We start from the raw sequence: 135315 nt of genomic DNA, 5'->3' as shown, positions 1-135315 counted from the left end.
TATTTTTATTTCTTTCTTTTTCCCTCATGTTTGCCGTTTGGATCCAGATTTTTTTTTTTTAATCGTCAAACCTATGGGTTATTAAAACCCATTTTTTACCCACTCAAAACTCCTCTTTTTATCCCTCAAAACTAATCCTAAAAATCAATATATTTTCATTTCTTTCTCTCTTCCATCATCTTTGCCGTTTGGATCCAGATCTGACTTCTTTGCCATTTGGATCCTCCAAATATACTATCCATATTATATAAAAATAAATTGTATGATCTGTGAAATAATAAAGTTAAGTTAGCAAGATTCAATATATATACATACAATATACCAATTAGTAATTGGGATAATTACCTTCAATATATATACATACAATATACAATATACAATATATCAATTAATTGAGCAACAATATGAAATATATTTTGTTGGTTTGTTTTATCGATTGAAGAGAATTAGAACTATTACTATTTTTTAAAAGAATATATTATGTTCTACAAATTGAGGAAAAAAAAATGAGATTGTCTAGTTTATGTCATAAATGATTTGAGAAAATACTTGTATATTTGAAAATTAATCAACAATAGCAAAGCATAAAACCAAAAAATAAAAGAATGAAATAAAAAAAAACAAACAGAAAAAAATAGAATTAATCTCATTCACAAAAAAACTGCATCAGATCCTCCAACTCAACTCAATTCTGTACAACAAACACAGACAATAATTACCAACTCAACTCAACTCTGCAAACAAACATAGACAATTTAACTCCCAGATAATTTAATTCTCCAGATAATAATTACAAACTCAACTCAACTCAACTCTCTACTTTTATCACATACCAAACACATCCTTAGTTTCTATAGGATTCGACCTGGTTACACTATTTCTACTAATTTAGACTGAGTGAATCAATATTTATTTTGGCGGGCTTTGAGAATCTGTATGTATACTACATCTATATTCAACCAAAAAAAAAAAATTATATTATGTGGTTTATGGGGAGAGAGTATTGCTTTTCACAGTTTATTAGTAATGATCACTTGCATACGTTAGTGAAGTATTTTTCTCCAAATAATAAGTTTAGCTATTTATGTCAAAATTAAATTAATTAATGACTATAATGGATAATAGCTTATTTGACACGAAATTAAAATTTTCAAAAATTTATGAAATTCTAAAACTTAAATGACATTGGTTCTTAACTTTCAATTTATTATTTGTTGATGTCAAAGAATGGATCAACTATAAATTTATTTTACGAGATAGATTTGTCTGAATGTTTGCAAGACAAAAGAGATTAAGCACCAGTGTGGTGTCAAACTATACACACTCCGACACTGAGGTCATTCTTGGTTTGTGAGTAACTTAATTGTAGAAAATAGTAAGGTATTTTTTACATCCCTTCAAGCAATGCTTTTAGTTGCTAATATAGAATAGTAAAGCGTAATTGTCGCTTGGGCTCATAATTGCCTCTCATAATTTCTGGAATTGTTGAGTTAATTTGATGACCGGCTGTATTGTTATTATTGCAACAAATGCTTAAGTGCATCGTCCACTTAAATTTCTCAATGTCTCGTTTATGGTCTGTCCGTTGTGAATCTGGACGGCTTCAACCTCAGTCACACTGAGGTTTCTCATAGGCCCTTTAAGATCCTCTAGGCTCTCTCCATAGGTCCTATGAACTCTACTAGACTCTCGCGATAAGTTCTCTAAACTCCTCTAGACTCACCTCATGGATTCTTTGTGTATCTGACGCTTTCCCTATGGGTCTCGTAAGCTCTCCTAGGATCTCGATGGGTCAGATTTCCCTTTAAATTCTCTAAGAGCTCTTAGGCTCTCCATGAGTTCTCTAAACTCACTCTTTAAGCTCCCCATAGGTCTTCTGAGCTCCACTAGGCTCTTCCCATAGGTCTTCTGAGCTTTCCTAGGCCCTTCATGGGTTCTCTAAGCTCCTCTAATCTCCCCATGGGCCTTCTAAGCTCATTCTAAGCTCTCCATAAGTCCACTGAGTTCCATTAGACTTTTCCCCATAGGTCCTCTTAGCTCTACTAGGCTCTTCCTATGGGTTCTCTGAACACCTTTAGGTTCTCCCTAGGGGTCCTTTAAGCTCCTTTACGCTCTTCCTATGGGTCGGCTCCTCATACCTAAAAATCCTCTAAGCTTAGGCATATAGGCTTAGGCTCTTCTAGGCTCCTCATGCACAGGCTTCTTTAGGCTAAGGCTCTTCTATGCTCTTCATGCCTAGGCTTCTCTAGGCTCAAGCCCTTTTAGGCTCCTTATGCTTAGGCTTCTTTAGGCACAAGGCTCTGGGCTTAGGCTCTCTTAGGCTCATCATGCCTAAGCTTCTCTAGGCTCTAGGCTCAAGCCCTTCTAAGTTTCTCATGCTTAGGCTTCTCTAGGCTACTCTCCTATGTTCCTCGTGCCTAAGCTTTTCTATTCTCAAGCTCTCTTAGGCTCTCCTCAACTCTCTTCTTTGGTCCTGAGCTCTCTTAGGCTTCCTCTAGAGCCTCCCTCCTATGCTCTTCATGCTTAAGCTCCTATATGCTTAAGCTTCTCATGCTTAGGCGTCTCTAGCTAGCTAAGCTTTCCTAGGCTTCTTCTAGAGCCTCCCTCCTAAGCTCTTTATACCTAGGCTCCTCTAGGCTCTTGTCTATCTCCTATCTCTTTAGCCTCTTGGACTCCGCCTATCTCAATAAATCTATCCATAATATTATCTCTACCTTTTCCTTAAAAAATGAAAAGTAATGAAATTAGATGAGGATGCCTACTGCACTTTAGATGATGTTATAAACAAACAAATACAAAAAATATATAAAAGAAACACTAGAGAATGGTAACTCAGATCGGTGAAACCACCTACATCTGAGGGGTAGAATGCCCAAGAAAAATAACTTTACTAATATAAATGATAAGCAATTACAACATAGTACTTATTTGTAACACAACTCAATTACAACTACTCCCACAGAGCTCAATCACTCAACCATTAACCTAGGCTCTCCCTAGATGTGAGACTACCTCTCGTGATGGCTTAGGCTCCCCTAAGTATTAATATCAGTAAAGTACTTCTTAGGCTTCCCCTAAGATCAAGACTCCCTCTTGGTAAGACTTAAACTCCCCTTAAACCGTGAGACTCCCTCTCACTAAAACTTTATCTTTTCCTCTCAACTGAAGACCACTTCAATTGAATTGCTTAGGCTCCCTTAAGCTAGAGAATCTCTTCTAAAAAAAGTCTATTGATGAAGCGCACAAGCAGCTTGGAGTATGTCTCCAACCTTATAACAATACAACCTACACAACAGGCTAAGAGTCTTATAAATATGCACAACGGACACACAGAAGAAACACCCCTAAATCTCAAAATAATCACGCACAGAGAAGGTAAGAGATCTGCAAAAAAAATACTAGAAGATAGGATTTTTCACATGAAGAAAATATTTTGCAGAATCAACTTTTCTAACAAATAATATAAGACATGATATAGAGACAAACTGAAAGATAATTATTAGACTAAAACAAATATTGTCAACACACGTTTTGTAGCACGTAAGATGGATAAAGGGTTGTCCGACTCCATTTTAAATGATCGGAGCAGGGTGATTTTCATGTGACTGAAAATAAATAGCCTTATCTTATCTATGCCTCCTGATTAGAGAGAGAATAACCAAACAAACAAATAAATAAATAAAATATAAAATATAAAACCAAACAAGGATTGTGTTAAATATTTAGCCGTGTAATCAAAATTTGCTTTTAATTAAAACTTGTTTTTCCACTTTGATCTTTTATTATATTTTATTTTGCACACTTTCTGCGACTTAATTTGGCCATTATATTCTTTGAGCTATAACAATTTTAAATTATTATTTATTTGAACTCCTTTTATTTAGTCCAAATCTATGTGCTTTCATGTGTTCATATAAAATCTGCCTTTTGTGATAACTATGAATTAGGACATCACACTTTATTCATTATTATGGATTGATATATATATGAAGAGTATATATTAAAAAAACCTATAATTTTAGAAAAAATAATAATTAATATCTTACGTAGATTATCCTCCTTTAAATGTGAATTAAGAAGTTGAATATCATAGTATAATTTAATGAGAAGACTTTGGAACAAATCCTTATCCATTTTTTTCTATAGATATTGAATTGCAATAAAGAGAAAAGGTTTCTACATCAAGAGAAGAAGAAAAAAAAACAATTTGTTTAAAGTGCAATTTAAAGGGAAGGTGTTTTTTTGTTGGTCATATTTGAAAATAACGTTTAACATAAGGCTATTCAGTTCAATTTCCCTTTCCCTTTTAAATGCCAATTTGATCAAATGGGGTCGTTTAAATTTATTTTTTTATTTCTCAAAGATGAGAAAGACGGAATTGATAAAGCTTTCAGACCAAGTTGCCTCCTTTGAATCTTAATTAATAATGATATAGGTTTTTTATTTTTATAAAAAAAGAGAATTCTGAAAATTGAAATATTGAACATAGCTAAAATATTATCTTTGCTATATAGTTACAATATTCTCTCTGAAAATATTGAACATTCCCTTGTATCTTGCATTTATACAGTTACAGTATTTACCTTTTAACCCTAAATTATTAACCACCACATGATCACTGTCTTTTCTCCTCGTTTCTTTTAATTATGATATTTTTCTTCCTAGTAACGTTTAAACTGTTTAAACCACAGTCAAACTTTTAAATTTGACTGGTATATATATATATCGTTTTTGTCATACATCATTATCAGTCAAAATTACAAAATTATCCTTAATTTTCTTTTTCGTCTTTTCCTCTTCATCTTCTCGATTTTCTTTTTGTCCGTTATTTTTCCAGTTGCAAAGGTGTCGTCGCCAAAATGGAATGAAAATATTAGATGTGTGGAGTCTTCAAAAAGCGAGAGAGAAAATAGAGAAAGGCGATTAGTGGAGTGTTGTAGAGGTGAGAGGAGAAAGAGATGGGTGAGGATTGGATGTGTAGTTGGCAATTGCGAGAGAGCAATTATTGCAATTCTATTAGTCTGATATTTGGAAAATATCAGACTAAGAGATGGGTGAGGATTGGATGTGTCGTTGGCAATTGCGATAGAGCAATAGGATTGGATGTGTCGTTGGCAATGATAAGAGTGAGAGAGAAAGAGAAAAAAAAAAATACAGAAAGAGGGAAAGTGAGAGCCAGAGATCTAGAGGCCCAATCTACATATGCGAGGTTTCGTTTTGATAATTTTCAGATGAATATGTTATATGGCGTAAGCAAAATGACAAAAATCTTAATATTTAGAACATGGGTCAAATTTCATTTGGACATTCGTACAATTATCCAAATTATTGCAAGTAAACTTTACTATTGTAATTCTATTAGTCTGATATTTGGAAAATATGTAATGAATTATGCAAGTTTTTGTTTTAGTATAAGTAGAATTAGATTGTGATTAATATTTGTAAAATGAGGATGATAAGTGAGAGTGAGCCCCTCAAATAATAGAACAGAAAATGAAAGAAAAACGTGAATCATATTTTAGTCTGCAGAATTTCATGGAGAAGTGTCCATAATAGATTCATGAATTCCCAGTGGGACATTCTATTTTTAACTGCTAACCCAACCCTTAATTTCTCACTTTTACCTCATCAAACATTCAATCCACCAAAATATGCTCACTTTATTACCCAATATGCTCTTTGCTAATTGATCAATTGCAACATTCATTTTCACTATATGTTTTGTTAAAACAGTAAATGTCCTAATTAATCCTATTCTTTTATTAGCCATTTTGACCATTTCCCCACCTCCTTTCTCACCTATATTTTTAACTTTTAAAGAAAGTTCATTGATAAGCATTTCCCTCCTCTGCCACCTGGTTGGGAAGTTGCTATGATTTTGACTGTGGCATATTGTTGTGGGGACACATCTCACTTAATGCCAAAACCCCAAAAGGTGGAACAGGGGCCCAAAAGATTCTCGAATCCTTCCTTGGTATAGGAGAAAGGGATAATTAGAATGGATAGTAGTTTTAAGATTAATAATTGAGATGATTGTCATGGATAATATTTTTAGGTCATTAATTAAGGTTATAGCAATGTTTAAAATAAATTACAAATATAGCCAATTTTCCTTTAATATCTTATTGTTTTATTTTTATTCCTATTATGCCCTTGGCTGCTAAATGGGACAAACATTGTTGGAGGGGATGAATTTGAGGGGAACTTTGGCTAAGGGGAGAGATAATTTGGTGGGAGTAGGTGTGGTGGCACTGCTTGAGAACACCGTTGGTAAAGGAGAGGAATTTCAGGGGAGAGTCATCGCTCTATCAAAACACACACACACAAATTATTGATAAAAGTTTATCGGTTATAAAAGTATTGGATTAAAATTTGAATTTGTTTTATTTGAAAAAAAAAAATTAAAGGAAACCAACTTTTTATTGAGAATCCCACGTTGATAAATTTTGAAAAAGGAGTCTCCTTTTTGTACTCCACTCTTGGATTGTGTGTTTGGGATCTAAGGGTATCCAGCACGTGTGTGACTATTTTTTTTCTTTCCTATTATTTTTTATTTTTGTTATTTATTTATTAAAAAGGAAATAAAAATTGTTAGCCATTGGCCTTCTCGATCTTCCACCCGCGTCTTTCGCACGCACGTTCAGAGGCTCAACGCATTTCTCTCTCGCGGCAGTTCAACTCTGAAGGCCTATAAAAGATGCGACTCTCAGCAGTTCTCAATACAAAACATTCATTTCATTCTCCATCGCTCTCCACTCTTTTCTTTTTCCATTTTCCGAGCACTCAGTCAGAAAGGTGTGTGTTTTGGTCGGTAACGGTGCATTTTCGATTGAGTTTTTTTGGTTTGTTTTATCCTAGGGATGACGTGACAATATTCCTAACCTACTTGCACACTTGGGCAGAGTCGCGAAACGTCTTGGAGAGAGCGAGCTCTTTGACTCAGTCTATAATGAGCTTTTGTTTTGTAGGTTCTGTTCCAAACCGTTTGTTGCTAATTTGTTCATCGTCGAGGGTGTTTCCGTTTCCAACAATTTTAAGACGTTACTCTGCCAATTAACTAATGGTCTTCACTAGCAACAATGATATTATGACATCTGACCTCAACTATCCATTTCGATTCGAAGAAGCAAACTTTAAACGGTGGAAGTAAAATATGCTGTTCTTTCTTACCGTCAATAAAGTTGTCGACACATGTACTAGGGATAAACCAATTATCCTGTTAGAAGAACCAACCGGACAACAGATAAAAGAAGCTGCTGTTTGGGAGGAGAAAGATTTTCTATGTAAGAACTTTATATTAAATGGTTTGCTTGATGATCTATATGACTATTACAGTACAATGAAGACGGAAAAGGAGGTCTGGGACGCCTTGCAAAAGAAGTACGACACTAAGGAGGTCGAGTCAAAGAAATATACTGTCAACCATTATCTCAAGTTCTAGATGACGGATGACAAATTTGTGGAGGACCAGTCCAACGAACTATAGAAGATAACCCATGAGATAATAACAGAAGGTATGCCTCTAGACGAACAATTCCAAGTTGCTGTTATTATTGATAACTACCCCCCTTGTGGAACGATTTTAAGAACACGTTGAGGCATAAGACCAAGGAGTTCTCCTTGGTCTCATCACGGGCTAAGTGAGGAGGAAGCCTGAAAGTAGAACTAGAAAGAGGAGGTCAATGTCGTACCTGGGAGATCTGCCTCTACCATGGTAAAACCTGACCAAAAGCCAAAAGGGACAAAGTGTAAAGGTCAAAATTATGGTTCCAGTAACCAGAACCAACAGAAAAAGTAGAAACCCCCTTAAGGAGAAACGGTATAGTTCCTTTGCTTTAATTTTAATAAACCTGGACACATGGCTAGGAACTATAGGAATAAGTGTCGTTCTGCTAGTCAGACGAACCTGACAAAAGAACTGTTAGTTGCCATGATCATAGAAGTAAATGTGATCGGTGGTTCTGAAGGGTAGTGGATAGGCACTGACGCTACACACTATGTCTGTCATAACCTTAGTCTCTTTAAAACTTATACTGAAACTAAGGATAAGAATATTTTGTTGGGGGATCACCACTCCACATAAGTTGTTGGAACTGGCGAGGTGGAGATGAAGTTTACCTCCGAGAAAACCCTTACATTGAAAGACATCCTGCATACTCTGGAGATAAGAAAGAATTTGGTCTCGGGCTATCTCCTTAATAAAGCCGGATTTACTCAAACCATAGGGGCAAACTTATATAACCTTACCAAAAATAATGTATCCGTAAGGAAAGGGTATGCAACCGACCTTAATAAAATGAAATCCTCTATGTATATACTGTGTTCTATGAATGTTTGGTATGCTAGACTTTGTCGTGTTAATAAGAATTTAATTAGTAACATGATTAGGCTGGAAATGATATCTAAGTTATCCACGAATGAATTTGATAAATGCGAGTATTGTAGTCAGGTTAAAATGATTAAAACTTCGCAAATTTGTACTTGGGATTTCTAAGCCTCCAGATTTAATTCATTCTTATTTATGTGAATTTGATGGCATCTTTACTAGGAACAGTAAAAGATATTTTATCACTTTTATTGATGACTACTTTGATTTTACTTTTGTATATTTATTGAAAAAAAAAATTGATGTGTTTGATGCCTTCATATTATTTATTTCTAAAGTAGAGAATCAGTTCAATAGAAAGATTAAAAGACTTCGTAGTGATAGGGAAACTGAGTATGACTCGGCAGCTTTAATGAGTTCTTTAACTTACATGGAATAATACACGAAAAGACTGCACCTTACTCTCCTGAAACGAACAAAAAAGCCGAAAGAAAAAATAGAAATTTAGTTGAGCTAGTAGTTATTATTTTACTTAGTTCAGGAGCCGCGTCTTATTGATGAGGTGAAATCATCCTTACCATATGTTTGTCCTAAATAGAATCCCAAAGTCTAAAAACGCAACTTCACCCAACGAAATCCTCAAGAATAAAAAATCAAACTTGTCATATTTTAGAACATGGAGTTGTCTAGTCTATGTAAGGGTTCCAGACCCTAAAAGAAAAAAGCTAGCCAGTAGGGCCTATGAGTGTGTCTTTATAGGTTATATCATAAATAGTAAAGCCTATAGGTTCTATGATCTAGTAAACCAAGTTATCATTGAGTCAAATAATGCTGGCTTCTTTGAGGATAGATTTCCTTTTCAATCAATAAATAGTGAGAGCTCGGGATCCAGTAGTCTAACCTCTGATAGAAATCCTACCTCTACAGAGGAAATGGACCCGAACCTAGAAGAAGCAAAAGAACTAGAACCACCAAGGATTTCGAGGTTGACTTCCGACCTATAATGTAGAAGAATATCTCAAAGATCTAAAAGCTGTCTTGTCCTCTATAGATGCTAACTTATGGCAAGAAGCCATAAATGATGAGATTGACTCACTTGAGTCAAATATGACTTGGTACTTAATAGATCCACCCCCAGATTGCAAGGCAATAAGGTGCAAATGGATCTTAAGGAAGAAACTTAGACTTGATGGAACAATTGACAAGTTTAAAGCTAGGTTAGTGGCAAAGGGGTTTATACAAAGAGAAAACGTAGACTTCTTCGATACCTTCTCTATATCACTAGAATTACCTCAATACGTGTCCTGTTCTCTCTCGCTATCCTTTATAACATCGTAGTACATAAATTGATGTAAAGACCGCCTTCCTAAACGGTGAACTTGAAGAAGAGATTTACATAGAACAACCTGAGGGTTTTGTAGTCCATGGTTAAGAAAATAAGGTTTGTAAACTAGACAAATCTCTCTATGGTTTGAAACAAACTCCTAAGTAATGGCATGAAAAGTTAGTTAACCCAATCCTATCTAAAGGTTTCAAGGTTCATAAAAGTGACAAATGCATCTACCATAAGGTTGAAAATAATCTTTGCACTATCCTGTGTTTACATGTAGATGGTTTTTAATCTTTGGGTCGAACTTGCACATCATAAATGATGTGAAATCTATATTGAGTGCAAATTCGACATAAAAGACTTAGGAGAATCTAGTGTAATCTTAGGTATAAAAGTGACTAGGATTGAAAAGGAAATTTCTTTGGATCAATCTCACTGTGTAGAAAAGATTCTAAAGAAATATAATTATTTTGTATGTAAACCAGCCTGTACTTCTTAACCCTAGTGTTAAGTTGTTCAAGAACACTGGTGACAAAGTTAATCAATCTGAGTATATGAGCATCATAGACAGTCTTAGATACGCTGTTGACTATACTAGGCCTGACATAGCTTATGTTGTAGGATTATTTTGCAGGTTTATAAGCATAACTAGTAAAGAGAATTAGAATGCTATAGAAAAGGTTATGAGGTACTTGAAGAAAACCCAAAACCTAGGATTATATTATCAGAAGTTTCCCCTGGTTCTAGAAGGGTTCAGCGATGCTGACTGGAACTATCTTTCGAATGATTCAAAGGCTATAAGTAGCTATATCTTTAATATAGCAAGCGGAGTTGTCTCTTAGAAGTCCAAGAAATAGGTTATTTTAGCCCAATCTATGATGGAGTCAGAAATGATAGCACTAGCGACAACTTGTGAAGAAGTAGGTTGGCTTAGAAGTATGCTATTAGAGATTCTCTTATGGAAAAGCCGATACCAGCCATATTGATCCATTGCGATAGTGCTGCCGCTATGTTCGCATCCCCCGACTCAACATCGAAGTGGTCTCGTGCGCGGCCATCATGTTGTCGGGTCTGAGCCATTTTTGAAAAGCGCATAGTTTCTCCTCAAAAAAGGACCTTTTCCGTCAGGGAGCGCATTAGATATTTACCTAAACCAGTAGGTAGGTCCTTGAGCAGATCCCACGTTAGCCCCAAGACGAGTAACAACAATCGTAAAAGTTTAGAACTGTTACTACAACGAACATAAATAACAAATACGTCGTAAGCACAGTACCATTAGAGAGTTTCTCACTACTGATGCAGTTAAAGTGGATCATATACGGACTGATGAAAATTTGGCAGATCCTTTAACGAAAGGACTGGCCTGAAAGAAAGTTTCAGAGCCTTAGAAAGAATGGGACTCATGCATATAAAAAGATGAATCAATGTGAAGAAAACCCAACATGTAGACTGGAGATCCCAAGAAACAGATTCAACGGGTAATAACTGATCACAAGTGATATATAGCGAATCATGCTAAAACAAACACAAAGTTCCATTCCTATGACTTAGAGTTTGAGCATGATATCCGGAAACGTAAGAGAGATTGAACTCAGTTCTTAATGAGTTCTATACTTGATGAAGTGGGGTACCTAGCTACAAGAGTACTCTTGATAGACTCATCTATGTGAATGTGGAAGTGGAGGCCGCTTCCTATGGAGTTTTTTAGGCTAACTCTCTAGAGCGTTCACTAAACCGAGATACACGTGATAGGCCTTAAAGCACGGGCTTTCGAGCTACACCCTAATGACACTATGTGCAAGATGTTGTTAGAGATAGAGTTCAAAACCAATGGTTACTCTAGTATATTTTGAATCATCTACACTACGTAAATGTTCAAGTCGTAAGACATTTTTGCTTATGCACAGTATTGTATAGATTGAAACTGCTCGATGAAAAATTTTTCTTATGTTTAAATTTTCAAGTTGGGAATTGTTGGGTGAAATTTTAATTTTTTTTTTTTAAAAAAAGGAAAAACTAAAAGGAATCAACTTTTGGTTGAGAATCCCACATTGATAAAATTTGAAAAAAGAGTCTCCTTTTTGTACTCCAATATTGGGCTATAGGTTTGGGCTCCAAAGGGCACCATTTGGAGGGAGTGAGGGAGTAGACCAATGTGGGTTTGGTGGACGTTCCACATGTGTGCCGTCCGTTCGTCTGATCGGATGGGCATGCGAGGCGAGGCGCGTGTTTGTGATTATTTTTCAATAAAAATATTATTTTTTCTTTTCCATTATTTTTTTTTATTTTTGTTATTTATTTATTAAAAAGGAAAAAAAATTGTTAGCCGTTGGCCTTCTTAGTCTTCCGCCCCCGTCTTCCGCACGTACATTCAGAGGCTAAATGTGTTTTGCTCTCGCGGCAGTTCAGCTCTGTAGGCCTATAAAAGGCACGTCTCTCAACAATTCTCAATACAAAACATTCATTTCATTCTCCATCGCTCTCCACTCTTTTCTTTTCCCATTTTCCGAGTACTCAGTTAGAAAGGTGTGTGTTCCGGTCGGAAATAGTGCATTTCCAATTGAGTTTTGTTTTAGTTATTTTATCCTGGAGACGATATGGTAGTATTCCTGACTTGCTTGCACACTTGGTCAGAGCCGCGAAACGTGTTAAAGACAGCGAGCTCCGTGACTCAGCCTATAACGAGGTTTTGTTTTGTAGGTTCCGTTCTAGATCATTGCTGCTATTCTGTTCATCGTCTGAGGGTGTGCTATTTCCAACAAAAATTTTATCATTGATATAATTATTTGTGATCAATTATTATCAATTATAGAAATTAAACAAAAATTGTGAATCCGCTAATATATGTTCAGTGATACACTTCTTATAGACTATTTATACCTTTGATAAAATCATATCAATAATAGAGTCTATGATTGAAACCTCAAAGTACGTAATAAAAGTCTCTTTCAATTATAGCTTTATATATAAGTGATAAATTGCTATATGCTACTTGAAATTTATTATTGGCAATCATTGATAAACTTCAAATAATATAAGCCTATAAGTCATAGATTCTAATCATTGGTATAGTCTATTTGTGATACTTTTATCACTGATATGAATCTATGGATGATAGAAGTTTGTCATGATAGACTTTTATCATTGATAGCAAAATCTATCAGTAATAGACTTCCATCATCGATAGCAAAATCTATCAATAATAGACTTTGATTGGATATTTTGGACATTTTCATTGAGTTGGATTTAAATTTTGCTATCACTGATAGAATTTATATGAGTGATATAGTAATATTAGTGATCGAGGCCTATTAGTGATAATATCTATATAACTGATACACTATTATATTTCTTTGATATAATCACATGAGTGATACCAAAATATCGGTGATCGAGGTCCGTCAGTGATAGTTTATCTATAAAGGAGTCCATTGTTGATAAACTTTTGTCCCTGATTAAGGAATTTATTCCAAAAAGTAAAGAAAAAATCAAGTTCAAAAGAAAGAAACAAATATTAAATTGACATTTTATAAAGAGAGAGATTCTGATGATGAGCTTATTGAAGCCATGTGTGTTCATTTTGGGAGTTGTGATTTTCTTGAGGTCTATATATAAAAGAAGTCTATCAATCATAGACTTCTATCACTGAAAGATTCTATCGCTGATAGGCTTCCAAAATCGGGAATTTTGTTCTTTCAACGTATTTTTGTCTCTTTAATGGTCTTTGTGGACATTTTTCATGAGGTGAAGGTAAATTTTACTATATTTGCAATTAGTTTTAACTTTTGTATTTTTGAAATATTTTAGCCCCACTTGCTATATATGCAAGGAGCTCTGATAATTAAGTATATAATAATATTTTTAAAGAACTCTATCACTGACAAACTCCTGTTAGCGATATGGTCTATCCCTCATAGATCTTGAGAGCTAGATCACATTTTTCCTATATTTTTAAATTCTTTTGCATTATACTATATCTGTTAATATTTTAGACTTGGTTGCTATATTTACAGGTATCTAGAAAGAAAAGAAAGTCCCTTACATACCAAGGTTGGGATCTTTTTCACAAAAAGGGTCACTAGGTCGATAGCTAATTGTCCTCGTCGCTGACAACTTCAATAGACTCACGTTTAACATTGTCGTGTGGATAAGAGCTCCAAGTGACTGTCAAATATTATCACCCATAAAGGAAGCAATTGATTGATGCTTTAGCCCTATGTAAAAACTAATTTACTTTACTGACAGGTTTTTTTCACAAAAAGTTTCCATCGAACACATATCATCAAACCAACTACCAATGATATTGCACCAAAATGATATATGGGTGGAAAAAGATTTAAAGAAGAGGACCCATTTTAGACATCAATCTGTGCAGAAGCATGTTTAAATTGCGAGAGGCTAAGTTTCAAATAAACTTGGTATATGCTGTTAGCTAGGTTCATGTTTTACATAACTGTTCATCATCCCATGCATCCACATATATATATCATTCAGCCGGAAAAGCCTCCTCTCTTCCAACAAAGAAAAGTTTGAACACCACATGTACGTACAACATATCACTCAATAGATGCTCAGGAAACACCACCTTTTAGGGGCCTCTTTTGCCTAAATACAACCACGCCTTCAGACTTATGCCTTAGCCACTTGGCTACGGTTCCCTATCAGTCTTGTTTGAAATGACTTTAAAAGATGTTCATAAGTATTTAAAAAGTCATTTTTCAAATAGACTTTAAGTGTGTTTGAAATACATTTTCAAGTGTTTAATTTAAAAAAATAAGTCATTTTGAAAGAAATTAGAATGTTTCGTAACTATTCAAATAGCTTTTCAAGTGTATTTTAATCATTTTTTTTTTATCAAAAGTGTTTAAATAAATAATGAGTTTTTTGACAAATATTTTTTTCTCAAATTAATCCAAAGGATGTTTTGTCAGCTAAAATGGTTTTGTAAAAATATACCACAACATTGACTTCTTGTGACTAGTGTGTAGGCCTAGTATTGTTCTTTTTATAATAATTTAATGGTTTAAACACTATTTTGGTCGTTGTCCTTTTGATTTTTGTTTATTTTGGTCCTTCTACTTTCAAAATGTTCATTTTGATCCATATACTTTCAAGTTTAATTCATTTTGTTCCCTACATTTTAAAAATGTTCATTTTTGTCCCTATATTTTCAACTTTGATTCATTACAGTCCTAAACTTTCAAAAAAAAAACCATTTTTATCATTTAAAAGTGAAAATAAAAGGAATATAAATGACAACTTTTTAAAAGTATAAAGACCAAAATGAATCAAAGTTAAAAGTACTAAAATGAACATTTTAAAAGTATACAGACCAAAATAAACTAAAGTTGAGAGTACAATAACCAAAATGAACAATTTGAAAGTATAAGGACCAAAATGAATCAAAACCAAAAGTATATGGATTAAAGTAGTTTTTAAACCTAACTTAATCTTTGAACTTTTATTATTGTATTAAAAAAAGGACAATGACTGACTAGGTGCAGCTTCCCATGCAGCTGTTTTTTAGTCCTTAAACTTTCGTGAAAGTAACAATTAGGTCCTTGAACTTTCAATTTTGTAACAATTTAATTCCCGAATTTTATTATGTAACAATTTAGTCCTTTTACTTTCAAATTTGGAACGATTTAGTCTCTATTGTAGAGATTAATGTTAAGATTTAATGAGATTTCTTGCATAAATTAACTGATAAACTAATTAGAGATTCGATATTTTTATAAAATACAAAGTCTACATCATAAAATAATAAAAATTGACATCAAATTTTGATAAATTTTTAATCTTAGGGACTAAATTGTTACAAATTTGACAATGATTAAATTGTTACATACTAAAGTTCAGGGACTAAATTGTTACAAAACTAAAAATATAGGGATTAAATCGTTACTAACCCAAGTTTATGGACTAAATTGTTACTTTCACGAAAGTTTAGGGATCAAAAGTATTTTTTAACCAAAAAAAATTAAAATATTTAACTTTTTTTAAAATCAATGCTATATGATAAATTTTTAATGGACAACTTAGAGATTGCATAAAGATAAATGTAGCCCATAAAATATCTAAGTTTTTTTATTAGAAAAAATCTAAACTTTTAATTTTAATAATTTGGTTCAAAGAATAAACGCATAGAAGACCTGATAGAACAAAAAAAGAAAAAAAGAAAGAAAGAAAAATCCGGTGACTCAAAGTTATTAAGCACCTTACAGAATTAAAGAGTGTATTAACCCAGCATTTAAAATTTGGAGATGAATTAGACACTTTTTTGGGAGAAAAAAATCATATTTTATCCTTAACTTGACAAATAGAATCAATCTTACCTTACCTCAAAATTGAATAAATGTATCAATTTATATCATTAATTATGTCTCATTAGGATTAAAATTGATATAGTCTATCAAATCTGAGATTTAAATTGATGAAGTTCAATGTTTATGGTTAAATTTGAAATAACAGGTCAAGTTTACCGCCAAAAAATGATCGTTTTTCCAAATTTGAAGTTATGAGGCACCACTTTTTAAAGACATTTCTTATGTAACTACTGTGCTCTCCATAAAGATATCTTGCAATAGGCATAGATATTTTTTTCTAGCAAATTCAAAAGGGGATATGAATTTATTACTATTAGGGATATTTCTCTCTTCTTCTATCTCCATCGACTGGAGAAAGCCCAATGAGTAAGGCACAATTATTGGCTTCAGCACACAGTACATTTCTATCTTAACTTGGAGACGTACTTCCCTCCATGCTTTAAAACTAGGAGAAGCCATGTGCCATGGGTTTAAAACTTTTAAACATCGTCACTTAATAATTGAGTAATATTTAGGTTATATTTTCCACAAATTAACAAACGGGGTCACCCAAGAAAATGGGTAGACAATCAGGACCACAAATTAGAGATTTGAGTGGCCAACAAGAAGCCCAATATTTTAATAATTGACTATTCTCAATCTTGGATCACACACGAGTTTCATGGCTCCGTCACCATCTTCCATATTCAAGTTTTGAGTTGGAATTTGTAATTGCAAACCAAACCACCTCACTATGAATTCTCCTCCATTCGTTATTTTCTTGCTTTCACAAAGACTTTGGTTTAAGACCGGGGAATTGTACTTAGATCTTGTTCGTTAGTTTATAAACAAGTTCGTTCAAACACAAACAAATTAAATAGTAGTTACAGAAAATCTTAGTACAAGATTCTGAACTTCAGGTATGAAATGAGTGGATCAAAAAGATATTTATCCCTAACAGGGGTGTACATGAATCAGGTTGGAAGCATTTTATAGACCAACCCGAAAACTCGGATTCGCTTTAAATGAACCCTATCGATTCTTTTTTAAGTGTCAACCCAACCCAAAATTTCCAGGTTGGGTCGGGTTGGATCACCATTTTTTTTTTTTTTTGAATTTTGATTGTCATATTCTTTTTTTAACATATATATAATCGGATCGGGTCAATCCAACCCTAAAAAGGGGTAACCCAAGACCCAACCCAAATTTAATTTTTTTAAATATTTTTTAACCCAACCCAAACCAAAATAAAATCCAACCCGAACTAGTCTGAGTTGGTTGGATTATCGGGTTTTTTTAACACACCTAATCCCTAAAAGATCATGACTAACCTTCAAGTTGTACCATTTGTTGTACCAAAATTAGGTACCATTCGGAAAATTATCATGTTCAATCGTAGCTAAACCAATTTCCACACAAAATACTAACATTGTATCAGGACCCAAAACTTTTTCATGTCTCAAACATTGCAACTCCACAAATTTACAGCAAATAGGAAAAACTTCAAGTCTGTGTATACCATGCCAATAGCTTCACTCAATAAAAGATATCTCAAGGTTCAACTCTCTCAATATATGGAATACTTACAGGTACCAAAAAAATCCGGGCATAACTCAAGGCTGGGAAACCCCAGAAAAGGAAAAAAAGTGTTTATACAGAAGAAAATACAGGGGTTGAGAATCATGGAAATATTAGCAACAATCATGAGGTAAGGTATAAGAAGATGTTCTAAAGATTCGTCACTGATAATAAAGAATACATGTTATATATTGCTGGTAAAAATTTACATGAAATACAGATAAGTGCATCTGCAAACACTCATTCCAAGTTTGAGATTCTTTTTATAAAACAAAGTTATCGATCATATGGAAAACCACATCTGCACCATCAGAATTCAACCAATAGCTCTTCACCTGAAGGCATCAAACGTTTGTTAATACGTCAGATATGTTCACAGCTAAAATGGGAAACGATTTGCAAAGAGCAGAACAGAGGTACACAGAGTCGATGCTTGAGCAATAGGTGTTCAGAAGCTAACTATATCATTCCGTAGGTCTGAAAAATAAACAATGGTTAAAATTACATTTTGGTCCTATTTTAATCCTTCAGCATTTAAGTTTATTCCATCTGAGCCCTAACCTTCATATGTGTATTTGTCCCTAAACTTAATATTAAAAGAAAAACATTCTGGTGGTTATTTGTAAGTTGTCATCATTGTTTTAGCCTACGGATAAGGTGACTTCAAATAAGTGTATTAACAAATTAGCATAAATTGAAACTATGAAAGTTAGTTGAGGCGGGTTGTAGGCGGATGGAAATTATTAAGTGACAAAATAATAGCAAAAACCAAAATAGTTATTTGAAAGTTCAAAAAGTAAAATAGACACTTTGAAAGGTTGGAAATCAAAATAGTTATTTTTTAAAGTACTGCTTTAAAAAAAAGTCATGACTAAAATAAATATTTCAAGAGTTCAGAAATCAAAACAGGGAAAACTATAATTTTGTGGGCCAAAATGGGAAGGTATATAATGGAAGTAAAGATACAATTTAATCAAGGACAATCCCAGAAATCGCTTTTCTGTACTTGTTTTATTATTATTATTTTTTTAAACTTCACTCGATACTTGCCTGAATGGTACTGTGAGCAATGTATCTCTGTCTGCTTTTCTGAAAGCTAACATCCACTCGTGTCCAAGGAACTTGATTAAGACCTCTAATCATCTCCTCTACATATTGTAAGAAAAAACTATTTCAACCACAAGGCTAAACAGGATAAAATCAGAATTACGCACCAAAGAACTTGCAGAGATGGTCAAGTTCATTACATAATTAATGAAGCTGGTGGCAAGACGGAAATATATATGGTGAGTCGGTGACAAAAACAGCAGCACCCTATTGAGTTCCCACCTAATTCGGCAAATTTGTAATCTCTCTTCTACTCATAAAGCATACTCTTCAGTCTTCTAGTTTTAGATCTTTGAAGGTATGGGGCACATAGAAACAAGGCTTTATGCATGTTAATCCCTAATGTTTGCTAATGTTTGAATGTTTTTTTAAAATTAGATCCCATTCTTTAAGAAGTTTGAATTTACTCTTATATTTTAACATTTTTCAATTCAATCTCCTACTATAAGTGAATGTTAGAATTCTTTGATGATGAACTTATATGGTATAATACTTTGTAAATTGGTAAAATGTCATCTAAGAGAGGAAAGTTTCGAATACCTCCAACTTTCTAAAAGAATCGAGAAAAGTTTCGAGTTTTCTTCTCCAGTGGAATAAAGATGGTGCATCTGTTTTCCAAACTTACTACCAAAGGGATTCATTTCCAAAATAGTTTCATTAAAAGACATCAGATAACTAACAGAAATACAGGCAGATGGAGTATATTTTTAGAGCAGGGGCTAGGAGAGAAGGTGACCTTCTAAGTCGAATTTTTGGTCTATAACCAGCAATGCTTTATTGCAGACATCATCATGGGTTGATTGCTCCTCGTAGACAATATGTGGGTATTTGTCATTTTTCATAAGCTCACTTGACTGGACGCAGAACAACAAGAAAAGAAACGTTTAATCTTCCTCAAGAAAAAGGTTAAGAAACATAAATGGTGAAAAACTAAAAAAAAAAAAACCTTACCTTTGGAAGCTCATGTTGACGGCGAATGGATGATGTTCTCCACCCAACCATGTCTAATGATAAGTGAAGGTTAACATAATATAATTGTTGATATAACTCCTATTAATTCTTTTTCCACATTAGATCACTCTGGTCTACAAATTTTTATTAGGTTCATAAATCATAATCGCATCTATTGTCTGAACTCAACAATTTGTGATCAGGAAGCTTGTGATACATAAATATCTCAAGCTTATTCCATGTCAACAAGTGATGAAACATTTACTTATCTCTTAAGTGTAAAAGGATATGATCATAATTCACATTTGCATATGCCACCCGACGCTTAAATGCACGTAATGCTGAGCTAAATAACAAAAGTCCAAAGACAATATACAAAGTCAAACACCAATAACATACAAAGTATAGACAACTTACTATTCTTATGTAAAAGTCAACACTGACATGAACTTTAGATCTTCAGAGTCAGTAACCATTCTAAGGAGAAGAGGAGGTTTCCCATCATTTTCATCATCAGTGAGGAATAGATGTTTTCCAGACCTTCCGGCAACTAAGTGTGCTGTTTGAGAAGCTCTTCTCTCCAAGAAAGGAAGACCACAAAGAACTGGAAACTGAGGAAACAAAAGAAACACCAAGCCATTAAAAGTGGATGTTTCCATTGATAAATCCAACCTCAACCTACCCTCTCCCCACCCCACCCCACCCCAATGCTATGGGAAAGTGAATGCACAATCTACGAACAAATCTTTGACGTTTCTTCTTTATAACTGGTTTTCTGTAGTGCTTTAGTTTTTTTTTAACTACCTCATGAATAATGTGTGAGATGGAGACTTAAGATCGACAGACAATAGCCCTATGGAAAGCAAAATGCATACTCTGAACAACTCTTTCAACTTTTTGCTTGACGATCTAATTCTAAGAAGCACGGATACGGATACAAGACACAGATACGACACGACATTGACATAGCGACACGTCATTTTTTAAAAAAGTTAGGACATGGCCACTCCAAGGACACATTTTTTAACATATATATCATTTTTAAACAAGAAGGAAATTTAAAGTTAACGAGTTTATTTATTTCTATAAGTAAAAAATTAGTTTGATGTATTACGCTCTCAAATTTTATTATTTTTATTATATATGTGTTGACTTAGTACATAAAAGAAGAGTTTGATGCATGTCTACCAAATGTTGGTCTTATTTTGGCTTTATACAACTAGTGTCTAACATATCTATTGCACTAACAAATGTTTGATACATGTCCAACGAGTGTCAGAGTGTCTAAGTGTCCGGCATGGACACACTAATCAAATTAAAGTGTTCGTGCTTCTTAGATCAGATTTTTGTAGTCTAAACTTTAAAGTGCACATAATAAATAGCTCAATCACCTGTTTATTTCCTCGTGAACCTAAATGGGGAGTTGCAACTGTTATGAAGTTCACAGGCTCCAATCCAGCAATTCTTGCACGATGGAATTGCTCAATATGTTGCTTCTTCTCTTCAGCAGAGAAACTTTGAGGAGCCCCTGAGGATTCCAATTGAGGGATATGATCAAAAAGCCTTCCAATGGCATACCTCGAGACAAGCCCACCTAAAGAGTGGGCCACAAAGGAAATTTTCTGCAACTCTGGCCTACGTCTTATGACACCTAGTACCTGCATTGGATGGTGTTTGAAGTAAGGTCCTCAACAGCTTTGAGAAATTCAACAAAATCAATTTTCAAGAGAGAAAACAAATATCTATGAGGATGCTATTTTAAAACTTTTCTGAGATGGATCATGAATACATATATAGAACCAAGATACCTCTTCAGCCAGTCTTTCTCCCATTGTGTCAACGCCATCAAATGTTGATCTTGAAGTGTTACACTCACTGCCTGCTCAAGAAGAATGGTTTAGAAGCAAAGAAATTAATATTACCTGTAAGCATTAAGGGTTGACATAAAGGAGTTCCAACACAATGCACTTGCCATAAGTTCAACATTATGCACTTGCCAAAGAATATTCTTGAAGTCAAGGTATCAAGAAAAGTGAAATGTGGATTAGAATTTGGATCAGCTACAAACGTCTTTAAGTAAACACACAGAGAGAAAGTACTTACTAAATCATAATTTTAATCACACTGTCGACCAAAACAATCCAAGAGATATCCCCTTTAGTTCACAGTCTGAATTGTTTGACTGAAGGGGTGAGTTCAATTTTGTTGTCTAAATTTGCACTTATAATTAATAGATATACTATTCGCCCTACAGACACTGATTCAGCTTCCCCCATCACTCGCTATTTCTCTGCATGATGGTCATAGGTTAAGCAACATTGAAATCAAAAGATTGGATCCAGACTTACGGCCCAGAAGTAACCCAGCTTCATCCACTCACGTGATATGATTTTTTTTTTTTTTTTTTTTTTTTTTTTTTATATTCAAGGTTTTTTTTTTTTTTTTCTTTTGAAATATATATATATAAAGGTGGATCGGTTTGAAAACCATTCCAAATTCAGGATAAATCTTCTGTTAGACAGATTATTTGGTAAAGTATCACTATCTCCCAGCCGAAAGTAGTCTTTGCATGATGCGATTAATCTTGGTATTGACCCAAACGTAATCCATTTTTGTCAAAAGCTTTTTGACATTATATTATCGTAAAACACTAAAAATAACAAAATCTTCGCATCAAATGCATACAAGCTCCATTGAACTTCTACAATAAGTGGTCAGTGGTAACCAATCAAGGAGACCAACAAAACAAATAAAAGATCGAGGGAATAGTAAGCGCTTACGATGTACGATAACCTTATCAGGAAGCTTCTTGACAAATTGCGCTGCCGCGTATCTCCAATCTGCAGCACTGAAGAAATGAAGAAATAAGAAAAAGAAGAAAGGTCGATGTATACCGAAATCCAAATCCGATCACAAATTAACAAGCTAGTAATATTGTAGGAGCAGGCATCAGAGTAGAATGAAACTGCAAGGAATGAGAGATTACCTCCCAATTAGACCATTGACCATGATGACGAGGTGCTCAGGCGGCGCCTTGGCATCGGGGTAAAAGAATTCCTCGGCAGCGAAGTCAGCTTCCACCTTTAGGCCTTTGCGGGTGCGGAAGCAACTGGTGGCGAGTCGTCCGGCGAAGTCCATCCGGGAGTGGTTGGAGAGCGAGAGAGAAGGATCTGGGAAGGGGGTGGGTGGGAAGCTGAGGGTGAATGAGTTGGAAGGGCAATGGCGAGTGGTTGAAGAGTGGTCGAGGGGAGGCCCCGATGGCGGGGTGTAGAGCGGAGTATTGGCCGCGCTCGCGATCATGCCGGTCGCCCAGCTCGCGGGTTTTTAACACACCAGAGCCGAGCGAATCAGTAGACGGAAAAGTAGGAATAGTTGGATTTCTGAATGAAATGCGAGTTTCATACTCGCACGTGCGACCACCTACGCTTTTTTATTTCTTTACTTTTTTTTCTTTCATCTTTCCGGCGCCCACCTACGCCTTTTCTAATTTATTTATTTATTTATTTATTTTTGTTAATTTTCATTGACAAAACGGCTTCCTTAATCTAACCTTGTACGCATTCGCCTCCCACTAACCATTTTGGGCATACTTTTAACTCCCGTTTGGTTAGAATAGAATATACATCATTGATTAAGATGTTAAGGAAACAAGGATTAGGGCTTAATTTATGTTTTAACTTTCAAAGGCTACAAGTTATTAACTATTGCTATGTTATTTCGACTTTGATTTATGATGATGATAATTTGTTGTTTTTTAAAGCTTTGAGATTAGATTGTTTAAAATCTAACGTATGTTTGATGATTTATTAAATCTGATAAATTTCTTTTATAGTTTTATAGGAATACAAGTATATCCATGTAGAATTTCATTCTAACAAAGTTAGTCGTGACTTACACGTTGTCATCAGAATGATATTTGGGGCTCACATTGTAAAGGATTGTAGTGAACGTGTTATGTTATGCAGGATTCGAGATAGGTTGTTGAATGTTTTTATAAGGTTGGAAGGAGAAGTTGTTTTCCTAAGGTGCAAAGGATTAAGGTTATGGCTCAACTTTAAATAAGAATAACTTAAATTCATACTTATCTTCCTCGGTAGATCTTCAGGTAGCGTTGTGAGTTCCAACTCCGGTTCCCTGCTAGGTCATGCCACTTCCGCCCTTCCTCTTAGTCGCACTTTGACTAATTCTTTAGGTTTCTCTTTAAACCTTTACTTTACCACACTTCCCTTTGGTTTTACTAAACTCAACTCTCAGGTTTTCAAGAACATATACTTTGATACCAAACTAGTATCAACTCACCCTTCAACTTTCCCAGAAACTTATACTTTGATACTAAGCTGGTATAAACTAATTCCTCACTTGTCCCAGAAACTTATGCTCTGATACCAAGTTGTCCCACCCCGCCCCAGCCTACTCTCCGAGCCTGAGAAAGGGTGACTGACAGAAGTTAGCAACCCTTTAGTTGACACTTACTGCTTAATAACTCTTGCGGAAATAACTCTGATACTAATGAACAAATTCAACAATCAACTGATTAAGTAGCAAAGGATTAAGGTTATGGCTCACGGTAATGGACATTCTTTCAATATTTGGGGTAATCCATGGGTTTCAAGGTCATGGAGGAGTAAGTCTTTATGGCTTCACAAGTCTCTAAATGTTGATAGGATACTTAAGTGTCACTTGAGGGGGGTTGAGTAGAAGATAGGATAAGGGTGTTTATGAGTGGCTTGTTATGTCATTTGGTCTTACTAATGCACTAAGTATGTTTATGAAACTAATGAATCGCATTTTGAAATAATACATTGGAAAATTTGTTGTTGTATACTTTGATAACATTTTTGTTTACTCAGAAAGTTTGAATGATCATATTTTGCATGTGAAGACAATTTTACTTTAACAAAAGCTCTATATGAATTTTAAAAAGTGTGGTTTTTTTCAACCAAGTCAACTTCTTAGGATTCTTTGTTGTAAAAAAAATAGGGTGAAAGTTTGATTAAAAAAAAAAAAAAAAAAGGTAAAAACTATTTGAGAATGGCTGACACCCACCAATGCAACCAATGTGAGATACTTTCATGGTTTGGCTAGTTTTTATAGAAGGTCCATTAAGGATTTCAGTAGTATAAAGTCAACACTAAATGAAAGCATGTGAATTTTGAATGGATAGGAAAGCAAGAAAACTCATTCTATGAAATGAATGGTAAATTGATCAATGTACCTTGTCATGTTTTACTAGAATTTGATAAATATTTTTTAGATTGAATTGATCCAAGTGGGATGGGGATTGGTGTTGTTTTAATGCAAGAAAAGAGACCACTCATGTTTAATGAGAAGCTAAATTGAGCACAACTTAACTACCCAATGTATGACAAGGAATTACATATACTTATAAGGGCTTTCCAAGTTTGGCACCATTACTTGTGGCCAAAAGAGTTTGTTATGTGCACAAATCATGAAAGCTTGAAGCACGTTAAAAGCCAATATAGTGGTTGATGCATTATTAAGAATGTATGTTTTATTTTCTTCCCTTGATGCAAAAATTCTTGGTTTTAAACACATGATTGATTTTTACAAAGTTGAGAAATCTGAATTTCATGATATGTATATCTAATATTTAGAAGGAAAAAATATGCATGATTTGTGTTTAATGAAATGCTTTTTAGGAAGGGTGAGCTTTATATTCCTAAGTGTTCTGTTAAGGAGTTACTTGTGAAAGGGGCTCACATGCAAGACTTATGGGGTATTTTAGGGAATTTAAAATATATGGTATGTTATCTGATCACTTTTATTGGTTGAAAATGAAAAAGAATGTGAATAAAGTGTGCAAGCAATATTTCAAATGTTAGAAGGTTGAGTCTAAGATACAACCACATGGTCTTTATACACCTTTAGATGTTTCAAGTGAACCTTGAGTTGACATTAGCAAAGAAATAATGGATACAATAGCTAACGAAAAGGCTACTTTTATAGCCTTTTTCGAAGATCCTGACAGCTCAGTTATTAAAAGTTTGAGACTTTTTATAACGTTTTTGTAGAGTTATATTGGATGTTATAATAAAGTATGAAGGTATAGCTTATTTATTTTGCTATAAAAACATTTAATAGCGTCTTTTATTAAAGCTATAGTATGTTTATATAGCTAAAATAATATGCTATCTTTAACTTATAATAGCACTTTTTTAATGCTATAATATAGTACTTATAATCTTAATCTTATGCTATAGCAGGGTTATTTAGTCTTTTCTAATAGTTATAATTACTATAATAATCTTTTGATAGTACGTTTTTTGCACTATATAAATTTTGTTATAGCTTTGCTCATGGCTATAAAATGTACAACTTTTTTTTTCTCAACAAGAATAATTTGTATATCATTCAAACTCGTAACTCGAGTCAAACCTTACATATTAAATACTTCATAACACATTAAATACCATGATTTTCATTCATAATTGAAATTTTATAAATCTATTAACATTAAAGAAAAAAGAATAATGTAATCATTTCCTAGAACAAAGTATACAAATGATACAAAATAAAGTAATTCTCTTAATCTCCCAATGGACATTTCTTTTGAAAGTTGATTTGTACCTTCTGATTGACACATATTAAACAAAAAAAATAGACATATATTAAATAAACAAACATAACAAAAAAAAAAAAAAAAAACCTATTGAATTAATAGCACAAGTCATTTAGAAATCCACTGATACCAAACCAAAAGAAAAAATTACATAGTTAAACATTTCAGACTTATAAACCCAACACATCTTTTTTTAACACCTAAAATTCCAACAAAATGTGAATGTTAAAATGCTCATAATAATCTTTCCACAAAACACATGCACCATCACTCCAAGCATATTGCAAAACTCCTAATCGAGTATGCCATCACTCATTTAACAATCTCATACAATTTTATTATCTATGCAGTAATAGTTGGAAGATACCAGCATGCAGCGAAAGCAACAAGGATCAATAAACATTCTAATTCATTAATTTTGGCTATAAATTAAGTATGCTCATAAACTAATTAGTGGGTTTCATGATATACCTTTGTAGAACTATTTGAAACTCGAATTCAGCTACAAATCTTCCTGTGAACCACCTCAAGGTCTTCCTTACTATTCTCTTGGAGTCTTAAATTGAGTTGTGGGACTCAAAATAAGCTTGAATTAAGGGAATTTAGAGAACAAGCACATTGTTGCAACTTGAAGAACACCTTCTTCAACCTCTCAAGTTTTTCAGCAAAACTCATGAATTGCATTAGTTTGCATGCCCGATTTCCATTTCGATCTTCTCTATTCATTACAGGATTATCATTCAATGAAGATTGTTGCATGAAGAGCAGCTCATGCTTTGGAAATTTGACTCAAGAAGAAGATGGGAAATGAGTGAGCTACTACATAGTGAAAGTGAAGAAATCCAATTTTTCCATTTTTGTTGTTTTCAATTTTTTATTTTCAAATTAATTTTCAAAATCAATTTTGTTTTTAAAAATGAAAATTTTATTAATTTTCTAATAAATAATTAATTAAACAACTTAATTAATTCTAATTAATTTAATATCAAATATTAAATCAATTTTAACACAAAACTCACGATCATGAATCTCTATTCATGAATTTTATATTTAAATTATATTTAAATATTAATCAATTCTCCAATTCCTAAAAAATTAAATGTATAATTATATCACATATAATTACTAATTTTCTTAATTCTAATTTGAACGTTTCAAATTAATATATCACGCTACTCTAAGGCTAATCCATTTACGAGCTAGTAGGGGACCTCGTGGACCAACAGATCATGACTCCAATGATTCGAGATTAATTGGTTAAACTCTTTACATCGAATTAACCCTCATTCGTTAACTAATGGGTTACTCCACTAAAGTCCGTAGTTGCACTCCTCTCACTATAGATATATTATGTCCACTTGATATAACCATGATTAGTAAGTTAACCCTTCACATGTTGTTCATAATAACGGTTGGGTCAAATGTCTGTTTTACCCCCCGATATTACTTTTGTTCCTTAAGTTCCACGGATTCTCTAATGAATAATTGGTTTGTGATCCTATCAACAAACCGAGTCCTTCTCAAGCCAATGAGAGGGTGGGGCCACTTGTTTAAGACCTGGAGTCAGCACTTAAGGGAACAATCTCTTTACTATCCCTAAAAGTGGGTAAAGTGAATTCCATCTTGCACCCTATGTCCCCAGTTATCTACCCGTTCTTGCCCCTGAAATGGAGGTTTATTGAGCTGGCGTTGTTGAGTCAACCCTCACCTATACAAATCTAAGGTCCCGAATAAACAGGAGTTCATAGTTAGCTCAGGATTAAGGTCAAGTTACCTAAGTCATCGTTTTGAAATATTCAGTCTTAAATAGTAAACAGCGTTATAAAGTAAGAGTGACTAATTTCGTGGTCCGATCTTGTACAAACCCATTGAACAGAACACCCCCACTCCTCATGTCATAACATGTACGAATTAGGATCACATCGTCTATAGCACTTTACAATTTCTTGTAACAACTACAAAGTGAGTCACATCCGATAGTGTTACCAGAATAAGGCACCCAACCTTATTCATATACTATAGATCATTTTGATTATTTACTCGAACTTGATCCACTTTTATGTCTCTAGTTCAAGTACTCATGTAATAGTCATGGATCTTTTAGTTTATTGGATTTATTTCTAAAACGAAATAAACAATTCATATATTCAATAACAACTTATTGAAAATTTCAGAATAAGTTTTGTTGTTTACAAACCACGAGTTTTAGGACATAAAACCCAACAATAATAACTTAAATCAATTATTACCGATAAAATTTTGCATCTCTACTTTTTACCAGTCAAGCACAAGGCCAAATCTAAGGCCAATAACAAGGTCATCATCAGTCACAATCACAACTATCAATGGCAACAAATCTATAAGGTGATTGAAGCTTACAACGTTTTGATGGAATCGACATGAAGAAGGATCTTGAGGTCTTGATCTTGGTAGATAAACATCTTAAGTTATTTCCTATCCAAAAGTTAAAACAAAGAGATACCAATCAAATGACAATGAAGCTCCCAATAAGGCGAAGAAAGCTCTTAGAATGAGATCTGAACCATTAACAAACATCCTAATAAATACTCATATAAATTACTCAACTACTTGTATACATACCAGAAAGGAATATGGTTTTGGATCGAGGACCTTTTTATACATCGGATAGAAGCAGAAAACTATTCAAGAGGCATTCAATAAGAGAAAGGAGAACATCAATGCTAACAGAAAATTACATGTGCATTTTGTTCACTATGAAGAGAAAAGTTGGATCCTGAAACAAAAATGCCACATTCAAATGCTACTGGTACAACCCTAACCCATAGTACTTCTAATTGATCGTTATTCCGAATGATTACAGTACAACGAAGTTGAATAAAACCTACCTTAGAGTGGACGTTGAGGTACAAGCCACTAGCTTTGCAAACTAAAAAGAGAAACAAATGGGTGTCAATTTAAACTTTACAACAAAAAGACAGCTGGATTATTTATCAACATAAGAGTTTTAGATTCTGAAAAATTCAATTTTTTTTTTCTTCAACATTAATTGTTCAAGTACAAAGAATATACATATATGCAGTAGAGTATAGGATAATCCAATCTTCAATGGACTTAACCATAAAATATGCTTTCACCGAAAGCAAAATAAATCATCTTTTTTCCTGTTTTTCCACTCCTTCTTTTGGTTGTTTTCCTTTTCCATTTATTTACCTTCTTTGAACAAAGATATTCAGCTAAAGAGACATTGGACTTTTCAAGATAGAAGCTAAATCCAAAGATTGAAGAGTACCATTCACTTTGCAGTTTATGGTTCTATCCACTTTTACATAAATTAACACACAGAGATCAAATTAGAGAAGGGTTTTAGCCGTCATTGGAAAGTAAGAGATATAGAGTTCTGGTAATTAAGCAGCAAAACAGAAGACCAGAGGAGCATTATGTTTTACAAATATGCTTCAGTGTTGAAGTGCAAGAGGAAGTGTTGAGATACTAACCAGGTAAGGCAATAAAAGCATATGAATGCATATGAGACTCCCTTTTCGGATCACCCGACAACAATGCATATGATTTACCTCAAGCTTTCGAGAGCCCTGTTCACAAAAATTAACAGGGTTCTATTTTATCATCAGGTTGCACAAAAGTATAAAGAAAAGTGTTATAGTAGCTCTCAAACTTGGATATGCAAAACCTCTGAGAATAAGAAATGAAACTTTTACGATAACATCATTAAAATTACCCTAATAAATCCAACCTAAACCAGTTGATTACTTGTACAAAAACGCATTCAATTTCCATAATATCGAATAGTAATATTTGATTGACTACAATAGTAGACAATATTAGCCTAGCGCTAGTAAACTGGTATGAAACCGAAAAATGGGCCTACATAAAACAAATATCCATGAGCTTCACTACAAAATTAATAGAAATATTAAGGAAAGATTTGAACCAAACCACTTTTGTGCAAAAAGCATCTTGGAAAAAGACATAAATTAAACTACATATAAAAAAAATTTAACCAAGTGAGACAATTATATAGTTACGTGAACATTGTAATCAAATCCCATTTGAAGTAACCATAAATCTAAAACTAAGTAGTGTCACCTCATTGTTTAGTGCTACAATGTTGCTACCCTTCTTTCACTACCTTCATTGTATTATCACATTGCCCTGTCATTTGAGAAACAAAATCCACACCCAAACTTTTCAAGAACTCTAACTTACCTGTACTTCAAGTGGTTGCAACTTTTGTAGCTTGAAACGTATGTTCTGCAAGAATAACCTAGTTCGACAACTGATAAACTTATAAAATTTCAAGAGTTCTGCAAAGAAGGGAAAGGAACTTGTTCATGAATCTGCAAATTGTCACAATGGTTCTAACTAGTTCGACTCACAAATTAGGACAACTACATATACTTCATCAAAGTATCATAAATATGTATAAAGTAGTAATAATAATGTAATGAACGGAAATATCCATGATAATTGTGCCAAACACTGTCATTCTTTGTACCACTATGCATCCATAGCACATTTATTTTGAGAATTTGACTTGATTTAGTGTCTTTAAAAGAAACAATCAAGAGATAAATACACAAAAGAGTATGAAGCGTTTATCCAGAAACAAATGAACTCGAAGAGTATAAATGAAACCATAAATTACAAAACATGTAGACATAGACTAGAGTTGCAAAAAGAAGTTACCTCATGTTCCTATAGACTAGAGTTCAATGTCACAAAATAAATTACTAATCAACAACCAATTACAATATCAAGAATTTATGTTAACTTGGTTTGCAGATTATGTTTCTTTTTGGCAGTGGCAGTGGCCATATTGAAGTTGTCTTCTTCTACAATAAAATGAACAAGCAAAGTATCCATAGAATCTAAAAAGGTCGGTCCTCTCAAACCTATAATATATTTTAGAATCAAACAATAACGAAATACGGACAACTATCATTACAAGTTATCACACTCACAAGATAAGCCACAAACAAAGCATAAATAAGAAGGAAGAAAACATCTAATACCATAAACAAAACATATTGCGTGGATATATAACAATGATCTTTTGATTTAAGAAGAAATAACTGAACCATCTCTAAAAAAAATATTTGTGAAGAACCATAATGTAATTCAAACTGCAGCAAGTTAATGTTTTCAACAAATAAAAAGGAAACTTACAAATTTCAATGAAAACTCAAATTCACTCCTCCAATTTGGAAAAAGGCATAAAAAAGGGTATCCATAGCTCCCATTAGAGCACCTGCAAAGTCAATGCAGTTTAAGATGGCAAGATATATAGTAGCTAATGCATTTAAAGAATTAATAACACTAAAAATTCACTATCATATGATTTTCTAAGAAAAAAACAAAGAATGTAGAAAAAGAAATGGAAGTTAATACTTCTTCAAATTCTTAAAAGTAATAGTATCATCTAGTTCTCCTCTCATGTCCAATGCAAGTTCGTGATAATACAACAAATGAGAAATAGAATGTCGTTAATATAATGTTTGTTTAGAGACAGAGTCTTAAATTTAAGCTTGTGTAGTTCTGAAGTTATGAACATGGTAGTTAAAGATGGAGTACACTTGAATACGATTGCACAATAGGAATTAGAGAACATTGAGTCAAAATATGAAATGAAGTCTCTACAATTAGGGAGTTAACAGTGGGATTGAAATAGAATAAAGCTGTTTAGAAATCTTCACAATTAGGGAGTTAATAGGGAAGAAGATAAACCTTCTGCCACATACAATGCAATATAAACTACCAATAATGTTCCTTTTCCCCTACTGCGTCTACCCTACCGCTTTGGACCTATAACCCCAAAAATGGAAAAAAAAACAACAAAAGAAAGAATTCTTAAGTACTTACGGAAGGAACTCTTATTCAAGAGTACTTACGAGTGGAAACGGATCTTTCCAATTCATTGTGACAGAATTTCCACATATACATTCATACTAAAATGCATTCATAATGCTAAAGAGATTGAGAGATCATACCAGTTGAAGACTTCTTCTTCACAGCAAATCTCTCTTTTGCTGAGACGATAAGCTATTTCTTTGCAAAACCCAATCATCTACCTTGAACAATCTCCACACGAATAGAAGGAAACGGAGATGACACCACCACTCAGAGCCCTCAGTATTCTTGGAGTGAGAATTCAAAGGGTGGGCTTTGTTCGAATTTGGTAGAGGGAAGGAGGAAGAAAGATCGTATACAACGATTAAGCAAGTGGGAGATGAGCTCGTCTATCGTATAGACAAAATGCTTGATCGTTTAGGTGAAGTATACGATCGTGAAGGAAAAAGGTAAGTGATCGTCTAAACGATCGTGTAGGAAAAGGTAAGCGATCGTGTAAAAAAACTAAACGATCGTCTATACGATCGTTTAGTAAATATCAGGCGCTAAACGATCGCTTAGGTAAAGGTAAACGATCGTTTAGTAAATAGCGTGCAAGGGTGTAATCGTTAAATGATTGTCTAACATTTTGTATAGGTAAACGATCAAGTAAGCACTATCGTATAGGCACAGGTTTTCTAAGCGATGACACACTTTCAACACAATATCTGCGCATCTCATACTTAACACACCATGAGCTATTTATGTGTCTCAAAGTGATCTTTCAACGTACTCATCCATTATTAAAACAGAAGAGACGCCGTCTCATTTCCCTTTTAACCGTATGAATGTGATCGTATCACATTCATAACTTATGAATTAATATCATATATTAATCATAGTATTTTTCCTTCACTAGATATAAATCATATTTATATCTAATTTCCTTCAAATTAATGTATCTCATACATAAAATTAATTATATCATATATAATTAACTAGTTCAATTATATCATATATAATTGAACTCCCTCTTGTCAATTTGAACATTTCAAACTGACCCAAAAATTGACTAACTTGTATTCAAGCTACTAAGGGGACGTTATGGACCTATGAATCGAAGCTCTAATGGTACGTGAATAGCTTACTAAACTCTTTAGTCACGATATCTACCATCCATTAATTGTCATACATTCCACTAAAGACCGACAGTTGAACTCTTCTTGTCATAGATATATTTCTATGTCCATTGGATATAACCAATTATCAATACGATGACCCTTCACAGATGCTCATAATTACAGCAGGCCAATTTATCATTTTTCCCTTGTAGTTACATCTTACTCCTTAAGTACCACTGATCCCTCTAATGAACAATACAACATAGTCCTATTATGTGTAAACACCTCTCGAACCATGAGAAGGTGTGCGACGCCACATCATTCAAGCCCCGGGATCAGCAAAGCAACTATCTACTTACCCCTGCTTCAAGGAAGGAGTGAACTTCATCTTGTGAAGCTGAGTTCCCAGCTCCCAAATCAGACGAATCCCCAAAGTGATAGGTTTGAGTCGGTGCTATGTCCACTCGCATGCAAATCAAAGGAATGCCCTCAATGGCAGGAGTTCCCAACTCACTCAAGATTGAGGTCATGTTACCTATGGTCATCCAAGTGAAGTGAAGTCTCAGTGATGAACAGAGTTATATGACGAGACATTAGTACTTCGAGGTTAGGTCTTATACAAACTCTTTGTATAGGATGCCCCTGCTCGCATGTCCGCTACACGAATGATCAGGATCAGACCAACTGTGACAAGTCACAATACTTGTAACAATTCCACAATGCGGGTCACATCCATAGTGTTACCAGGATAAGGTTTCCCTTCTATATCCATATACTACAGACTATTTTGGTTGTCACTAACATACATGCTTAAGTTACATAAAAACAACCAAGGATATTAAGGTTATTGGTTTGTGGTAAAATAAAAACATCTAAATGTGCAAAGTCAAGAAATGAAGTAAATATCATATATATTATACATCACAAGTGTTCTTACAAAGTTGTTTACAAACTACAGGACATGAGACTTTAGGGCATAAACCCCAACACTTACAAAGAAAGAATACTTGAGAGTTTTAAGACTAAGGGTAGAGATGTACATGAGGCCGGGCCGGGTCGGGGATGCCATTCCCCATCTCCGTCTCATTTCATTTCTCATCCCGGTGAAATTCCCCATAGGGATCGAGGCGGGGATTCCTTGTGGGGAATTCGCGGGGATCGGGTTCCCCGTGGGGAATTTTTCTCCGTTATTTTTTTTTTTTGTAAAAAACCAATCAATTTTAATCATTAATGTGAATAAATTTTGATTAAATAATTAACTTTATCACTAAATTATTTATTATGGTTAGTTTTATATGAAAATTTGAATTTAAAGATAAATTACTCAAATTTTGGCCTAAAAAAGCTAATTAATTCTTTTAGTAGAAAGAAATAAATGTAAATCAAATTATTCACATATATAATCTAAATTTAAATATTCAATTTAAACATATTCATTATCTTTCCCTATAAATAATCAAATTTGAAAGTTAATCGTAATATTTATATAATAATAATAATAACATAATATTAGATAACTATACTAAATAAATATGTATAAGCTAATCGGGGTGGGGGCGGGAATGAGAAATGAATTCCTTGTCCCTGTCCCCGTTTAGCTCACAGGAATTTCTTCCCCCACTTCCTCTCCCATCCCGCCTAATCGGGGAATCCTTTGAACAAGGCCCATCTTTGTTACAACAACACAAACTATTGCAGAAGAAGAAAACAAATTTCAAAAACTTTTACATAAAACTATAAAAGGAAGAAGATGGGTTTTTTATGAATGAATTACCATACTCAGTGGGCAACACCATTAAGTCAGAGAGATTTTTTTATGAATTCAGTTGAACGAATTGCCAAAAAAAAAAAAAATCCAAGATCAATTGGGTTGATATCAACGTTATGAAGACGTGCCAATAATAATGCAGAGTATTGCAAATATCCGAAATCTGAAATCAATTTTAACAATTAACAAGTTGAATTGATGACATAATTGTATCAAATAATGAAAAATTACAGACAGGAGAAAACGTTTCATATGCAATAAAGGCTTAACACAAGACCAATAATAACATCCAATAATCAATTTAAATTGTGAAAATCATCGAAATAAACAGAACGGAAAAGAAATCATCACAAAATACATGAGAATGAGTTCATGTTAATGTTCGAGAACAACAACATTTACTTCAAATCGAGGATTCAATCAAAATTTCAAAACATATAAAAATCATCCTCAATTCAAGAAATCATAGCAACAATGAAATTCAGTTCAATTAGAATCAAGATTCATTGGAAAAGAAATCACTGCACATAAGATATAATGAGAATTCTGGAGATTAGAAAAAGAAACTCCCAAAATGACTAAATATCGTGAAATCAAGAATTCAATAAAATTACAGAGCAGAGAAAAATCTTCCTTAGTTCAAGAAATCGCCGCAACGACATTCAGTTTCGTTAGAGTAAACATTCTTCGAAAAGAAATCACCAAAGATTAGTGTAAGAAATCTAAAGATTAGAAAAAGAAATTTCGAAAACGGTCGAAGATTCAATCAAAATTTCATAACAGAGAGAAACCATCCTCAATCAAGAAATTACTAGAGCGACAACAATCCATTCAATTAGAAAATCATAATTGTTCAAAAATGAAAAGAAGAAGGTAGAGAGCAATCCTAAAATTTGACGGGGGCGAGGGCATTGTGTCTGTTGAGAAGAAGGATGACAGAAAAATCATTGCTGTAAATATTGGAAATATTAGTGGTAAATAGTTTAAGGTAAAAATTGGCACGATGCAAAACCTTACTGAAAATTGTTCTAGTTCTTACCAAAACGACGCAAAATCTTGCTGAAGAGTATTCGAATACGTTAAATCCTACACATATAAAGTCATTAAGAAGTGGGTAATATGAATCTAAATTCAAAATAGAGTGGGTCATTGTCGAACCTTATCGAAATTGGGAAAACATTGCTGCCAGCATATCCAGGCTGTGTGGGTCACTAAAATCGTCAAAACCTATGGGTTTTCATATCGTTGGTCACTGTCACCGATGAGGGAAAGCGTTGTCATCGCCTATCCATGCTAGAGTCGTGTTGTCGCTACTATTTTCTGTTAGATGCGCAATCGTCGTTTTCTCTGTGCCACACACTCGCCGTTGCTATTGTTGGATGTCGCCACTGCTCCCATGCTAGGGAGGAAGAGAGAATTTGTTTAGGGTTTTTTTACCTTTTTTTCCCTTTACTTTTTTTTTCTTTTAAATATCAAAACCATCGCTTTTTTTAACCCTTTTTCATAGCTTCCTTTCAAAAATGCTAGATTGAAGAGCTATCTTAGGAGATATTTTTTGTAGTGATTTTGTTCTAAGATTACCACAGATTAAAAGACATCATGATAGCACTTTTATGGTAATTTATAGGTTTAATAAAATGACACAGTTCATTCAATGTAACAAAACGGATGATGTTATTAATATAGCCAATCTATTCTTTAGAGAAATGGTCAGATTGTATTGCGTTCCTAAAACCATTGCTAGTGACAAAGATGTTAAACTGTTATGTCAATTTCTGGAAAGTCAAATGGGAAAAATTGGGAACTAAACTTTTTTTTATTTCAACAACTTGTCACCTACAAACTGATGGGAAAACTAAGGTGGTTAATAGAACATCAGAGGCTCTACTTAGGCCACTAATTTCTAAAAATCTCCAGCCTTAGGAGAATACTTTACCTTTTGTAGAGTTTGTTTACAACAAAGAAATACATAGCACCACCTATTGTTCGCTTTTTGAGATTGTGTATGGCTTTAGTTCATTAACTCTTTTAGATTTGTTAAATATGCCACCTAATATTTTTATAGTGATACTGAAGAATATAAGCTCATACATCAATATTCAAAAAGTTGTTTCACATTTCTTTAATCTTTACAATTAATTATTGTAACTACTTGTATCAAAAATTAGTATATATATACTCATCATTTACAAATTTTTTAGATACAACAACTACATAGCTTCAAGAAAACTTGATAGATCTATAAAGAAAAGGAGTCTATGACTTAGCTTCATTAATAAAATTCTCTCATTCCCATAGACGTAGGCTTTAATAGCCAAACCACGTAAATCGCTGAGCATTTTTCTTCTTCTCTTCTAATCGTCTACAAGATAGCTCAAGATAGCTCGATCGTTTACCATTTTTCTTCATATCGTCTAGAAGATCAACCAATCGTCTACCTTTTCTTTCAGCAATCGTCTACACGATTGCATGATCGTTTACCTTTTCCTTCTACCATCGTCTACCCGATTGCAAGACTCCTCCATCGTATACTCAAAGCAATTGCACAGATCAAACAAGAAAGTATTAGGGTTAGAAGAAAGTAAAAGAATATAGAAGGTGGAGAACGAGAGAATCAGAAAGCTAGAGAGAGAAAGAAAATTGTGATTTGCATTAATCACCCATCAGAAAAAGAAGTCTTTTTTTCATTTTTCCATCAGACAAAGTAGGATCGACCACATGTAAGGCATCAGCTGGAAAATCGTGGGCTCTTATCAACCAAGTTCTCTACCAACCAAAATACTTGGGGCAAAGAATAGGGCTCTCGATTTGGATCGCAGTAAAGGGCCTCACTTCATTTCATCATTTGGGCTAATTATTTCTTTTTTGTAGAAGCAGGCCCAACAAAATAGTATCAGAGCAATAGACATTCAAGATCTCAATTCTTGGAGAATCAAGACATAAGTTTTCATCCAAAATGTCAGTAACAAGGTTCGAGGTGGAGAAATTCGATGGCAAAGGAGATTTTGGACTGTGGAAGGCCAAGATCAAGGCAATACTCGGCCAATAGAAAACCCACAAAGCCCTCCTTGATCCATCAACACTCCCTGCCATAGTGACAGCCCAAGAAAAGGAGGATTGGGAGCTCGCAGCCTATGGTATGTTAGTTCTTAATATAAGTGACAGTGTTCTTAGACAAGGTTTAGATCAAGAAACTACATATAGAATATGGACTAAGCTAGAAGAGCTGTATGTTACTAAAGACATTCCTAGCAAAATGTATCTTAGGGAGAAGTTCTTCACATTTAAAAGGAATTCATCTAAAACACTAACTGAAAACTTAAATGAGTTCAAGAAGATATTTACTGAATTTAAAACTCTAGGAGAAAAACTTGGTGATGAAAACGAGGCCTATGTGCTTCTAAACTCTTTACCTTAACCGTATAAAGAAATTAAGAATGCTCTAAAGTATGGAAGGGATAGTATAAGCACAGACACCATAATATCAGTCCTAAGAACTAGAGAGCTTGAGCTACAGGTTGATAAAAAAAGGATAAACCTAGTGGTGAAGGTCTATTTGTAAAAGGAAACTTCAAACAAAACCACTCTAAAGACAAAAAACCTCATAACCCAGAAGAAAATAAATCAAAACAGAAAATAAAATGTAAGTACTGTAAGAAGAAAGGACATCTAATAAAAGACTGTTTTATTTTAAAGAGAAAGAACCAAGAGAAAGAGAAGGATTCAAAAGGCAAACAGCCCGAGGCATCTGTTGTAGAAGGTTCATTCATCTACTCAGATGCCTTAGCCTCAATTTTAGACAAATCTAATCATGTAAACCCTCTAGGAAAACATGATTGGTTTTAGACTCTAGATGCACCTACCATATGACCTCAATGAAACCTTGGTTTAACACCTTTAAAGAAATAGAAGAAGAAATGGTTTATATGGGAAACAACCAAGCCTGTAAAATTGAAGGCATTGGCTTTTCCATGAAACTTAAGGATGGAACCATCAAACTTCTTAGGCATATGAGATATGTTCCACTACTTAAGAGAAATCTAATCTCCTTAGGTATGTTAGATGCTATAGGGTGTGAATACAGGGGTAAAGGATGAACTCTTGAGGTGCTAAAGAACTCTAAAGTAATATTAGTTGGGGAAAAGATAAATGACTTATTTGTGGTCAAAGGAGTTGAGATGATGACAGGAACTTATATAGCCACCATAAATGAGATCACAGAGGCTGATCTATGGCACAAAAGGTTATCTCACATAAGTGCTAAAGGCCTAGAAGTCCTATCTAATTAAGAAATTCTTCCTAAAAGTCTCTCAAGAGATCTAACCTTTTTGTGAACACTGTGTTTTAGGGAAAGTTACAAGGCAAAGTTTCACTAAAGCATAACATACCACAAAAGCTGTCCTAGACTACATACATTCTGACCTATGGGGTCCAGCTCCTAAACCTAGCCAAGTGGCTCAAAGTATTTACTTTCTTTTATTGATGATTTCTCTAGGAAAAGTTGGGTCTACTTCCTTAAAACTAAAGACCAAGTGTTTTATAGGTTTAAGGAATGGAAACTCATGATAGAGAAATAAACTTCTAAAGAAATTAAATACCTAAGAACTAATAATGGACTAGAATTTTGTAGTGAAGAGTTCAACAAATTCTATAAAGAAACATGAATTACTGGGCATAGAACAATTAGATTCACTCCTCAACAAAATGGAGTTGCTGAAAGACTAAATAGGACAGTCATGGAAAGAGTTAGATGTCTCCTATCAGATGCAATTCTAAGTGAAAATTACTAGGCAGAGGCTACAAACTACACAGTGTACACCTTAAATAGGTGTCCACATTCCTCCTAAAATTTTTTGACTCCTGAAGAAAAATGGACCACACATCCACCTAACCTAGATAACCTAAGGGTATTTGGATGCGTTGGTTATATTCATCAAAATCAATGGAAATTAAAATCTAGAGCAGTAAAGTGTATGTTTATAGGGTTTTCTGAGGGAGTAAAAGGATTTAAAATGTGGAACCTTATTGAAAGGAGGTTTATTATAAGCAGAGATGTCACTTTCAGAGAAAAAAATATGTTTATGCAAAAGGAAAGGACATCCTATGAAGTTCCTAATAGCTTTAATACCACTAGGATTGAGGTGGAGTCACCTAAAGTTTCTTCCACTAAACAAAACCCTCTTATAGATTTAAATGAAGAAGAAAATGCCTCAAATGAGACCACAGGGAATACTGAAATTGTACCTGACCTAAGTCAGTATTCCTTGGCTAGGGATAGACAAAGAAGAGTGATAGTTCCTCCGGCTAGGTATACTGAAAATAATTATATGAGCCTAGTTCTAAATGCCACAATAGCTCCTAATGATCGAGAACCAGCCACTTTTGAAGAGCCAGTGAACTGCTCTAATGCTAGGTATTGGGTTCAAGCTATGTGCGAAGAGATGGAGTCACTCACTGTCAATAATACCTGAACCCTAGCTCCTCTTCCTAAAGATTGTAAACCTATAGCTTCTAAATGAATATATAAACTAAAGGAAGGTTCTACCAAAGAAGAAAAGCCTAGGTACAAGGCAAGGTTAGTGGTTAAAGGATTTACTCAGAGAAAAGGAATAGACTATACTGAAATCTTTTCGCCAGTAGTGAAACAAGCCTCTATTAGGCTTCTTTTATCTCTAATTGCTCAGTATAACCTAGAACTAGATCAACTAGATGTTAAAACTGACTTCCTACATCGAAACTTAGATGAGGTTATCTATATGGTTTAACCTAAAGGGTTTGAGGAAAAAGGTAAGGAAGACCTATATTATCTCCTAAACAAGTCAATATATGGTCTAAAACAATCCCCTAGATGCTGGTACAGAAAGTTTAATGACTACATAGAGAGTATAGGTTTTCAAAGAAGTTCCTATGATATTTGTTCTTATATTAACTCTACTACCTATAAGGACAAAGTCTACCTATTACTCTATGTTGATGATATGTTACTAGCGGGAAAGTCTATGGAGGACTTAACTCATGTAAAAAATCTCCTAAAGAGAGAATTTGACATGAAAGACTTGGGTCAGTCTAGAAAGATCCTTGAGATAGAAATTCAGAGGGACGGAACATCCTCAACCCTAATCATAAGTCAACTAAGCTACTATGAAAAGATAATAAACAGATTCAATATGACAAATGCAAAACCAGTCACCATTCCTATTGCTACACACTTTAAACTTTCCTCTGAGAACTCACCAAAAGAGACAGACATAGAACATTTGACTCAAATGCAATCAATTCCATACAATCAAGCAGTAGGAAGACCAATGTACTTAATGAAATCTAATAGACCATATTTATCATATAGCACTAGTTTAGTCAGTAGATACATGTCTAACCCTGGAAAAAGACACTGGAAAGCAAAAAAATGGATTTTAAGATATCTTATTTGGTCTAAACAGTCAAAATTAACATATCAAAGTTCTAATGAATCAAATTTAGAGCTATATGGATATGTTGATTCAGATTTTACAAGTGACCAAGACAAAAGGAGATCTCTAACAGGTTATCTATTCTTATTTGGTACTAACTTGTTGTATTGGAAAGCAAATTTACAGTCAATCACAGCATTATCAACCACAGAAGCAGAATACATGGCACTTTCAGAAGCAATAAAGGAAGCACTGTGGTTAAAAGGATTGATGAAGGACTTTGGTATTAATCAAACAGTAGTTAAAATCTACTGTGATAACCAAAGTGCCATTCACCTTTCCAAAAACCCTCAGTATCATTCAAGGACCAAACATATAGACATCAAATATCACTTTGTCAGAGATAGAAAAGATAAAGGAGAAGTCGAGGTGCTAAAAGTTCATACCATTGAGAACGCAGCTGACATGCTTACCAAACCTGTGAGTAAACTCAAGCTTGCTAATTGTCTTGGTCAGATCGGATTTCTGCTTCCTGAAAAAGGGTGAAGACATGTTAAATCCAGAAGGAGAAGAGGTTTCATATTAAGCTTAAGGTGGAGATTTGAAGAATATAAGCTCATACATCAACATTCAAGAAGTTGTTTCACATTTCTTTAATCTTTACAGTTAATTATTGTAACCACTTGTATCAGAAATTAGTATATATATACTCGTCATTTACAAATTTTTTAGATACAACAACTACATATCTTCAAGAAAACTTGAAAGATCTGTAAAAGAAAAAGAGTTTGTGACTTAGCTTCATTAATAAACCTTTCTCCTTCTCATGGACGTAGGCTTTAATAGCCGAACCACGTACATCGCTGAGCATTTTTCTTCTTCTCTTCTCATCGTCTACAAGATAGCTCAAGATAGCTCGATCATTTACCATTTTCTTTATATCGTCTAGAAGATCGACCGATCGTCTACCTTTTCTTTCAGCAATCGTCTACACGATTGCATGATGATTTACCTTTTCCTTCTGCCATCATCTAGCCGATTGCAAGAATCCTCCATCGTATACTTAAAGCAACCACATAGATCAAATAAGAAATCATTAGGGTTAGAAGAAAGTAAAAGAATACAGAAGGCGGAGAATGAGAGAATCAGAAAGCTAGAGAGAGAAAAAAATTTGATTTACATTAATCACCCATCAGAAAAATAAGTCTTTTAAGATAAAGAGTAGTGGGATCGACCATGTGTAAGGCATCAGCTGAAAAATCGTGGGCTCTTATCAACCGGGCAAAGAACAAGGCTCTTGGTTTGGATTAGCAGTAAAGGGCCTCACTTCATTTCATCATTTGGGCTAATTGTTTCTTTTTTGCAGAAGCAGACCTAACAGATACAATTGTTTCAAAGGCAACATACATCAAGTTAGCATAAAGAAATCACAGAAATGATTGAAAAGAAGAATAAAAAATCAGGAACTAGCAAAAATTTTGGGAGAAAGAAATTGAATTAGAAATTGAATTTTAATTGGATGATTGGGTTTAGGTTCATTTATGAAAGGAAAATTTCTAGATCACATAAAGTTTAAACTTCAACCAAGAGGAGATGGTCCATTTTTAAGTGATAGAGTAGATTAATGACAATACATACGAATTAAATCTTCAAGATGAAGTACAATGTAAGTTCTACTTTTAATATGATTGATTTGGCTCCTTTTGGTGTAGGAAATGAAGACCTTGATTGGAGGACAAAACTCTCTAAAGAAAGGGATCGACCCATTATTACATGTACCCGAATGAGCTATTACAAGAAGCAGTGCAAAGAAGATTCAAGATGCTTTTATACACACCTTCAAAGGCTAGTTAATGCACAAGCCCAAATTTGTATATAATGTTAGTTCAATAAATCTAGAAGAGAATTGAGTGAAGATAGCATAGGAAAAATCGTATAGTTTGGAAGATGGCCAGGATGACCAAAAAAACTGTGTAAAAATAGTGAAAGATGTGCTATCAAGTGTACACACATTGAAATTCGTGATGTCAAACATTGTCAAAGGGCAAATCAAGCTTTTCGACTTCTAAAGGAGTTATTTAAAACTATTTTGAGCATTTTCACATTTTTAGTTTTGCATTTTGACTTCTCAATTAATATGCGGTGGAGTTTCCATTTCTTAGGTCTTATTTTCTACTATTTCTATCTATTAGCTTTTTAATGACTTTTGAGTTTTCGAGTCTTTGAATATCTATTTAGCCATTAAAATGGCTTGTAATGCTCTAAAAATTTCAGGTTAATGATATAAAAACTTTGAGTTTCTTCAACCTCTTAGGTGTGGTCTTTTTAAAATCTTGCACTAGATTTGATGATTAAATCAATTCATTGGATTATTCTTAATCAAGTTAATTGTAGAGTGAATTGTCTTAGGATCTAAGAGTGACCATCATAGATTCTAAGTTCGATCTAAGAGTTTTTCATCCTTATAACTTAAGCTCTTAGTTTGAATCATTCGTTTAAGTTAGTCTTATTTGTGAGTGTTGCAAGAATCTTATAAGAACCTATAATTTTACACAAATCCAAGCATTATGGCGCTTATCAGTGAAAAGTGTGGTTTTGCTTTGATATCATATTACGAGCCATGGGAGAAATGTGATACTTCTTGTATTATTCACTTAAATCATCCAAATATATATACATAAGAAATATACCGACATAACAAATCTCCAACTAATAAATAAGTAACGGACTAATAACTTCTTTAACAGAAAATAAAATGTTGGGTTAACCACTCTTCACTTGGCCCAAATACTCAAGATCAACACTAGAAAGATGAAGAAAATACTAAGAAATATTCTGCCAATTCCTCGATGATTGATACTCGACGCTCGATTTCTTCCTACTCGATGTTTCTTTGTCTGACGAGTCTCTATTGAATCCTTAATGGAACTCGATGACAACTGAACTAATACTTGATCTTACTGGATGAGTCTTGATCAATACTCGATGTGACTCGAAGGTGAAAACGAACCACTCGAAACTACTCGATAGCGAAGATCGATCCACGATTCAACTCGATACTTTATTATTCGATGCGATTTGAAAAGAGATGGTATGGGTCGCGATTTGTAGAAAGAAAACAGTTGTATGAACAAGAAAGATAAAGACAAGAAGATGAAATACAGAGATTTACGTGGTTCGGCAAGATTGCCTGCATCCACATGAAGATGCAAGTTCTTTTACTGTAGAAGATTGCGTACAGGTTTTTAGTTGTTTACAGAAAACTAGGAAATGATGATCACTCTCTGTTTTTGTTTTACTGATCAGAGGTATTTATAAAGCATACCAACTGACCATTATATCACAAAGTTAGTTAAAAACAAATAAAAATCTAAGGTATTTGAGTCACAATTTCTTCATAAAATTAATTAACTAAATTTGAATAATGATTGTTGTTATCATTCTATCCATCCATAAATGAGGAATCCTTTACTCTATTTCAACCAATTAACAGGTAATTTTAAATTTTTCTGAAGTTATACATAATATTAATATCATCTAGTTGATAAAAATAGAAAGCTTTTTTTTTTTCTCTTTTGACAATATGTATGTTGGGAAAATCGAATATTTAACTTCGAAATTGATAGTACTATGTCACCTGAGCTATGCTCATTTTGAAATAAAATAGATAAGTGTTAGATCAATTATCAAGTGTTTTTCTTTTCTTTTTTATTAAAAAACATTTTAGTGCTAAATTTTCATAAATTAAACATAAAAGAATATGATTGTTTGGACTTTTAACCCCAATTTGGTAACCATTTCGTTTTTGTTTTTGATTTTTTAAAATTAAGCTTATAAACATTACTTCTACTTCCAAATTTCTTTATTTGTTATTTACTTTTTATCGATGGTTTAAAAAATCAAGTCAAATTTTGAAAACCAAAAAGAATATTTTTAATTTTATTTTTTTTTAATTTAGCTAAGAATTTTACCATTGTACTTTAAAAAAAATTGTAAATCATTATAAAAAATGGAGAAAAAATAAGTTTAATTTTCAAAAACAAAAAATGAAATAGTTACTATACTCTAAACAGAGTTGCAAAACCTTTTTAAGATGGGCAATAATACCAAGTGATGCATCACTTAAAAAAAAAAAAAAACCGTAAAGTGAATAAAGTCACCAAAAAAGATACTGTCCGCAGTTTTAATTTTTTTTTTTTTTTTTTATACATATATGTATTGCAAAATTAATATCCAAGTATTGACCTATTCCATCATATAGTAAATAAGGCAATTTATTTTCTTTCTCAAAGTTTGCTCTATCCCCACATTAACTAAACTCAAAAACAAACTACTCTGAGAAAGAAATGAATTGTAAGGCTTTCATAGCCTCTTCATTGTTCTTTTTTCCCACCTTTTTAGAAAACTTTTGACCAATACTTTATAATATATTCTTTTGGTGCTATCCAATAATCACGTAGTACTAAATAAGGGTGTTCAAAAAATTTGATAACCCAAAATATCCGATCAACCAAATCTAATTCAGATAGTTCAGGTCGAGTTATAAACTCATTTAGATTTAGAATAAATGAAAATTTTATGGGTTGGATTAATTCATGAGTTCATTTAAAATAACTCAAGTCAACCCGAACCAATCCGAGTTTATTATTAATTTTAAAGAATTTGTGTTTTTGTACTTATGATACACCTATATACACAATGTTTATTTTAATTTTATCTAATTTAATCTTTTTTGGATAATTATTCTCTAATAACTCTTAAAGTTACTTTTTTAGCATTTTTGAAAGAAAACTTCCATAATCTAATTTGAAATTGAGTGGTTAATTTTAATTCAATATAAGAACATAACTAAATAAAATTTTTAAATATTGGCATTTTACTTACTTTTAGAACAAAAATTTAAAGCAATGACCTGAATAACCCGAACCAACTCAATCCAAATATTTCATGGTTGTGTTGGGTTGGGTTCATTATTTAATAGGAATAATCATTCCTATAGCACTAATTACACTATCATTTAGAAAAATAGCAAAACACATTTTTTTTTTTGAATTATAGCAAAACACATGAATAATATGTGAGTCCAATTTTCAGAAATCCTAAAATGCCTCCATCATCCTTTTTAATTACTCTGTAATAATTACACTGTAATTAATTGTTCGAATATATTTTTCATGACTTTTGATTTATAGAAGTTTATGTTACTTCAAACACACCTTTCAACCATTTTGTCGATTTGATCAAATCTAAAGTTTTTCCAACTTCTGGATATATTATTTCTTAGTTCACTATGTATTGTGATGGTTGTAGCAATCCTAACATTATTAGGATCATGGAGGATAAAGATGTATCATGGTTGTTATCCTTTGTTTCAAAATCCTCCTTTAATAATGTTTATTTTATAGTTGACAATATTCCATCATGTTAACCAAATCCTTCAAATACACTACATATTGGGTTCCTCGTACAAAACCTCCAACAACATGTCTGATATTGTTAACTTACTAGATTTGGATTCTTGTGCCGCAAACTTTTATCATAAAGGAAGGCTCTATTTTTAAATGCGTTAAAAGAGAGCTATGTACTTGCTTACTATTAAAAATTCTCTCAACAACTTTTTTAATTGTACCGTAATTAATCTAACAATTTCGTTAATTATATTTTAATTAATTCATCAAATACACAATTCTAGTTATTTTAGTTTGCTTTCAGATATTTAGTGTGGATGAATTTCCTCTTTGCATGCAAATATTTGGTATGAATTTCGGTTTTTAGTTTGAAAATCCTCTAAATTCATATCTAAAGAATTTTAAATCTTCAAATTTTGATATGAATTTTGAAATCTCATATTATAATACCTTTCATAAATATTTTTTCTATTAATCCTAACTCATATGCTTGTAAGATTGTTTTTATTGATATCTTTATTATAATTTTCTTGTAAACGTTTTATAAATCGTCTTTATCATTATTTTCAATAAAATTTTGTTTTAAACAAGAATAAAGATATATTTATTGTGTTTCTCACCTATTCTTCTTATTTTTAAATTTAGCTTTATCGATATATCTATTATAATTTCGTTTTAAACCTGAAATTTAGTATTTAGTTATTAATTTAAAAGTTCCTCAAATTTGTATTTAAAAAAAAATTCAACCTTTAAATGTTGATTTGAGTTTTTAAATCTCATATTATATTATTTTTTGAATTTGATTTTGTAATTTCATTTTATTCTATTTGGTTCGAGAAATTCATTGAAAGATTTGAATTCAGAAAGGGTAAGAAGTCAAAGTCAAATTTAGGTTAAGAATTGATGTGTATGTGTGTGTTTATGTGAGTTGAAAAAAGGGAAAAAGGTTATTTTTAGCCTAAATGCGTTGTATGCTCCCTTCCCCTTATCTTCTCCTTCACAAGAATTACCTTCAATGCAAACTCATCTTTACCTTCTTCTTGTGAGACAAATAAACTCTAACCTACAACCAGCTACCATTAGCTGCTACCCCGCCAACGACCGTCGCTTGTTGTCAACCATTGCATACCGCCAATCGCCAACCATTGTGAGTAAGTCACGCGCCATCTCTCTCCCTCTCCTTCCCCTATTTTATCGATTGATGCCACTCGTTGTAACCAGCCTCTACAGGCTTGCCCCCTTCGTCAATATCCGTCGATTATCTTTAAAACGCCATCGTTGCCGATCGTGATTGTTGTCACCTGGTACTGCTACTGCTCACGCCATTCAAGGTTAGAAGTGACTAGTGCAAAAATGGTTTTCACTTTTGGAGAATATGAATCTAGGGTTTCACGTTTCTCAGTCCATTCAAAAGATAGGTTGTTAATTTTGGTTGATTTTAATAAAGTGTAATTAATAATTTTTCTTAATGAGAGTATGTAACATCTCATTTGTCTGCTTGGGGTACTTTGGACTTTTATAATTTCGAATTTATTATTATTTTAATTCATATTGCCATTTTTACAAAAGGAAAGTTGGTTTGTTATTTTTTCAAATTAAAATTCGTTGTTCATCTTGTTAGCCCTAATTAATAAGAGTTATTTGGATTGAATAAATTTATAATTCGAGCAATTGAATTGAGTCTAAAAAATGCTACAACCCAGTTCAACTTAATCCACGAATACTAAAGGTAGTACATTAACCTATGGTACTCATAATTATTTAAAAGCAAAAGAGGGGACACTTTTATTGTAATTCAATTTTGAGGGAATTATTAATCTAATTCTATAAGGATAAGGAGATGTCCAAAATTAATTATATGATTATACAAAAATTCAATCTAACTCAAACATTTTTATAGAAGGTACAAACGTATGTGAGAAGTATACGATAAAACCATTTTAAATAGGTTGGGTTCTACAATTAAGAAATGTGTGAGACTTTTTTATACAGGTTGGTTTCTACCATTATTAAAATTTGCTGAGTTTTAGAAGTTTTGTCAAATAATTAAGGATGTTCAAGTGTTTAGTTTTTTATTAAAAAAAAAAAAATCAATTGGCTGACAACTGCTTAAATTAGATTTTTAAAAAAGAGTTCATAAGATAAGTTGGTCCAAAATAAACACTAAAAATCAACTTTTAAGAAAATGACTTTTAAGTGTTTAATGATTAATCTCTTCTTAATTTGTATAATTCTTAAATTACCAAAACGCTCTAAAAGTCATCTACTACATTTTTACCATGTTGTCCTAGCTATCACCACTCTTCGGACCAACTTCAATTACCACCTCCAACCACTACGATAAATCCTTATCATTATTTTAAATTATCAGTTCATAATATTTTATAATTGGTCATTTCATAGTAATTAATTTGACATTGATAAAAAACAATTTTAGTATATCACAACTAAATAAACTTATAATATAATAAAACATTTTTTAAAAAGAGTTGTCCAAACACATAAGGATCTTTATTTTTAAACAGTTAAATGAAATTGACTTTTTTAAAAACATTTTTTTTTTTTGCTGAGTTAATCCAAACAAATCTTGAGTCTCTAAATGATTAATTTTGCATTTAGATCTCTATTTTATATAATTTACAAGCCTATTAACACACAAAATTGTTAGTGTATAGTAGGTCCGTGAAAATTTTAAAATATATAATAGGTCAACAACGTCTTAATAGAGTTCAAAATCAAATTTCAGTGCTTTTTTTTCTCTAATACTATTTCATATTTTATACGGTTTAATAACTTAAATGGTAAGGATCTCTTATATGAAAAAATAAAAGTGTAGTCAATTATTAGATATTTTTTAGGAATATTTTTAAAAATTTAAAATAAGAAAAAAATATTTATATAAAATAATAAAATTTTAATCTTCTTTATATATATTTGATAGAGGCTGATAGAGGTTCATAAAAGTCTACTCATATCTATTAGTGTTTTTTTTTATTATTTCTATAAATAATTTAATATTTTCTTTATTTATTTTTATAGATTCGGGTTTTTTTTCTTTTAGACCTGACAAAAAATAAATAAATACAATGTTTGGTGTGTAATTCAAATATTTTTTTTCAGATGCAGTAAATTAAATTGATTTAATGAATGTTACAGTTCTTTTAGCTATTTTTGATTCTATAATTCAATTTTTTTTTTGTTTCAATATATTAGATTTTAAAATACAAAATTTTACTACAGAAGGAAAAAAAAAACTTTGATAAATTATTATTAAAAAATATTAGAGAATAATTATTATTACGCAAAACATGTAATATAAAAAATAGGGGCACATGCAAGCATTAAAAAAAACATTCTTAAATTTACAAATTTAGAAATGATTTTTTCAAAATTTGCAAATATAGCAAAAATTTATATATATATATATAAAAGCAAATTTTCTTTTTTAATTATTCCAAATTTACCCTTATTAGTGTATCAATATGTATATCAGTAGTATATCTAATATATTTTATATTTGGTATATCAAGTGCCTAATATACCAAATATAAAGTATATAAGTTATATAATAGATATACCAAATTTATCATTCATAAACCATATTTATTAGTCAAGAAGTGTTTTTTTCAATTGCTATTATTCGCTTGACTTAATTTCAATCCTTATTTGTCTTTTATAGAATATTGTTTTTCTAGTACATTATAATAAGCTTATAATGATTGTTGATAAACTATTGATACTTACACTTGAAATTGAATTTCAAACATGTGTTGATATATAATTGATATACTTGAACAAATGTATCTTTAAGAAGTAATGATATATTGATGATATACCAATATTTTATACTTGAAATGAACGATGAGTTATGGTTGACATAATACTAATACACCAATGTTATACCTAAAATTTTATTTAGAAGAAATGTTGATATACTACGGATACACTAATGATATACTTGAAATTAGTTTTTTTTTTTTTTTTTTTTTTTTTTTTATGAGCATTGATACAATATCAATAAACTAATTTATACTTTAGATAAATTTTGAATATGTACCTAAGTGTAACTGCTAACATACTAATAATATATATACTTGAAATTGAATTTTGAATGAGTATTGATATATACTATTGATATACCAATACAATATTTAAAATGGATTTAGATCATCACTGATATACTATTGATACACTAAAAATATATATATGGAATGAATTTTCAATGACTATCGATATCCTATTGATACATTTATATTACAATTTAAATAAAATCTGAATGAGTGTTGATAAATCATTGATACATCAGATCTTTAGTACTGCATTTTCAGTTCATTATGATATACCATTGATACACTAATGATTTACTTGCAATTCATTTTGAATTAGTATTAATATACAATTGAAATGCCGATGTTAAACTTTAAGTATCATTCTAAATGATATATTTCATATTTGGCATATCAATAACATCGTTGTTATGTATTTTTTTTTCTAACACTACAAGAAAATAATATTTTTCTGATGCCTAAAATCACAAAAAAAAAAAAAAAGAAAAGAAGTTGAAAACACGTAGGAAGATCATCTCCCGATGCCCATTGTGGCGTCGGGAGAATATTCGAAAAATACCCATCGAAAGACTTACTCTCGACGCCTAAAGCCACATCATCGGGAGTTTATTCAAACTCATGACGCATATTATATGTTGTAGAGAGTTAGTATCTCCTGCCAACATGGACAGGTCGCCGAGTGTTACCTTCTTTCCCGAAGGGTTACAACACCATCAAGAATATTATTAAAAAATGTACAATCTCTCGACGATGGGTTGACCCATGAAGAGATAAACTAACTTCCAACAATTTTTGTTTGGTATTTTCATTATTGCTTTTAATTTTTTTTTTAATTTTGGTCTCAATAACCTAAAATATAAAACTCAAATCAATAATAATTAAGCAACTCAAAAGTTTTCACATACATTCAAATCAAATAAAATTGTCGATAATATTCTTTGTTACATAAAAGAAATAGAAGTGTACTAGAGAATAATGTTTACATATATATAGTGGTCCACAATCGTAAATTCGCACACCAATATTCCATAAATCTTTCAACTCTTCAATCAACAGCTTAAAGTAAACATCAATTTCTTTGCCATGAGATTTTGGACCAGGTATGAGCAAAGACATGAAGAACTTGTTTCTTTCATGCATTTCCAAGGTGGGAAATCATAAGGGATTATCATCACAAGCTACATACTATATGAAGTACTCATATTCCCAAACGGATTAAACACATCTAAAGCTCTAAATGAACGATTCAGGGGTCTAAAGCGAAATGAAGAAATTCGTGACCGAGATGTTTCCACCCCTCTACATGAGTTGGATGTCGTAACACATCATTTGTTTGAACTTTCTTATCTTTATGTCATCTCATGTCAAAAGCATCTTATTGCGATGCAAACAATCGCTTTAACCTCGGTTTATGTGGGATTTTTTTATCCATATTATCATTAACTTTATATCAAGACTCGCCAAAAACTGAGGATTGTTGCTGATTTGCAAATTCTTTCGAGTACAATAAACAATCGTATTTGCATGCATAAATGGACTTGTAACCTAGCCCTAAATCACGTAATTTTCGCTTAGCTTCATAAAAGGAAGTAGATATAGCAGTGTCGGTTGGGAACACTGCTTTTAACAATTCTAGCAACTTATCAAACGATTTGTTACTTCAGCCATTGAGAATTTTGATATGCATCAATTTCACCGAAAAGTTTAAGGAAGAAAATTGTGAACAAATAGGGTATAGTTCATTGCGTGATTCAGTCATTAAATCCTTAAATAAATTTGTGGTATCTCTTTCCTGATCATTAGAGGGCATTTCATTCTCGATCTCTTCTTAATCTGCATCTTCGTTTCTAATTGGAACTTCTCTACAATAAATATGGATTTCAATGACACAATGATATAACCAAATTGAGGTTGGAGAGGGAAAAAAAGTGTCATAAATATGAAAATGGTCTGTTTTTTTTGCGAGAAAAATGCAAATTCCTGAAATTTAGTAATTCAAGATAGTTTTTCAATGTCACAAATTTATGGCAATTATTAACTATCATTAAATAAAATTAATTTTTATATTTTAAATAAAATACAAATATGGAATTAAAATAAAAGAAGAAACCTAAGAAACAATGCAACAGACGTCTTCTCCTCTTCTTCCATCCTAACCTCTCTCCCACATGCTTCTCTTTTTCTTCCACTCTCTTTGTCAAACCAACTTCCCCATCGTCTTTGTTGGGTTGTATGTCTTAAAACTTGCCGTTTGTAATATCAAACATATTCTATTTGTAATAAAAATGTTATTGAGGTTTATTCAATAAAATTGTTATTGAATATGTAAATTGCATTAAATCCAATAAACTAAGATCCATGGCTATTACATGAGTACTTGGACTTTATGTGGAGACATAATAATGAATCAAATCCAAGTAGATAGTTAAAATGATCTATAGTATATGAATAAGGTTGGGTACTTTATTCTGGTAACACTATTGGATGCGATCCACTTTGTATTTAGTATAAACGATATGATTTTGAATCATTCATGTGGAGACGTGCGAGTGAGGGCGTCATATGCAATGAGTTTGCGTAAGATCGAACCAAGAAACAAATCACTTTTACTTTATAATCATGTTTTCTGTTTAAAATTGACTATTTCAAAGAGATGACCTAGGTAACTCGACCTTAATCTTGAGCTAACTATGAACTCTTGTTTATTCAGGATTGTCCTTAGATTTGCATAGGTGAAGGTTGGCTCAACAGTGTCGGCTCAATAATTTAAACCCTGAACCCTAGTTTTCCTACTTTAATTGTGATAATTAATGTGTTAATCAAGATTAAGAAAGTTTGATGGGAAAAACTTGATGAGGAAAAAGAAGGGAAATGTTCAAAGTATGGAGACTATTAGCTTGAATAAACTCCAATCAACTTCTTCAATGTTAGGATTACACTAGGTGATGAAACATTAGGGCTTTTTAGTCGATGAATCCGAAAGAAAGGGGTTAGGGTTTTTCCAAGAAAAAGGAAGAATTTCGACTAATGAAAACTGATCGTGGGCTTGAGGAATCAAGTGTGCTTTTTGGTCTTTTATTATGGTCAATTTTTTCCATATTTGCAATTCTTTCGAACTTTTTTTTTATATGTGCAATTAATTTGGGCCAAAGTGTCATATTTACAAGCAGCCCTAAAAGAAAAATACTTCCATTTGAGTTTCTCCCACCTTTTGCAGCCCAAATTAGCAGCCTAACACAACTACTTGCCACTTAGTAAACTTTTTCTTTTTTTTTTTCTAATATTTTGGTTTTTTCTTGTTTTATTGAATCCAAAATTGAGTATAGCTCATCTTGCATGTAGTATGTGTTAGTGATTAAGAAGTCTCTAATTCAAATTCTCCACCCATATTTACACTTTAAACAATATATATATTACTCATACGAAAATATTGAAACATCAAATATATATGGCTTGACTTACTATTGAACTCTTTATTTTCAAATTTTTGTTTCTATTACTTATCCAATATTTAAAATATCGATGTTGACGGAAATATTGAGATCTTAATCTTATAAAAATTTCGATGAAAGTATCGATAAAATTTTGATTTCGATGGATAATTCAGGAAAAATTAAAAAAATAAAAAATAAAGTTAAATTAGTAAATAAACATTTTATGATTTTTAAACAAGCTAACATATATCTATTATTCATATTATATTTATATTATTGATATTTTGTTGCTTAATTATTATGTTGTATAGATTTTTCTATGATACAATGGAAATATCGATTCACCTCTCATGTTGATATCAAATCCATAGAAACGTGAAAATATCAATAGAAAAGTTGACGTTCGAACCGAAATTTATTTCTATGCACGTACCAAAGGCAACTTCATAGACTAGAAGAGTACATTAAAAAAAAAAAAATTAATATGATTTTTAACCACAAAAATTCCGCCACGTTATGTTCTAGAATGCGCCGTGTAATGGTATCTTGTCCTCAAGAAAAAACAAGAGAGAATCACGAGCACCACATAGCCTAATTCACGAGACGCCATTACAACTCCATTGCCCGTATATATTATATACATGTGTATGCTTGTGAGATTGTGAATCGCCATGCAAAAACCAAAACCAAAACTAAAACCCGACCACAAACCACACGTTCTGTGGCCCCACTGGCTCCTCCATTGGTACTTATCTCCACACTCATAGTGTATATATGAAGAATCAAGCAACAATAATCACCAGCCGCAGCCCCCGCACCAACAACAATAATCACAATGAATAAGCAGCTTAAACTAGCTCTGTTTCTATTCCTACTGATCGTCTTTACGCCCCAAGTTCTCTCTCACAACTTTTCTCAAACACCTGGTGTGCAAGTGCAAATAAACAAGCAAAGGCAGGTGGACAACGAAACCATCTACAGAGTGTCAAAGCAACTCTGCTGGGGCTGCATTAGCGAGTCCATAGAGTTTCTATTCGCGCACAATCTGGTTCGAGCGGCCAAGTTTGAGTTGCCATTGGCATGGAATTTTCAGTTGGAGAAGTACGCCAGGTGGTGGGCAGGGCAGAGGGAAGGGGATTGTAAACTGCAACATTCTTTCCCTGAAGACGATTTCAAGCTGGGAGAGAACATATTTTGGGGGAGTGGATCGGCGTGGAGGCCATTGGATGCGGTGACTGCGTGGGCCAGCGAAGTCAAGTATTACACATACGCCACCAACAGCTGCAAGGCTGGCCAAATGTGTGGCCATTACACACAGATCGTTTGGAGAAATACGCAAAGGATCGGCTGCGCTCGTGTCGTTTGTGACAACGGGGATATCTTCATGACTTGTAACTATGATCCTCCTGGTAACTATGTGGGAGAGCGACCCTACTAAGAGATTTTTATACGAATCAGCTTTTTTAGCTCTCTAAAGGATTAATGATCCATCTAAAAAAAACAAATAAAATCTTACATTCTTCTTATGTCAAAAATACACTGCCACATTTATATACTATCGCATTAGGGATGATCACAATCTTCATTTTTCTTTACTCTACCATAATATTCATGGTGAAAATACGACACAATATGAGAAAAATGAAGATCGCGATAGACATGATATGTTAGAGTTACGATAAACATGATTTTTAAAGCGGATCATTAATCATTTAGGAAGTTGAGGTTGAGTCATTCGTACAAAAATCTCGCCTACTAAAATCACCCATGTTATTTAACACAAATTGAGGGAGTTGAAAAAAAAGGGAAATTGCAACAAAGGAAAAAAAAAACATTCGAAAGTATGTTTGAAGTTGCAATTACAAATTAAGCCATCAAACTTAGTATTCAAATTGAGCCCTCAAACTTATAATAATTTTATAATTTGTACGTCCAAACAATAAAAATTGAACCCTCAAACTTATACAATCGTTACATTTTCTACAATTACATAAGTTTGAAAGCCCAATTTTAAAATTTGTATAAGATTGAGAACTCATTTTTTACAATTAAAACTTTGAAAATGTAATTATAACTACCCTCCTACCTTAAAAAATGATTTTTGCAATTGGCCAAAACAAACTTTTATGAACTATAGTCCAACAAATAATAATACTTGCCACATACATGAGTCAATAGAATATCCTACCGACTTTTTTTATATACTGTAATATTATTGTTTGATCTACTTCTAGTGCATTTAATAATAAATAGACCCCACCCCACTAATTTTGTTGTGACACTAAGAATTAATGCAGTACATGAAGAAGTGAGAGTAGATATGTTATTGATTTGTGTAAAGCCAAGTATTGCTCTTTGTCAAAATACTCGTTGGTAAATATGATGTTCTTATGGATTTGTAGTGTTAAAAAATCTACCTATTTAGTGAATGTGTCATAAATAGAGGCTAAGATTAGGTGGGAAAGTTAGCATAAACTGATCCTGCCTATCGATGTGTAGTTCTCTGGTGGAATTTTGGAGTATTGTTTTGTATTATAATAATGTAAGCTCACATGGGTTATCCTTATCTCTATGAAATAGCTTAATTAAATGACATATTATTGAATATTATAAGATCCAACAAGGTAAAAACAAAAAATGACAGTTGGATTCTTGCAATAGCCATATATACTTTTTGGTATTGAAACAAAATTCTAATTATATTAGGTAATTTAATCAACCATTGATCAACTCAAGAAGGGATGTCTTAGTCAAAACTAGCATTCATTAACGTCCCTACAATTATTTAAACATTCACCCTTTTTTTATTTTGAAAGCGTATTTAAACATTTACCTTCACAATAATAGAAATTGTTTTAAATGATAAAACCGTTAAAAATGTATTTAAGTATAATAAAATGTCACTACCTATTAGTGATAAACTGCAATAGATATCTATTAGTAGATGATAGACTGCAATAAATATACATCATAGTCTATCTCTAATAGGTAATGACATTTTGTTATACTTCTATCAATAGATATATATCATGGTCTATCACTGCAATAGACTTCTATCGATGTCTATCATTATCATTGATAGAAGTCTATCAGTATCTATTATCGTCTATCATTGATAGTTCTAAAATGTTGTTATATCTTGTAAATATTTTGGTTTATCTTTTTTTTTTTTTTTTTATTCCAAACAATTACAAGATGAATCAAACTATCAACCTCAAGAATGGTAGTCAATATTTTTATCTATTAAATAATTGGATTGACAATCTTAGAACCTTGAAATGACTTAAAACGTTAATACTCTTTATGAATATTGTATAATGTTAGAGATTTTTAATTTCATGTTTTTTTTAATAAAAACATAAATGTTAATTCGAAGTAGAGATAAGTCGTCAATTATCATTCAAAAGATTAATGTAGTTTCATCCTCACTTTCACAATGGTTGAACTTAGAAAATGGAAAAATACCTTTTTGATTTGTAGGTTTTAGGTCTCGTTTCCCTTTGGTCCGTATAATTCAAAATGTTACACTTTTAGTCCTTAAATTTTGAATTTGATTTTAATTTAGTTTTTAAATTCTATTGTTCAATTGATTTGAGTTTTATTTCCATTCGATCTCTACTTTAAGATTTATACTTTCAACCTCGATTTTGTTTTACTAAATAATCACTTTTAGTTTTGGTGTAAATGTGGTAAAGAATAGAAGAACCGATGGGAAGTCACTATTATTGAGATGGGCCTGAATTGGACTCAGTGTTAGGCCCAATAAAAGCCCATCTGAAAAAGAATCTAAGTGCCTTGTGGAGCCACAATTCAGAGCATAGGCCTAATGTAGTTGGGAGTTTAAATGAGCGGCGACAAATGCATGTTTCCACGTTCAGAATTTCTGACTGCCTAAACACTCATAATTCTACCTCCACTGCTCAGTGTAATTCTATCATATTCTTGATTCAATATCCTTTTTAAGCTATGATTTTATCAGATTACATTCTTGCACATTTTATTTATTTTTTTTTGCAACAAATGTATAACTATGCTCTAGATTCAAATCAATTGAATTTTTCCGATCTCAATCATCGCCTATATATATTATGTAGCACAACCTATTTCATTATAATACACAATTATTGCCTATGGAGCAAATTTATAATAAGATTGTAATTTGACTTGTCCTTTTAGAAGGACTTTGTCATGTGATCTTCTTAAATTAATAGAAAATCTATTATTAGATCACTTGCAATTATTTTTCATATTTAAATTTACTGCATCCAACCTCTATGACTATTTGGAATGTTGAAATATTTATTTTTACATTAGAAATGAATAATTTTGATTGACCAAGATGAAGTGGATTTAATCTGGTCAAACAAGAAAAACCAAGGTAAGTTCTATTTCAAAATAATTCTTAAAGATACAATCTTGAAATAAAGTCACACTTATAGTCTTACAAACAAATATTTCATTAAATAAATTCATTCATATGTTCACACACATAAACTTGTATTATTAACCTCGAAATTTAAGAATTGTTAAAAAAAATGTCAAATAAGCTATTAATTTTAAATTAACAAATAAACAAACTAAACTAATATTAACTAAATTATATACTAATTATCCAACTGTTATCTTATTCACTAAATAAACAAAAATAAATATTGGCACGCTCAATTATTGCTGAAAACAAATTTTAATTTTTTTAAGAAAAATAAATTTTAATATTGATTGTCATTTAGATATTATTGTTTATATCTCTTACCTATTTAGCAATTTGAAAGTTTTAAGATAATAAGATAAGTCAATAGTAGTGAGTTTAACTTAATTAACTGTAAAAGTAAACTTAATCAAATTAAAGAGAGAATTAAAATGTACTAGAGATTAAAAAAAAATGCTTGCTCCTCAAGGTGAGCTAGTTAAATATTCACAATATTTCAACACAAAAATAAAGCTACACATGAACTATTTTACTTTTTCGGACTCTTATGTCCACAATAATTTATATATATATATATATATATATATTAAAAAAAATCACCACAATAACAATAATTTGAAGACGACAAGGGGAAAAAAGAAGAAAAAAAATCTTCCTGAGAGGCATTTTAATCCATAAACAAAAAGGAGTATATATATTTAATGTAAAATTTATTTGGAGGGGTATGGAAATATACACCACTCCTTGAATAAGACAGGAGAAAAAAAATATACATATATATTAAGGGATACAGCACATAAAATCAATCAATTACATGTGAAAATATGACAAAGACATGAACAACATAACTTTTACAAACAATTTTTCCATTTCCACTCCAAATAATAATATACAAACTCCAAACCCCTTAAAAATAAAATATAAATTAATACCTTTATATTTATATATATATATATATATTAAAAAAGATTAATTCTAATAAGGTCTCATCCCAATATAATTACCTGGAGGGTCATAGTTACAAGTAATAAAAACACCTTTACCGTCGTTACAAACGACTCTAGCGCACCCAATCCGCCGTGTCGACCGCCACACAATCTGAGTATAATGACCACATAGTTCACCTTCCACGCAAGAATTTGCCCAATAACTATACCATTTGCGCTCCGATACCCAATCGGCGACGGCCTGTGCTGGAGTCCAGGCATTGCCGCTGCCCCAGAAGATGTTTTCGCCGTAAGGTCCGCTGGAGTGGCGGAGGGCGCAATCCCCACGCCGTTTGTTGGCGTAGGACTGTGCGTAGCGAGCCAATTTGGGGTCCCAAACTAAAGGGGACAATCGGAGGGCGTATCGGGCGGCATTGTGAGGGCCGAGGAATTGCTTTTGTAGGATTCTGTTGGACTGCGACGGAGCTGCGGCGGCGTGGCTGGTGGAGCTTAGGAGGATGAAAATGGCGATGGGGATGAGAAAATTTGCATGCATTTTTTTTTTTTTTGGCTACTCCTCCAAAATTGAGCTCTTGGAGGTGGATTTGATTGGGCAGCTTTTTCTTTTAAATTTTTTTGGATATTTATAAAGGAATGGTTTTGGAGTCGAGTAGTTGGATAAAGGAAAGTTGTGTGTCAACTATGGGGTGGCACCCATGTTCGATAATGATTACCACTCTTTTTTTTTTTTTTTTTTTCCTATTACATTATATTATTGCTCATCTTTTTCCTCATTCATGTAATATTATTTATTCATCATCAAATTATTGACCCTCTTCAAAATTCATAATTCAATTTTATCTTCATCTCTCACCTTTAAGTTGGTTTTGTTTCATTTAGGTTCACCAAATAATCATTTTACTTATTTTCCTTTTTTTTAAAAAAAATAGCTTATTATATTTTGCTTTTTTTTTCTACAGTTAATTTTTTTGAAAAAAAATTAAGAATTTACATATTATTTGTTTGCAAGAATAATAGTGAAAATAAATCAAGAAATCAATGAGAATTAGCATTAATTTTCTTTTTTTTAATGAATGGTTATCAAGCTATTCTTATTTTCTCAATTTTAAAATTTTCAATTTTTGTTATTAAGATTCTATTTGATAATTATTTGATATTTGATTTTTAGTTTTTGGAAGTTAAGTTTACAAACATCTCTTACATCTCTATTCCTTGTTACTTTGTTGTATATTTTTTACTAATATTTTTAAAAACCAAATCAAGTTTCGAAAATTAAGACCTATTTGGTAACCATTTCGTTTTGAGTTTTTTGTTTTTGAAAATTAAGCTTATTTTCTTCTAATTTCTTACCATAATTTGCATATTTTCTTAATATAATGGTTGAATTCTTAGCCAAATTTAAAAAATAATAATAAATTTTTAAAAGCTATTTTTTTAGTTTTCAAAACTTGGCTTGATTTTTCAAATCATTAGTAAAAAATAGATAACAAATGAAAAAAATTTGGAGATTGAAGTAATGTTTATGTGCTTAATTTTCAAAAACGAAAAAATAAAAAATGAAATGGTTACCAAACGAGACCTAGTAAATATATTAGTTTGTAAAAACCTAATTTTGTTTTTGGATGGCTACGCATTCATCTCTTTTGCTCAACACAATAAAAATAAAAACTATAGTAAAGAATAATAACTAATGAGGGAAAAAATAGATTTAATTTTAAAAATAAAAAAATAAAAAAATCAAATCATTATCAAATTGGACTGTGTTGGCCCTATTTTATGTGTGGACTTTAAATGCCTATCTAACATTTTGGGGGGAAATGAATTTTAATCTTTGTAAAACACTAACCTCCACACTAACTAAAGAGAATATTATAATTAATATCATTGTCAACTTTTTGACAACTAGCCAGCAGAGAGGAGTGCACAAACAGAGAGATGTGATGAAATTTTTTCTTTTAGAAAAACAATTAGTAATGAACACTTCTCAATGTCAAAGTTTTAACACAAAGTTTAAAAATGAGTAATTATGAATGGTTAGGTGTAAATAAAGTCTCACATATTAGTTAGAAAAAAAGTGATTTAGATGAGAATTATTTTCATTGGTAGAAGAGATCTTTTGGATAGTTCCAAAAGTAAAGTCATGAGGGTTTATGCCAAAAACAGATAATATCATACAATTATAGAGATACGTAGAGGTTTCTTTATCCTTATCAAATAACATCAGAGTCATGATCTGAATCTAGTTGTGTATGTGAGATCTTCAGTGATTCCGAACAAAAAAGTATACCAAAAATCTTGTTGATGAATCTCCAAATCGGACAAAAAGTGCTTGAGATGCAACAAGCAAGTAGAGCTTTTATCAAAATGGGTGAATTTGGGTGAAGAGAATAGACCTACCAAGTCGGGTAGACCGACGTGAGGAGTTTATCTTTGTTCAACGAGAGGACATTAAGGGTGCGATAGGTGGTCGATATTAAGTACATTATATTCCACAAAATGATCTATGGTTATGCTTTATCCAACTTTGCTCTTTGAGCCTCTCCTGGCATTCGAGAGTGGACATATGAAGGGAGACTCAAAGTGGTACTTTGCTTGAGAGGAAGATTATTAGAAGTGCAAACAAAGTTCTCAAATTTTTCATCTCTATTATTGGTATCAACTTTTTAGGTGGTTCCAAAAGTAAACCCATGAGAGCTTATGTCCAAAATAGACAATCTCATACCATTGTGGAGATCGGTCGAACATATGTTGTCCTTATAAAATAACCAAATTATGTTGACAAATCGTTGCATAGGAATTTGCTAAAAATGTATGGGCAACAAAAATACGTATATAAAGATTGTTCCCATATAGTCTATTTTATATTAGTATAGATAAATAATTGTCAAATTTTTAATGATGACCAGCAAAAAGTATATTGTTACCTGGCGATAGAAAAGGTAAACATTATTCTTTTAATTTTAACGAGTTTGTAAACACATAGTTGTCTCGGATATATTTGTTGGTGTATTAAGATAGTATGCATTTAAACCAAAAAATTAGACATTAGTTGTCTCGGATATATCATACAATAATTAATTATGACCATTTTTATTAAGTGTCATTGATACTTTTATTTTGATTGTTGATTTATTGATTAAAAAAAGTCACAAACGGTAATTATATATGTTTTTATATATTAAGGAATCACTGTTTTGTTATTTTTAAATAAGTGAATATTAAGAAGTAAAACAAGTTAGTTTTGAATGTTCAAAGTTAAAATAAACTTTTTAAATCGTGAAAGTCTATATTTTTTACTTTAAGAATTAAAATAATGTAATTTTTTTAAAAGTTGATTGAATAAACGAATCTTCAAGTTGATAAATTGTAATAGAATTCCATGGAATGTCAGATTAAGAAATGAACGATCAAAATTGATTTTCAACGACTTTACAAAATTCTTGATTGAAAATTGAATTCATTCAATTCGCTTATAAAATTTTAGGTATTACATTAAAAAATATGTATATATATATTTATGCAACCTCAAATTTATAAGGATATAAATTGATATTTTCTTTAAATTTAAAAGTAAAACATAATTATAAAATTAAAAAGTGAGGTATGAATTGGGCAAATGAAATGATATGATGGACGAAAATGAAATATTTTAGAAAGTGTTAAGAGTGTGTGTCATTGATTGAACATAAAGAAAGCACATTGGCTGTGAAAAGTGTGGCCATCAAATCACGATTATATCAAAATAAAACTCTGTTCTAATGTTCTCTTTCAATCATTATACATTAATATTAAAATTAAAAAGTCTGCTCATAAATTTTCTCATTTTAAAATTACTAAACTCAATCTGATACGTCACTGTTCAGAAATTAATGCTTTCCTCTGCCAACTCATAAAATATTTATTTGGACTTCATAAATAATATTATTTTCTACGAATGCCTATTGCCAATACTGGTATGTTACATTTCCAAAATTCATCTAACTTCTGTTTAGCATTCCTTTTGGATAACGTAAATAAGTCCCATTCCATAATAATTTCGTTTTTTATTTTAACTTACATTTTTTTTATAATAATTTAAATCTTTTCTCTCAAATATAATGATTGAATTCTTAGTCAAATTTCAAGAACGAAAATAACTTTTTAAAAGCTAATTTTGTTCGTTCTCAAATTTTGAATTGGTTTTTTAAATCATTGATGAAAAGTAGATAAAAAATTTAGAAGTAAAAGTAGTGTCTATAAACTTAAGTTTAAAAAACAAAGACAAAAAACAAAATGATTACCAATCGGAGCTGTAGCTTTTAGTACTTTGAAAAAAAGAGAATTTTATTATATAAATTAGGACAAATTGCAAAAACTAGTCTTGAAGTATGGTGGCAGTGGAATTATATTCTTAAATTTTCAATTTAAAAAATTGAACCCTTATAATTACAAAATTGTTAAAATTTGGTTACATTCAAACTTACATAATTGTATAAATGGTAACATTTGTACAAGTTTAAGAGTTCAATTTTTATCATTTGTGAGTCCAATTTCTATAAATATGATAAACTTGAGGGTCTAATTTTAACACGTATGAAAGTTTAAGAGCTTAATATTTATAATTGAAAGTTTGAAGGTGTAATTGTAATCCTACTACCACCATATTTTAGAGGCGGTGGTTTTTATGGTTTTTATAAGTATAAGTGTTTTACAAATACAGTTAAATATATTTACGACTTTTTCTATTATTTTTCTACCACATAATATTAAAAAAAATGTGTAAAATCACTTTCTAAAATATTGACCAATACTATAATTTTTTTTTACAAGAACAAAAATATGTTTAGCCAACTATAAACATTGTGAGAGGCTTATCAACCATGCTACACTTGAAATATAGTTGGTACTTAAAAATTAAAATTTCAAAGGCAATACTTTATTTGTCAAAGTCTTAATACAAATAATTAAGAACGATATATAATATAGTCATTTCACATTCAGATAGTTTGCCAACATGACTAAAGATGTTTTGTTGCTAAAAAGGGATAAAAACTTTTTGGTATTGATGTTGGTTACCTTGTCTGTCTCTTTTTTTTAGAAGTTGTTATAAAAGGAAGTTTTTTTTTTAAAAAAAAAAAAAAAAATTAAGGTGAGGTTTTTGACTGATAGATCGGGTGTTAATGTGTGCAGTTGTTACAGAAAGAAGAAGAAAAAAAACGCTGCCAATTGTTCATAAACTGTGTGAGATTCTTGAAAAGAAGTATAGAGTTTATGGGGAACCTAAACGTGCAAGATGGAACAAGCTGAAAGCTTCCGACCCAGTGGGAACCTGAGTGTTGGAAGATCTTAAGATAGGTGATATCAAGTTTATGAGGAGTCCAAAACTAAATACCTATCTAAGGTTTACTATATTACTTGATAGTAGTTTTATCAGATAAGTGAAACTTCTTGTAAACCAATTGAATATTATTATCTTCTTTTCAATTGGGCCCTAAGCCCCTCAAACGTAGGTAAAGTTATACCAAATTGGGTTAACATATCGTGTGTTATTTCTTTCTCTCTATGTTGGTCACATTGTCAGCATCATTGTGTTCATCAACACTCCCTTTATTTTGATTATGTGTACTTATTTTTCAATTGGGATTAGAGTGGGTTCTGCTATTATACTTTTGTTGTTTGTTCGCAAATGAAACCAATTAGAGAAGGTGGATCCACTATTAGACTCCAGTGCTTGATGGAACTAATTACTCATACTAGAAAGCCAGAATGATTGCATTTCTAAAATCAATTGATAGTAAGACCTGGAAAGCTGTTGTGAATGGATGGACTCATCCTCAAGTCACTGATGAGGATGGAAAAGTCTCTAACAAACCAGAGAAAGACTAGATAGAAGCAGAAGATGAGGCTTCCCTCGGAAACTCTCATGTACTAAATGCAATTTTCAATGGGGTTGATAAGAATATCTTTCGTCAAAGACATTACTCATTAGCCAAAGAAGCTTGGAAAATTTTAAATCGTGAAAGTCTATATTTTTTACTTTGGGTTAAAAAACATTGTCGATGGTGTTGGTGTCAAACCTAGATTAGGTTGGTAAAACTTATAAGGCCACCCAAAATTATAATAAGACATGATAAAGCAAACATCACAAGAAATCACACAAGATTAAACTCCAAATAATAATAAAAATAATAAATAATCTACACCCTAAATTAAAATTAGTTAAATCTCTTAAATATTAGAAAACTCAAAACACAATTCATCGGCAACGGTGCCAAAAACTTGATGGTGAGCGCAAGTGCATATGTCAAATTATAATATAGTAAAACGGTCAAGAGACCGAGTATTGTTCTCTGAGGAATTGGGTTGACTCTTTTAGCTATTCAGAGATTCTTTTAATTTTATTTAGAGGACAGGACTATGATAAGAATTAATCTAATCCAATCCTAAAAAGCAAGAAAAGATAAAACTGGGGTGAATCTAGACAAAGACACGTTCTAGGGTATGATTTCGTTAAACGAATTAACCAAACCTATTACTTTGACCTTAGATTGACGCATGCAAATTAAGATCTAGGAGTCTTTTATCCAGGTGTTCTCTCTCGAGCTCAGCCCTTTCTAATGACTAACCATCGACCCAATCTCTTTCATAGTTTGACTAGCCATAGCATTAAGTTTCTCCATCGACAATCTCTATTAATCTCCTATCACTCTCGTGCATACTTGATTAACAGTTTAACATTCTAGATTCAACTCAACACCTTCTCTCTCGAGATAGACATTAAGTAAAGAACATTCAATTAATGATCAGTTAATCAAAAGCATTGAAAACAAACATGCTAAAATAATTATGCATAAATTCAATCCACAAAATAACTAAATCAGTTTTCGTAATCCATAAAACTAGATCAACAGCCTAGAAACACAAATCAGTCACTCATGGTTACAACACAAATATAGACCATTCACGAGGTTTCTAAATATAAAGGACAGAACATAAAAGAGGAAACAAATTGCAAGCCGTGTTCTTGACTCTCATCCTCGAATTCGGAATCGCAACCCAATGATCTCTTCAAATCTTTGATCCTTTGAAGCTTTGAGATGTCACCTCTGTCCAGAATTACACTCCCCAGGGAGTTCTCACCGAAATATTGCTTTACGCTCTCAAAATAGCCCTAAAAGTGCCTCCATTGGCCTTCTTCAACCTCAAATCAGGCTTCTCTAATCGTTTCGGCCATAAACTGTTTATATAGCCAGCAGTCGCAATGTTGCAAAGCTCCAAGGAAGCATTGCAACGCTGCCATTAATTCATCCATAATGCCCCTTCTAATCGTAGCATTGCGATGCTGCCCTATTTCCATGAGCTCTCTACCTTGCAACGTCATGGGGTAGTATTACCAATCTTGTCCTGCCTTCGATTTCCAAATTTTCTTTCCTTCTTCTCCTTTGATCATTACCCTAGGTCAAATCCTTGATCTTTTTGGGGGTAATTTGATCATTAATCTTCTAAAATTGCTTGTTCTCTTCCAATTGCTCGATTTCCTATAATCAAACAATAAAAGCATCAAAGATCTCAAATTAAGCATAAAACTAACTAAATTCTAAGCTCAAAAAACGCACTTTTTGGATACATTTCAGGGTCTCATGCAAGTTGAAGGTTTGAGGGGAAGCGGTATGTATTCGTATGTGTGGACAATTTTTCTCGTTACACATGGGTGAGATTTGTTAGAGAAAAATCCGACACCTTCAATGTATGGGTGAAATTTATCAGAGAAAAATTTGACACCTTTAAAGTTTTTCAGACATTGTATCTTCAAGTTCAACGCGAACAATAGAAAAACATCATTCGTATTAGAAGTGATCAGGAAGGAATTTAAAAATTTTGAATTTGATGAGTTATATGCTTCTGAAGGCATTCTACATGAGCTATTTACTCTTATAACTCCACAGTAGAATGGAGTTGTTGAAAGGAAAAACCGCACACTCCAAGAAATGTCCTGTGCTATGCGTCATGCTAAGAGGATGCCTCTACACATCTAAGCTGAAGCCTTAAATATAGCCTGTCATATTCACAATCGAGTTTCACTTGTCTAGGTATTGTTAGCACAAACTATAAACTTTGGAAAGGAAGAAAATCGAATGTGAAGTATTTCATGTTTTTTGTAGTACATGTTATATCCTAGCTGATCGTGAAAATAGAAGGAAGTGGGACTTTAAACCAGATGAAGGGATCTTTCTCAGGTACTCATCGAGCAGCAGACTCTACAGGGTTTTTAATAAGCGAACACAACCCGTAATAAACATTATGGTAAATGACTTAACACCAACTTTAGAAAGTAATGATGATAAAGAAGGCCATAAATTGCGAGATACTGAAAAATTAGTTAAAGGTGAAAACTCAACATTGTATGGTCTTGATGACTCTACTGATACTCTTGACATTATTAGTGACATTCAGTCACCTATAGTTATAGAGGTTGATGAGTCAAACAATAGTGATAAACCTATTCCTTCCATTAGAATACATAAGGCTCATCCTTCTAGTAGCATAATTGGAAACTTGAATTCATGGATTACTACTCGAAAGAAGGACATAGTTTGCTACTTGAAAATAATTGAGAATGTGTGTTTTACATCACCAGTGGAACCCAAGAATGTGAATGAAACCTTGAAAGATGAGTTCTGAATCAATGCCATGCTGGAAGAACTAGAATAGTTTGCTAGAAACCAAGTGTAGACTCTTGTTCCACGTTCAGAGAATGTAAATGTAATTGGCACTAAGTGGATGTTCAAAAATAAATTTGATGAAAATGGAGTAGTGACTAGAAATAAAGCCAGGCTGGTTGCATAAGGCTATACTTAAATAGAGAGAGTTGATTTTGATGAGACCTTTGCTCTAGTTGCACAGTTGGAAGCTACTCGTCTCTTTCTGGGAATCTCATGTTTGTACAAGTTCAACTGCTCCAAATGGATGTCAATTAGAGCAATAGTGCTTTAATGGGTATTTAAATGAAGAAGTATTTGTTGAACCCAAAGGGTTTGTTGATCCAACATGTCCTCGACATACAGGATTAAGAAAGCACCTTATGGTATAAAGCAAGCACCACGAGCCTGGTATGAAAGATTAGCAATCTTCTTAATTAAGAATGGGTATACTCGTGAAGGAATAGATAAGACCTTATTTATAAAGAGGGTTGCTTGGGATTTCATTATTGCCAAAATCTACGTGGATGACATCATTTTTGGGGGAATTCCTCCAAGTATGGTAGATGCCTTTGTTGATCAAATGAAAAAATAAGTTCGAGATGAGTATGGTGGGAGAGTTGACATACTTCCTTGGCTTACAAATCAAGAAAATGGAAGAGGGGATGTTCCTATCTCAAGAGAAGCATGCTGAAAATATGGTGAGAAAATTTGGGCTTGATAACGCTCAACCAAGACGTACTTCAGCTGCCACTCATGCCAAAGTCACTCAAGAATCTGAAGCTGAACAGATTGATGATAGCCTTTGTAGAAGTAGGATAGGGAACTTGTTGTATCTAACAACTAGTCATCCTGACATTGCTTTTGTCGTGGGTGTCTGTGCTCGGTATCAATCCAACCCAATAACCAGTCATATGACTAGCGTGAAAAGAATCCTAAAATATATGCATGGTACGATTGACTATGGTTCTTTGTACACGTTTGATGCAAATCCTTTTCTAGTGGGATATTGCGATGTTGACTGGACTGGGTGTATTGAAGATAAAAAAAAAAAGTACATAAGGTGGATGTTTTCTCTTAGGCAATAATCTTATCTTATGGTTAAGTAATAAGCAGAATTGTGTATCCCTATCTACTTCCGAAGCCAAAGATGTTGCAATGGTAGTAGTTATGCTCAATTAGTCTTGATGAAATAAATGTTGGTTGAGTATAATGTGTTCTAAGATGTTATAACCTTGTATTGCGACAACATGAGTGCCATAAACATTTCAAGGAATCCAATGCAATGTATTCGAACAAAGCACATCGACATTAGACATCATTTTATTCGCAAATTGGTAGAAAAAAAAGTCATTGCTCTTTAGCATATTAGAACAAATAAATAGATTGCAGACATTTTCACCAAATCCCTGGATGTCGTTACATTTGAATCATTAAGGGAAGCTCTTGGATTGTGCAAGCTGCCATTATAGCCATTAATGTCAGTTATGATGTATTGGGAGATGTGGCATGATGGTCGTATTTCATACCCTTTGATTGATGTCCCATTTATTGCGAGTTTTAAAGTGTTTGCTCGGTTCTATTTAAATCGTGTTGAGTCTTCATAGAGACTCAGATTTGTCTCTCTCAACTGTCTTCTTCATTGCGATTTTGGTCTTCTCGTTTGAACCATGAGTTCAGTTATTTTGTGTTGAGTTTTCAGTTTCTTAGTGCTTTCGTCATGAGGGATACAAGGAGTCATGCTTGTAATACTCGCACGTTTGTGGTAAACCCTCACAAGTCGAATAAACGTTCTCACAATGTTAAGTCGGATGGTTCGACTTCAAAGGTTAATTCTTTTGGCGTCCGAATGAAAGGTTCTACTTCCACTATCTTCAAAAGGAGTCGTTTGAGTCCTCATCATTTTCCTACTTTAGTGGACTTGCATGTTGATCAAGGTAATGCCTCAGCTACACTCATTGAGAATCTCATGCATGTTTCTGATCCTATAGAAATTATTGAAATTTGCACTCCTATGTTTCTGAATTGAGATAATCTCAGCCAATTACTATTACCAGAATAAATCTTATTCCTATAGTTTTTAGCTACCGTTGTTTTGGTCAAGGATTCATTAACTAACTTAATTCATCTCGTAAGTGTGATCATCTCATTTTTAGGTCCCAAAGGTACGCTTCAACAGGCTACCAAAGGGAAAGACAATTATTGAAGATTAACCTAAAAATCCTATCCATTGAAGTTTGCGTTGTTCCGATCCCTATGATAAGGCCCTCCATCGGGATGGTCTCTCTAGGACAACATGTAGATGGACTATAAGAATCTCATGGTATAACCTAATGAAGGAGATTGTGGGATACATTGACACACATGCTCTCCCACTTACTATGAATACTTTCCCCATTCACCTTGTTATTGACCCATCCAAACACTCTCCGAAGGGAGGCCGCTACCAGGGCAAGACAAAGTTGAGCATGGATCTCACAGTGTGAACTCGTGGGAACATGAGAGCTGAAATTTGATATATCATATATACCAACTTCCTCTCACTAAAGTATTTTAATATTTCATTAGGATTTTATTATATTTAGTTAAAACCTGGTTATTGAATTTATCTAAGTTCTTTTAAATTTGCTCAATATAACATTTATATTGAATAATTTAACAATATTTGATTTCATTTATTAAACTCTTTTAATAAAATCAATCATCTATTGCATGCTTATAAAATATTTGCCAATTCACCTTCCATGTTGGTTTCCAGGTGGAGGTGTTCCGTTTCCGTCAGCTTAAATTCCCCCCTCCCCTCCCTCCTAGACAAAACCTTCCTTAGACAAATGTCTCTTATGTGCAATTATTTTATAAACTTAATTTTTTTATTTAAAAACATTTTAATCATATTAAAACAAATTAAAAAGATTAACTCATTTCTAATCCCATTAGAAACAACATAAGAATCAATTTTAAACAATTTAAAATTAATTTGGACCTATGTTCGCATGCAATCTTGTTTATAGATTTTAATCTATCTCATTAAAACTATAACTCTTTATAATTTAATGAATTATTAACACCTATGTAACCATCAAGCATTCACATGTATCATTCTACTATTTATTACAACAATTTTAATATATAATATGATGCATGAACATGCTTAGGTTAATCATATATCACTAACATAACACTTATATTATGATACAAGAGCATGCTAATTTAATCATGCATCTAAAATATAACCCTTTATATTTAATTATGATGCATGTTCATGTTTATCCTAAAGTGGGTATTTTGAATCTATATGACATACAATATGTAATATGAATTCAAAAAAAATTTAAAACATCCATCTAATGAATAATTAAATTAAACTGAAAAAATTGGACCGATTTTTGGCACCCTAATGCACAATTAATTAATCAAATTAATATAACAATTATATTGATTTAATTAATAAATAAATAAAATTACAAAAAAGGAAATTAGGGAAGAAAAACGACTTCTGTTCGACGGTGACGACGGATAAACCAAAGCTAAAAACGACGACCCAACCGTTCAAAACGAGGTCTTAGGTGTCCTTCACATACTAACTAAATTTCAACACGCTCCAACAAATAGAACTCCGATAATCGACAAATTAGTGAAAATTGTCTCTAAAAAACCGAATTGCACTTTTTCTCTCCGTTTTCTCTTGTTTTGCCTTTGTTTTGCCAGGTTCTTTTCACATCAACTTTTTGCCACGAACGACACAGACTGACAGACTCAAATCAAGAAATAAATTACCCAAAGGTACAGTGGGCCTTTACAAGTTAATCAAATTAAAAAGTAATCTAGTGCCGAAATTGAAAACATCCAATTTTGCTAACCAACATTCATGATGTAGAATATAATACCCACCTCTAAATGATTTTATTTTGAAAAAATACGAAGAACGAAGATGCAAGAAATTGGTTCTTATACCAATTGTAAGGAATGGATCTCGCAGCGGAAGCATTTCGACGAGGAACGCCTTGCATCCTGCAATTCAATTTTACATTAAACAAAATAAAATAAACACATAAATTAGCATGCTTTTAGGAAAGAATTAGAACGATTCTTACCTTTGTAGATTCCCTAATTCCACGAACAAGTCTCTCCAAGGTTCCAATGAACGAATATCCAAACGGTCTTGATCACGAACAACTCTTGAACGATCTCAAATACTACCACGAGAGAAACCTCGTTATTCTCTTAGGATTCCAGTAGAGGATAGGTGGTATCCAACGATTGGGAGGGGGAGAGGAGAATAGAGTCTTTGGAGAGTAGAGAAGCTCAGAGAAAATTTTGCATAACACTAGGGAGTTGTGTATTGTCAGAGTTTCTCTACAATGAGACTATATTGTGTGTTTTGGAAAGGTCCATAGGGAGGTCTTTGGAAGGGCCAAGGCCTTTCCCTTTCCTTTTCCTAATATATATTTTCTTTTTCTAAAATTAATTAAATAACACTTATTTAATTAATTAGCCTATTTAATTAAATAACACTTATTTAATTTGCGCAATTAAATAACACTTATTTAATTTGCGCAATTAAATAACACTTTTAAAAATTTAATTTCCACAATGATTAAATAATCAATTATACATTAAACCCAATTTAATGTATATATTTAATTATCATATACATCGCATGTATATATACAATATCTCTCCATTAATTAGTGGTTTATGTATCTAATTCACTTGAATTAATTAATTTGAATATTATTCAAATATTACTTTCCAATTTAATTATAGATCATATCCATAATTAATTATATATTAATCACATTAATATATAGTTTCCTCAAGTTAATTTGAATAATTAAAATTATCCTTTTTAAGTATCCTCTAGTGAGCTAATGAGGGTACCTAATGAGCCTATAAATTAGAAGCTTCAATGATATGAGATTAATTGGCTAAATTCATTAATCAAATTAATCAATATTCGTTAACTGTGGGTATTTACTAAAGATCCACAGTTGTACTCTTCTCACTACAGATATATTTTTGTATCCACAGATATAAACTAATACCAACAAGTTAGTCCTCCACGAGTGTTTGTAACACCAACTGGGTCAAATTACCATTTTATCCTTAGATTATCTCTGAGTCCTTAAGTACCAGTGTTTCTCTAATGAACAACCTGTTTATGATCCAACCAATAAATAGAAACCTCTCTCGGACCAATGAGAGGGTAGGGTCCTTTGTTAAGTCTTGAAGATATCACTTAAAGGAACATTCATTTACTTATCCTTAATGAGGGAAGGAGTGAATTCCATATTGTATTATTATGTTCCCAATTCCCCATTCGGTCGCTCCCCTTAATGGTAGGCATATTAAGTTAGCGAACTAGCCACCCTCACCCATCCAAATCAAAGGACAATCCCTCGTGAACAGGAGTTCATAATATACTCAGAATTAAGACTAAATTGCCTAGGTCATTCAATTGAAATAAAAACCTAACTAGTTAACGATGTTACATCTAGTGGTTATTATTTCGCAGTTTAGTCTTATGCAAACTCATTGCATAGGATACCCTCATTCGTGTATCATCTACACGAACGCGTTGGATCATTGCATTTGTATTAAATACAAAGTGGATACCCTATACTATAGACCCTTTAGGCTGCATTTTGAACATTGATCCATGTATGTCTCCACATACAGTTCAAGACTCATAGGACAACCTTAGATGTTAGTTTATTGGATTTAGGGTTATTAAGACAAAATAGACAAATAACACAAACAATAACTTTTATTGAATTAACATTAATAACTATTTATTGATGAAGGTCAATTACTAATATTTATAATCTACGAGTTTTAGGGCATAAAACCCAACAGTATAATGCTTACTCAAAGCCCCACCATTCAACTTCATCTGATTCTCCTGGTCCTACTGCTAAGTATATCAACTTAAGCTACAAACTGTTTCAAGGCTCCTATGTGCTTGATATTATGCATAACATTCATCCACCCAAGATTGAGGACATACATGTACCTAATGATATTCATGCTTCTGAAGGTGGTCATTTGATTCCCACAGATCTTGGAGCTCGTATATTATAAGTACTAGCCTCTGAATCACGAATCTTGAATAGCATCATTCATTCTTTTACTGATCATCGGACGTCTGTGGATACTCTAGTTCAGTTGCTGAGTTTGTCTTTGCCTCCGGATGATGTTCCATCTACTTCACGTCCTTCTTTATCTCCACATGTTTAATTTTCTTCTTATGGCAATCAAGGGGGAGTGGTGTTGTGCTGGGGTTGGTTTGCGTGTTGATATACTGTTTTGTTGGCTCGACTGTTGGTTTTGGTGTACGGGTTTGATTTGGGTTTGGTTTGTTTTGTTGGTTGGTATGTAGTTTTTTTTTTTTTTTTTTTTGGCTTCTTGCTTCTCTTGTCATCACATGATTGCCAATAAAAAAAATATTTTTGCCAAAGGGGAACTTGTTATTATTATATTGGCACGTAAATTTTCTTTTATTTGGATGATGGATATTTTCCGGTTGACTTCAGGTTAGACCATTCGGTTTTACTTTTGGAATGTTTCGTCTGTTTACCTTTTTGGTATTGATATTGGTTACCTTTTCTGTCTCTTACTTTTAGAAGTTGTTATAAAAGGAAGTTAAAAAAAAAAACAAATTAAGGCGAGGTTTTTTACCGATAGATCAGGTGTTAGTGTATGCAGCTGTTGCAGAAAGACGAAGAAAGAAACGTTGTCAATTATTCGTAGACTGTGTGAGATTCTTGAAAAGAAGCATAGAGTTTAGGGGATCCTAAATGTACAAGATCAAACAAGCTAAAAGCTTCTAATACAGGGGGAGCCTGAGTTTTTGGAAGAGCTTGAGATAGGTGATATCATGTTTTGGGGGCATCCAAAACTAAATACCTGCCTAAGGTTTACTGTATTACTTAATAGTGGTTCTATCAGATAAGTGAAATTTCTCGTAAACCAATTAAATATTATTATCTTCTTTTTAATTGGGCCCTGAGCCCTCCATATATAGGTAAAGTTATATCGAGTTAGATTAACATATTGAGTGTTATTTCTTTCTCTACTTATCTCTGTGTTGGTCATATTGTTAGCATCATTGTGTTCAACAACATTCCCTTTGTTTTCATTGCGTGTACTTATTTTTCAAAACTTATACTTAATGTATCATTTTAGCTATAGCGTAACGAAGACTATTGTGTAATTAACTCAGCCAATGAACGTGTTAAGTAAAGACTAAATATACAACAAACTTGGAAGCTTGAAAAAATTAAAGAGAGCTTAAAGAAAGTATAGATTGAGGATGATAAGTATGGTCACACTCATTATCAATCCATTTTGTTTTTTTCTTATGGCAAATGCCAAATGGGAACAAAGGCTCATATAAAGTATAAAGCTTTTAGCTTTTGAAACTTTATTTTTATACTTTTAAAGCTTAGCTAAGATTCTAAAGCATTTTTATTTAAAAGTGTTGCCAACTTAAAAGGAAGTTTTTTTTTTCCTTTTTTTTTTCTTTTTTCAACAAAGTGAGTGGATCTAATTTTAAGAAGATAAGTAATATTTCTTGAAGTATATTAATGTTAGCCTGAAATATATATATATATATATATATTATAAATATGTTAAATTAGGTATAATGTAGATGTCCATTATTAGAGTTCATTGACCATGTGTCACTTATCCATTACCTCATGTGCTGACCATGTGTCTCAAGATTACACACTATTAGTATCTACGTAATCCACCTTCTACTTGTAAAATTGCTTATAAATAGTGATATTTGGTGGGTTTTGAAAGGCACAGACATTGGAAAAATTTTAAAAATTGTTATTATTGTATTGGTGACCAATCCAAAAATATTGGAGAAAGTAGAGAAATCCATTCTTTGTTATTTTAATTATTTTTTGTTATTTATTTATTTTATATATTTATATATTATATAATGTTTATTTATTTTATTATATATTATTATTATATTATATTTTTCTCCATATCCATGTTCTCATTGTACATCGTTGTGCTCCTCAAATTCATAATACGTTATCAGCAGAGCTCCCATCGTTTTCCTCGCTAAAGATATGTCCTAAAGGTATGTCGATTTTTCCCTCTTCATTATAACTAATAAATTTAACATTATTTTACATATTTAATATCTTAAATTTCTAATATAAATACAATATTTTATGATGATGCTACCATGAAAAATCTCACAAAATTAGAATTTTCCACCCTTGATATTAACGGTAGTAGTTAACTTTCATGGGTACCTGATGCCAAAATCCACCTGGATGCTATGAATCTCGGAGAGACTATTAAAGAAGAAAATACGACATCCAGTCATGACAAAGCAAAACTATGATTTTCCTTCGTCATCATCTGCACGAGGGATTGAAATGGAGTATCTTACAATAAAAGATCTCTGTATCTTGTGAAAATTTTTGAAAGAGAGGTATGATCATAAAAAAATGTTATCCTTCCTAAAGCTTGTTGTGAGTAGATGCACTTAAGACTGCAAGATTTCAAATCAATAAGTGATTACAACTCTACATTATTTAAAATTAGTTCGAAACTGTTGTTATGTGAGAGAAAATTACTGATGTTGATATGTTAGAGAAGACATTTTCTACATTTCATGTCTCGAATATGCTTCTGTAGCAGAAATATCGAGAGAAAGGTTTTAAACAATATTCTGAACTAATTTTATGTCTTCTCATGACCCAAAAAAATAATGAGTTATTAATGAAAAATCAGGAATCTTGACCAACAGGGACGACATCATTCCCTGAAGTGAATACTTTGAATTTTAATCATAATTGTGGTCGAGGCTGTGACCGTGACAGAGGAAGAAATAATTATTATTTTCATAGTGGTAGTTCTAATCATTCAAATTTTAAAAGAACCACACAAAATGATGATCACAAGGAAAAGATCCACAAGATAAGAGTTTAAAAAATGTTGAAAATAAATGCTTCCAATGCAGAATGACTGGGCTTTGATCACGTACCTCTTGTATGTCAAAACACTTCGTTGATCTCTATCAAGCATCCCTGAAGGAAAAAGAGAAAAATATGGAAGAAAATTTTGTATATCAGGATAATGACATATTTGACCCATCCCGTATGACAAATTTGGATGTGACAGACTTCTTTAAATCTCGTGAAGAGAAAATCGGAAAAATTGACAGAACATCAGGTGCATTTTTTTTTACTTTGAAAATATCTAAACTAAATGTTGGTTTTTTTATTCATCTCCATATTTTCTCCCTCTTAGTAAATGTTAACCTTTGTATATTACAAATATTTTTTTTATTGTAATTATTTTCTTTTAATGAAAAAAATCTGAATAATTTCCATATGTTGGGTGACTAAAAATTGAGTAAAAACAATTTATGTCTAGCAGATAGTGCAACTACACATACAATACTTACAAGTAGAAAATATTTTTCTAAACTGACAATGCTGGAAGCAAAAGTCAATACAATATCAGGTTCTACAAACCTAATTGAAGGGTTTGGAAAAGTAAATATTATTTTTCCTAGAGAAACAAAATTTACAATTGGCATGCATTGTTCTCTAGTCAATTAAAGAGAATTCTATTTAGTTTTAAAGATATATGTTGCAATGGTTATCAAATTAAGATTAATAGAAAGTATAATATGGAGTATCTTTATATCATATCTACTGTCTCATATGAAAAACATATACTAGAAGAGTTGTTTGCTTTATCTTATGGATTAAATTATAGTCATATTCGAGTAATTGAAACATATGCAACAATGAACTTGAAGTTCATGAATCTAGACTTATTTATAATTTGGTATGACAGATTAGGTCATTCTAGGTCTATAATGATGAGAAGAATTATTGAGAATTCAAATGAACATCCATTGAAGAGCCAGAAGATTCTTTAATCTAATGAATTATCATGTAATGTGTGCTCTCAAGGTAAATTAATCATTAGACCATCACCAGTTAAAGTGAGGACTGAATCACCTGCATTTTTATAATGAAATCATGGTGATATATGTGGACCTATTAACCTATCAAGTGGACTATTTAGATATTTTATGCTATTAATAGACGCATCCAGTAGATGGTCACACGTGTGCTTATTATCAAGAAAAAATCTTGCATTTTCAAGATTACTTGCTCAAATAATCAAGTTAAGAGCACAATTTCCTGATTATACAATTAAGACTATTCGTCTTGATAATGCTGGTGAATTTACATCATAAGGTTTTAATAATCATTGTATGTCAATTGGGATAAGTGTTAAACATCTTGTAGTTCATATTGATACACAAAATGGTTTAGCAGAATTATTCATATAACATTTGCAGTTAATTGCTAGATCATTGCTTATGAGAGATAATTTTCTTACATCTGTATGGGGACATGTTATTTTGCATGCAACGTCACTTGTATGCATTAGACCAGTATCTTACTATAAGTACTCGCCATTACAATTAGCTTATGGCCATGAGCCAAATATTTTCCATATGATAATTTTTGGATGTGTAGTATATGTTCCAATTGCTCCACCACAATGTACTAAGACGGGTCTTCCAAGAAGGTTAGGGATATATATTGGATATGATTCCCCATCAATTATCAAATGGCTTGAACCCTGATGGGTGATGTATTTACTGCACCATTTATTGATTATCATTTTAATGAGACAAAATTTTCAACATTAGGGGGGAGGAATTAAGAAGTTGGACAAAAAAATTACATGGAATGCATCGTTATTATCTAATTTAGATCCCTGTACAGATCAATGTGAACTTGAAGTTTGGAAGATAATTCATTTGCAAAATATAGCAAATCAGTTATCAGATGCATTTATAAATGCAAAGAAAGTAACTAAGTCACATATACCCGCTACAAATGTTCCATCGAAAGTTAATATCCAAAACAGCAAGTTGTCACTAATAAGTCTCGGACATGCAAGAAACGTGGTAGATCAGTGGGTTCCAAAGATAAAAATCCTCGAAAAAGAAAAATAGTTAATCGTTAAGAAGACTTGGCTGAGGATGTAACGACCCATGGAGAAATTCATGACATGACTAATGAGGAAGGTGAAATACATAAAGATAATAATAAGATTTCAATAAACTATGTCATAATAGGAAAAAGATAGAACCGAACTCACCTAGTTATTGACAACATTTTTGCATATAATGTTGCTCTTGATATTATATCTAAAAATGAGGATCCTGAACCAAAATCTGGTGAAGAATATCAACATAGAAAAGATTAGCTTCAGTGAAAAGAAACATTCGAGGTAGAATTAAACTAACTTTCAAAACGTTAGGTTATTGGATAAGTAATCCGAACTTTAGAATGTGTCAAACATGTGGGATACAAATGGGTATTCATGAGAAAAAGAAATGAAAATAATGTGATCACAAGATATAAAGCAAGACTAGTTGCACAAGGTTTCTCACAAAGACTTGGTATTAATTATGAGGAGATATATTCTCCAGTGGTGGATAATTATTCTAAGATATTTAATTGGTCTAGCTGTATAAAAATCTGGACATGCATCTTATGGATGTAGTCATAGCAAATTTATATGGATCTCTTGATAATGATATTTATATGAGAATCCCAGAAGGAATTAAGTTACTTGGAATATATAAATAAAATCCCAAAGAATTGTATTCAATAAAGTTACAGAGATCGTTATGTGGATTGAAACAATCAGGACGAATGTAGTACAGTCACCTGAGTGGATATTTGTTAAAAGAAGGATATCAAAATAATCCAATATGTCCACATGTTTTTATAAAGAAATCACAGTCATGATTTGTTATTATAACTGTATATGTTGATGACTTAAATATAATTGGGACTCCTGAAAAACTTTTAAAGGCAATAGAATATCTTAAGAAAGAATTTGAGATGAAAGATCTCGGAAAAACAAAATTTTGCCCTTGGCTTGCAAATTGAGCATTTAGCATATGAGATATTTGTTCATCAGTCAACTTATACAGGAAAAGTTTTGAAAAGATTTTATATGAACAAAGCACATCCATTGAACATTCCAATGGATGTTCATTCACTAGATGTGAAGAAAGATATATTTCGACCACGAGATGAAAATGAAGAACTTCTTGGTCCTTAAGTACCATATCTTAGTGTGATTGGTGTACTTATGTATCTTACTAATAATACAAGACCAGATATTCAATTATCAATAAATTTATTAGTAAGATATAGTTCTTCTCTAACAAATAGACATTGGAACAGAGTTAAGTATATACTTCGTTATCTCCGATAAATGATTGATATGAGTTTGTTTTATTCAAATAAATCAAATTTTGATTTAGTTGGTTATGCAGATTCTGGATATTTATCTGATCCACACAAAGCTAGATCTCAAATAAGTCATCTGTTCGCATGTGAAGGAACTGTTATATCATGGTAATATGTGAAACAAACCATAACAGTCACTTCCTCGAATCATGCTGAAATTCTTGTAATTCACGAGGCTAGTTGAGAATGTGTATAGCTAAGATCAATTACTCAGCAAATTCGTGGAACATGTGGTTTGTCTTCTAGTAAAAATATTCTAATGATATTATACGAAGACAACACAACATGCATATCCTAAATCAAAGTAGGATATATTAAAGGAGATATAACAAAACATATTTCACCGAAACTTTTCTACATTCATGATCTTGAAGAAAATGACATCACTGTACAACAAATTTGTTTGAAAGATAACCTGACAGACTTATTTACAAAGCCATTACCTACCGCAACCTTTAAAAAACTAGTACACAACATTTGAATGCAGTGACTTAGAGATCTTAAGTGATGTTTCCATGAGGGAGAGTAAATATACCTTTTAAGAGTATCAGATTATATGAAATATGTACTCTATTTCCTTCACTAGGGTTTTTTTTTTTTCACTAGGTTTTTTCTTAGTCAAGTTTTAATGAAGCATATTTCATATATAATAGGCATTTAAAAAGGGGAGTATTATAAATATGTTACATTAGGTGTAATGTAGATGCCCATTTTTAGTGTCCATTGTTCATTTGTCACTTATCCATTACCTCATGTGTTGACCATATGTCTCAAGATTACACACTATTAGTATTCATGTAATTGATCTCTTACTTGCCAAATTACCTATAAATAGTAGCATTTGGTGGGTTTTGAAAGACATGCATATATTGCTGATCAATCCAAAAAGATCGGAGAAAATAGAGAAATTCATTCTTTGTTATTTTATTTACTTTTTGTCATTTATCTATTTTATCTATTTATATATTATATCATATTTATTTTATTATATATTATTATTATACTATATTTTCTCCATATTCGTGTTCTCATCGTGCACCTTGTATTCCTCAAATTCACACCAATATATATGGTTGATAAATTAGATTTACTACGTCTTGTCAATATTTTAGAAGTATAGATCTAATTGTCTTGTAGATTAAATTTAAAATTTTTAGACTAAGTACATTCCACATGGCTTACAAATGTTCTAAGTAAAAGTACAGGAAAAATAGTAGATAAATGCAACTTGTGTTTGATTTTTAAAATCACTATTTGATCATTTAACAAAACACTACAAAGAAAAGTGATTTTAGTCATATATGGACACTTTAAAATATGTCATGGTCAAATACAAATGGGGTCCTTTTGAAAGTATATAATAATGATTATAATACAAAGTCTACAATTCAATTAACTGAATTTTCAGCGCCATTTATGCTAATTTGTTAAGTAATTTTTAGATAAGAAACAAATAAATTACTTGAAATATATATATATATATATATATATATATATATGAAAACATTTTCTTTAAATTGAAAATGTTGAAACTCTACTTTTTTTAAAGACATGTCATGGTCAAACAATTGTTTGAACCATCAATTGTATACATAGTTTAAATGTTTAGATGTATGTATTGATTTATTTATGAGTGTAAAAACTAAATTGAATTCATTAAATTGTTTTTAGGGATTTAAATGATCAAAATAATATAGTAAATCCAAAATGGGAGGGATAAAATTGTGAGAGAAATGTTTAGAAGGAGTCAAAATGTGAATGGGTAGGGTTGTTGACATTAATGGCGAAATCTACGCTGCTCTTACACGTCACATCAACTGACAGCCAGATGGGCTTCCCTTAATTAGTGGAGATGCACTCTCACAGACTCTCAACCACTCTTTTCTTTTCTTTACTATCATCATTCTAAATAATTTAAGTACCAGTTTGGTTTTTATTTATATATTTCTTTTATTCATTTTGGTTATTGAACATTCAAAAATGGATTATTTTGGTCTCTTTATTTTCATTTTTACTTTATTTTTAAGGGATAAAAATGGATACATTTTAAAGTTTAAAGATTAAAATGAACAAAATATGAAAATATAAGGATCAAAATGAACATTTCGAAAGTATATGGACAAAATTGAGCCAAAGTTATAAATATAAGGACTAAAATAAATATTTTAAAAATATAGAAATCAAAATAAATTAAAACTAAGGTAGATGACCAAAATAGTATTTAAATCATTCTTAATTCTATATCTTCCATTTTTCATGTCTTAAACTTTCAACTCCTAAAATTTATAATATTCACAATTTATATTATTATCAATTCCGACAATCAAAAGAAAAAAAAAATCTTAAAACTGTATTTTTTTTAAATAACTTAGCTCCGGAGATGATTATTTGGTTTTTAAAAATTAAACTTATTTCCTCCTAATTGTTAATATGATTTTCATATTTTTAAGTCAAATAATTAAATTTTTAGTCAAGTTCAAAAAAGAATAACAAGTGTTTAAAAACTACTCTTCAATTATAAAAATTTGACTTATTTTTTAAAGTATTGGTTGAAGTTAGATAATAACTGAAGAAATTTAGAGGCAGAACAAGTATCTTTAAGCTATTTTTTTTAAAAAAAAAAGAGCAAAAAAAAGTCAAGTGGTAACTAAATGACGCCTAACTAATTCACTCTTTTGAGTAAAAAGCTACAATTTCTTCCACAAATATCATCATATGCAATAGAGTACCTTTTTTTAAATTGAAGTTAAAAGAAAGTCTCCCTAATGATTTAGATTGTCAACAAGAACATACTCTTAGCATAAATATTTTAAATCTATATTGAATAGATAAACCCTATGATCATTCATGTCAAATTGTCAAGAATAATAAGAATAACATACCAGATTTCATTGAGAAACTAATGATAGCTTCAAGATGATGGTAGATGACTATAGTCTTCATCAACCAAAACTTCAAATGCCCTTAGTGGGATCTCTCTCTAGATGGGATTCAAGAAAGACTGAGTGCTTATTATTTTGGAATATAGGGGACCATAGCCTTAAGGTCACTTTATATACTAGTTCTATTAGGGTTCCCATTAAACCCTAATTAATCAGGAATGAGCTTTTACCCATTAAGTTCATACTCAATTAGGAATCTAGGGCCTTAATTAATTAGATCACATAATAGGGCCCAATCAAACAAAATAACTCAATGTGATAAATTATTAATTCACATACATAACTCATACTTTAATTAAACATATTATTATTTTAATACGTCTAACAATCTCCCACTTAGACTATGTCTGTGCGTTGATATAATTAAATCACATAAACCTTAAGCGCACATAAACAGGTTATTTCAATAATTGAATTCTCCTTTAGTTCAGTCTGGTCCATCTCCTGTATTAGCACAGAATCAAGGTGGTTTTCGTCACTACCCTTGTAACTATCCATTCCTTGATCACTAATTCCAATACATTCAATGACATAGATCAAGTATGAATAGATAGTATGGAAACTACATGCAAAGTGATCTAAATCATGTCTGTTTCCAACTGGTCCAAATTCCTTAATGAGTCATTCTTAAAAACTTTGTGCTAAACTACATGCATGATAAACGAGTTCAGATAATAAAACATAAACCATCAACTTTATTCCATATAGAAAATACACAAAATAAGGTCAAAGAACATCCTCAATAACAAACTCCCACTAAATTATAGAATCAGAAAAGTGACTAACACCCATGTGAGCAACATGCTCATGAAAAACTTTAGGTGGTAAATCTTTAGTCCACCACAGAGTTTGTTTTTATATGTTCTATCGAAATTTGACAATTCTAAACTCTTTCTTTAACAACCAGAAACTTCACGTTTACATGCTTTGACTTTGTATTGCTTCCGTTATTGTTGGAATACATCACTGTCGATTTATTGTCACAAAATAATTTTAGTAGTCTTTCTATGCCAACCACTATCCACAGCCCAGTGACAAAATTTTGCAATCATATTCCGTGATTCGACGCCTCATAACATGTTATAAACTCCGCAACCATGGTAGTAAAAGTCATAAGTGTTTGTTTTGAAGGATCTCTTATCAAAGAGGACCTATGAACGGAAGCAAGATCGTTCCAAATTCATTGTGACAGAAATACCGCATTCACAATCAAACAACAAGTTATGCATCTACAAATAAATTACGACATGCTCTTCAAACTTAAATACAAACGAACAAGAGACATACCACTTAAAGAAATTTTCTTCTCTTTAAATCTCGCTCTCGTCCAGGCCAACAACTCTCGCTGTCACCGAGATCATCAAGTCTATCGTCCATCAAATCTCACTGTCTCATAAATATGATTTCCACAGTAGAAAATGTGTATATCTTGGTCCCTTACCTATGCACAAAGGGTACCGTTGCCTAACTGATGATGGAAAACTAATTATCTCACGCCATGTGGTATTTAATGAAGAGGATTTCCCCTTCCAGACAGGCTTTACCAATAACCAACACTCCAGCCCTCCCACTTCAGCCCCTCTAATCACTACTTGGTTTCCTCAACCGTCAGTGAACTTACCCCCACCATGTCAATCACCAGTTGTCTATCCTTCTCATCCATCTTATAACCAACATCATTGTCCTGATCCCTTGCTGACTCCAATCACCACACACTCAAATCCTGATCTACCCTCTTCAAGCTCACCTCTCATATCTCCATCTCAGGCCCCAAACAACCTACCAAGTTCTCCTACAGACTCACCTTCACTAAATTCTTCTCCACAGTCCTCCCTACACCACCAACCAATCTCTGCCCAGCCTTTACTAGGCACTCATCCTACGATTACTAGGGGAAAAGCAGGTATTTTCAAGCCCAAAGTCTGGTTTGCAGAACTTGTTACTAATCTCACTCAATCTGAACCAACCATTGTGTCTCAAGCCCTGTCTGTTCCACAATGGAAACAAGCCATGATTGAAGAACTTACAGCCCTGCAGCGCACAAATACTTGGACACTAGTCCCTCCTACCTCTGCTACTACTATAGTTGGCTGCAAATGGGTTTATAGCCTAAAACGTGATGCACAAGGATCAGTCCAAAGGTATAAAGCACGTCTTGTTGCCAAAGGCTTCCATCAGCATCCTGACTTTGATTACTTTGACACCTTCAGCCCTGTTGTCAAGCTTTCCACCATTAGAATTATCCTCACACTTGCAGTCTCCCATCACTGGCCATTTCGTCAAATAGACTTCAATAATGCCTTCCTCAATTGCACACTTAAAGAGACTGTCTACATGTCTCAACCTCCTAGTTTTGAAAGCGCTACACACCCTCAACATGTTTGCAAGCTCAATAGAGCTATTTACGACCTTAAACAAGCCCCTCGAGCTTGGAATGATGAGCTAAAAGGCTTCCTATGTCGCACTGGCTTTAAAGTAAGTTCCCTTGATACCTCCTTGTACTATAGCGAACCCCATCATCTATTACCATGCTTCTTGTCTATGTAGATGACCTAATCCTTACAGGCAGTGATCCAGCTCATATTGATCACCTTGTAACCATATTCCATAAACAATTCTCTCTTAAAGATCTTGGCACACTTAGCAAATTCCTTGGCATTCAAATCTGCTACACACCAACTAGTCTTCACTTTCACCAAGCTCAATACATCACTGATCTGTTAGCCAAGCTCAATCTTCAACATGTCAAACCTTGTTCAACACCTGCTGCCCCTGGCACCTTGTTATCAATTAATATGGGCAAACCTCTCCCTGATCCTTTTCTCTATCGAAGCATGGTTGGTGCCCTTCAATATCTAACCAATACCTGCTCGGGCATAACATTTATTGTTAACAAGTTAAGCCAATTCCTTAAAGCTCTAACTGATATACATTGGTCAGCTGTCAAAAGAGTGCTTTGCTACCTAGCTGGAACAACACACCTTGGCTTAACAATTCAATCTGATCCACACTTTACTATTTCAGCTTATTCTGATGCTGATTGGGCCTCAAGGCTTGATGATAAGAAGTCTACTGCTGCATACTATCTTTACCTTGGTTCCACTCTTATATCTTGGTCCTCTAAGAAACAAGCAACTGTGGCACGCTCTAGCATAGAATTCGAATACAGAGCTCTAGCTCATGCTGCCACTGAAGTTATTTGGGTTCGCAACTTACTCAATGAAATAGGCTTCTCTCCAACCAGCATCCCCATTCTCTAGTGTGACAATATGGGAGCAGGTGTGTTGGTTGCTAACCCGGTTTTCCATGCTCGAACTAAACACATCGAAATTGATGTGCATTTCATTTGAGATCTCGTCCTCACTGATCAACTCCACGTACGTTATGTTCTTATAAAAGAACAACTTGCTGATTGCCTCACCAAAGCCCTTCCAATTCAAACATTCTCCTATTTGTGAAGCAAGCTCGACCTAACTCAGTTAAGCTCTCGCTTGAGGGGGGATGACAAGGATGACACGTCAGCATTCTTGGTAAAATAAGAAGTCCAGCATGGAGCCACTGTGGCCTTTTTCTCTCCCCAAACTGTTTCTGGTATAACCAACAAATGCCCAACCACCTGCATACAACAAAGGATAGAATTTATTATTCATGATTCCTTCTCCTTTGTCGTTTTTTATATACTAAATTGCTGTATATAATTCCCTCATTCATTCTATAAAATGACATAAGAAAAATAGAAGAAAATATACATACTGATATACAAAGAAAAAGGAAGATGAGTTTACCTTCCTTGTGAAAGCTTCTGTGCCTACTGCTTCGGTCAGTCCTTCTTCAACCCTTTCCTTCTTCTTTAATCAGCAAATCTGACTTGGTATTAGAGCCATCAACCTACTTTAATCAACGCTCTTGATAAGCGAATCGATCCAAGATGGCAAATCTACCAGCTACCTTTTAGCCTACTTTTCCAGGAATCGTTAACAATGGGAACATCACACATCCACCCCTAAACTAGTTACTAAACTAGGTGACATCCATTAAGATGGATAGGTCCAACTTTCTCCTCTAGCAAAACCTAGCATGGCCAATCCTCAGAAGCTACCATCTAGAAGGTTTCCTAACCGAAGAAAACCCCTGCCCAAGTCGATTTATTGTGAAACAAGCAAATGAAAACTCAGGTGAAAGCTCCAGCGTTAATTCAAACCCTGCAACTTCAGCAGGAGCTGAGTTGCAACCCAATCCAGGTTATAAAGCATGGATAGCAGTCGACCAACTACTCTTAGGTTGGCTTTACAACTCTATGAACCAAGAAATTGCTACTCAAGTAATGGGACATCAAACAACAAGGGAGCTATGGAAAGACGTCAAAGAGCTTATTGGAGTTCAATCGAGGGCTGAAACGGATTACCTGAAGAGATTGTTCCAACAAACTCGCAAAGCTGCCTTGAAGATGAGTGAGTACTTAACTTTGATGAAGAAATATGCTGATAGTCTTGCTCTTGCAGGTTCACCAGTGTCTCCTTCTGACCTTATATCCCAAGTGTTGGTTGGCTTGGATGAGGAGTACAATCCGGTTGTTGTAGCAGTGCAAACCATGGGCACAACCAAGTGGTCTGATCTCTAATCTGATCTGCTATCTTATGAGATGAGACTTGAGTATCAGCTTGCCATCCAGTCTAGTGTCACTGGTATAACAAATATGTCTATCTCCCTAAACTCTCCATTAGTAAATGTAGTACAAAATAGCTCCAACACTCCATCAAACTCCCATCGAAACTTCTATGGATACAATCAATCATCAAATTACGGAGGTGGAGAAGGAAGAAATAAAGGGTGTGGTCGATGGAACAAACCTTCTACAACCAGGCCTACCTGCCAAACTTGTGGGAAACTAGGCCATAATGCTGATATCTGTTACTTCAGGTACAATAAAGAGTTCAACAATCCTAGATAGACACATACTCGAGCTGAGTCTACTCAGCTTCCATCCAATAGGAACCAAGAACAACCTTCCTCAGCCCTAGTTGCTCACTCAATAGTTGCCTCCCCTGAAACAGTGGCTGACCCCAACTAGTATATTGACAGTGGAGCCTCAACACATGTAACCAACAGCCCAAACTTCTTTCAATCCTCCTCCAGCTACACAAGTAATGACAGAGTTGTTGTTGGTAATGGTACTCCTCTTAGCATATCTCAGTCAGGACACTCAAATCTACATACTAAGAATGGCATTCTGTCCCTATTAAATATACTTTATGTACCTGAAATCATAAAAAATTTAGTCAGTGTATCCAAGTTGACAAATGATAATAATGTTGTGGTTGAATTTCATGCTGCTTTTTGTGTGGTTAAGGACAAGGACTCAGGGGTGGCACTTCTGATCGAACGACTTAAAGATGGACTCTACCTTTTGGACAATGTCAACCAGCTGATAAATAAAGCACCCTCCACATCAGAACTCTCAGTTGCTCATTTGACAAATTGGTCCAACCAGTTTTCCTCACACGCTGCTCTTGCAACCAGTACCACCATCTCCAAACTACTTCTCCATAGGCGATTAGGCCATCCATCCCCTGAAATTTTGTCTACTTATTCTGTGTTAATCAAATATAACCAATCCACTAAGCTACCAAGGGGACCTTATGAACTTGTGGCTTGAAGCTTCAACAGTACGTGAATAGCTGACTAAACTCTTTAGCCACGAGATCCACCATCCATTAATTGCCAAGCATTCCACTAAAGATCGATAACTGCACACTTCTCACCATAGATATATTTTTGTGCCCATCAAATATAACCAATCAACAGTACAATAACCCCTTTACAGATGCTTATAAGTACATTTGGGCCAATTTACCGTTTTGCCCCTGTAGTTACATCTAACTCCTTAAGTACCACTGATCCCTCTAATGAATAATAAAACATAATCATACTATGTGTAGACACCTCTCGGGCCATGAGAAGGTATATGGCGCCATATCGTTCAAGCCCCAAAATCAGCCCTTAAGGGAACAATCTATCTACTTGCCCTTGCTTTGGGAAGAAGTGAATTCCATCTTGTGTAGCTGAATTTCCAGCTCCCAAATCAGACGAATCTCCAAAGTGGTAAGTTTGAGTCAACAATCTGGCCACTCTCACCTATGCAAATCAAAGAACTGCCCTCAGGAACAGGAGTTCCCAATTCACTTAGGATTGAGGTCATGTTACCTATGATCATCCTAGTGAAGTGAAGTCTCTGTCATGAACGATGTTATATAACGAGACTATAATACTTCGTGGTCTGGTATTATACAAACTTTTATGTATAGGACGCCCCCGCTCGTATGTCTCCACATGAATTATCAGGATTAGACCATCTGTAGCAAGACACAACACTTGTAACTATTCTACAAAGCGGGTTGCATCCGTAGCGTCACCAGGATAAGGTTTTCCTCATATATCCATATAATACAAACCATTTTAGTTATCGCTCAAGTCATGATCCACCTGTATGTCTCCACATACATGCTTAAGTTACAACGACAACCAAAGATCTTAGTTTATTGGTTTGTGGTAAAGCAAATAAAACATCCCATTTTTCATAGACAATAGTGAAGAAAATATCATATATTATTACATCACAAGCATTTGTTCAATGCAGTGTTTACAAACTACAAGACCCAACGAGAGTTTATGGCATCAATCCCAACATGTTTAACACTTTTCTAGGATACAACTCCTCCAACCAATATGAAGATATAGCCTGAAATGGATTGCAAATGTCTTGGCATCCAACATAATCAGAATCAGAATACCCAATGATCTCCAAAACTTCTAACCTTCGATAAGTGAGCTTATAATCTTTTGTTCTCTGTAAATACCTCATAACCCGTTTGGCTGCTTTCCAATGATCCATCCCCGGGTTGCTCGAATATCTATTTAAAACTCTAACTATGAACATAATATTTAGATGCGTAAATACTTGAGCGTATATTAGACTTCCAACAACCGATGCATAGGGAATCTTCTGCATCTCCTTGGTCTTGAGTGTGGTCTTAGGACATTGACCTAAATAAAATTTATCACCTTTAGCAATCGGGGGTATCTTCTGCTGCACAATTTTTCATGTCAAATCTACTCAAAATCTTTTCAATGTAGTTCTTTTATGACAATCTCAAAATACCTTGAGAACGATCTTGCAGTATTTCAATTCCTAATACAAAATGAAGCATCACCAAGATCCTTCATCTCAAAATTCTTATTGAAAAATATCTTAGAAGGTATTTAATAAATGGGTATGAGTTGTTGGGTTGGGTGGGTATTTATTACTCATGTTTGTTAAGCCTATAAAGAAAACCTATGGGTTATTAAAACCCCTTTTTTACCCACTCAAAACTAACCCTAAAAATCAATATATTTTCATTTCTTTCTCTCTCCCCTCACCTTTGTCGTTTGGATCTAGATCTGATTTTTTTTCTTTTTTATCACCAAACCTTTGGATTCGTCGTTTGGGTGTTAAGGTTTCGCCCAGATTCGTTTAGATTCGCCGTTCGGGAGTTTTTTTATGCCATTCCCCATTGTTCGGTTTCTTTTATTCTTCCATTTTCTTTTTGCATCTATTTTTTTTCCAGGTTTTTGTTCTTTTTTTCGATTTCTTCCCTCATGTTTTCATATTTATCTTGTCCTTTGTTTACATGTATTTTTTCTTTATACATCATAATCTGATTTTTATTTCAAATTTGGTAGGTAATTTAATAAAGTTTTTATGTTATATTACATAAATATTTTTCCGGTTCATAGCTTACATTTTAGTTTTACAAAAATTTGATATGATGATTTGGTTCATTGTTTTTTTGGATTTCTTCCAAGGACCGATCTTATCTTATGTTATGTTCAAATTCATTCTACTGTCATTTTTGTTGGTTCATTCTAATGTCATATTTCGTTCATTGATTTGGTTCATTCTACTATCATATTTGTCATATTTGGTTCATTGTTTTTTTAGTATTTGTATTTACTTGACTTTACTCTGGCTGAACCATCTTGACTTTACTCTGGCTGAACCACCCTGACATTACTCTAGCTGCTACTTACTGTCAACTGACATTCATTTTAATTAATTTCACTATTTAATTAATGAGGTTAGGTGCAGTTAAATGCACCCAACCCTCTCCAACAACCACTTCTTTATCCCTCTTCTATTTATAGACGACTTCCCCACTCATACTTTTTATATTTCTCCACCGTCTTTCTCCATTGTCTTTCTCTGATATACTGTGTTGGTGTTAAACCATAAAAAAATGTATGCTTTTGTTGGTTACTCTTTAGTTCAATTTATTTTTTTGTTGTTACTCCTTAATTCAATTATTTTATTTTATTTCTAATCTAACTATCATTATTTTGTGTTTCTTGTAGGGTCCAAACTAATTGCACAAATCATTCCTAACTAGTTTGAGGAGGTTTGTTTTTTTGACGTTTAGAGTATCTCCCTTTTTTTTTTTACTGAAGTTGGAGACTTATTTTATTTTTTATGGAAATATGTTATTTGTTAATTGTTGGTCACATTTTCTTGGAATACTAGTTCACAAAATTTTTATTAATTGTTGGCGACATTATATTTTTTAATATGATACTTCTCAAATTTTTTTTTATGAATTATTGGTGAAATAGTACTGTTATGTATTTTTTTTTTAATCTAATAATACATTCATTTCAATTCTTTTTTTTTTCTAGCTTCAATAAGAATATATTCTATACATTTTTTAGTGTTATTATCAAGCTAGTTTCAGGATTAATTTTAGTACGTCTTACTATCGTTTCATAATCAAAATTGAATTTTTTTTTTGAAATTATGTAATTGTAATGAAACGATGGTATTAATATTATAACCAATGTTTAATTTTTAAAAAATATAATTTCTAATTGGTGACATAAGAATTAAAAAATATCACACACCAATATTCATACAATCAGTTCACCAAGTTTTGAAAGTATGGAGAAAATGCAGATTTTTTTCTATATACATCATTTTAACACATCTTTCGGTGAAAATTTTTTGTCCTAGGAACTAGAAGTATGACAACAATGTTTTTAGAAGCTGATACAAATTGTTTATAAACCAATCTAGGAAAAAAAATAAGAAGAATAAGAAAGAGAGAGAGAAAAAAAGAAAAGAACCCACTAAGCCCTTAAAAAGACTTAACTAAAATACCCTTAACCCTATCTTTAGGAAAAAAAATCCACTAAGCCCTTGAAAACATGTATTTTTAGATTATTATAGGTACATTGGGAAATAACACCATAAATCTAAACTATAACCCAATATGCCCAGTACCGACGCATGACATCGTTTGCTATTCTTTCTTAATCATGAAACATAATCCGCCAAATACCTTATCCTCTAAGGAACAACTTGTGTATCCATTTCCCTATAAAGATGGATACTGTTGAAGACCTCTTTTTGATCATGAGAATTATTTCACACTCTCAAATACAGTTGTTCATAACACTAACCACGTTATTGAACAACTACCGAAGGATAGAGAGACAACCGACATATGCTAGGCACTGCATTAGGAAGTTGGCCTTCTTTCGCCTCATTTACGAGAGTGACTTGGCATATCGTGAAAGCACCTGAATGGATAGACATACCTTTACGATTCTATGTAATATGCTATGGTCGATTGGTTGTTTGGAACCAACAAGATGTATGGACGTCGAAGAGATGGTTGTGATATTCCTACACATTCTTGCACATGATGTCAATAATCGAGTGGTACATAGAAACTTTTCAAGGTCTGATGAGACAGTTTCGAGATATTTCAACGCAGTTCTTAGGGTAGTCTTACAACTTCACACTGTTTTGTTAAGAAAACCAGAATCGATCACAAATACTTGCACCGATGGAAGATGGAAGTGGTTTTAGGTACAAAAAGTACTCAGTTTTTTATATGAATACGTCATAAATATGCATGCAACGATAGATTTTTTTAATTCATTCTGACACTTAAGAGAACAGAATTGTCTAGGTGTGCTAGACGGCATATACATTAAAGTGAATGTTAGTGTCATCGATCGACCTCGATATAGGATGAGAAAGGGAGAGATCGCCATAAACGTTCTTGCGGTGTGTGATCAAAATGGGGAGTTCATCTTCGTTTTTTCCAGGGTGGGAAGGGTCTGCAGCCGATTCAAGGGTTCTTAGGGATGCGATTTTGCGACCGTACGGATTGAGGGTTCCAAAGGGTATTATAATAACCGTATACGCTATTTAAACATTCGTACATGCCACAACACATGTGCATGATTTTTCGAAACGTGTACAGGATACTATTACCTATGTGATGTTGGATACCTCAATGCTTGGCGTCGTATAGAGGGGAATGATACCATCTCTTCGATTGGCGTAGAGCAGGAAACGCACTGACAACTGCAAGAGAATTTTTCAACATGAAACATTCTTCAGCAAGGAACATTATCGAGCGAGCGTTTGGGTTACTAAAGGGGAGGTGGGCTATTCTTAGGGGAAAATCATTCTACCCAATATAAGTCCAATGTCGAACAGTAACTGCATACTGGCTTATTCACAACCTGATCACAAGGGAGATGGGAATCAGTGCAATGCTTGACGTGCCCGATGAGGAGAATTATGCATCAATTGGTCTTGATGGGGATCATATTGAATTTGTTGAATCATCAGAGGAATGGACGAAGTTCAAGGATGACTTAGCAGTCGAAATGTTTACTCAATGGCAAAGAGCCTGATTATTCAATGTTCATTGCTTATTTTTCTTTTACTACTGAATGGAATTTAATTATGGAACATTCCAAGTATGTTGTGAAAATGTTTGGTGCCAAGACTCTGTGTGAAGAAGTTAAATTAGAACATATAATTTCAGCAGTTTATCCTTCGTTTGTGCATGTGTTTAATTTATAGCATCTTTTCATTCAACAAGCTATACATGTAGCATAATGGTAGGTAATGGTAAGAGGTCTAAACATGTATGGTCGAAGGTGGAGGATGCTAAGTTGGTGGAAGCCTTATTGTATTTGATGGAGATCGGTTGGAGGTCCAACAATGGGACGTTTTGACCAGGATACCTACAATACTTGAAGTAAATTCTGCATGAGAAAGTCTGGGTGCGCACTAAATCAGAACACCATTGAATGCAAGGTGAGGAGTCTGAAGAAATAATACAATGCAGTATCAGAGATGTTAGGTCAGTTGGGGTTTGGCTGGAATGAGGAGTTCAAATGTGTCCAAGTCGAGAGGGAGATTTTCGATCTTTGGGTTAGAGTTAGATTCTAGAAAAAAATGTACGGGTACGTGTTATAATATGAATATTAATAATGTGTATGTGTATCAATGCAGAGTCATCCCAATGCGAAGGGGATGTGGAACAAGCCATTCCCACATTACGATGACCTCTCCACCGTATTTGGGAAAGACAGAGTAGTAGGACAATCAAGCAAGGACCTATACGTGATGGCGACGAATGCATTCAGAGAGTTTGAAGATGAGACTCGACTTGGATCATAGGTCTGTCACACATCTAAGGTTTTCAAGACAAAATCACCATTAAATCAAGATGGAATAGATGAAGAACCAACAGAGCAATCTACAGGTAGAGCGAGTGTACCTGCCGAGTCATCTCGAGGTAGTAAGATGAAGAGGCCATCATTCCAAGCTAAAATGATCGACATCATGAGATCGACTGTTGAAATGTAGAACAACACATGGGTAGACTTGCATCGTGGCAAAAGGAGAGTATAAGCTGGAGTTTGGGCGTCAGAAGGAAGTAGTAAATGCCATATATAGCATTGATGGCCTGGATGAGGATGATCAGGTTACCCTTATTGACATCCTTGTCACAGACATTCAGAAGACAGATTGCTTCCTTGCAGTACCAGAACACGCACAGAAGAGGTACTACCTCCGTCTACTAGGAAGAAACATGTAGACTGACCACACCCTTGTATTTTTCTATAGTTCTTTTGGATAACAGCAAATGGACAATGGACTGTCATGTCGAAAAGAATGATAACTTTTGCATACGTCATGACATGTAATTTTTGTGTTTGTATTATGACACGTTATAAGTATCGAAAAGAACATATATTTTGTGATTTTTTATTTTTGGAAACGGCCATATGTTCGGTTGGTTCATATTATTTTTGTGATCTTATGAAAAATGTTATTGTACTACATCACATTCTCACCATCATAATTAAGTGAAAGGTAATTATCCTATGTACAATTTCAATTCCAAATATACTATCCATATTATATAAAAATAAATTGTATGATATGTGAAATAATAATATTAAGTTAGCAAGATTCAATATATATACATACAATATACCAATTAGTAATTGGGATAATTACCTTCAATATATATACATGCAATATACAATATACCAATCAATTGAGCAACAATATGAAATATATTTTGTTGGTATTTTTTACTGGTTGAGGAGAATTAAAATTATTACAGTTTTTTAAAAGAATATATGAAAAATAATCTATTATGTTCTACAAATTGAGAAAAAAATTGAGATTGTCCAGTTTATGTCATAAATGATTTGAGAAAATACGTGTATATTTGAAAATTAATCAACAATAGCAAAACATAAAACTAAAAAAAAAAATAAAAGAATGAAATAAAAAACAAACAGAAAAAATAGAACTAATCTCATTCCCAAAAAATTGCATCAGATCCCCAACTCAACTCAACTCAACTCTGCACAAAAAACACAGACAATAATTATCAACTCAACTCAACTCTGTAAACAAACACAGATAATTTAACTCTCCAGATAATAATTACCAACTCAACTCAACTCAATTCTATACTTTTATCATGCACAAAACACACCCCTTAATGTCATGCAATAAACCTACATCATTACTAGCTATGAGTGTGTCATCGATATATAACACCAGAAAGATTGATTTACTCCCATTGAACTTATGATATACACAATCTTCCACTATATTCACCTCAAAACCAAAGGAAGTTATCACTTCATGAAATTTGTGATACCATTGATGAGAGACTTACTTGAGACTGTAGATGGATTTCTTCAATTTGCACACTAAAGACTTTGAATTACCAGACACAAAGTTTTCTGGTTGCACCATATAAATCGTCTCATCAATGTTCCCATTGAGAAACGCAGTTGTTATATCCATCTGGGGTAGCTCTAAATCAAAGTGAGCTACCAATGCCATGATTACCCTAAAAGAGTCTTTCGATAAAACCGGAGAGAAAGTCTCTTTGTAATCAATGCCTTCCTTTTGAGTAAAACTCTTTGCGACAAGACGAGTCTTATATCTTTCGATATTGCCATGTGAATCCCTTTTAATTTTAAATATTCATTTAAAACCTATGGGTTTCATTCCTGATGGCAGTTCGTTAAGTTTCTAGACGTCATTGTCTTTCATGGATTTTATTTCCTCTTTCATAGCACTTATCCACTTTTAAGAGTTAGAAATTTGTAAAGCTTGTTGGAAGTTGAGTGGATCATCTTCCATTACGCCCATATCATCATGATGTTCTTGAAAAAGCACAATATAATCATCTGGAATTGCACTTCTTCTCTCTCTAGTAGATCTTCATAGTGGCACTTCTTAAGGTTGTTGAGTTTGAACTCCAGGTTCAACAACGGGGACTTCAATGTTGTCTTGTTCTATAATTGGTTCAATAGTGAAGTCAGGAATTGGAGCCTGAACATACTTTATAACCACATAAGGAAAAGAAACTAATTCCTCTTCAAAGACAACTTTCCTTATATTATCTTCCCCACCAAACTCAACATCCTTAAGGAATCTAGCATTTCTTGTCTCAAACAATGATCTAGAAGTGGTATCATAAAACTTGAAACCTCGAGAGCGCTCAGAATACCCAACAAAATAGCAACTAATAGTTTTTTAGTCCAATTTTCTTTCATTAGGCCTGTAAGGCCTAGGCTCAGCTGGACAATCCCATATGTGAAGATACCTAATACTAGGCTTCTTTCCTGTCCACAGCTCATAAGGGGTTTTAGCCATTACTTTACTAGGTACCCTATTAAGGATATATGCTACAGTCTTTAGTGTCTCACCCCAAAGGGATTCTGGTAAAGAAGAATGAAATCATTCTTCTTACCATATCTTTAAGTGTTCTATTTGGCCTTTCCACTACACCATACATCATGGGTTTGCCCGGCATGGTGTATTGTGAAATGATTCCACATTTCTCTGGGTATTTGGCAAAAGGCTCTGGACATTGTTTACCTACTCCATTATATCTACCGTAATATTCACCACCACGAACAGATTTGATAGCCTTAATTTTCTTTCCAAGTTAAAGTTCAACTTCAACTTTGAAAGATTTGAAAATGTCCAAAGATTTAGACTTCTCATGAATTAAATGTAGTTACCCATATCTTGAATAGTTGTCTATGAACGTAATAAAATATTATTGTCCATTCAAAGAGACCGTAGGGAATGGACCACAAATATCTGTATGTATTAGTTCTAAGACGTCAGAGCATCTGTTGATATCTAATTTTCTTATGTTTGTCTACTTTCCCTTAATACATTCCACACAAACGTTGAAGTTTCTTAAATCAAAGGAATCAAGAGCTTCATTTGACATAAGTCTCTGAATTCTCTACTTAGAAATGTGTTCATTGCTATCGTGATTCGAGCTGGGAGTGTATTGTATAAAATAAATTGGAAAAATAAGTTCTAACTATAGATGATATGTTGATGCTTTGATGCGTTTATGTATTTGTAACGCGTTGGTGCGTTAGAGCTGTGCAACAGAACGCACGACACTTCTTCTATTGACATTCAAGTTTTCCTAAACTAGACCCAAGTATAAATCCAATCTAGGTTCCTGGTAAGTCCAGGGTTGAACTCAGGGATTCAGTTAAGCTAACGCAGACCTTGCATTGTAGCTGTTGTAAGGGTTTCCTAAAATATATGAAGAAATGTGTTATTTACACTAAGGTGCTGTGCTTGTGCAAGAAGATACAAAAGAGTTGAGTAATGAGTGATGAATCATGCGAAAATGGATTTTAATGTAAGTGGTATGCATCGATCTAAGATGAATGTACACAAATCAGAGTGTGATGTGGATGAGATGGGATGATTTGCTTATCTTTGTTTATGCATTAGACTTTATTCAATACTTCTCAATGTGAATAACATACAAAACTTATCTCTAGGATGCATGCGTCGAACACAAAATGCAATAAACACCAATAAGTCTATCTCTAGATGTACTAGGCATTCTACATGATGAAACTTAGTTATTCTCTCGAATAATCTTAGTTAAAGATGCTTTTACCAATTGATCAAGATGGCTTAAGTGTTTGAAATGAGATTTTGCATAAAGTACAGATGCATTCAACATAAACAAGAAATAAACAATGGCAAAGTATGATGGATCAAATATATGAATTTTATAAAGAAGCATATTGTCTTTACAAAAACAATATTTAATCAGATGAAAGGAACTGAGTCAAGCCGCAGAGTACAATCTCTTGTATCTCTTTGGCTCAATCTAGTTGTGTACAATCACTTGTATAAGAGTTGGACGAAGTGTCTTTCTTAAGCTTGACTTCCTCCGCTCCTTGACCGATGGTGATGGTGGTTATCACCCCTTCCGATCGTCTTGGTACCACAACATAGCTTCTAAAGAACTAAAACTATGACTACGCTAATTATGAAAGTGAGGATCTTGAAAATTTCTGTGTATGTATCCGTATATGAACTCTGGAGGGATTTCATCTATTTATAGGCGGTGGTCATCTCCAGCTTGGTGATGGGCATCATTAAAGTCCATGTCCTGGTCAGCCGCCTGACACTCAGAAGCTTTTCAGATGCCGCTTGTTGCAGGTGCCATACTTGCAAGTGGTGATTTGACACAAACAGCCTGCATCAATGAATCTTCTATGCGTTGAATTCCCTCCGATGCATGGCCCATGCGTTAGAACTTTTGCCTGCGACACTTCTTACTCATGTGTTAGCTTCTTTTTGAAATCTTGCAATACAATGCGTTAGTGTCGTAGTATTTAGTAATAAAACTTTCTTTGATTGAGTTTGCTAATGTTTGAGTAATTCCATGCGTTTCTTCTAAAAAGGAGGAGAATTTATCATTAAAACCCTTAGTTGTTCCAACTTAAGAGCAAAAATAATTTGTATTTCTACAAGTTATCAAGATGTGACCTAAACGCTTGTGTCATAACATAGTAGAATTCTCATTTAATTTATGCTTTGTATCACATGAATTAGATAACAAGATCTTATTAAATGAAGCAAAAGAATCAAGCATATATAGACTATCAATTAAAGAATCGACACCAATAAGCTTAGAATCTTGAAAAAGACTAAGTTTATTATTTCTAAAAGAACAAGAAAAATCAAAATTTTCCAAACTGGAAATAGAAACTAAATTTCGTCTAAATGACAGTACAAAAAAAGTCTCATTTAGATCCAAGTAACAACAAGTTTTTAAAAGTAATCTAAAATTCCCATAGCTTCAACTGGAACTGCTTTACCATCGCCCACATAGATGAATCTTTCAGCATCACTTGGCGGCCTGCTCCACAGACAACCCTACATTAATATACTTATGTGAATAGTAGCATCAAAATCTACCCACCAAGTGTTCGTAGGTACAGAAACTAAATTAACTTCAGAACAAATCAAAGTAAGAAGTTTACTCTTCTTTACATGCCACTTGGCGTACTTGGGACAATCTTTCTTGAAGTAACCTTTCATTCTGTAGAAAAAACAAGGATTTTCAGTAGCTTGTTTCTTGTTTTTATTCTGCTGAGATGTCCCCTCTACAACATCCACAAATTTCTTTCCTTCTTATCACGAGAACCTATTGCCAAATGAGCACTTTCTGTTATTTCTCTCTTAACCCTATCTTCTTCTTGCACATGTTGTGAGATAAGCTCATTAATACTCCATTTATCCTTCTGAGTATTATACCTTGTCTTAAACTGAGTGAATTGTGCAGGAAGAGAGATAAGTACTAGAAGCACGAGTAAATTTTCATTTATCTCGATATTAAGTGCCTTTAACTTACCTGCGAGATTGTACATTTCTATAATGTACTCCTTTACGTTTCCATTGCCCTTATACCTCATAGAAGTTAAAGAAGTCAAAAGACTACTTGCTTCCCCTTTTTCATTTTTAGCAAAATATTTCTCAAGTTGAGCAAGGAACTTATTGGCATTTTCACTTTTCATGATAGAGCCCTGAAAAGTCTCCGAAATGGAGTGTCTAATGATCATCAAATACAAGCGATTTGACTGTTTCCATTTCTCTATATTAGCCGTATTTGGTTATTCCTCAATAGAAGTAGGTTTATCGGTCCTTAGTGCAAGATCCAAATCCATACACTTGAAAAGTATCTCTAGGCTTTCCTTTCAAATCTTGAAATTTGATCCATTCAACTTAGGGATTAAACTCAGATTTCTAGATATTTGAGTTAGATCAACTGAAACAATAAAAAAACATATGTCCATAATTAAAATACAACAAAATAATTTCACATATGTGGTGGGCCCTTTTAACAAGATACCTAGCACAACATTGATGTCCAGCCTTTGGGCAAAAAACACCAATTATAAATGGTACTTTCAACAACTCTATAAAAAAATAGTATTTCTTTGGATCGACTATTTTTCACATGAGCGATCCTTATAATTACCATGTACTCATTACTACATGCATACCCACAATCTGGTCAAATAATTATCTTCCTTTGATAATTATCCGCATAAATTCATGAATATGCACATTTTATATTTTAGAATTAAATTAATCTAGATAACAAATGCTACTTTGGTAACATATTATTTTGACCAATTCAATCTAAAATATAAGACTCAATAATATAGCAATATTATTGTAAAAAATAAAGGAGGAAGAACACCAAATAGTCTTTACCAATATTCACTTAGTTGCATACACATAATACAATTAAAACAATATAAACATGTGAATATCGCCAAATATCATCAATCAAATTTAAATTTAAATTCACTAAAATATCAATCAAATTTAAATTTAAATTCACTAAAATATCAATCAAATTTAAATTTAAATTCACAATATGATTAATCTAATTTAAACTTGAATCATCAATCAAATTCTAGATTCAAATTCACAAACTTTAAGATAAATGCCTACATAAGCATACAACAATTGTTTCTAATTGAAAACCTGAATAGATAAACCCTTGGATCATTCCTGTCAAATTGTCAAGAATAATAACATACCAGATTCTATTAAGAAACTAATGATAGCTTCAAGATGATAATAGATGACTATAGTTTTCCTCAACTAAAACTCTGAATGCCCTTAGTGGGTTCTCTCTCTAGATGGGATTTAAGAAAGACCAATGCTTATTATTTTAGTATATAGAGGATCATAGTCCTAAGATCTCTTTATATACTAGTTCAATTAAATTTCCCATTAAACCCTAATTAACTAGGAATGAGCTTCTACCCATACTCAATTAGGAATCTAGGGCCTTAATTAATTAGATCACATAATAGGGTCCAATCTAATAAAATAACCCAATATGATAAATTATTAATTCGCATACATAACCCATACTTTAATTAACATATTATTATTTAAATATGTCTAACACACACCTTAACTAATATAAAATTTGAATAAGAATGTATCCATTTTTATGCATCATACTCTTATCACACACAAAAAAAAAAAAAAAATTAAAATATTTCAAAAAGAAGTTAGGAAAAATTTTCCATGTGGCAAATTATTATTGAATAATTTAGTGAAATACATAAAAATAAGTATACTTCAAAATACTATTGATAAATAAAGTTGGAGATTTGAATCTTATGTATATTGTTGAACTCAACCAAGTAAATAGATAAAGATTTATGTTTATATTAATAACTCATGCTTTGAAATAAAGATGTATAAACTTTAGGATTTTGAAAAGTCCTGCCAGTAATTGGAATATTGAATTTTCAAATATAAAGTTTCAGTATGACACAAATAAAGACGACCATTGAGAAGTAATAAACAAATTAGTTAGCTACTAGTTGCTCACTAAAACTTTGTTTGGTTGTTATGATTTGAAGGGATCTCAAATCTTAATATGGTCACATTTCAAATGAATTCCATGTTTTTACGTTAAAAAAAAAAAAAATTGTAACATGGTTGGATTTGGTAGAATTTCAAAGACTTTATGCATAAATTGCTTAGTTGAGTTGCCATATATTTTAATTTTCAATTCATAGCAAAATTTAGAACTAATTCTTAAAGTCTATCGGTGATAGACTATATTGTTAATAAGAGTCTAATAAGATTTATCATTAATAAGAGTGTATCAATGAGATAGTCTATCATTCATATATTTTGCTATATTTACAATTATTTAAAATGTTGTTTTATACTTAATTATTGGCCCTAAAAGTACTTGGACTAAATGAGCCTAGCTCAACTTTATTTGGCATGACCTTTCTCCATAGAGATTAGAGGTTCAATCCCTAATTCTCAAAATTATTGTATTAAAAAAAAAAAAAAAAAAACTATTTAGTGCAATTACATTTTGGGCTTTTTACCCATATAACCTAAATAAATAAGTCCAATTACAAAAATATGTTCAACTCTCTTTTTTTTTTTCATGAATACGCAAATGGGGTGAAATATTACACAAAAATTTGGCCCAAATGTCCATATCACCCTCCAAGTCATTTTGAATAATAATAATAATAAAATAAATGTATGAAAACAAACATATGGAAAATAATATAGGGGAATTCTTATAAATAGAAAAATCTAAAAGATATTTGTGCGTCTTAAATGGCATTTTCCAAAACCGTTTAATTTTCGAAGTCCAAATGACTAGTATATATGAGGTTTATTTCTACCATTTGTTTTCAATTTCAAATATATAAGAGTTTATTCCAAATAATTTGAGGATGTCACCTATCTTAGTTTACACACATGCACGCACGCACACACGACACATACACACGCGCGCGCACGCACACACACACGTTCTTCTAAGTATATTTAGAATAAATCTCATAGATTTGTAGCCATAAGTATTGTTGATACTAAGATTTAAAAAGGGAAAACACACCTGAACTTCAAATGACAATAATGGTAAATTTGTAATTTAGAGAAGAACGTGACCTGCAAGATATAAAGATCTACACATAGATATCGTTTTTGCCATATAGGCCTCGATGCTTAAGTCAGAAAGTGTAACGTATAGCAAGTAGAGAGTTTGAGTACTATAATGGATTTACTTCCTTTAGAGTCATAATGATGTGTTTATAGTGAAATCCCGACCTAGGACATTCATCATTGAGTTTTGAATCATATTAGGTTAACTCTCAAGCAGATTGGACAGGTTATGCATTTAACATGACCTGTTCATCAATTTTGGAGGCATCCTTGGTCGAGGTCGAGACCGAGGAGATTGGTTTGGACTTTTGACCCAAACTATATTCTTTGCAAGATCCAAATAGGTCGTAGTACGCTCCATTCACCAAGCGAAAAGGGTCGGCCTCGGTTCATCTTTGGTCGAGAAGGTTGGTTTGGACTTTTGACCCAAACTATCTTCTTTTCAAGACCTAGATATGCTATAGCGTGCTCTATGAAGGAAATCATATACGGGGATTTCAATGAGAAGTAGAATAGAACATTCCAAATTACAATCATGTATGAACATTACTAATTACAGTCGTAGAATAAAACAAATAGTTATGCAATTGTTACAGAAATTACAGCATGATACAACAAGAAAACAAGGAGAAAAGCTATGAACGTTTGTCGACTTGTCTCCACACTCCTTGCTCATGAACGCTTGAAAACAGCAACCTCGAACGCTCGAACAACACGATCGCAACGCAACACGGACACCACGCACCGGACCTCTGCGATCGCCTCGGTCACGAACTCCTCAGCAACACGAATGACCTCCACAAAACCTCGACGGTGTCGAGTTGAGTATGACACCACCAAAAAGGGTACCTTGGTATTCTCAATGTGAGAATCCAGAGGGTAGGCTCTGTGTGGACTTGGAATGAAACAGACGAAGGAGGAATGAACGATCGTATATACGATTGGGCAAGTAGGAGAAGATAGAAACCTATCGTATAGGTCGATGCCCAATCGTTTAGCAAAAGCTAATCGATCGTCTAGCAAAAGCTAAGCGATTATTTAGCTCATCACTTAGTATCATGTCTGTCGCTTACAAAACATGACATAGTCGTTTACTAAAATAAGCTGTCACTTAGTAAATCTGTATTTACTTGACAAGCTTCCGTGAGATGTTTTTCTGAGAGAAATCTCAAAAACAACTTTTTTCAACCTTTTGCAAAACTTACTAAAATTAGGAAAACAATTTTCCTTTTATCTCATGGTTACCATGAATCATCAATAACCTCCCACTCAATTGGTTATTAAAGAAAAATATTTTAATTATCCAATAATTAATATTGTAAATATAAATGATAACCAACTTACCATAATATATTTATAACCTATAGTCTTAATATTTCATCTCATGAAATATATAAACCATAGTTCATTTTCTATTCCATGGTACTTAATGTAAATCTCATTTACATTAATCCTCCACTAGATGTATCTCATACATCACATTGATCATATTATATATAATTAAAATACCTCTTGTCAATTCGAACATTTCAAATCAGCACCAAGAACTGATCCTCAACTGAATCCATTGAGCTACCAAGAGGATCTTATGGACCTGTAGCTCGAAGCTGCAACGGTACGTGAATAACTGACTAAACTCTTTAGTCATGGGATCCACCATCCATTAACTGCCAGGCACTCCACTAAAGACCGGCAGCTGAACTCTCCTTACCATAGATATATTATGTGATCATCTTAACCAATCAGAAGTGCAATAACCCTTCACAGATCGCTCGTTAGTACAACTCAGTTAATAACCGTTATGCCCCTGTAATTACATCTAACTCCTTAAGTACCACTGATCCCTCCAATGAACATAAGTCATAATCCTACTATGACTGAGTCCTTTCTTCTAAAGAGAAGTTGTGGCAAAAATGTTTACGCCCTGAAATCAGCCCTTAAGGGAGCAATCTCTCTACTTATTTCTGCTTCGGGAAAGAAGTGAATTCCATCTTGTGGATTGAGTTTCTAGCTCTCAGATCAGACAAGTCCCCAAAAAGGTAGGCATGTTGAGTTGGTAATCTGGCCACTCTCACCTATACGAATCAAAGGACCGCCCTCAAAGGCAGAAGTTTTTAAAACACTCAGGATTGAGGTCGTGGCATCTATGGTTGTTTAGGTGAGATGTAAGTCTCTAGAATCAACAGCGTTATATACAGAGTCTAGTCATCTCGTGGTCTAGGTCTTATACAAACTCTTTGTATAGGACACCCCCGCTCGCACGTCTCCACATGAATGGTTAGGATTCACCATCTGTAGTAGTTTACAACACTTGTAAACCTTTACAAAGTGGGTCGTATCCGTAGTGTCACCAGGATTAGGTATCCCACCTTAATCCTTATACTACAGACCTATTTAGGTTATCACTTAAGGCATGATCCACTTGTATATAACATATATATTCTTAAGTTCACATAAGATAACCAAGGAGTTTTGTTTATTGGATATGAGTAAATACCATCATTAATTAATATTTATTTTATTCATTGAACAATGTGTATTTTTACAAAACAACGAGACTTCGGGAGAATTATAACACCAATCTCAACAATCTCCCACTTGTCCTAATAACTCGGGAGACTAATGTACAATATAATATAAAAATATACAATATACAATAAACTAGGACATACCCCAGTATCATCTCCCACTTGCTCTAGACAAGATGCCGCAAGTCCTGGAGACCCAGACTTTCCAGGTAACCCTCAAATACTTTATCTGTGAGGGCCTTTGTAAAGGGATCAATAACGTTGTGCTCCGATGCGATCTTTGTGACTATCACATCACCACGATGCACAATCTCTCTGATCAGGTGATATTTTTGTTTTATGTGCTTACCTCGACGATGACTCCGAGGCTCCTTTGAATTTGCCACAACCTCGCTGTTATCACAATAAAGAGTGATAGGCAAATCCATATTTGGAACAACTTCCAAATCTTAAAGGAACTTCCTCAGCCAAATAGCCTCTTTAGCTGCTTCACACGTGGCTACGTATTTGGCTTCCATAGTGGAGTCTGCGATGCATCCTTGCTTGATGCTTCGCCACACTACAACCCCTCCATTCAGAGTAAACATTGACACCGATGTCGATTTGCGAGAATCTCTATCGGTTGGAAAGTTAGAGTTCGTGTATCCTGTAAGGATCAGATCCTTAAGCATGTAGTCCCTCGTTCTCTGAAGATACTTGAGGATCGTCTTGACCGCCGTCTAGTGATCAGATCCTGGATTGGACTGATACCGACTGATAATCCCTACTGCATAGCAAATTTCAGGTCTGGTACACAACATTGCATACATCATGCTTCTTACAGCAAAAGCATAGGGAATCCATCTCATCTCCTCAACCTCTTGAGATGTTTTAAGACATTGATCCTTAGACAAAACGATTCCATGCCTGAAGGGTAACAAAGCCCTTTTGGAATCCTGCATCTTGTATCTGATCAACATTTGATCGATGTATGATACCTGAGATAGGGCTAACTGTTTGTTCTTCCGATCTCGAAAGATCTGGATCCCTAGAACATACTGTACCTCACCCAAATCTTTCATTTGAACTGGGCAGCTAGCCACTTCTTAATGTCAGTTAGATACCCTACATCATTCCCAATGAGTATGATATCATCCACTTACAGCACCAGGAAAGCTACTGAGCTATTGATGATCTCACATACAGTACCAGGAAAGCTACTGAGCTATTGATGATCTCACATACAGTACCAGGAAAGCTACTGAGCTATTGATGATCTTCTTGTAAATACAAGGCTCATTAACGTTCTGATCAAAACCAAATGATTTTATAGCAGTGTCAAATCTGATGTTTCAAGATCTAGATGCTTGATTTGGCCCATAAATGGACTTATTAAGCTTGCAAACTCTTTGCTCTTGATCTGGAACTATGAACCCCTCTGGTTGAGTCATATAGATGGTCTCCTCAAGATTACCATTAAGAAAGGCAGTCTTGACATCCATTTGCCATATTTCATAATCATAAAATGTGGCTATGGACAGGAGAATCCGGATAGACTTCTGCATGATAACAGGTGAGAAAGTTTCCTCATAGTCAACTCCCTCAACCTAGGTATAACCCTTTGCTACGAGTCTAGCCTTAAAGGTTTGTACCTTACCATCTACACCTCTCTTTCGCTTATAGATCCACTTACACCCAATAGGTCTTACCCCATCATGTGGATCAACAAGCTCCCAGACGTTATTAAAGTATATAAACTCCATTTCCTGGTTCATGGTCTTAACCCATCCATCTTTGTCAACATCCTCTATTGCTTTCTTAAAAGACAACGGATCCTCGACCCCATCATTCGTAATGGCGTTTTGGGCTTCAATTAAATCCATGTAGCGATCCGGTGTGTTCATAACTCTCCCACTATGTTGAGGCAGTCTCAACTCTTGTTGAATCTTCAATAGTCTCAATCTCACTAGAGATTTCACGCAAAACGAGTATACTTCGTGGCTTATGATCCCTCATGTGGTCTTCTTCCAAGAGGATAGTATTTGTGGAAATAAACACTTTTTTCTCACTTAGATCATAGAAATATCCACCTCTCATTTCCTTTGGGTAGCCTACAAAAAGGAAAACCTTCGAACGCGGCTCCAAATTCTTTGGTTAGTCACTACCACATTTTTCGGACAACCCCAAATCCTGAAGTGGCGTAAACTACCTTTACGGCCTCTCTATAACTCAAAAGATGTTTCAGAAACACTTTTCAAGGAAACGTTGTTCAGGATATAACATGCAATCTTCAGTGCAAAATCGAGTCTGGAAGATGAGCAAAACTCATCATAGACCTAACCATGTCCAACAAGGTTCTGTTTTTCCTTTCAGATACACCATTCTACTGAGGTATACCAGAGGCTGAGAGTTAGGACGTAATTCCATGTTCTATCATACTAAAATTTAAGGTTCATATACTCTCCAAACCGATCAGATCGTAGTGTTTTTATTTTCTTACCTAACAAGTTTTCAACTTCAGCCTTATACTCCTTGAACTTGTCAAGGGCTTCAGACTTATGTTGCATTAGGTAGAGATACCCGAACCTTGAATATTCATCTATAAAAGAGATGAAATATTCATACCCACCTCGAGCTCTAACATTCATCGGACCACAGATGTCAGAATGTACACGCTTCAAGGCTTCCTTGGCTCTGTAACCTTTTTCAGTAAAAGGTCGTTTGGTCATCTTCCCTTCGAGGCATGATTCACATACCAGCAAGAAGTTTTCCTCTAAACTCTTTAGAAGTCCACTTTGTACCAACTTCTCAATCCTATTGAGGTTTATATGACCTAACTTAAGATGCCAAAAATGGACGTTTTCCTTAGGAGAAACCTTTGGTCTTTTAGCTGTTATTGTCGTACTGAGCATTTCATTGTTAAACAAGGGTTTTATGACTAACGGCCTTAGTACATATAAGTTATTTTCCATTGAACCATAACCAATCTCCATTTCATTCATGAAAATAAACACTTTATTCTCAGAAAAGGAGACGGTATAGCATTGTTCAATGAGATAAGAAATCGAGATTAAGCTCCTCTTGATATGAGAAACTACAAAAACATTATCCAATAAGAGATAATATTTTTTGTCAACAAATAATTTCAACCTGCCTACAGCAACAGCTGAAACAACCTCACCAATACCGACTTGAAAATTCATCTCCCCCTATGGCAACGTTTTCTAGGAACTGAATCATTGGTAAGAGGAACTGACATGATTGGTAGCACCTGAATCAACTATCCAGGCAGAATCATCTTTCTCTACCAAACACATCTTCAAGACCAATAAATCAGATTTACTATCGTGTCTGTCGCTTACAAAACACTACACGGTCGTTTACTAAAACAAGTTGTCGCATGGTAAATCTATATTTACTTGACAAGCTCCCATGAGATGTTTTTCTGAGATAAATCTCAAAAACAACTTTTTTCAACCTTTTGCAAAACTTACTAAAATTAGGAAAACAATTTTCCTTTTATCTCATGATTACCATGAACCGTCAATAACCTCCCACTCAATTGGTTATTAGAGAAAAAGATTTTAATTATCCAATAATTAATATTATAAATATAAATGATAACCAACTTACCATAATATATTTATAACCTATAGTTTTAATATTTCATCTCATGAAACATATAAACCATAGTTCTTTTTCTATTCCATGGTACTTAATGTAAATCTCATTTACATTAATCCTCTACTAGATGTATCTCATACATCATACCGATCATATCATATATAATCAAAATACCTATTGTCAATTTGAATATTTCAAATCAACACCAAGAACTGATCCTCAACTGAATCCATTGAGCTACCAAGAGGACCTTATGGACCCGTAGCTTGAAGCTCCAACGGTAACTATTTAGTCACGGGATCCACCATCCATTAACTGCCAGACACTCCACTAAAGATCGACAGTTGAACTCTCCTTACCACAGAGATATTATGTGTCCATATTAACCAATCAGATGTGCGACAACCCTTCACAGATTGCTCGTAAGTACAGCTCGACCAATAACCGTTATGCCCCTATAGTTACATCTAACTCCTTAAGTACCACTCATCCCTCTAATGAACATAAGTCATAGTCCTACTATGACGGAGTCCTCTCTTCCAAAGAGAAGTTGTGGCCATTATGTTTAAGCCCCAGTATCAGCCTTTAAGGGAGCAATCTCTCTACGTATCCCTGCTTCGGGAAAGAAGTGAATTTCATCTTGTGGATTGAGTTTCTAGATCATAGATTAGACAAGTTCCCAAAAAGGTAGGCATGTTGAGTTGGCAATCTGGCTACTCTCACCCATACTAATCAAAGGACCGCCCCCAAAGGCAGGAGTTCTCAAAAAACTTAGGAGTAAGGTCGTGTCACCTATGGTCGTTTAGGTGAGATGTAAGTCTCTAGTATCAACGGCGTTATATACAGAGTCTAGCCATCTCGTGGTCCAGGTCTTACACAAACTCTTTGTATAGGACACCCCCGCTCGCACGTCTCCATATGAATGGTTAGGATCCACCATCTGTAGTAGTTTACAACACTTGCAAACCTCTACAAAGCGGGTCGTATCCGTAGTGTCATCAGGATCAGGTATCCCACCTTAATCCTTATACTAAAGATCTATTTAGGTTATCACTTAAGGCATGATCCACCTGTGTATCACATATACATTCTTAAATTCACATAAGATAACCAATGAGCTTTGTTTATTGGATATGAGTAAATGCCATAATTAATTTACATTTATTTTATTCATCAAACAATGTGTATCTTTACAAAACAACGAGACTCTGGGAGAATTAGAACACCAATCCCAACACTCTATTCACCAAATAGATAGGGGTGGTCTCGACTTCATCCTTGGTCGAGGCCGGTAAGCTTAGAAATTAAAGGAGAGGGAGTTTTGAGAGGTAATCCGTATTTCCTTTCCTTGCATTTACACGAGAGACAATAGCCCACATTTATATAGAAATGTCCCAAATTAAGGTTCAAGAAATAATAAAAGAATGTTTAAAACAATGAATTACATGTGGCCCAATTAGAGTGAAGGAGAATAAATGGGAGATTAATTCTATTGAGGGGAATCGTAACAGACTCAGCCCTTTTTGTTTTCTTCTGTGTTGGCTTCCCTTTGTGACGTGGCAGTCTTTAAGTGACATGTCACTTTTGACTTGTCCTTGTTGGTGCATATTCTAACACCCTCTCCCTCCCCCCCCCCGCCCCCTAAACTTGGAGGGAGGTCAACATCCCAAGTTTGGAACGTAAGCAGAAGAATTGGTAATGCGTTAGTGGCTTCGAATCTTATTTCAGAATTGGGAACATATCTTACTTCCAGTCTTCCTTTGAGAATGTGGTCACGCACAAAGTGCAGATCAATTTCGATGTGTTTAGTTCTAGCATGAAAGATGAGATTGGAGGTTAGAGTTTAGGCACTGACATTGTCACACCAGATGGCAGGTTTATGATTGGTTTCTATTCGAATCTTAGCTAAGAGTTGTTGAAGCCATATTATTTCAGATGAGGCATGACCAATGGCATGTTACTCTGATTCCGTGCTTGATCGAGCTACGGTTGTCTGCTTTTTTGAAGACCAAGTTACAAAGTTGTTTCCCAAGAATACACAGTAAGTAGCTACCGATTTTTTATCATCGATGTTCGATGCCCAATCAGCATCAGAGAAGGCAGAAATGTCAAGACAAAAACTGGGTTGGAAGAGTAACCCATAGTATCTTGTACCACTAACATACCTGAGTACACGTTTTGCTGCCTGTCAGTGGGCTTCTGTTGGAGCTTTCAAAAATTGGCTTAGATGATTGACTATATATGCAATATTTGGTCTTGTGTGTGTTAAGTATTGAAGAGCACCAATTGTACTCCTATAGATATATGGATCAGACAAAGAAGCACCCAGAAGCTGAGAGATATTTGCCTACTGAGCATGGTGATGCAGCTTGTTTAAGATATGATAGGTTGAGTTTGTGAAGGAGGTCTTCAACATACTTGGCTTGATTGAGGATGAACCCTGACTCTAAATTGTGTACTTGGATCCCTAGAAAGTAGCTTAGTTTTCCTAGATCCTTCAGAGCAAACTGGCAGTCAAGAGACTTAATCAGTTGGGAAATGTAGTAAGAGTTGTTTCCTGTAACTATTACATCATCAACATAGATCAGGAGCATAATGATGGTCTCATTTGAGTGAAACATGAACAGTGATGTGTCAGCTTTTGAATTTTTGAATCCCCAACTTGTGAGGGTGGTGCTGAGGGTTCCAGGCTTGTGGAGCTTGCTTGAACCCATAAATAACTCTATCTAATTTGTAGACATAGTTTGGAAAGGCAGGATTAATATACCCTTGTGGTTGTTGCATGTAGACATCTTCTTGTAACTTGCCATTAAGAAAGGAATTATTCAAGTCAATGTGACTAAGAGCCCATCCTCTTGACACTACTATATTGAGAACAACACGAATTGACGGGGCTTTAACAATCTGGTTGAAAATTTCAAAAAAATCAATGTCCGGATATTGGTGAAATCCTTTGGCTACCAATGTGGCTTTGTGCCTTTGTATTCTACCATTAGGATTCTTTTTCAGTCAAAAAATCCATTTATTACCAAAAACATTGTATGATGGAGATAGAGGGACCAGGTGCCATGTGCGATTGTGAAGAAGAGCTTTATATTCTTCGTCCATAGGTTCTTTCCACTAAGGTATGGCAAGAGCATCTAAGACTTTAGTCGGTTCTGTCTTTATCCAATCTTTTTGGGTGGTGGTGAGCCATGTTTTGGGTTTCAATATTCCAGCTTTTCCCCTTGTTATAATAGGATGAGTAAGCTGAGAAAGTGGGATAGGATTAGATCTTGGTGAGAGTGTTTCTGTAATGGTGGGTGAGGATGAGCTACTACCAGAGTGTGAAGAGAGATGGATGGAGGGGGAAGTCAAGGGTGCAAACATATTTTGTTAGATGTTAGGTTGGTTAGGGGAGGGTGGATGAGATAATGAGGTGGGTTGAGGCATATTTTGTTGAGTGTCAGGTTGGTTAGGAGAGGATGGATGGGGCAATGGACTATCATTTAGGAAGGGAAGTGTCGGAGGTGCCAGGGCTGACACATTGGCCGTATCAGAACTTCTGTATATGGTGGGTGGGCTGTCTAACAGAGGACTGAATATTGCTTAAAGTTGTTCTGTTTAGTCTGAGAATTTATGGACTAGCTAGAGTTCTTATGTTCCTGAAAGCCATAAGAAAAAGGGAAGTCAAGTTCATTGAATTTAACATTTCTGGATATATAAACCTTACCTGCCTTTTTCATGCAACGATATCCTTTATGTATCAAGTTGGGCCCTAAGTAGACACATTTCTTTGAGTGTTTTTGAAATTTGTGTTGCTGGTAAGGTCTTATGCAATGGAAACATGCACATCCAAATACTCTTATCTTTGTGATGTCCAGAGTTTTATTGTACATTATTTGAGGAGGTGATTTGTTGTTCAAGACTGGCATCCCACAAGAACATCAAAGGCATATATGCTTGTGTTAGCAAAGTGAGCCTTATCTCCACAATATGTCTATGTTTCCTTTCAGCCCGTTCGTTTTGAGCTGAGGTATAAGGACATGAGTATCGAGAGGTTATTCCTAAATGATTGCACATCTGATGGATTTTAGTGTATTCAGTACCATTATCTGACTGGAGGGCTTTTATTGTGGTGTTAAACTGGGTTTTAATTACTTGAAGAAGATGCTGAAAAACTTCAGTGTGTCAGATTTTTGTTTGAGAGGATATAGCCATAGGTATCTACTGTGATAATCAATAAATGATATTAATACTAATACCTTTCTGTTGAGATTACTGATGTTGGTCCCTACACATCTGTGTGAAGGAGATCAAATTTTTCCTTTGCTCGAGTTGTGGAGTTTGAAAAGGGGAGGGAATAAAGAATCTTCTTATTTTATGATCTCATTGGAAATCATATAAAGACAATTTCTATTTAATATAGCGATTTGGGCCAATTAAGAAGCAACTTCGTCTTGTACAGATTGTGTATGAATCTACTATAACTGTAGTCTACCTTATTGGATCGAATTACTGCATTTATTCGAGCGATCCACAACTGTCGAAAATTTCTTTTTTGCCTACCTCTATCCCGATAAGCTGAAGCCAAAGCTCTTTGTTTTGCCAAAAAGACAGGATTCACAAACTAAAGTATCTTCATTCATTTTAGTAGACTAATTACAAACTGTAAGTATTGTACCAAAACTCATGAGGAGAGATGACCCAACCTCTTGTGCCACAGTTCCTAAGACTCCACAACTTTTATACAGATTTTTGGCAGTACAAATGCAGTCGAGCCTTTATTTTTTTCATAGGACTGTATGGACCCACAACATTGCTTTTAGAGAGATCAACAGGTACCACCTCTACTTCATTCAGTTGATATAGCCCATCCTTAAGTGCTCCTTTCACCAGTGTTTTCCTCGTATAGTTGTCCATAATAGCACAAAAATTGTTATGAATTTCAACAAACACTGCATTTTCTTGAACTAATTTTGATATGCTAACAAGATTTTTTGCTATATTGGGTACACATAGTACATTCCTTAGATTGAGTTTGCAGTCATTTGAGGATAAAAAGAATTACTAATAGCAGATATATGTAACTGTTGACTATTTCCAACCATAACAAGTTGAGTACCTATATATTCAGAAGGGTTGGCAACATTGTTGAGATCTGTTGTTACATGATTGATTGCTCCACTATTTGCATACCAGTTGAAGTCACCTGTTGGTTCTGCTTGGAATGGGTTTGAGTTTTGTGAAGTCACAAAGGCAGATAGGTTTGATCCTGTGTTAGTGTGACTATTTGTGTTTCGTTTTCCATTGTTCTGATTTGGGATGAATTTTTTGTTATATCCTTGATAACATACATCTACAACATGGCCATATCTAGAGCATACCTGACATGTTGGTCGATTTCCTCTTCCACGGCCTCTGCCCCTGTTTCCTCCCCCATTGAAGTTATTGTTCCCTCTTGATCCATTAAACTATTGCCTGTTCCCTCATTGACTATTTCCTTGACTAGAGGTTTTTGGAGTAGAGGGGTTATGACCAAAGGCAACATTTGCAGATGCATTGGGCCCAAACGTGGTTGCATCTTTTGAAGTATTTTGAGGCTCTAACCGTTTTTCAAAGGAGAGCAGCTCGGACTACATATCGAGCCACGAAATCTCTAGTTTGCTTTAGATTACAACCACTACAGGATTGTACTCCTCATCTAATCCAAATAAGACCTGAGAGACAAGGTTTCAAGTGGACACTGGACTACCAGCCTGTGCCAAGTTATCAGAATGAAGTGTCATCAGTTTCAAATATTCAGACATTAAGCTATTACCTTTACGCGTCTGTTGAAAAACTTGTCGTAGGTAGTCATTTTCTGCTCTTGGTTGTACGCAAAATAGAGCATGAATGACATCCCATAGACCTTTGGCATTTTCATGTCCTATCAACTAGACTGCCACTTCAAGTGTCAATGAGTTATACAACCAACCAATAGAAGCTGATCAGCTGTAACCCGGACTTCATATAGGGGATTTAAAGTTCTTTCATCTGTTGAACTTGACAATCCTCCTGATGCTTTGGAGATTGACGAAGTTGTGCTGGAATCAGTAATCCTTCAAGTGTTCTGAGTAACGTACATCGGTGGGCAGCTCTTAACTTCAGATATGTGTCCTTCAAGTTTGTATCCTCAAAGGATTGGCAGCGCAAGAGTCTTCCATAACATGAAATTTCCCCTTTCCAATTTTGTGCTGGTTATTTGATTGAGTTGCTAGTTAAGTGGAGGAGTGCTGAATTTTGTTGAATTCGTGAACACAGTCCCTACAACGTTGGCATTTACCAAGAAAATCGCTCTGATACCAAGTTTGAAAATAAAGGAAAGGGAGATTTAAGATGTAATCAGTATTTCCTTTCCTTACATTTACACGAGAAGAAATAGCCCACATTTATACAGAGGTGTCCCAAATTAATATTCAAGAAATAATAAAATAATATTTAAAACAATGAATTACAAGTGGCCCAATTAGAGTGAAGGAGAATAAATGAGAGATTAATTTTGTTGAGGAGAATCGTAACAGACTCAACCCTTTTTGTCTTCTTTTGCGTTGGCTTCCCTTTGTGACGTGGCAGTCTTTGAGTGACATATCACTTTTGACTTGTCCTTGTTGGCACATATTCTAACACGATAAGACTACTTTGGCTTAAAGCCAAATAAGTCCTTTTCCTTAAGCCTATCTCATCCTCTTGGACCAGTTGCTTGTATATCACTAACATTTTCTTAGCTCAATAGCTTCCTTTTAAATTCTTCGCTATATCGCTTCTATCCTTTAGTCCAAAATCGCTTATAACAATCATGTGTTAAATGCAATCCACTAGAATTTGAGGAAAAAAAATGTAATTGATTGAAAAAAACAATCTTAAAAAAGCTGTTAATATCAAGGCAAACGTATTAAGATAAATCTTATACGAATTGATTATAAATTGGATTTAGTAGATGTAATTTAGAAAGTAAAAAAATTAGATTGATGAGAATAAGGAAACAGAATAGGGATTTCTACATAAAAGACCTAAAGAATAGACATATATTACATTAATATCTTAAACATTTTTTTTTTTTTTTACAAAAAAAGACTTATTAGCCTCTCTATTTTCACTAATATTAATGACTATTTACAATTTAGACCTCACTTACGTGTATATATATAAATGTTCATTTATTTATTTCTCTCTCCTCTATGCATACTCTCTCTCCCCTATGCATACTCTCTCTCCCCTATGCATATTCTCTCTTCCTATGCATACTCTCTCCCCCATGCATACTCTCTCCCCCATAATTCACACCAATTTCTTCCTCTTCCCTCTCTTTTCTCTTTCCCCTCCCTCTTTTCTCTTTCCCCTCCCTCTTTTTTCTCCTTCCACGGTGTGAGTTGCAAGCGGTAGATGATGATATGTGGCAAATTGATGGCTCAACACGAGATGACACGAAAAACTTGAGACGAATCGATAGTGCAGACGACATGGGACAAATCAACGTTGACAAGTTGAGCAAATTCGGTCCACGGCACGGCAAGGCGAGCAAATCTAGTCAACGACAACGGGAAGAGAGATCTGTGGCGGCCATGGTTGAAGAATAAGAGAGGAAGATGGAGGGTTATGTATTATAAACCCCCATATGATGATGGACTTTATTTTTTTCCTTTATATATATATATATATATATATATATATATATATATATATATATATAGTGGTATATATGTACTTTGTTTTAAGCTTTGGTAGGAAATTTGATATATACTATAATATATGTATTCGTTTATTTGACATAAATGAGTGTTTTCTTTTTTATTTAAACTTATTGTATTATGATATATATACTGTAGTGTGAATGAAATTTATGAAGATTTATATATTGTGGTATATTTCATATATTGGTTTATATTATGATTTATGTCAAGCATTGAGTCAATCTCTAATTTATAAATTGTAGTATATTTCATATATTGGTTAGAATATTTTCAAATACCTAACAAAATGTTACAAGGTATATTTAAAATAATCATGAATCTATCATGATGTTCTAAGGTATATTTAAAATAATCATTAATCCAAAAAAAAAACTATATTAAATGAGAAAAATTATATTAAATGCATTTTCTCTCTTTATAATAAATATATTTTCTTAAAACTATATTAAATGCATTTTCTCTCTCCATCATTAAAGTAACTTCAAAAATAGGAAAAATAATATATAAAACGAATATAAATAAATATAAAAAGGATAAAATTTTCCAAAAATAATACTAAAAGACCTTTTTTTTAAAAAAAAATCAAATTTAAAGACATTTAGGAAAATATATGGCTACTTCTTATGTTAAAATCTAAACAATAATTTTTTAAAAAATAAAATAAAAAGAATGATTTTATCCAGAGTTATAGGTAAAAGCTCTGAGTGAAATAATTCAAACTTTCAAAATATTTGAAATATTTATGAAATATGAGGTGTTGAGAGAATTTTCCACTTAAAAATATTTTCCCTTTTTGTGTTAATTCTAAAGTGAGAGTAAATAATGGATCGGTTGCAATATTGAGTCCAGCCCAATTGGGGAATGTGCTGATCATCAGCAATTTTGAGCTTGTCGTCGGCCCATTATGGCTGTTAGAAGGATTATAACAGAATCCGTACGCAAAATCAGAGTGGAAGCAAGAAATTAAAGAAGAAATGAATGAATGAATCCCGAAGTTGACGTGGTGAAAGCTAGCTCATCCATTTTCAACCGTCTTTTAATTTTGCAATTGGTATCAACCTACCCCATTTTTGTCTCTGTCTCTCCCAATTCAATACCCCCTTTAACCCTACAGCCGTAAAATTTAAACCAAAAGCAGAGCCCAGCAGCAGCAGCAGCAGCCTCTACTACCAATGTCAACATCCAATCCCCCAGAAACGACAAAGCATGTCGCCGTTTTGGCATTCCCTTTCGGAACTCACGCGGGGCCTCTTCTCACGCTTGTACGGAAACTCTCGGACGCGGCCCCAGACGTACGATTCTCGTTCCTCAGCACAGCTAAATCCAACGATTCCATCTTCTCGGGCAGGGGCTCAATTGGGGACGACAGAGTGAAGCGGTTTGACGTCGGCGATGGGTTGCCGGAGGGTTTTGTGTTGGGGCCGGGAAAACAGATGGAAGTGATGGAGCTGTTCTTGGAGGGGGCGGCGGAGAGGTTTAAGAAGGGGATGGAGGCGGCGGCGAGGGAGATGGGAGAGGGAATTGGGTGTTTGATTAGCGATGCGTTTTATTGGTTTGTGGGAGAAATGGCAGAGGAAATGAAAGTCGGGTGGGTGGCGCTTTGGACGTCGGGGCCTCGCCCATTGCTCGTGCATCTTTGCACGGATCTCATTAGACAGCATATTGATATTAAATCTTCTGGTACGTCGCATTTTTTAATCGTTTTATTAATTCAAATTTACAGTATGCCGAAGAAGAGTAATATCTTATCTACCAATTATGTTAGTGTTGAATCATAAATTTTATTTTATTTTTGAACTTATGACATTATATTTGAATTTGAGTTACACTTTTTACGTTACTATTTTTGTAAATTCTACTCTATTTGAAAATTTATATTACGAGGTGCAATGTCTATTTTTTTTCCTTAAATTAAGTTACAACTTTCAAGTTTATACCACTGAACTTCTAATTTTAATATACGACATTACTATATTATCAATTTTGAACATGTTAATATATCATAAAAAATTTGCCCCAATGTCAGTGTTATTGATTTTTTTTCCAATTTCTTTTGTTACCTAAGCAGTTTCACTATCAATTTTGAAAACATATCCATATAAAATTTATTTTCTTCCCTGGAAATTATTATTATTATTTAATCAATTGGGTATAGATTAATTTTAAGGACAACATTTAAGATTTATTGAAAATATGAAGATTAAAATTGAACAATAAAAAATATGGAGATTAAAACGGAACAAATTTGACAATATGGATTGAATGATAAAATTTGTAGAAAAATGAACAAGCTTGAGCCATAGGAGTTTTTCTTCCGAATAATAATTAAGTGCAACTAATCTCATGCTCCAAGCATTTTACATATCAAAAAGATTAAAAATATATATTTTTTAAAAAAATTAACACAATAATTTTTTTGTTGTACTATAAATTACAACCAAAAATTACACAATGCACGGAGAATATTTTCCTTCTCTTAAAAGGGAGGGAAAAAGAATTTAAAAGCAAATTTTGTTCTTAACTGTAAATTCGAACCTAAAAGTAATGACTGCAAGATCTTTTTTTATATTTTGTTCTACGTTTATTAAGAATTAACGAGAAGAATTTTCCGGCAGGATCAAGAGAGAAATCCCTGGAGTTCTTGCCGGGATTCTCAGAATTGCAGGCAGGCGATTTACCTGAAGAAGTGCTGTCTCTGAGCCTAGACTCACCCTTCCCAAATATGCTACACAAAATGGGTCATCACTTTCCACAAGTCACTTCTGTTCTCATAAACTCATTCGAAGAAATAGACCCACAAATACACAACCAACTGAACTCAACCCTCCGCAACTACCTCAACATCGGTCCACTCAACATACTCTCACCGCCGCCACCTCCCTTTGATGACCACGCCTGCTTACCCTGGCTCGACAATCACCCACCCAACTCCGTCGTCTACATAAGCTTCGGCGGGTTTCTATCTCCACCGCCGCACGAACTCGCAGCGCTAGCAGAAGCACTGCAGGAGAGTAAGATTCCATTTCTCTGGTCATTTAGGGGAATCCCAGAGGAAAAATTACCGAAGGGGATTCTCGAAACAGGGAGAGGGAAAATCGTTCCATGGGCTCCTCAGGTTCAGATATTGATGCATTCTTCGGTCGGAGCGTTTGTGTCTCATGGCGGTTGGAATTCTATATTGGAAAGCGTTGGAGGAGGCGTGCCGATGATTGGGCGGCCGTTTTTGGGAGATCAGAGGATGAACTTGAAGACGGTGGAAAATGTTTGGGGAATTGGAGTGGGTTTAGAAGGAGGCGTCGTGAGTAAGAGTGGGGTTTTGAAGGCGTTTGGAAAAGTTTTGGGTAGTGAAGAGGGGAAATTAATGAGGGAGAAAGTTGAAACTCTTCGGGATTTGGCTCATAAAGCTGCTGAATCCGTCGGAAGTTCTTCTCAGAATTTCACCCGTTTGGTGGAGATTGTAACCAAGTCTATCTAGGAAATTAAGACTAGAGGAGGTTCTTCTTCATTATTACCTCGATCAAATAAGTCTAATTAATTAGTTTGGTAGAAATTTGAATATGGCTACGGTTCCCACAGAGACCAAAGTAAAAGCAAAGAAGGAAGTTTGTGCATGATTTCATTTTAGTGACTATATATATGAGGGATCTTACTACTTATTTTCATCCACAACCAAAATTATAGAAGAAAAAGAAGAAGTGCGGTTTGATACAAAGATGACGGATGTTCAAGCAGGTTTGAAGAAGGTGGCTGCTGCTGCTATCACAGTGGCAACAAGGGCATCGATGGCGATGATGATGAACCCAGTTCTGATCCCTGTTGTTGGTCCTGTTGTGGTTACTTCTTCTGTTGTTTGTTCGGTCACTGGTGTTTTGAGGAGTTTTTGGAAATTGTGATTGATATTGAAATCTGTTGTGAAAAAAAGTTACTAATGAAATTGACTTAATTACGTAGCTCTCTTAAATCTTAAGCCGCGTTTGAGGCCAAGAATTAATTATTATATTCTATATTATTATAGTTGATTATAATCGTTTATGTTTGAAGTAATAGATTATTTTAGTTTGGATTATAATAGTATGTGTTTTGAAAAGAAAACTATCTTAATAAATCTTGTAACAAATAATAAAAAATGATAATGTAAAATAGTAAAAATAGTAGCAAATAAGAATTTTGAAATATTATTTTTGTTCATAACAACATTGGTTCTGAATGGCAGAGCAACATTAAAATGAACCATCATATCGAGAGCATGTTCTCTAACGTTGGACCAGTCTGTCATGTAAGTATTGTAGACATACTTAATGGCTTCATATCGAACATAGAATGGCGGTTGCCCGAACATCTCCTGAAGCGACACCATTATCTCACGGGCGGTGGGCATTACCTCATGTTTCTTATTAAGTACATCATATATACTTGTAAGATGTAGGCTCGGCCTTTTTCATTATCCCTAACCCACCAATCATCGATGTTTCGAACATTTCGGTTTGTTGTTGTACTGGGAACCAGAGGACATCCCTCTGTCAACAAAAATCTCAAATCATCCACAACTAATATTGTATTGATGTTGCATTTCCAATTTGAATATCCTTCACCGTTAAACTTATTGAAAGCTAGCAATTGTATGATTGAATTCGACATTGCTGAAATAATTTAAACAAATTCTATTAAACTTTATGCATCTGAATCCAATTTTAGCAAAATAATAAAGTACCCAATAAATCTTTATTTATTTGCAATGATACTTTAGTGATTTAGAACAGTTATTATCGAGGGGCAGTCAACAATTCCTTCACTGAAGCAAGACAATTCTTGATCAAATACAATATCAGAATAACTCTTTACTCCTATAGTTCTTTTGGTTATCATTTTTGGTCAAGATCTTTACTAACAATTAGTAATTCTTGTAAGTGTGACCCGCCATTTTCAAATCTTATAGAACGGTATGAATATGCCCCCGAAATGAAGACAATGCCCAGACGAAACTATAAGATCATATTCATTTACTGAAGCTTGGGTTGCTCTGAGTCTTATGTTACAATCCTCCGTGAGGATCATCGTGGTTAACGACTAGCTAGTGCCGCCTACAAATAACAACAGGCGCAACATAGGTATCTCACGGTTCAAACTAATGGAGGAGACCGTAGGACAATGTTGACACATTTCCTTCACCCACTTACTATGAACTACTTCCTCCATTCACCTTATTATTGACCTATGCAAACACTTTCCGAATGGAGTAGTCGCGGTAAAAGTGACACGAAGCTGAGCATGGATCTCATGGTGTGAACTCTTGAGGACATGAGAGCCAATAACTATATATCGAATATATTGTTAATCTCCCACTGAAGTATTCTAAATGTTTGGGTATTTTATTTACTTAGGTTAAAAAACGGCTAAATTTCAAACAACCTAAGTCTATGTCATTTTTATCCAAGTATAGCATTTATATTTGGATATAACCCTATGATTTCTAAGCATTTAAACTAGTTTTAAACCTTACACCACTCACGCAAACTCATAAAATCAGTTAACAACACTCAATCTTTCGGTCATAATCCCTAGATAGGAGGTGTTACGTAAATCGTCAACTTAAGTACCCTCAGCCTTAGACAGGTTTATGAACCGATTTGAGTTTGTAACCAAATTTTATAAGGTAACAATCTATTTTAACGGTATAAAACTAGTTGTTAACCTAAGTGAGCATGTTGTGTATCTTCGTTATAGATTTTAAAGTCTATTTTACTTTTTATAACAACTTACAAAAATTAGACATGTTAAACATCCACAACATTCATCAAAGGCATTTAATATAGGATTTATATTAAAAGAAACCCTATACATGCATACTATATATTATAACAATTTATAACATACTTTTAATGTATGTAACATGCTTTCTACAGTGGGATTTTAAATTTATATGGCATACTGTATGCATATACAAGATTTATTTAATTATAACATACATCAGATGCATAAGCAATTAAACACATACTAATACGGTTTTTAGTTTTAGCATTTTTAAGAAAACAAAAGCCTATGTATTACAAAAAACAGTTGACAGCTCCAAACCGCTTCTTGCCCATTTCAAACAGCTCCAAACCGGACCCAAAAATGCTTGAACTAGATGTAAACCACCTGAACCGGGCCAATCAAACCAATTTTAAAACTAAACTGGGCCAATCAAACCTGTTCAAGAATCTCGTTTGAATTGAAAATCTGACTAAAACTTGATCTCTTGCTGCAAGTTGAAATCTCGTTCAAAACTTGATCTCTCGTTGGCTCATTGAAATCTCGCTCCTTGCTTGAAATATCGTTCGAACTTGATTTAAAATTTCGGTCGAACTTGAAATCTCACTAGGAGTTCCAACAGAATCTCGCTCGAGCTTGAAATCTCGCTTAAACTTGATTCAAAACCTCGTTTGAACTTGATATCTCGCTCGAAATTCCAATAGAATCTCACTCGAGCTAAAAATCTCGCTCAAACTTGATTCAAAATCTCGCTTAAACTTGATTCAAAATCTTGCTCGAACTAGGTCCAATCTCGCTAGAAATTCAAATAGTAACTAAAGAACTGGAAATCTGCAGCTCGACCTTTTTCACTTCTTTCTTCAATTACATTCTAATTTCAACTTTTAATGACTCCATATGAATTAAAGACTCTTAAACAATATTAAGGCCTGTCAAACAAGAATCAATTAAAAGAGAAACAACATAATTGAAAGGATTAAAATGCCAAAACACTGGAAAAACCATATCAACATACTATTTCATGCAGTTCACGAAAACAAAACAACCACCAGATTCAAATTAACAATAGTTAAGCGCTTAAATCATGCTCTGATACCTAATTAAGGAATGATATATCAAGTAACGGAAGACTACAGAATCAATAAGCACTTAAACTACATTTAATTTGAGTTTTAAGCATGTTGTTCATATGATATTTCAAAAGAGGGTTTGAAACATATATTACCTTTTAAAATATCCTTCAAAAATTCAACTGAGATCCACCAAGATAGAGCTTGAAACAGCGAGAGGACTACCACCGAGATCTTCTCTACTATGCTCAAGCTAGAATGTGTGGTGAAAACACTAAATCCAGTTGAATTGATGAAGAACAAGTGTAGGGTTTTTGGGTTATCAATTCAGAAAGTATATCTCAAAATTCTTAAAGTTCTTCATGCATGGAGTTCCTTTATATATTTAGAATTCATGCAAAAGGTTGCATGAAAAGAAGCTCTAGCTTGAAGATGATTGCAAACTAGAAATGGAATTTGGTGTTATCCAACAAATGTGTTAGTGGGTTTTTCCCAAAAATGAAAAAACTCATTAACCTGAAATGATTTCAAAATATCATTTTATTTAAATTAATTTTATAAAATTAATTCAAAATAATTAATTTAAATAAAACTAATTTTAATTGATTTTTAATTAAACTTTTTAATAAAAATAATATTAACTTAATATCTAAATATCAAATTAATAAAATATTAATATCACCAATGAATCAATTTTATATTTAAAACATGATTTAAATATTAATTGATTTTCTAATTTCGTTTAATTTCAATTAATTAAACGTTTATATTTGTATCATATACAATCAATCGAAAACTCTAAAATTGAATTTGAACATTTCAAATTCATAACCCTAATTTCATACATCAATACTCAATTTTTTATTCCAATTTAATGAGGTAGTAGAGGGTCCTAATGGACCTACAGATCATGAGCTCCAACGATCTATAATTAATTTGTTAAAACTCTTTAATCGAATTAATTACTATCTGTTAACTATCAAGACATACCAGTATAGCTCGATAGTTGCGTTCTTCTCAGTGTAGATATATTTCTGTCCATATAAACCATAACTAGTAAGTCGATCTTTCACAAGTTGTTCGTAATTACAATTGGGTCAAAATTACCGTTTTACCCTGTAAATACATCTTGTTCATTAAGTTCCCACTGACCCTGTAATGAACAATTCGATTCATAATAGTACTTATGAATTATGTCTTTCTCTATTATGTGAAGGCGGGACCCCAATTTTTCAATACTTGGAATCAGCACTTAAAAAAATAACCTATCTGCTAACCCTAAAAATGGGTGTAACGAAAGAAAATGGATGAATGTTATGTTGTGTTATGCTATCGCTTATGCACACTATTGATGTGCGATACTACTTCTAAATATATGCGTTGATAATGATATGCTTGTAGTATGCGATGGAGTAATGCGTGTCACAAGTTTCCTTGCGCTGAAACCAAGTATAATTCCAACGCAAGTTTCTCAGAATAATCCGAGGTCGAACACAGGGATTGTTTTCGTTAATGCGTTACTAATGTGATATATGCGACCGGTTTTTATCATGAATAAAGAATGTTTGTTTATACAGGAATATAAATTGAGGTGAATTAAAATTGTGTTGGTAAAATAAACCTAAGCTAATATGATACAAGATACAAGATACATGATACATGATACTGAGTTCGAGACTGGCTGTGAAGTTGTATAAAGAATCGGTGTATGTGATGGTAAGTCTTTATGGATGAAGTAGAAAGAGGAAGAGTAAATAGTATAAACATCGTAAGTTTTTCAATTGCGTTAAAGATGCAACTAAGGTTCCGCTTTCCCTTGGCGTTCACCTCTCGGTGATCGATCGCGTTCCCATATCTCTATGGTGAAACCGGGACGAACGTGATGAACGCAAGGTTGTTTCCATCTCTGGAAATACTTCTTGCTTTAGTTAACGCATTCTTCCAACCCTCTCTCGATAGGTGGAATAACATCTTCACTTCTGCTCTCACAGGTGAAGATGTCGTCGAGCATGCTTTAGTTAAACTTAATTATTTCCTTAACACAATTAACTCACTCGCTTAATTCTTGCTATTTACCCAGGGAATTAGGAAAACATCATGGAGAAAATGGATTATGGATGTACAGAAAGAGACAGAGAGATGACAATGAAAAATATCATAATATTTAATTATAGAATTAAGCGTTTGATACATGGTGTGAATGAAATATTAGAGAAGATGAATACAGAGGATGAAAAAGAGATTAGAAACAAATACAAAAAGAGTGTCAACGTCTTGACACATATCCCAAACGGAGATTGTGCTTGCCGGTGTGTGGAAGTAATGGAGAAGAAAGCTTCCCTCTCAGGCTTGCTCTCTCGGTAGAATTGATCGTTGTACAGAGCTTCAGCTACGGGGATTAGAAGGATTCTCTGCTTAGAGACTCACCTCTCGGCCTTATCTCATGGTTATCCTGGATCTATTCTAGATAGTCGCTTTAGACCAGTCTCTATATATTCATGTATATTTCTCAGTGAATTTACATAAGCTATTTATAGGCGAATCTTGGCTCTTTGACTTTGTGGTCCCCACTTTATAGTTATAGAAGTTCCTGAAATGGCGGAGTGAATATTCCTTCTGTTACGCAATCAACCCGTAAGAAATGCACAACTAAAGGTTGTACATTTTTCAGAATCCTTTACAAATGCGTTGCTCTTCTCATCTTCGATCGATCGCCGCATGCGGTGTTGTTTTTTATTACTGCATGCGGTTGAATTTGTGTTGATCGCTAAGCTCTTGATCGATTTTCGCATGTGTCGTCATTGCGTTGATCATCTCTTCATTCCTAGATGATGGGCGCAATGCGACGTAGATGTGTTATTTATTTTATCTTTGAGCCATGTATGAATGCGATGACTAATTTCCTGCAAAACAAAAACTGAAACATTCTATTCTACCATCACAATGGTGTTAATGAGTGTATTGACGACAATTTATAATTCTCGCAATTCTTAGCTAATTTCTATACTATCGACGCAACTTTTCTTTCTTTTAGCAGCAATATCTAAATAAAATAGTATAAATAACTTGTATTTCTACAAGTTATCAATGGATAGGAACAAATTCCATCTTGCAGAGCTATATTCCCAGCTATCCATCTGGTCTTATCCCCAATATGGAAGGCTTATTGAGAAGTGTTGTCGGACTATTCTCACCTATGCAGATCAAAGGAAAATCTCGAATAAATAGGAGTTCATGGCTAGCTCAGAATTAAGATCGAGTTATCCTAGGTTACTTAAATATGAAATAGTCAGTTTTAACAGTAAACGGTCGTTATAAAGAAAAATGACTATTTCATGGTCCAGTCTATATAAAATCTCATTACATAGGATGCCTCCACTCACATGTCTCTACGTGAATGATCTGTAGATCACATCATTTTTATTCTTATACAAAATGGGCCACATCCAATAATGTTGCTAGGAAGAGATACCCAATTTCATCCATATACTTATTATTGGGTTTTATGTCTTAAAAACTCGTAGTTTGTAAAATGATAAACATTTTCTATAATCAATATACTTATTATTGATTTCATAAATTGTATGAAAGACTAAATCCAATAAACTAAGACTCATGACTATTGTATGAGTACTTGAACTTTATATGGAGACATAATAGTGGATCAGGTTCGAGTAAATAGTCAAAATGATCTATGGTACATGAATAAGTTTGGATACCTTATTCTGGTAACACCATTGGATGCGGCTTACTCTATAGTTATTACAAAGAGTTGTAAAGTGCTACATACGATATGATCCAAATTCGTATATGTTATGACATGAGGAGTGGGGGTGTCCTATGCAATGAGCTTACATAAGATCAGGACCAAGAAATAAGTCACTCTTACTTTATAATGTTGTTTACTGTATAAGGCTGACTATTTCACTTAGATGGCCTAGGTAACTCGATCTTAATCCTTAGCTAACTATGAACTCCTGTTTATTCGGGATTGCCCTTAGATTTGCATAGATGAGGGTTGGCTCAACAGTGCCAGCTCAATAAGATTCCCATTTTAGGGGTAAGACCGGATAGATAACTAGGGACATAGGGTGCAAGACGGAGTTCACGCCTACTCGATTTAGGGATAGGAGAAAGGTTGTTCTCTCAAGTACTGAATCTGGGTCTTGAACAAGAGGCCCCACCCTCTCATTGGGCTGAGAGGGTTTGGTTTAGTGATTGGATTACAAACCAGTTGTTCATTAGAGGATCAGTAGAAACTTGAGGAATAAGACGTAATCTAAAGGGTAAAACATATATTTGACTTGCCGTTATTATGAACAACTGTGAAAGGTTGACTTGCTGATTATGATTAAATCATGTGAAACCCAGATTTCCATTTTTCCTATCTTAGCAAGTGGAAGTTAAATCCTATGTTGAAGTAAAGGAAATTTCTAAGTATTTAAATGTATTTCTTAGTAGCTTCGGAATAAGCCATAGCTGGTGGAAATTTGGTTAAGTATAATGCCAACAAGGAACCATGCATTGGAAGCCAAGGAGAAAAAATGACTAAGTGTTTGACAATGCATTGGTGTGGTGCCATGCGTTAGTCATGAAGTTTTGAGAGGTTACTTGAGCATTAAGAGAGGCTGAAGTATGGCCAAGAACAACGCACGCGGCAACCAATGCCTTAAGAGGTTAGAACAATGCATGCAGCGCGACGGATGCGATGGATAGAGGCATGCGGCATGGATGCGGCAGTGTTACGCGAGGCATGCGGTGATGCAGTGTGAGGGCATGCGACCATGCTACACATGCAGTAATGCTAAGGTGTGCGGCCGAAGGTATGCGACCGAAGGTATGTGTCGATGGTATATGGCAGCACTAGCGTTGGTGTCATACGATGATGTTATGCGGCAACGCTATGCGTTGATACCATTTGGCGATACTATGCATTGGTGTCATGCGGCAGTGCTATGCATTGGTGGCATGCGGCAATGCTATGCATTGGTGGCATGCGGCGGCCTTACTACACGAGAGTATGCAGCCGAGGGCATGCGATGATGCGGCCGAAGGTATGCGGCTGATGGTATGCGTGTATGCGGCCGAGGGAATGCGTTGGTAGTATGTGATGGCATGCGGTGATGGATGCGATGGATACGATGGATGCGGCGGCCTTACTAAAGTATGAGCTAGGCGATGGAACGAGCCAAGATGGACGCCTGGTGATTTTTCCTTGCGTTGCTAAGGCTTTCAGTAACAAGGTTCATGAGGTTGGTTGTGTTGGTCATAAGGGATGTGTTAGCAAGAACTTAGGTGAGGTGAGCTTTGCCTTGAGGTGTTGAGTTGATAACCAAGTCAACCCAAAGGGTCCTATGCGTTGGTGATGTGCTATGCGTTGGACATCTGAGGGCATGTAGGCACATAGGACAAGGCTAGTAGTATGCGTTGAAAGGGTGTTGGTCATTATCCTAGTTGAACGCATATGAAGTTGGTTGGACGCACATGAAGAATGAACGCATATGAAGGATGGACGCATTCAAGGTCGTCATCCGGACATCTAGCTTGTTAGAAGGAAATCTTAAACCTTAAGAAAATAAGGTGGATGCACAAGAAGACATGCAAAATTGAGGGCTATGCATTGGTAAAAAGGGAGCAAGACACCTTGGCTTGCGCTGATGCAAGATTGCAGTAATAATGTGAGGAAAAGACACTTGGACATGCGGCCAAATAGGAGGTGTCGGCCTTAGGGAGATCTTGAACGCCTATAAATAGGGCCAAGGACTTCATATGAGAACTCAAATTCTCTTCAAAAGGACATAAAGAAGAGTGTGTTGGGAGGAGACTATGCGTTGGTAGCAAGACCATGCGTTGGTCAAGAGGTTCCAAGAGGTGAAGATGCTATCAGACAGAAAGTAGCATCAACTTGGGAAGAGAAGTTCTCCTAGAATACTCGTGCGTTTGATGTGATTTTAAAGCCATTCTAAATCTAAACGATTCTAGTTTTCAGGGTAGCACTGCTGGAGAAGAAACTCCAAGGAATCGGGCTGGAGAATGAGGAAAAGACAAAGGGGTCGAGCTGTCAAGTAAGCTGAGCCAATCTTGATGTTTTGATGTTTCCGGCCAAACCACGAGGAGTTCTATTCTAAGATTTTGAGGTAAGTTTTCTGAGACATTTTAGAGCATATTTTTAGAAGGAAGTATCTCGAGATAAAGCCTAAAACTATGAGTAATCTGAGCTTTAAATTGAATCTGGATCGTAGGGTTCAATAGGGAGCCCTAGGTGACCAAGGAACTTCTAGAGAGAAAGGTTCCTAAACGATCAAGGTGAGTGACTAAAATATTTACAATTTTTTAAGAAACATGTGCTAAAGAAAGATCTTTCAGATAAAGACATATTTTTTATGTTTTATTAAAAAAAAAAAAAAGTCATTGTATAACTAGTTTTACTTGAAACTCAATACCGAAGGACAGTTGAGAAGGAATCCGAGCAGCTCGATACTGAAGGACACAGTTTGGAGAAGGTATCTGAGCAAAAGTACCCAAGGCATGAGGTACTTTTTTTTTCATAAGAATCAGTTTTATTGTCACTCACTGGCTAGCAAGCTCATCCCGTTTTTCAAATATTTTTTCTTCCTAGGTAGCGAAAGGTGAGGAGTTCCAGGGTGCTGCTAAGGTCAAGGTCTACCACAAGCCACAGTTACACTTCCGGAGGTTTTTACAGTTATTCTTGTAAACTTTGTAGTTAAGTCTTGTAAATTTTCCTTTTCTAGGTAGCGGAAGGACTTTTGGTATTAGAATAGCAGTGGAAAGAAGCTGCTTATAAATAAGCTCTGCTTAGATAAAATAAAGCCTGTAAATATACTAAAATAAGTAATAAAGTAATGATCAAATTTCGAGGACGAAATTTTTCTTGGGGGGGGGGGGGGATAAATGTGAAACCCAGATTTCAATTTCCCTACTTAAAGCTGGTAATTAAGGGAATTAACTAAGTATAAGTTAAATCTTATGTTGAAGAAAAGGAAAATTTCTAAGTGTTGAATAGTTATTCTTCGAGTAGCTTTGAGACAAGCCTTAACTAGTAGAAATTTGACTAAGTATGAAGTCAAAAAGGAACCATGCGTTTGATGTTAAGAAATATTAACGGATGAGATAGGCTAAGTTGTAGAGGTTAAAAAGAGTTAAGCATTAAAGCCAAGGGCAAGCATGCATAGAGATAATGAGGTTTGGATGTAGGTTGGCCAAAGCGTTGGCAAGAGGCATTGCGGGAGTTGATTATGTGTTGAGGCTACGTGAGCAAGAGCGGAAAGAGCGAGATAATTAGTGTAAGGCGTTGAGTGGACGATCGTATAGCTATGTGCGGGCGTTGAATGATGCGCTGGACGATCGTGTAGCTACAAATGGAGCTAAACGATGTGAAGTGATGCGTTAGACCATTGAGCTACACGATAGACAATGGCACTATACGATCAGTGTAAGCGCTAGACGATAAGCGTGGAAGCTAAACGATAGCACTAGATCATAGCACTGCGCTAAACATTGAGCAAGCAATAGACGTTAAGCTTAGACGCTAGACGATAGACTACACGATAGGCAGAGCGTTGGACGATGGGTGTTGCACGATAGACGCAGACGCTAGGCGATGGCGTTGCACGATAAGCAGACACGTTAGATGATGGACATGATGTATTAGACGATAGGCGTCAGTGCTACACGATGAAACTAAATGATAGGCGTGGGAGCTATGCGATGGGCTAGGCACTGAACGATGAATGTCAGCGAGATCGTTGAGAGTGAGAGATCACTAAACGATTGAGCTACACGCTGGGGCATAAGTGTTATACGATAGGACGTAGGCATTAGACGATTGGCAACAGCGAGAGGGCTGAATGTTAAGTGATAGTGAGAGATTAGCTAAACGCTAAGCTATACGATGAGGCATAAATGCTATACGATGGTCAGGCATGATACGATGTACTACACAATAAGGATCTAAGAGCTGTGGGCTGGAAAGATTAACCAGACACATGGCGATGAAAAGAAATGCCTGAAGATGATGCAGATTGAGATGGGTGAAAAAGAAAACATGCAAATTGATTAAGTTAAGCTGGAAAAAGAGGAAGGAGACACTTCAAACAGGAGGTGGCAAGGTTTGGCGTTGGCAGATTGAGAAGAGAACACCGGGACATGCTTCAAGGTGGAGGTGTCAAGTTAAGGTGAAGAAAAAACGCCTATAAATAGGGTAGAATGCTTCATTTCAATTCATAAAAACATTTGCATTCTAAAGATCACTTAAAAAGAAGTAAGTGAGAGTAAATAAGAGAAATCCGTGCGTTGAATGGAGGGAAAGCAACATTGATCTGAGTGGTGATCAAAATAGTGGCATTGGGTGGAGCAGATTGTACGGACAGAGGATTGTGTCAAGTTCAAACGAGGAGTTATTCCAAACTACTCGTGCAAATCAGGTGATTTTTGGACCAAAAGCTTTTAAATTAAATGTAGTTTTGGTATGAGGGCTTCTATGAGGAAATTCTAACCCTAAGGCTATCAAAATTAAGGAAAACCGAGGGGTGTTCACCAGTAAGAAGGTAGCCAGGCCAAGTAGAGTAAACTTGAGACTCTAAAGTTTCGAGAGGGAATCTCAGGGAAAAACTTTAAGGTAAGCTAGTTAAGACATTTTTAAACATCTCGTAGAAGGAAATGTCTTGAGATAAGGTTCAGAATGATGGTTAATCTAAGCCTTAAATTGAATCTGAAATAGGATTCAATAGGAGATCAAGAGAAACCGAGTGAACTGGGAAGAAAAGACAATTTTAACAGTTCACTGTGAATGGTTTCTTATTTTAGTCTTTTAGCATATTCTAAATTACTATGCTATTGTTTATGAATAAATGTTTATACCATGAGGTGAACATGGGATTGGGATAGTGCGGGGTCAACGAACCTAGCTCCTGAGCCCAAGATGAGGTCTCACAGGATGGTCAGGGGACCGAGAAGTCTAGTTCCTGAGCCTATGGGAGAAACCTTGAATGGGATGGTCAGAGGGCCGATGGGCTTAGCTTCTGAGCTCATGACAGGGTGAACTATGTGCACATAAATTAATGAATGTTTATAGATGTGAAATGTTAACTATCTACCGTATGTGTAGGTGGGTTTGTGAAAAACTTCATTCAAGATGGAGGTTTGTGTAGTAACCTCATGTTATGATGTTATAAGTTGAAATAGACTTATAATTGTGATTCTACTCACCGAGCTTTAAAAGCTCATGTTTTCCTGAAGAGTCCAGGTTGCAAGAAGTGGTCGAGGTCTGCCACAAGATAGAATAATTTCTAGAATAAAAGTTTATAGTCGGGATGGGGCTACGATTGTAAAACATAGTTTAAAACGTATAAATTGGTTTCCTAAACAAAGTTGTGATTTTATTTATTCTATTAAATTTTCTGTTGCATTAGTAAAGAGAACTAGTAAGAATGGGCAATAGGTGTCATGTAAGAGTGATATCTGTTGTCTTTACACCTCCTCTTAGATAAGAAACGAAATCTGGGAGACATTTTTCCTTCAACTTTTTCCCACTTCAATGGCCGCACTTGACGTTTCCTTCCCCACTCCAACAGCCATAGGCTCAATGTTTTCTTCCCCATTTCGTCGCCATACACTCCCTTCCCATGGCCACAGTCTGCAAGATGTTTCCTTTCCAGCTAGGTTGAAGGTCCACCCGGAAGGTTGTGGGCTGCCTCCCATTCTTCCTTGAAAGTCTATATGTGATTCTTGTTCCAATTGACACTTACTTCTAACTTTCAAATTCTCTTTTTTAGAAAAAGCCCTAACTCTTATAATTTTCTTTTCAATGACTTCAAAAATTTAAATAGTACTTAGTTGTAAAGCTATAAAAATGTAATGATTGGCTAAAACTCACCCTAAATTGTCACACTAAACACAATTGAAATGCAAACTCTAATTTTAAAACCAAATGTATGAAGTTTATAAGAAACCATAAAAACCAATATATAAAGTAAGCAAATAAGGAAATTTATTACTTGAAAAATAAAATTAAGTGCTGAATGAAGAAGTAGAAACATTTGAGGCGGAAGCAGAAGCAAGTTTTTCCATTAATTAAGGTGTAGTGGTCTTGATGGTAAAGATAGGCACATGAAGAACTAACTAAAAAATTAAAATAAAAAAAAAAACCTTTTTCTTTTTCTTTTTTTTTTTTCCCTTCCAAATATCAAAATATCTTCTTTAAAAAATATTTGGAAAAAAATAAGAAGAAAAAATGTGAAATTTTTTAATTGCATTTGAGAAATTGAGTTAGTGTAATAACGGTGAGTTTTAACAATTTAGGATGATATTAAAATAACATAACAAAAAACCCACCTTTTATACTTCTTATTCACACCCATGAATAGGCTAAATTTTGTCAAATAATATACACTGATACACACACTCCAAGAAAGAGTAAAAAAAAATTCTTCTAATGCCTATGCGTGAATATTAATACTTTGGTGAAATGGATGAGTTTGGAATTTCATTTTTTAAACTTTGGTTGATATCATCCTTCATCAAATCAGAGTATCATTTTAAACTTTTGTGGATCTTTATGTATATCAACATGGGCAAATCTCAATTACCATTTATGAGGATTTTGGAAAACAGTAAGCATCTTTGCTATAAAGTTTAGCAACGTCATTAGAATCACGACTCGGGACACAATTTTATTACGTTGTTGTAAGTGGAATGATGTACTTAGCGATGTCATTGCCACTATAAAGGCTCAATCAAAGGTAAGTTTTATGCTTTAAATATGTTAATCTCATATGTGTACTTACCATAACTTTTATTGAATACGTAGACACATTTTTTTGTAGATCTATCCTCGAGAGTCGTTAATAAGTACATAAATCAGCAAATACAAAACTCATTTAGAGAATACAGATCAAAATTGCATAAGCACTATCGTAAGTTTGAGAATCATGTAATTGCTTGTGAA

General features: G+C 33.8%; 4 protein-coding genes across 5 annotated transcripts; 2 read left to right on the top strand and 2 right to left on the bottom strand.

Moving 5' to 3' along the window:
- Positions 1–17704: 17704 nt before the first annotated feature.
- LOC120071563 (putative lipase C4A8.10) lies at positions 17705–23052 on the bottom strand. Of its 2 annotated transcripts, none has more exons than XM_039023901.2 (10): positions 22584–23052; positions 22378–22445; positions 21406–21476; positions 20989–21255; positions 20042–20208; positions 19888–19943; positions 19598–19650; positions 19383–19500; positions 18590–18687; positions 17705–18016 (listed from the first exon to the last, which is right to left on the bottom strand). In XM_039023901.2, exons 1-10 carry the CDS (start codon positions 22895–22897, stop codon positions 17999–18001), a joined length of 1230 nt encoding a protein of 409 aa, XP_038879829.1. In that variant the 5' UTR covers positions 22898–23052; the 3' UTR covers positions 17705–17998. The 2 variants fall into 2 exon arrangements, with proteins under 2 accessions (XP_038879829.1, XP_038879828.1); XM_039023900.2 differs by having other exon boundaries at positions 17705–17874.
- Positions 23053–54665: 31613 nt separating this feature from the next.
- On the top strand, positions 54666–55746 carry LOC120070910 (pathogenesis-related protein PR-1-like). The gene has a single exon (XM_039022806.2). The coding sequence runs from the start codon at positions 55047–55049 to the stop codon at positions 55647–55649; it is 603 nt and encodes a 200-aa protein (XP_038878734.1). The 5' UTR covers positions 54666–55046; the 3' UTR covers positions 55650–55746.
- A 3559-nt stretch (positions 55747–59305) lies between these two features.
- Positions 59306–60318, bottom strand: LOC120071990 (pathogenesis-related protein PR-1-like). Its single transcript, XM_039024419.2, has one exon. It carries the CDS (start codon positions 60120–60122, stop codon positions 59616–59618), a length of 507 nt encoding a protein of 168 aa, XP_038880347.2. The 5' UTR covers positions 60123–60318; the 3' UTR covers positions 59306–59615.
- A 58277-nt stretch (positions 60319–118595) lies between these two features.
- Positions 118596–121478, top strand: LOC120071725 (flavonoid 3-O-glucosyltransferase-like). The gene is made up of 2 exons (XM_039024108.2): positions 118596–119208; positions 120144–121478. The coding sequence occupies exons 1-2, from the start codon at positions 118701–118703 to the stop codon at positions 121001–121003; spliced, it is 1368 nt and encodes a 455-aa protein (XP_038880036.1). The 5' UTR covers positions 118596–118700; the 3' UTR covers positions 121004–121478.
- Positions 121479–135315: the final 13837 nt, after the last annotated feature.

Source organism: Benincasa hispida, chromosome 2, assembly GCF_027475165.1.
Source record: "Benincasa hispida cultivar pf3 chromosome 2, pf3_genome.v1.1, whole genome shotgun sequence".
Taxonomy (NCBI): domain Eukaryota; kingdom Viridiplantae; phylum Streptophyta; class Magnoliopsida; order Cucurbitales; family Cucurbitaceae; genus Benincasa; species Benincasa hispida.
The sequence above is the reverse complement of the archived record's forward strand: the minus strand, read 5'-3'. Positions and strand labels throughout refer to the sequence as shown.

Excerpts from the sequence above, each read along its gene's own strand:
- LOC120071725 (XM_039024108.2), top strand. The coding sequence starts at position 118,701 with ATGTCAACATCCAATCCCCCAGAAACGACAAAGCATGTCGCCGTTTTG. Across the intron at positions 119,209-120,143 it reads TATTGATATTAAATCTTCTG|GATCAAGAGAGAAATCCCTG; the intron begins GTACGTCGCATT and ends ATTTTCCGGCAG.
- LOC120070910 (XM_039022806.2), top strand. The coding sequence starts at position 55,047 with ATGAATAAGCAGCTTAAACTAGCTCTGTTTCTATTCCTACTGATCGTC.
- LOC120071563 (XM_039023900.2), bottom strand. The coding sequence starts at position 22,897 with ATGATCGCGAGCGCGGCCAATACTCCGCTCTACACCCCGCCATCGGGG. Across the intron at positions 21,477-22,377 it reads TGATAAGGTTATCGTACATC|GCAGTGAGTGTAACACTTCA; the intron begins GTAAGCGCTTAC and ends CTTCTTGAGCAG. Across the intron at positions 20,209-20,988 it reads GTTCACGAGGAAATAAACAG|TTTCCAGTTCTTTGTGGTCT; the intron begins GTGATTGAGCTA and ends TTGTTTCCTCAG.
- LOC120071990 (XM_039024419.2), bottom strand. The coding sequence starts at position 60,122 with ATGCATGCAAATTTTCTCATCCCCATCGCCATTTTCATCCTCCTAAGC.